General features: G+C 37.8%; 13 protein-coding genes, 2 long non-coding RNA genes and 1 pseudogene across 33 annotated transcripts in view; 14 read left to right on the top strand and 2 right to left on the bottom strand.

Moving 5' to 3' along the window:
- Nucleotides 1-18,845: 18,845 nt before the first annotated feature.
- Nucleotides 18,846-50,839, bottom strand: LOC130995214 (uncharacterized). 16 transcript variants are annotated; one of them, XR_009092090.1, is made up of 15 exons: nt 50,581-50,835; nt 23,250-23,274; nt 22,924-23,032; nt 22,757-22,818; nt 22,379-22,519; nt 21,793-22,258; nt 21,357-21,630; nt 21,096-21,186; nt 20,980-21,006; nt 20,512-20,641; nt 19,907-19,963; nt 19,475-19,549; nt 19,310-19,384; nt 19,120-19,225; nt 18,860-18,996 (listed from the first exon to the last, which is right to left on the bottom strand). XR_009092090.1 is itself a non-coding variant. In XM_057920407.1 (13 exons), the coding sequence occupies exons 6-13, from the start codon at nt 21,853-21,855 to the stop codon at nt 18,895-18,897; spliced, it is 780 nt and encodes a 259-aa protein (XP_057776390.1). In that variant the 5' UTR covers nt 21,856-22,258; nt 22,379-22,519; nt 22,757-22,818; nt 22,924-23,032; nt 23,250-23,274; nt 50,581-50,839; the 3' UTR covers nt 18,846-18,894. The 16 variants fall into 16 exon arrangements, 15 of the variants coding, with proteins under 15 accessions (XP_057776390.1, XP_057776381.1, XP_057776380.1 ...); XM_057920407.1 differs by lacking the exons at nt 19,120-19,225; nt 19,310-19,384 and having other exon boundaries at nt 18,846-18,996; nt 21,396-21,630; nt 50,581-50,839; XM_057920398.1 differs by lacking the exons at nt 19,120-19,225; nt 19,310-19,384 and having other exon boundaries at nt 18,846-18,996; nt 23,250-23,278; nt 50,581-50,836.
- Nucleotides 50,840-50,884: 45 nt separating this feature from the next.
- On the top strand, nt 50,885-60,210 carry LOC130995201 (UPF0481 protein At3g47200-like). The gene is made up of 2 exons (XM_057920358.1): nt 50,885-51,060; nt 58,747-60,210. Exon 2 carries the CDS (start codon nt 58,773-58,775, stop codon nt 60,015-60,017), a length of 1,245 nt encoding a protein of 414 aa, XP_057776341.1. The 5' UTR covers nt 50,885-51,060; nt 58,747-58,772; the 3' UTR covers nt 60,018-60,210.
- On the top strand, nt 52,645-54,583 carry LOC130994534 (UPF0481 protein At3g47200-like; annotated as a pseudogene).
- LOC130995200 (UPF0481 protein At3g47200-like) lies at nt 57,067-71,966 on the top strand. The gene is made up of 2 exons (XM_057920357.1): nt 57,067-57,370; nt 70,598-71,966. The coding sequence occupies exons 1-2, from the start codon at nt 57,363-57,365 to the stop codon at nt 71,847-71,849; spliced, it is 1,260 nt and encodes a 419-aa protein (XP_057776340.1). The 5' UTR covers nt 57,067-57,362; the 3' UTR covers nt 71,850-71,966.
- On the top strand, nt 66,228-68,383 carry LOC130995195 (UPF0481 protein At3g47200-like). Of its 2 annotated transcripts, none has more exons than XM_057920349.1 (2): nt 66,228-66,599; nt 67,019-68,383. In XM_057920349.1, the coding sequence occupies exons 1-2, from the start codon at nt 66,494-66,496 to the stop codon at nt 68,317-68,319; spliced, it is 1,407 nt and encodes a 468-aa protein (XP_057776332.1). In that variant the 5' UTR covers nt 66,228-66,493; the 3' UTR covers nt 68,320-68,383. The 2 variants fall into 2 exon arrangements, with proteins under 2 accessions (XP_057776332.1, XP_057776333.1); XM_057920350.1 differs by having other exon boundaries at nt 66,236-66,599; nt 67,059-68,383.
- Nucleotides 71,967-74,744: 2,778 nt separating the features above from the next.
- LOC130994533 (uncharacterized) lies at nt 74,745-76,028 on the top strand. The gene has a single exon (XM_057919578.1). It carries the CDS (start codon nt 74,745-74,747, stop codon nt 76,026-76,028), a length of 1,284 nt encoding a protein of 427 aa, XP_057775561.1.
- A 604-nt stretch (nt 76,029-76,632) lies between these two features.
- On the top strand, nt 76,633-82,741 carry LOC130994532 (uncharacterized). The gene is made up of 3 exons (XM_057919577.1): nt 76,633-80,750; nt 80,809-81,491; nt 82,662-82,741. The coding sequence occupies exons 1-3, from the start codon at nt 76,633-76,635 to the stop codon at nt 82,739-82,741; spliced, it is 4,881 nt and encodes a 1,626-aa protein (XP_057775560.1).
- A 2,705-nt stretch (nt 82,742-85,446) lies between these two features.
- On the top strand, nt 85,447-86,067 carry LOC130995218 (40S ribosomal protein S15-4). Its single transcript, XM_057920418.1, has one exon. The coding sequence runs from the start codon at nt 85,533-85,535 to the stop codon at nt 85,986-85,988; it is 456 nt and encodes a 151-aa protein (XP_057776401.1). The 5' UTR covers nt 85,447-85,532; the 3' UTR covers nt 85,989-86,067.
- A 1,055-nt stretch (nt 86,068-87,122) lies between these two features.
- Nucleotides 87,123-91,497, top strand: LOC130995189 (uncharacterized). The gene is made up of 2 exons (XM_057920341.1): nt 87,123-87,304; nt 88,922-91,497. Exons 1-2 carry the CDS (start codon nt 87,297-87,299, stop codon nt 91,236-91,238), a joined length of 2,325 nt encoding a protein of 774 aa, XP_057776324.1. The 5' UTR covers nt 87,123-87,296; the 3' UTR covers nt 91,239-91,497.
- Nucleotides 91,498-94,108: 2,611 nt separating this feature from the next.
- On the bottom strand, nt 94,109-96,203 carry LOC130995222 (uncharacterized). Its single transcript, XR_009092102.1, has 3 exons — nt 95,525-96,203; nt 94,483-94,557; nt 94,109-94,390 (listed from the first exon to the last, which is right to left on the bottom strand). It is a non-coding gene; the product is annotated as an uncharacterized LOC130995222 (long non-coding RNA).
- Nucleotides 96,204-105,833: 9,630 nt separating this feature from the next.
- LOC130995197 (UPF0481 protein At3g47200-like) lies at nt 105,834-108,047 on the top strand. 2 transcript variants are annotated; one of them, XM_057920354.1, is made up of 2 exons: nt 105,834-106,018; nt 106,558-108,047. In XM_057920354.1, exons 1-2 carry the CDS (start codon nt 106,011-106,013, stop codon nt 107,822-107,824), a joined length of 1,275 nt encoding a protein of 424 aa, XP_057776337.1. In that variant the 5' UTR covers nt 105,834-106,010; the 3' UTR covers nt 107,825-108,047. The 2 variants fall into 2 exon arrangements, with proteins under 2 accessions (XP_057776337.1, XP_057776335.1); XM_057920352.1 differs by having other exon boundaries at nt 106,518-108,047.
- Nucleotides 108,048-113,359: 5,312 nt separating this feature from the next.
- On the top strand, nt 113,360-115,518 carry LOC130995215 (ylmG homolog protein 2, chloroplastic). The gene is made up of 3 exons (XM_057920414.1): nt 113,360-113,717; nt 114,432-114,634; nt 115,127-115,518. Exons 1-3 carry the CDS (start codon nt 113,409-113,411, stop codon nt 115,380-115,382), a joined length of 768 nt encoding a protein of 255 aa, XP_057776397.1. The 5' UTR covers nt 113,360-113,408; the 3' UTR covers nt 115,383-115,518.
- A 629-nt stretch (nt 115,519-116,147) lies between these two features.
- LOC130994531 (uncharacterized) lies at nt 116,148-117,146 on the top strand. Its single transcript, XM_057919575.1, has 4 exons — nt 116,148-116,344; nt 116,438-116,550; nt 116,686-116,774; nt 117,141-117,146. Exons 1-4 carry the CDS (start codon nt 116,232-116,234, stop codon nt 117,144-117,146), a joined length of 321 nt encoding a protein of 106 aa, XP_057775558.1. The 5' UTR covers nt 116,148-116,231.
- A 753-nt stretch (nt 117,147-117,899) lies between these two features.
- On the top strand, nt 117,900-119,195 carry LOC130995211 (uncharacterized). 2 transcript variants are annotated; one of them, XM_057920369.1, is made up of 2 exons: nt 117,900-118,867; nt 118,971-119,195. In XM_057920369.1, exons 1-2 carry the CDS (start codon nt 117,953-117,955, stop codon nt 119,022-119,024), a joined length of 969 nt encoding a protein of 322 aa, XP_057776352.1. In that variant the 5' UTR covers nt 117,900-117,952; the 3' UTR covers nt 119,025-119,195. The 2 variants fall into 2 exon arrangements, with proteins under 2 accessions (XP_057776352.1, XP_057776351.1); XM_057920368.1 differs by having other exon boundaries at nt 118,950-119,195.
- A 3,137-nt stretch (nt 119,196-122,332) lies between these two features.
- LOC130995188 (putative late blight resistance protein homolog R1A-3) lies at nt 122,333-126,126 on the top strand. Its single transcript, XM_057920340.1, has 2 exons — nt 122,333-125,165; nt 125,593-126,126. Exons 1-2 carry the CDS (start codon nt 122,454-122,456, stop codon nt 125,617-125,619), a joined length of 2,739 nt encoding a protein of 912 aa, XP_057776323.1. The 5' UTR covers nt 122,333-122,453; the 3' UTR covers nt 125,620-126,126.
- A 12,488-nt stretch (nt 126,127-138,614) lies between these two features.
- LOC130995224 (uncharacterized) overlaps nt 138,615-138,658 on the top strand; it is a 2,478-nt gene continuing 2,434 nt past the window's right edge. The window contains exon 1 of the long non-coding RNA XR_009092104.1: nt 138,615-138,658. This exon is cut by the window's right edge and continues 594 nt beyond it. This is a non-coding gene — a long non-coding RNA (uncharacterized LOC130995224).

Genomic DNA, 138,658 nt, shown 5'->3' with positions numbered 1-138,658 from the left:
TAACATTTTAATATATGGCAGATAACTATACAGCATTCAATATAAAGCTCTACTACTAATTTTCGAGAGCCCCAACCACAATATTTATTCTTCAATAAACACAGCATAATATAAATACAGAGAGGCATTCAGTTTTAGGGTTTCAGCCGCTGCTTTTGAGTTCTAGAGTCTTCTCCACTTCCCCCAAAATTCTCTCTCATTAGATTTGCCGTTATCACTTTGCAGATCCAACCCTCCAAACATCTTCTACAATTCAAGTCTTCTCCACAAGCCACGACCGCCGATTGTCTCCCTCTCAATCACTCGCCGCCCCTCTCTGCACAGCCCACAGCCGCCGCCGTTCGGGTTTCATATTATGTAACCTTAGAGGCGGGCTCCTCCACCACCGTACGAAGATGTGGTGGCGTTGCTGCGTTAGCGCCTCCCTCCTCAATGACGATAAATTCGCCGCCGCCTCCCATGTGTTTCTCCCGTATCCAGCCGCCGCCGTCCGGGTTTCAAACGACGGCGTCGCGCAAGCCCTAGATTCCTGATCTCGGCCTTCTCCCTCGTATGAATAATACAGTATCTGTTTTTTTTTTTCGTTTTTCAATTTTTAATTTTTAATTATTTTATAGTAGTATCATTTTTGTAGATCTATGAATATCATTTGATATTTTTTTTTTTTGCATATTAGCTTTTTTTAATACTGAGTAAGATCTTAATTTTTTTTGCATATTAGTTTTTTCGTTTTTTTTTTTTTTGAGTTTATGGTATTATTTTGTTAGATCTACATAACTAAATATGTGTACTCTTAATTAGTTGTGTTTCTTTGGTGCTCTTCTGTAGCCTTGGTGATATGTGTTTTATTTTGGTTTCTGGCGTTTTGGAGCTAATTTGCAGATTAACGGTACAATCTCTCACGTCACTCCTCTCTCTTCACCTCTCCTACGCACTCACAGTCTCGCCATTTCCGCCATTGTTTGTCAGGTATCATCATCAATCGCTTCTTCTTCTCGCCTCTCTTACATTCTATTCATAAATTTGCGCAAATCTCTTTTGAAACCGTTTCAAATTACCAAACACTATGATTATTAAAACAAAGTTTTCCTATTTGAAATAGTTTCTCTAACTTGGCTATTTTACACTTTTTTTTCACAATTATGGAACGCATGCTGAAAGTAAACACGATGGGTTGGAAAATGAAAGAAAGCATCCACAGAAATATATACATTGAACTTTTTTTTTGTGTACAATAATGTTCTTGAGACAAATAAATTAAAAACTAATGAAAATGATTTCGTAGTCCTCTGTCACAATTTCCCACAGATTAAGATATAGATTACAAATATACAATATATTATTGGATTTGAAACCTATGGAGATGTATATATATATATATGTATTTGCATGTGATTATAATGTATTGATTTATTTTGTGGAAAAATTAACATGAGGAAACCAGCCTTTTAGGGGTGATATGAAATTTGCCAATGTGCTTCTAAATCTTGAATATACACAAACGTTTTTTTTTGTGGCTTTTGCAGATCTGAGATGTAATACTTCCCTGCTCCATTGTCTTGAATATACACTAAAACGTTTTTTTTTGTGGCTTTTGCAGATTGAAATTGAAAGATTGAGTGTTGATCGGCTGAGAAAATTCATAAATATTAAAGAGAGTTTGCAGAAAAGAACCACACAAAAACATAAAAAACCTACAGACGAATTAGAATAACCAAATACTCCCTCCGTCCCATTAAAGTTGGCCACATTTCCTTTTTGGGCGTCCCACTAAAGTTGGCTACTTTCCTTTTTGGGTAAAAATTACACCAAATTAAACTCTATAATTAATCAACTAATCTACACCTAATTAAACCTATCTTCTACACTCAATTAAAATTTTCTAATTAAATCTAAATCACCTTTATTTAAAAACACACACACACGAAACACACACTAACACACGCACCACCTCCCCCCAGCGCCCCACCCCCTTCTCTCTTCTTCTCCGGCGGGTGCCACCCCCATGGTCGCCGCCGCCTCCTCTCGCCCTTCCGGCCGCCGTCGTCGTGGTCTTCGCCGCGACCACCGCCGACCCTTTCCCTCTCCCTGGCATCTGCTCTCTCCCTCTCGCCCCACCTCTGACCTCCATGTCACCGGAAATAGGAAGAGCCGCGACTCCCCGTCTGAATCTATCGTCGTCTCCGGTGAGCAAGGGTTCCGATTCTTGCGATTCAGGGGTAGTTCGCCCAGATCTGAGGTGGCGTGACCCCATGGCCGCCGTCTCTCTGTCTGCGCCGCGACCCCATGGCCGTCATCCCTCTGTCTGCACCGCGACCCCATGGCCGCCGTCTCTCTGATCTGCGCCGCCTCTCAGCTCAGGCAAAATCGTTGGAAGAGGGGTTAGGAGCAAGGGCTGGAGCCGGAAGGGAGTAGGCGGCGGTTCAGAAAGGAGTACGCCGCGGCGGCGTCTGGTTTTGGGGCGAGAAACAGGGTCTGATTTGGTTTTGATTGGGGTCTGATTTGGTTTTGGTGCCGTCTGATTTGGGTTGATTGTCGTCGTCTGATTTGGGGTGATTGTCGTCGTCGGCGGCGTCGCGGTCGCCGGCGGTGGCGTCGCCGTCTTCCTCTCTCTGCTCAATGTTTTTCAAGAATTTGGTTTGATTTTTTGGTGAAAATTGGATTGATTTTTTGGAATAGAAAATGGTTTGAATTGATTTTTTGGTTTGACAGCCAATTTCTTGGTTTGGATGTTGACAGTCGTCGCCGGAGCTGATGGCGCCGGCGCCGGTGCCGGCGCCGGCTTGAAAAATGGAACAGAAACACTTGGACTACCCTTAAGTTAGTTGAAATTAACAATTTAATTAAGTTTCAAAAAGTACATCAAATTTGAGGGGACCACCCTTAATCTCCACTAACTATCCCTTTCTTAATCTCCGTGCCGAAAAGAATGTGGCCAACTTTCTTGGGACGGAGGGAGTATTACAGAAAGAAATTTTGCAGAATAACCAATATTTGAGAAAGAAAGTTTGCAATGTGAAAATGATATGTGAAATGTCATATTTATAGATAGCAAAATGGCTCCAAAAGTGGGTGATTTGAATTTCAAATGTTAGTTTAGGTGGGAATTTTTGGAATCAGCATTAATTGATGCAGCTGTTTCCAGCTGTATACAACATAAAATGACGGTTTTTGACTGCAATTTCACATGCAAAAAGTAAAACAGAAAAAGACAGAATAGTAGAAAATGCAGATATGCTCAAATTCCATTAGACAAATTTTACAACAATTACACACTGGATAAAAGAATGTGTGCTTTGGCGGGAAAAAAATGGTGTGCCAAAACTGTGCATTAATATGCAGTAGACTAGACTAGATTGCATGTGGTGCTTGCATGACGACTTTGGATTGACCCATAAGCTTACAAATGCCAACTATATATACACACAAGTAGCATAGAGTCTCGATCGACGCGCATAACACCATCAATTACCGAGTAATTTCAAGTTGAATTTTATGAAGATGAGTTGTGAAATGCAAACCACACAGATACATTTATATACTAGAAATTCTGCACCGCGTAAGACGCGGTGTTTCCATAATTGCTCCGTGAATTATGGGACCAATAACGGCGCTGGTCAAATCATTTTTAAGTGTAACATATTATAGTATGACTTGTAGGTCACAATTGTAATACAGTTAAGAGTATTTAATTTGTACAGATAGGAGCAACAATCTACACAATACAATTTATATAAAAACCATTTAAGTATCCTTTCACATATTACGCCTTATATAAACATATCGCATTAAACCAAAAACTAAATCGAGGCATATACAATGTACATGCAAAAGGTAAACCTCAAAATGCTAGTAGAATGTCACCGACACGGTGTAATAGTGTAACGACCCGACTTTTTATTAAGGATTATATACTTTTAATTACTGATTTAAGGATTGATTATGGTAATTAGAGTTCAGCATCCATTAATAAAATACGAACTTATATGAATTTGATAATTTATATATGTGATGATTTATTTTTTTTATTTTCAATAGATGATGCACTCAAAATATATTTTGAGTCCATTAATTTATTATGGAGAATTTAACACTGAAGTGTTAAATATGAATCTTTTATCGATTTTTACTTAAGCCCATGAGTAATTTAATTTATGTTAGAAGCAAGCTCAAATGGATTTTTATGCTTCAATAAGAATTAGGCTTATATGTCTTAATGTATTTAAATGAGTTTGGAACCATATAATTATATATTAATCTCTTAGATTTTTTTTTATGATTAAAGTTGAATAATCCTAAGCATGCTGAATCCTAAGCATGCTGAAGAAATTCTTACTACGCATGCTGAAGGAAATTCTTCAGTCATACATGCAGGCTGAAGGTATTCATACCTGTAAGTTGAAAAAAATTCCACAATCCTCATCCATCCAAACCACCCCATTTTTCTTTAAAACCACAGCCGATTTTCACCCACAAAAATTCCACATTCATAGATTTCATTGTCGCAGAGACCCATCTATAAATTCATCCAAACACTTCAGCTCTAAAACAAGCAAATTCTTAAACGCAGAGTTTTCTTTTGACAAGATTCGGTGAAGGTATTACACGCAACTTTCTTCCTTTTCATACATAGCATTATCCAGAAATTCAACATGAATGAGATCACATATGATTTTGTTTACAGTTTACAGAATTTGTATACGCATCAAAGCTTTCACAAGAAATCAGAATTAGAATTTGTATCTCACTAGGAATACAGAAAACCAAGTTTTCATTTCAAAATCAAGTCTTTACAGTTGAGTTTTCTGAAAATTATTCAAATTTACGAACCTATCGTGAGTGTTAAAACGAGAGAGAAAGGATGGTGGATTGTCAGGAGCTCTGCGACTCACGGCGACGGCGGCTCCGGGAGAGGTGGCTGCCGGGCTCTTGCTGCCAACAGCAGCGGCCGGCGGCGGCGCTCCTCCAGCGAGCCACTGACCACCGGACGAGCCTGCAGCAACTCCAGATCCGTCGACTCCCGGCGAAGCAGCTGCAGTCGGCGGCGACTCCGTGCAAGCCAACGCGGCGGGAGCTCCGAGCGAGACGAACGGCTGAAGGCCAGATCCGTCGACTCCCGGCGAAGCAGCAGCAGCTCCAGCGGCTCCCGACGACCCAAGCGGTGGCCGTGGTCTTGACGCGGCAGCGGATCTGCTGCAAGGACGACGGAGGCGGCAGCGGCGGCGCACCGCTTTGACAGCGGCGTGCGTCTGCTGTATCTTGTTCCGGCAGTCGTGAGAGAGAGAGCGGAGGCGACGGCGAGGCGGCGCGCCAGCCGAACGATGAGTGAGGGAGGCGTCGGAGCCGGCGATTCTCGCCGAGGTTAGAGCAGGCGGCGGCGGCAGATCTTGGAGGGAGAAGAGGCGGCTGGATCGAGCGAGAGAGAGATGATGAACAGTGTCCGTTTCTTGATTTTGAGGGAGAGAACCGATATTGTGAGAGAGAGAAGCGTGAATGTCGGTAGAGTGATAGAGATAGAGAGGCGTGAGAAATAAAGAGGAAGAGAGGAGAGGGCCTTCTTCGACTGGGCCGGGTATGGGCCGAAAATATTGGGCTCCCTCTTGGGCCGATTTAATTAAACTCTTGGGCCGATTTAATTAAACTCTTGGGCCGATTTAATTAAATTCTGGGGCCGATTTAATTAAATTGTTTGGGCCGATTTAATTAAATTATTTGGGCCGATTTTATTAATTGTTTGGGCCGAGACTTGGGCCGATTTTAATAAGTGTTTGGGCCCTTATTTAATTAACAGATGGGCTTCGATTTAAATGTTTGGGCTCGGCCCTTTACAAATAAAATCTGATGGGCTTCTTTTAATTAAAGGATTTGGACCTATTTTAATTAAATTGTTTGGGCCTTATTCAAAGAAAAACATGATAGACTTAATTTATCTAATTAATTTGGGCTTATATCTATTTAAATTATTTGAGCTCTTAATAATTAATTTAAATTGAGCTTGATTAATTTAATTATATATTGACCTTTAAATTAATTATTTAAATGGAGTTCTTTATTTCAAGTATTTATAAATGGATTATAAAATGAAATATTTCGAGTTAAACTCTCATTTAAATTAATTCTTTTCAAAATGACTTATTAATATGGATTATTCGAAAATGATTAAATGATTTTAAAAATAAGAAAGCATGATCTATGATGATATAATTTATCTATGTAATATTATAGGATTTGTTTTTAAATGACGGAATATTTGACTTGATGACATAAATAGAACGAGTTATGATTAATGCGCATGTTGATGTTCGAATAAATAGTTTCGAACCTAAATGATAGTTATGTGATAATGTTTTGAGTTTAAGGTTTTGACGAGATAAGATTAATTCTTTCCAGTCCACATTAATTATTACTTGGGCTCCTACGATTTAATTGATTAAGTCCAATGAAATTTATTTATTTAACCCAATAAGAGTTATTATTTTAGGCTTCTTTATTAATCCTAATTATTTTTAATTAGTGATTAATATTAAAATTTACTAATTTTTTTTAAGGGTGATGATGGGCTCACTTATTGGGCTTCATGATTTTTATCTTGGGCCTCATTTGTTGGGCTCTAGAAATTAATTGATGTTGGGCCTAATATTATTAATGCACTGGGCTTCGAATTTATTCATTTGGGCTCGAATTAAATTCCTATCGGGCCATCATAATTATTCTATTAAGTTTAATTAGAGAAGATTTTAAGACTTACTAATTATTAATTAGTAAGTGAATTAGATTATTTTTAAAATGAGTAGATTATTAAAGATTAATAATCCGACCTCATAAGACGAGCTTTAATTCCTTAAATAGGATTAGCATCTCATAATTTAATTAAAGGAATATGAGTCATGCATAATCATTTCACGCATCCTCATTTATTGAGATTTTTCGAGAATTAGAATCTTATTTTATTTTCTCGGATTAAAGGTCAAGCACCAGAGTTAGAGCTAAACCGTGAGTCTGCTATTCAGGTAGGCTTTCTATGTATAAACTAAAATTATATATTAGAATTGTTAAGACTTTATGCTTATGAATTTAAATGATATTGTCAATGCCTAAATGCTTTATGTTTTATTATTAATTGCCTATCTGATGTTAATCGAATTCGGATTCTGGATGGGACCGTAAATCCCTTCGGAATTAGTGTACACCTTGTGATCGTGAGTCATCTAGCGGGTTGGCCGATCATAGTGTCCGTAGAGGGAGGCCTCCCTCTCGGCACGAGTTACTGATATGGTGATTAATGATATGAAATACCTGCGCGGGTTATTGATGAAAGAAATGATATTATGTTTGGTAAATACGAGTCTTTAAAAGAAAACCCTCGTATATTACTACTATTGAAAGGCTTGACAATAAAATATTATGCATGTATGTAAATTTCGGCAAGTGTCCACTAAGTACTTTTGTACTTAGCCCTGCATGTATTTTTAAATGTGCAGGTTGAGCGGTGATCGAGGATGTAGTGTGCAAGCGGAGCTTTGTCAAACTAGGATGATTACCTCAGAGTAGAGTATATGTCTTCATACATATACTCAAGTTATTGTTATTCCGCTGCGAACACTGATTATGTTAAGATATTATGTCAAACAATATGTATTATTTAATAATGTACTAAAACTATTGAGTACCCCGTTTTGGGATAATATTATGTACGGTCCCCTTGTGGCCTTCATTGATATCTAGATATTTCGATTGATTTCCTTATACAAATCGAGTCATCAAGAAACCGAATATGCCCCTTTCTAACTCCCGCTCCTAAATCCCCTCCCTTAGTCGCGGTTTCCCCGAATTTGCTATCCTTAGCAAGTGCGGTCGTGACAGAATGGTATCAGAGCATTTCTTTTGCTCTGAGTACTACTCATTCCTTCTAAGTTGAGTCTAGATTAAGTAAGTTAATACACTTTTGAACTAGTTGACAAAAGCTTGGCACTACATCTCGTCACGCTCAACGGAGGTTATGGTAAGTACTTTCAAGTTTTAATTAAGTTAATTTCTTGAAATGTATGAAGCATGAATAAGTATGACTACGGTATGAATCACAAGAACTTAGAACTGTTAAGTTATATATGCTCACTCTCACGACGGAACATAGAAGAGAACTTAGGGAGATGCCTTAACTTTTTCTTCATGTTACGATGACATCGACAATGACGGTCGAAATAGAGAAAGAAGAATTACACGAAGGGTCGCATGATGAAACCACGAGCATGAAGATTGAGCAGCGTAACGAACGCCAATAGTACGTTGATGGCATGGGCATAGCTTAAATATTCGAGTGTTTTTCTACGATGAGATCTCGAATTAGCTTGGCCTTTTTGAACTTATTTTGTTGAAACTTTTAGTGCTCGTTGCTAGATTTAAGAAAATATCATCATCACATAACAAGCCCTAAGTTCGGAAAACAACGACACTAGAACTATATGATAGTCGAATTGGTAATCTGTGATTAAGTATTAAGAACCTGTATGGCTTGTGTAAATGCTAGATTTAGATGATGAGGAGTTTTTGCACGTTATGGTTATTGAACCGAACTTGTTTTCCGATTTTAGATATTTAGAACCTTATCGCCTTAAGTTACTTGTCGTGTGCTACTTTTGACGATAGAACTTCCTTTGTTAGATGGCGAGGACTGTTTTCACCCGACGACGACCACTGCCCCCATGGGCTAGTCCAGAGGAGGTCGAGCAGTCCTACCGTACCTATGCTCCATGTCACGGGGATAACCTCGGACAGTTCCTCGCAGGTTTTCACAGACACTGGGTCGAGGCGAGTGCACATGGAGTATCAGGGTATGACGGTATCCAGAGGTTGATCTTACTGTTACCTTCCGAGTGGCAGGGATGGGCTAGGCAGATTTCTGCCCACTACATCTTTCGCCGAGAAGATTACCACGACCTCATGGGAGACTTCCCTAGCTTTATTGCGGAGCTTCAGATCTGTTTCACTTTGTGGGGCCGTGCTCCTCTAGGGCCCTACATCCTTCCGGGAGACTACGTACAGGTGGGGACGCCTTTGCCAGCGGAGACACCCGCTACTGCCCCTGAGTCTCCGATGGCCATGCCACGAGATTCTCCACCACGAGCCTCAGTTCTAGGGCGCCGTGGTAGGCACGATGACGAGGCAGGCCCTTCTCGTCCACGGGCTCGCAGGGATTTCCCATCGCCTCCTGACTCAGCGATCCGAGCCACTACTCCTCCACCACCAATGATACCTACGGCAGAAGCAAGGCTTTCGACTGCCATGGCCAACGCTGACAGGGTCATGTCCAATCTGAGGGAGTTCATAGATAGGGGCAAAGCCCCTATGCAGGATGATGATGGTACAGTACCGTATGGTACGATGAGGAGTACTCATCCCGAGCCCGTGCCACCTCCAGCTCCGATCAAGCCTCGCACCACGGTCAGGATCAGTACCAGAGATGATCCGATCCGTGAGATGGTGAACGACATCTTCCGCTCAGCCCAGATCATGCGGGAGACAGGCGAGGGCCAGGGAGAGACTCCGTTGCCCAGCTGGGAGCCGGGCGAGGATGAGGAGGAGGACCCCGAGGAGGATGAGGAGGAGGACCCCGAGGAGGATCCAGAAGAGGACCCCCTGGCGTCACCAAGGAACAGTCGTACCGCGACTCAGAGTTCACAAATTTGATAGTTTTAGCTTGTGGATGTACTCCGGAAACGATGATTCGTTCCAATGACTATGATTTTATTTATGTTGTTTCTAGCTAGCATTAGTACGGAAATGTTGGTCTCTAGGACGTTCCGTAAATAAAAACCCTTTTGTGATTGCTTAACTAGTAAGCCGATACATCATAGGGAGTACTAGATAGACTTTACTTACATTTTTGGGTTGACAATGTAAAAGCCCTCGATGAGAAAATTTTCCATGAGATATAAATGACCCTAGCATGGGCTTTCTGCGATGATCTCGTATATGTTTTATGTTTCTCTACGGGTTTTATTCTTCACAAGTCAGTTAAGAATGTAGTAACTTTGAATAATGTGACTTGTGTATGCAACGGTTCCTGTTAATATCTTAGTTTTGGAGTTATGATAAGTTAATTTTGACAAACAATTCTTTATTAATTGCCTTAGAGATTCCTGTATAGAATGTATTAAAAAGGGTGTTTGTAATTTGCAGAATGCCGCCTAAACGAGGTCGCCCCCCTAGGAGAAACGTTAACAATGATGGAAATCGCGATGAAATACCTGAAGGGCGGCGAAACGATAGGGAACCTACCCCACCCCCTCCACCCCCTGCTAGAAGGACTGAAGAACTGTTTCTTCGACAGAATCCGCCCACATTCACTGGGACAGGCGACCCAGCCGAGGCCGAAGCTTGGATACGCGCCTTGGAGCGTATCTTCACCTTCCTACACTGCACAGAAGAGGAGCGACTCTCGTGTATGTCTTTCCAACTAGCCGGATCGGCTGACTTTTGGTGGGAAGCCCGCCGAAAGACTCTGACTCCCGAACAATGGGCAGCATACACTTGGGAAGACTTTAAGACGGGATTATATGATAAGTATATTCCCAAAAGCTACAGAAAGAAGAAGGAGGCTGAGTTCTATAGCCTGAAACAAGGGAAGAAGACGGTGACAGAGTATGACAGAGAGTTCTGCGATCTATCGCGTTATGCTCCACAACAGGTGGATACTGATGAGAAAATGGCGGAGAAATTTTGTGCCGGTCTGAGGCACGAGATTCGGATGACTCTAGCTAGTCATGGTGGACTCTCATACACTGAGTCTTTGAACAGGGCACTGGACATCGAAGCTGCGATGCCAGTAGAAAGGTTGGCTCCGCCACAGACCTCAGCGCCAGCCAACCCACCTGCACGCCCTCAGAACTTTAAAGGGAAGCGCAACTGGAACGACCATAGAGGAAATGAAAACCAGACTAACAAGAGGCCATGGCAAGGAAATGCGCCGTTTGGACAATATCAGCAACAAGGACAAGGGAAGCAACAGGGTCCTGCCCCGGCTGGAGGCAGCCAAAGACAAAATGAAGTTCCCCTTTGTCCAAAATGCCACAAACCACATCGTGGTGTCTGTAAGGCTGGAACTGACAGTTGCTACACGTGTGGCCAGAAGGGCCACTACTCCTCACAATGCCCCAACAAACAGCAGGGCGCGGCAATCAGGGCCACTTATGCCCAGCCCCTGCAGGCAGTTCCAGGGCAACACCAGCCCCGCCAACAACAGCCATACCAGCAGCAATACCAACACCAGCCCCGCCAACAACAGCCATACCAGCAGCAATACCAACACAAGCACCAACAGCGCCAACAGCAACAGAGGCGGCAGCAACCATTGCCGCAGCAGGCGAGAGCCTTTGCTCTCACCCAAAACCAGCCCGAGAAAAACCAGGGAAACCTGGCAGGTATGGGCAAGCTTAAAGGTTTTTCCATAATGATTCTGTTCGATACTGGTGCCTCGCATTCTTTTATATCTGCCCCTTGCGTAGATACCTTAGAAATCGAATCAGAACGAGCTAAGTGTGCCTTAATAATCACTACACCCTCAGGAGAAAGATCTACCACCACACATGTTTGCTCGAACGTAGAATTTGAAATAGGAGAACTTAAGATGGTAGCGAACAATCTTAATATTCTGCTCATGTGGGACGTAGATATGATCTTAGGAATGGACTGGCTAGCTGAGAATCACGCCACCATCCTTTGTAGTGAACGAAAAATTTCTATTCGACCACCTGGAAAGGAACCAACGGAATTTCACGGCATAGGTATGAAGAAAAGAGTACCAGTGATATCCGCATTACAAGCCAGAAAAGAGATGATGAAGGAAGGAAGCACAGCTTATCTCGTCTACCTAAACGGGGAAGCTAGTGAAGACAAGAAGGTGGAAGATGTGGCAATAGTACGAGACTTTCCAGAAGTTTTTCCTGAAATATTGCCAGGACTACCTCCAGACAGGCAACTAGATTTCACCATTGATCTAGAACCTGGATCTGCCCCAGTATCAAAGGCACCGTACAGGATGGCCCCAAAGGAACTACAAGAATTAAAGGTGCAACTACAGGAACTCTTGGACTTGGGTTTCATCAGACCCAGTGTCTCGCCTTGGGGAGCGCCTGTACTCTTTGTCAAGAAGAAAGATGGAACCATGAGAATGTGCATTGATTATCGAGAGTTGAACAAACTGACGCTTAAAAACAAATACCCTCTTCCAAGGATAGATGATTTGTTCGATCAACTCAAAGGAGCCAGTGTATTCTCAAAAATAGATTTAAGGTCTGGTTATCATCAACTGAAGATCAGACCAGAGGATATATCTAAGACCGCTTTCCGCACAAGATATGGTCACTATGAATTCATTGTCATGCCATTTGGTCTAACCAATGCACCGACAGTATTCATGGACCTCATGAATCGAGTTTTCCATCCATACTTAGACAAATTTGTCTTAGTATTTATAGATGATATTCTCATCTATTCTAAGAATGACCAAGAGCATGAAAATCATTTAAGAATCATCCTGGAGACATTAAAAACGGAGAAGTTGTTCGCCAAATTCAGCAAGTGCGAATTTTGGTTGAAAGAAGTAATGTTTCTAGGGCACATCGTATCAGCAGATGGAATCAAGGTGGACCCCGCCAAGGTGCAAGCAGTGCGCGAGTGGAAATCACCAACCACACCTAATGAAATCCGAAGTTTCTTAGGTTTGGCAGGATACTACCGGAGATTCATCGAAGGATTCTCTAAAATAGCGAGACCAATGACGCAATTACTTCGTAAAGGAATCAAGTACAAATGGGACGAAGTGTGTGAAGCCAGCTTCCAAGAGCTGAAGAGGAAATTGACAACTGCGCCAGTGCTAGCAGTTCCAGCAGCCGATAAAGAATACGTGATCTTCACAGACGCGTCCAAAAATGGGCTAGGTTGTGTGTTGATGCAAGAAGGAAAGGTCATTGCCTACGCCTCGCGACAACTAAGGCCACATGAATTGAACTACCCCACTCATGATCTGGAACTAGCAGCAATTGTGCATGCTTTGAAAATTTGGAGACACCATCTATACGGAGTTAGATGTGAAATCTTCACTGATCACAAAAGCCTTAAGTATTTTTTCGAGCAGAAAGACTTGAACATGAGACAGAGAAGATGGCTCGAGCTCGTGAAGGATTACGATTGCGGTATCAACTACCACCCGGGAAAAGCTAATGTAGTAGCTGATGCTTTAAGTCGTAAAACTCAATCCGAGTTAGGACTTCTTCTCACTCAAGAAGACACGCTTGTAAGGGATTTTGACAAATTGAAGATAGAAGTGGTTCAGCCACCGGCAACGACAAGAGCAATTATTGCAACTCTAGTAGCCGTCCCAGACCTCAGAGAAAGGATCGTCAGTGCCCAGAGAGCGGATGAGAGCTTGGAAAAAGTTCGTCTCAAGATCCGAACAGGCACGCCAGGAGGCTACCAAGAGGCAACGGATAACGCAGTTCTTTTTGAAGGAAGATTGTGTGTTCCCCATAACGAGGAACTCAGAAACGAGATCATGAGTGAAGCTCATGACACGCCCTATACCGCTCATCCCGGAAGTACCAAAATGTACCAAGATCTAAAACAGAAGTTTTGGTGGGACGGGATGAAACGAGATATAGCCTCGTTTGTAGAGCGTTGCCTTGCATGCCAGCAAGTGAAAGCTTTACATCAACGACCATATGGGAAATTACAGCCATTGGAAATCCCAGAATGGAAGTGGGAGCACATAGCGATGGATTTCGTGACGGGTTTACCCAAGACAAATAGGGGCAACACAGCTATTTGGGTAATAGTAGACCGTCTCACGAAGAGCGCTCATTTTATACCGATTCTAATTACCCATGGATCGGAAAAACTAGCCCAACTGTACATTCGTGAGATTGTACGGCTACATGGAATACCAATATCCATTACTTCAGATAGAGATTCAAAATTTACTTCTAGATTTTGGATCAGTTTACAGAAAGAGTTGGGAACGAGATTAAACTTTAGCACCGCCTTTCACCCTCAAACAGATGGACAATCAGAAAGGACAATTCAGACCCTTGAAGATATGTTGAGGACAGTGGTGCTAGACCGAGGAGGAAGTTGGGAATCAGTGCTGCCATTGATCGAATTCGCCTACAACAATAGTTACCAGGCAACCATTGATATGGCACCTTATGAGGCGCTGTATGGAAGGAAGTGTAGGTCACCACTTTATTGGGATGAAGTGGGTGAAAGAAAAATCCTTGGGCCAGATGCAGTAAGCGAGATGATCGAGACCATCCGCCAAATTAGAGCAAGAATTAAAGAGGCTCAGGACAGACAGAAGTCTTATGCTGATACCCGACGAACTGAACTACAATTTCAGATTGGAGACAAGGTTTTCCTTAAAATATCACCCTCGAAAGGGATCATTAGATTCGGTGTTAAGGGTAAGTTGAGACCCCGTTTTGTAGGACCTTATGAGATCCTTGAAAGAATAGGTCCCGTAGCGTATAGGTTGGCACTGCCACCTAGCTTTGGAAACGTCCACAATGTGTTCCACGTGTCACAGCTGAGACGGTACGTGTTTGACCCCAAACACGTGATTCACCAAGATGAAATGATTCTTAACCCAGACTTGACGTACGAAGAAAAACCTGAAGCCATTTTGGACCGAAAGGTGCAAGAATTAAGGAATAAATCGATCGCGTCAGTCAAAATACTGTGGAGACACCATGGACCGGAAGAAGCAACGTGGGAACTTGAGGACCAGATGAAAGAAAAATACCCAGAACTTTTCACATAGGTATGCAAATTTCGGGACGAAATTTCTTTTAAGGGGGATAGTATGTAACGACCCGACTTTTTATTAAGGATTATATACTTTTAATTACTGATTTAAGGATTGATTATGGTAATTAGAGTTCAGCATCCATTAATAAAATACGAACTTATATGAATTTGATAATTTATATATGTGATGATTTATTTTTTTTATTTTCAATAGATGATGCACTCAAAATATATTTTGAGTCCATTAATTTATTATGGAGAATTTAACACTGAAGTGTTAAATATGAATCTTTTATCGATTTTTACTTAAGCCCATGAGTAATTTAATTTATGTTAGAAGCAAGCTCAAATGGATTTTTATGCTTCAATAAGAATTAGGCTTATATGTCTTAATGTATTTAAATGAGTTTGGAACCATATAATTATATATTAATCTCTTAGATTTTTTTTATGATTAAAGTTGAATAATCCTAAGCATGCTGAATCCTAAGCATGCTGAAGAAATTCTTACTACGCATGCTGAAGGAAATTCTTCAGTCATACATGCAGGCTGAAGGTATTCATACCTGTAAGTTGAAAAAAATTCCACAATCCTCATCCATCCAAACCACCCCATTTTTCTTTAAAACCACAGCCGATTTTCACCCACAAAAATTCCACATTCATAGATTTCATTGTCGCAGAGACCCATCTATAAATTCATCCAAACACTTCAGCTCTAAAACAAGCAAATTCTTAAACGCAGAGTTTTCTTTTGACAAGATTCGGTGAAGGTATTACACGCAACTTTCTTCCTTTTCATACATAGCATTATCCAGAAATTCAACATGAATGAGATCACATATGATTTTGTTTACAGTTTACAGAATTTGTATACGCATCAAAGCTTTCACAAGAAATCAGAATTAGAATTTGTATCTCACTAGGAATACAGAAAACCAAGTTTTCATTTCAAAATCAAGTCTTTACAGTTGAGTTTTCTGAAAATTATTCAAATTTACGAACCTATCGTGAGTGTTAAAACGAGAGAGAAAGGATGGTGGATTGTCAGGAGCTCTGCGACTCACGGCGACGGCGGCTCCGGGAGAGGTGGCTGCCGGGCTCTTGCTGCCAACAGCAGCGGCCGGCGGCGGCGCTCCTCCAGCGAGCCACTGACCACCGGACGAGCCTGCAGCAACTCCAGATCCGTCGACTCCCGGCGAAGCAGCTGCAGTCGGCGGCGACTCCGTGCAAGCCAACGCGGCGGGAGCTCCGAGCGAGACGAACGGCTGAAGGCCAGATCCGTCGACTCCCGGCGAAGCAGCAGCAGCAGCTCCAGCGGCTCCCGACGACCCAAGCGGTGGCCGTGGTCTTGACGCGGCAGCGGATCTGCTGCAAGGACGACGGAGGCGGCAGCGGCGGCGCACCGCTTTGACAGCGGCGTGCGTCTGCTGTATCTTGTTCCGGCAGTCGTGAGAGAGAGAGCGGAGGCGACGGCGAGGCGGCGCGCCAGCCGAACGATGAGTGAGGGAGGCGTCGGAGCCGGCGATTCTCGCCGAGGTTAGAGCAGGCGGCGGCGGCAGATCTTGGAGGGAGAAGAGGCGGCTGGATCGAGCGAGAGAGAGATGATGAACAGTGTCCGTTTCTTGATTTTGAGGGAGAGAACCGATATTGTGAGAGAGAGAAGCGTGAATGTCGGTAGAGTGATAGAGATAGAGAGGCGTGAGAAATAAAGAGGAAGAGAGGAGAGGGCCTTCTTCGACTGGGCCGGGTATGGGCCGAAAATATTGGGCTCCCTCTTGGGCCGATTTAATTAAACTCTTGGGCCGATTTAATTAAACTCTTGGGCCGATTTAATTAAATTCTGGGGCCGATTTAATTAAATTGTTTGGGCCGATTTAATTAAATTATTTGGGCCGATTTTATTAATTGTTTGGGCCGAGACTTGGGCCGATTTTAATAAGTGTTTGGGCCCTTATTTAATTAACAGATGGGCTTCGATTTAAATGTTTGGGCTCGGCCCTTTACAAATAAAATCTGATGGGCTTCTTTTAATTAAAGGATTTGGACCTATTTTAATTAAATTGTTTGGGCCTTATTCAAAGAAAAACATGATAGACTTAATTTATCTAATTAATTTGGGCTTATATCTATTTAAATTATTTGAGCTCTTAATAATTAATTTAAATTGAGCTTGATTAATTTAATTATATATTGACCTTTAAATTAATTATTTAAATGGAGTTCTTTATTTCAAGTATTTATAAATGGATTATAAAATGAAATATTTCGAGTTAAACTCTCATTTAAATTAATTCTTTTCAAAATGACTTATTAATATGGATTATTCGAAAATGATTAAATGATTTTAAAAATAAGAAAGCATGATCTATGATGATATAATTTATCTATGTAATATTATAGGATTTGTTTTTAAATGACGGAATATTTGACTTGATGACATAAATAGAACGAGTTATGATTAATGCGCATGTTGATGTTCGAATAAATAGTTTCGAACCTAAATGATAGTTATGTGATAATGTTTTGAGTTTAAGGTTTTGACGAGATAAGATTAATTCTTTCCAGTCCACATTAATTATTACTTGGGCTCCTACGATTTAATTGATTAAGTCCAATGAAATTTATTTATTTAACCCAATAAGAGTTATTATTTTAGGCTTCTTTATTAATCCTAATTATTTTTAATTAGTGATTAATATTAAAATTTACTAATTTTTTTTAAGGGTGATGATGGGCTCACTTATTGGGCTTCATGATTTTTATCTTGGGCCTCATTTGTTGGGCTCTAGAAATTAATTGATGTTGGGCCTAATATTATTAATGCACTGGGCTTCGAATTTATTCATTTGGGCTCGAATTAAATTCCTATCGGGCCATCATAATTATTCTATTAAGTTTAATTAGAGAAGATTTTAAGACTTACTAATTATTAATTAGTAAGTGAATTAGATTATTTTTAAAATGAGTAGATTATTAAAGATTAATAATCCGACCTCATAAGACGAGCTTTAATTCCTTAAATAGGATTAGCATCTCATAATTTAATTAAAGGAATATGAGTCATGCATAATCATTTCACGCATCCTCATTTATTGAGATTTTTCGAGAATTAGAATCTTATTTTATTTTCTCGGATTAAAGGTCAAGCACCAGAGTTAGAGCTAAACCGTGAGTCTGCTATTCAGGTAGGCTTTCTATGTATAAACTAAAATTATATATTAGAATTGTTAAGACTTTATGCTTATGAATTTAAATGATATTGTCAATGCCTAAATGCTTTATGTTTTATTATTAATTGCCTATCTGATGTTAATCGAATTCGGATTCTGGATGGGACCGTAAATCCCTTCGGAATTAGTGTACACCTTGTGATCGTGAGTCATCTAGCGGGTTGGCCGATCATAGTGTCCGTAGAGGGAGGCCTCCCTCTCGGCACGAGTTACTGATATGGTGATTAATGATATGAAATACCTGCGCGGGTTATTGATGAAAGAAATGATATTATGTTTGGTAAATACGAGTCTTTAAAAGAAAACCCTCGTATATTACTACTATTGAAAGGCTTGACAATAAAATATTATGCATGTATGTAAATTTCGGCAAGTGTCCACTAAGTACTTTTGTACTTAGCCCTGCATGTATTTTTAAATGTGCAGGTTGAGCGGTGATCGAGGATGTAGTGTGCAAGCGGAGCTTTGTCAAACTAGGATGATTACCTCAGAGTAGAGTATATGTCTTCATACATATACTCAAGTTATTGTTATTCCGCTGCGAACACTGATTATGTTAAGATATTATGTCAAACAATATGTATTATTTAATAATGTACTAAAACTATTGAGTACCCCGTTTTGGGATAATATTATGTACGGTCCCCTTGTGGCCTTCATTGATATCTAGATATTTCGATTGATTTCCTTATACAAATCGAGTCATTAAGAAACCGAATATGCCCCTTTCTAACTCCCGCTCCTAAATCCCCTCCCTTAGTCGCGGTTTCCCCGAATTTGCTATCCTTAGCAAGTGCGGTCGTGACAAATAGAGCCAAAAGTCATAGCTAGAGAATTGTACAAAGTACATACACAAGTTGTTTCAAAGTCTCATAAAATCTTTCACTTCATTAGTCCAATATTCTTCGCTTGATTGTTCTGCCACTCTTTGACTTGAGTGTTGGTGTTTGTGAGACTCTTTTGCCTAAAAGTTGATAATATTAATAAAATTAGTTAATGACAAACATAATGAATTTGCATAATATCCTATATCGTTGATGATTTGATTTAGAACTATTAACACCGTTGCCTCATGTAGAATACTAACCTTTATTATGCTCGACAACCACTTTAGTAAGTTGGTGGGATGAATCGGATATGATTTGTATCTTGTCTTTTAAGATATTAGACTTCATTTTCTTTGCCTTCTTTGCCGATAATGTTGCACAGAAACACCCATCAATCATACAAGAACACTTCAAAGATTAAGTGTCTATATAATGACAATAGTTTGTACCTTTAGCTACATGTTTGTCCTTAGCTTGAGTTATTTTAGTCTTTTATGCTGATTTTGCCACAAGGTTATGTTTCTCCTGGTATAGTGTGCATAAATGATTGAGTTAGTATTGTTAACAACGAAGAATATTAAAAAAGAAAATTTATCTAATTGGTTGAATAATTACCTGCCAAAGGTAGACGTGACTCCATATGAGAATCTTCAACAAGTTTGCAATCAGTTGCTCTCTCCACAAATTCATCTACAAATAAAGTTGCTTAATTATATTTGCATACGTTTTATAAGTTGTTGGAGCTAAGCAAGTAACTGGTACATACGTTTTATACGTTTCATGGTAATTACACAATAGTAATAAGTGGTAGTTCAAAACATGAATAGATTAACATAGGCGATATCAATTTAAAATTAGAATGTTTAGATGTGCATGCCTGAGGATCTTTGATCTTCATGTTCACCAGACTTTATGACCTCATGCTAATGGTTTTAGCTTTCTTTTTTATTTTTGAAATTTCTAACAATGACACAATATTATTCATCATTTGCTCGATTAATAAATTCTAGAAGATTTAAAATACTATCTATCATGTCTGACTATTACCTGATAGAGGCATATCCAAATGTGCACCATCAAAATTCTCAGGTCTATCAACATCATCTAACATTACAAAACCAATATAAATATTGTTAGATCAATCATTATTCTTATATTAGTTATACAATTTCTCCATTGCAATAAAAAAGTCAAAAACTCACTACTCATGGAAAAGAATATTAAAAGTTTCACCAACATTAGTTCAAAGTGATCAGAAGAATCCTTACTTTCACTAAGCCATGATTATAATTTTCTTGTGGAAAACATATCATGAAAATCTTTAGCAAAATGCACTAAATCTTGTAATAATAATTGAATACTTGAATCTTCAGAAAGATCTAAGTGCACGACTTTTTTTCATTTGCTAACAAATCTTCTTTTGATTTTCCCAATGTTACCTAATGTAGTATATGAATTGAACCCGATTTCTTAGATGAATAAAATATAAAAATTAAATCTAGAAAATTTCTTGTTGGGCGCGTGCATTTTTTCATCACATAAACTTTTGTGATTATATATGTAAAAAATCAAATACACATGTCTAACTAGATTTTTTGAAAATAAATTTCTAAATTTTGGTGACAATGCAAGTACAATATAAAGTAAGTCACCTCTTTCTTGTGCAACATTTGTTCCACTTTAGTAATCTGCAGAGGTTGCTTGGGTGAGCGCAACACTTTCTTTTCAAAAAAACCACCAGTTTGTACTAACATGTTAATGGCCTCTTCATTCTCTTGCTTCCTGTTTATGATAATTATAAGCAAGTTAGGAACAAAAATATTCACATGATGAGATTCTTAATTGTTATACAGATTATACAATACAATCTCTCTAGTTCAATTAGCATTTCACTCTTAGAGTCATCCAAGACAATTGATTGAGCATTGGTGGTCAGACTCGATCCTGAACATTAAAGACAAACCATCATCGATTGTGCCTAATAATTTATGTATGTATAATTTATCTCACCACATAAATTCATGCATACCGTAACATGACACGACTGGAAATTCAACAACAGTGTCCTATTTGAAATAGGTTCCAATTTAGCATAGATCTCATCGGATACAGAATCTTACCAAAATGTCACCACAAACGTTTCCAGCCTACATTTCCATGAAATATGTAATTATAAACTAAACTAAACATATGTAAAGAAATAGAAAAACATAAACTCATCGTGTATCTAACATACTCTGTATCAATAGCAGCATACTCACGAATGACTTTACCCTGTACTGTGGCTTCCCGAGGTTCATGGGTACCAATAATGACACAAGTAGTATCTGAGTAAGAGAAGAAAATGATTAATTAACATTTAAGTCATACTAAAATAATCTCATTCTAAAATATAATAAGTACAATAATTCTTTTCCTAAACTTACACAAAATATTGCTAAAATAAATATAGAAATATCATTCGCAATTCTTCAATGATTAAGTTGCTTAGCTTAACTGATCAATGTCTTTGTTGAGAGGAATTTATGGAACTCACAACTTGGAGTTGTTCTAAAACTTAGTCCACCAGCAGGTATCGAATCATTTGGTTCTTCATTCACCAAAGTATCTTTTCTGAATGTCCATTGGTAATTACATGTCACAATTGGATTCTTGTATTGCTTTGGATCAGAAACATAGGCTCCTTTCACCATGTAAACATTACCCTCTTGAAGCACATGTTTGAACCTAACTATATTATCATGGAATATCACAACATCAAGAGTGTGGCCCTAAAAAGAACAAAAAAATTAATATATGTCACCTTTTAAAGGTAAGAAAAACTCACAACAACAGCTTAAATGTAAGGGATGCTCATTAACTTACCAAGCCAGCTTAAACAAAGTGCAACTGTTAATAAATTAATAAGGTAATCAACAGACATAAACACATACCTTTTGAGCGCCTCTGTCCACAAGAAGCTTTACATAAACGTTTAGACCATGAAACACTAACATTATTAGACAAAGGTAGTTGCGTCACATCGGAACCCAACCGGCGCAAGCAGCCTGCGAACCATCAAAATGCAAGAGTAGTAACATAGTCAAGATGAGTAAATAAACAATAACACTAAATAAAATTAATTATAACAATACATTTTGACAATATGGAATTAGGGATCACATTTGTTGGGCCAAGGAAAACTTGACCATTTTTAGAAGAAGAGCCGAGCAAATGAAAACAAAACGATTGTTAATATAAAAGAAATCAGTTTTTCAAGTATATGCTAAATTCTTAAAAGCTCTAAAGAAATTTAAAACAAAAGTAAGAGAAATCATAACATGTCACTTGTGAGATTAGAACATTCCCAACGATGTCAACAATGAGAACACGCCTCTTTCTATTTTTCGAAGTCTTTATCTGAAAATTACAAACCATAGTCAATAAAAAAAATAATAGCAGCATCACTTGCTAAGCGATCCCACATAATGTTAAATTAAATTGTGCAAATCTAGACACAATTCAACAAATATTATGCACCTCGCAAACTTCTCGACTGAGTAGTTAGAGCATGTGAACACTCAGGGCCAAAGATAATTGGCATAGCCATATCATATGCAGACGGAGGAGGTAAACTAAAAAATAAACGTCTTGAAGTTGTTACAGGGCTGTCTGAGCCATCTAAACACAAAAATAATGTAAAATTTGCATCAAAACAAATAAAAGCAACAAAGAATTGGAAAGCAAATAGTAGGTGTGACTACACAGCTAGCAACTTGCATTATATAATAATTAAAATTCCCATAGACCATACTTTAAAACAAAAACACAAAATAAATAAAGGTAAGTGTGCAAGTGATACAAATGAGTTAAAAAATAAAATAAAATAAAAACACAGAAAGCTCATCTGTAAGTAACCTTCTGTTGAAAGCACACATCTTTTTGCCATCATAAAATATCTGAAAAATGCGGTCAAAGTCCTGACACATAAAAAATCAGTAATTTAGCTGGTGATATAATAACATATGAAAAGAAAATGAAACTCGAAAATACTATTATGAGATCAAAGTAGGGCAGCGACTCACCGAAGCTGCAATAAACAAATGAAAGTGTTCCAGCAAAGAAATCAATGGGAGCAAAGACAAGTGGACCCTGAGCGCGCCCGTCGAAAAACAGAAACTGAAAATAATAATTCTGTATAACACAAAGCAACGAATCCTTAAAAAACCTACAGGCTAAAGGCAATAACCCAATCTGCTCCTAGTCCTAGAATAATGAACCTCATTCACTTCAAAACAATAACAATAATGAAGAAACATTGCGACATGACTTTTAAATACAATGAAAGAGCCAAAACACATGAAGAGAAAGATCACAACACAAATAAAAAATAGAACAAAAGCAAGCGCACCGTTGAATTTGGAGAGGCGGAATAGCTTTCTTGGAGTAGAAACACAAGGGGAGAAAAAACACAAAATTAGAAAGTAAAAAAATATTGGAGATCATAAGAAAGCAAAAAACCAAACAAAATATATGAGCAAGTCACCTAATAGGAATCAGCTATCGTACTCCTTATTTAATGTAACAACCCGCTCTTTTATTATATTTAAATCCGGTAATACGATAATTATTATTTCATCTTTCAGTAAATCAAGCCCAATAATTATTTATGATTTAAATTCAGCTTATGACACTGGATTATATTCAATTAAGCAGGATTATTATTTTATTACCAAGTCAGTAGTTTCGCGTAAATAAAACCGCGATGAAAATTATTGAGTAAGCCAATAATTATTTATTTCAGATTCATAACTGACTTAGTTAAGTCATGTTATTTATTAATCACAATAGAATTATTTTTGTAGTGACCCGCTCTTTTATAAATATTAAATCCAGTAATGAGTGTTTATTTATGTTCATCAGTGAATGAAAACGGTTATTATTCTGATATGAATTCAGCTTATGATCCTGAATTTATATTGTTTAAGCAGTCAATGATATTATTTCAGAGTTATAACTGACTTAGCAAAGTCACGTTATTTATTTAAGCGAGATGGAATTAGATTTTATTCTTACCCAAGTTGTGGATTATTTCAGACTCGTGAGTTAATTAAATCTGCGGATTTAATTTATATATTAGGGCAACGAACGAATTAAATCTACGGATTTAATTTTTATTCATTTTATAACTTATCGATTTTAGCGAGTTATCACATGTCGAAATCGAGATTTATGTAAATACAGTATCAAGCAGAATCGAAGCCAGTATTTTATTTCAGTTACGGAATCACCGAGACATAGAAAATACACCATTAATTCTTCTCTTTTTTTTTTCTTTTTCTTTCCATCAATCTTTGACCACTCATTTTTCACCCCAACCATTCACTCTTTCCCTACCATTTTCCCCCATCACTCATCATTTTTCCCACCACTCATCACTCAAGTATGCAGCCAACAATCCTCCTCTATTAACTTCAACTCCAGCCAACAGACTCCCCTATCACTCACAGCAGCGTCGACTTCCCTGCTGCCATACTTGAACAAGCTTCAGTTCATTTGAGACTTCATTAACAGGAGAGAAAGAGCTGCCCAACTTCCGCCAAATCCTCAAGGTAAGCTTCGGCTTGAACGTTTCCACCTCCTGCCATAACCTCCACCTGCATTTTAAAGCAATAACACCTTCATGTATTTCAGTTATTCCCCATCTCAATCATCAATACCACAACAGCCAACCAACAAGCTAGATACTCAAGGTATTTATGCGATCTCAGATATTCAATCCAGTTCACATCCATGCTTAGCATAATCACAGTTTATCTACACGATATAGTCAAGATATGTTGTACAATAGGGAAATACTTTACAACAGAGGATTTTATATGCTTCATTCCACTGCACCCCAGAGTAGCAATCACAAGAACTCACACCCTCAGAAACTAGATAAGCGTTTGAATTGGAGAGAGAGATTAGACTTAGCTTTAAGGGAGGGAAGGGCCGACTGCCCAAGGCAACTGCCGAGCCCCAACTGCCGGAACGGAGAGAGAAGGCGGCGACTTCTAGTCGTCTCGCCTGCATTCGAGTAACGACGACGTCGGAGCTGGGGAATCGCTGAGGCCGACTTCCTTGTTCAGTCCAGCTGCAACGACGGAGATAACGACGACAAACTCCTGCTACTTCGTCGTAAAACGGGAACAACGGCAGCGGTAGCAGGCGGCGTATCCTCCTCCTCCAGAATCCAGCAGCGGCATAGCACGGCTCGAACCCACCGACTGTCGGAACGGAGAAGAAAGGCGGCAACTCCGGCGAAACAGCAGCAGTCGGCGCTGACCACCGGACGAGCAGCAGCAACTCCAGCCGGCGACGACTCCAGGCGAAGCAGCAGCCACTCCCAGACGACGACCGGCGCCGTTTGAGTCGCTGGATTCCGGACGAAAGAGTAGCAACAGCGGCAACGATGATATTTCAGATCCATGGCCGATTTAGGGCTCTGCGATGAAGAGAAAAGGGGGCGCTGGGCTTGACTTGTAGAAGGCCGACGCCGGTGATAGCGGACGATGGCTGGACCGCCGGAGAAGGTGGAACCGACCGGATTTTGAGGGGCGCCGAACGAGCAGGCTGGAGAGGAAGGGGCGAACAGCTCCTTGAGAGAGAGAGGAGAGTGAGACGGCAAGGTGTGCCGCCCTCTGCCAGGCACGGCCGCGCCGGCAGCGGCGGCGACGCCCGCCTCGGCTGGAGGCGGATCGAAAGAGAGAGAGAACCGAAGGGAGCGGCTCCAACAGAGAGAAAGAAAGAGAACAGAGATGGGGAGGAAACGTGAGGTAGAAAGAGGAGGGGCTCAGCCGAATTTGGAAGGAAAAGGGGGAAGAGAATTGGGTGTTGGGCCATTACATTGGGCTCGAATTTTTTTTATATTTGGGCTCGATTTTTTTAATTTTGGGCTTGAGTTATTGTTTGGGCCGAATTTGAGCTTGTTTATTTTAAGGAAATTGGGCTTTTCCTTTTTATTTATTGTGGGCCGAATTATTTTAAGCTGGGCTTGATGTTATTTTTAATGACTTGGGCTTCACATCTAAATTATGAATTGGGCCTCTGATTTTATTTATATGGGCCGATTTTAATTACTGATTGGGCCTCTGAATTTATTTATATGGGCCTTTGATTAATTTATTTCAGTTGGGCCTTGGTTAATTTATTTCGTTGGGCCTCGTTTGATTAATTTAAGGGTTTGGGCTTGGTTTAATTTATTTATGTGGGCCTCATAATTTTAATTATTTGGGCTTTCTTTTATTTAAGTTTGGGCCTTCCCTAATTTAATTGTTTTGGGCCTCATCTTTTAATTGTTTTGGGCTCCCCTTATAATTCATAAATTGGGCCTTTATCTATATTATTTGGGCCGAATTATTTGAGCTTGGGTTTGTTTTATTCTAAAGGAAATGAGCTTCCAATTTAATTGATTGGGCTTTCACTTAAATTCGAATTGGGCCAGTCTTTTATTTAAATGGCCATTCCCATTATTTCTATTGGGCTTGAATTATTTTAAAGATTGGGCTGATGCTTATTTTACGATGGGCTATTATTCTAATCTCATTTATATTTCAGCTGGGCTGAGTTTTATTTAATTTTAAGCTCAGAATAATTCATTCTATTCTTGGGCTAATTTTAAATTATGGACTGAAATTTTATTTAGTTGGACCTTACATGATTTATTTATTTGAGCCCAACTATTTATTATTTAATCATTTGGGCCAAGAATGATTTAATTACTAAGCCCAATGAATTATTTTTAATTGGACCTTTCATTTTAGCTATCCAGGCCCATTTCTGCTTAATTAATTATTGAGCTACCTTATGTTGAGCCTTTTAATTATTCGAACTCATAATATTTCAAATTCTCATTATTAAGCCCGGATAATTATGAGTTTATAAAGCGAATAAGCTGAAGTATTTAATTATTTTCTATCGACTACGAGGAGCGGGATTTATTTAATCGACGGATTAGAACACCCTGAAGAGAACGGATTAATTTTAGTTAATTATCCGGAACCATGAGACGAGACTTAGCTTTTGTTTAAATCCGATAACCTGGATTAACAATAGAAATTCCCTGATTATTATTTCAGAATAATAATTCATGCATAAGGATCATGCATAGTTAAATACACATTCTCATTTGAGGATTTTTATTCGAGCAAATATCTTATATATGTACATATATTCTCGTAATAAAGGTCAAGGGCGAGATTGACAATCTATTGAGGAGCTTCTGTACCACAAAAAGTTTCTAACAGGTGGGCATTACTTTCATATATATCAAATGAGTTTAAATATTACGTTCAAGCAAGTTATTTCATGACTAAATTAATTGAAGTTATTTCAAATATTGTCTTGCCATAAAATATTTAAATTTCAGTATGATATCTATCTGATGTGACTTTTATCATGCAATCGAATTCGGGTCCTGAGCAGTTGATAGCTATCCTGCCAGGACTAGTGTACACCAGTGACCGTGAGTCATCTAGCGGGTTGGCCGGTCAAGTGACCGTGAGAGGTGGCCACCTCTCCGGCACACAGTTCCAGATATGATAGATTACAGAACTTAGACTGCAGTCGAACTTTAAGAATCACAAATGAATTTAGTAAGCTTGGGCCTTTTAGCGAAAAACTCCCTTGCTGTACTGTTTATGATGGCATGACAATTTACAGTTTTGAAGCATGTATTTTTATATTTAGGCATACGTGCCCACTGAGTACTTTTGTACTCAAGCCCTGCATATATTTCTAAATGTGCAGGTTGAGCAGCTGCAGATGGTGATGAAGTGATGAGCGGGATTCTTTTGTCTTATTATGTATTAATGAACTCTAGGGTTACATGTCTTCATACATGTAATCAGAATCATATTCCGCTGCGTACTCAGAAGTTTTATGTTTATTTGGCTAAGTCAGAGATATCTGAACTTACTAGTTATTTGAGTTTATACAACTAAACTTCTGTTATATTATAAATATCCCTTTTGTTAAATGATGAAATGTGATCCTTCCTTGTTTGATTATCCCCTTTCTACCCCGCTTCTAATTTCCCTCCATTAGTCACGATTTCCCCGGCTTAATTATCCTTAATTAGGTCTGGTCGTGACAGAGTGGTATCAGAGCAACTTGCATTCCCATCCTCGTTGGGGCTTTCCCAACCTTAGGGTCATTCATAGGCAACAACTGGTTTCGCCGTGCCACGGCTCATCAGGGGAACAGCATCAGCTCTCATTTCGAAGGCACCATACCGGATGGCTCCTAAAGAGTTGGAAGAACTCAAGATACAACTGCAAGAACTTTTGGAACTTGGATTCATTAGGCCAAGTGTATCACCTTGGGGTGCACCTGTACTTTTTGTGAAGAAAAAGGATGGCACATTGAGAATGTGCATAGACTATAGGGAACTGAACAAAGTGACACTGAAGAACAAATATCCTTTACCAAGGATAGATGACCTCTTCGACCAGCTCAAGGGAGCAAGCGTGTTCTCGAAGATTGATTTGCGGTCTGGTTATCACCAGCTGAAGATTCGACCAGAAGACGTACCTAAGACGGCATTTCGAACTAGGTATGGCCACTACGAATTTGTAGTTGTGCCATTCGGGCTAACTAATGCGCCAGCCGTGTTCATGGACCTCATGAATCGAGTGTTCCATCCGTATTTAGACAAATTTGTCTTGGTATTCATAGATGACATCCTGATCTACTCGAAGAACGATAAAGACCATGAGGAACATCTGAGAATTGTTCTAGAAACGTTGAGGACAGAGCGCCTTTATGCCAAATTCAACAAGTGTGAGTTTTGGCTCAGCGAAGTCACGTTTTTAGGACATATAGTATCATCAGAAGGGATTAAAGTGGACCCTGAAAAAGTGCAAGCAGTGCGCGAATGGAAATCGCCTACTAACCCTAATGAGATAAGAAGTTTCTTAGGATTGGCAGGTTACTATAGGAGGTTTATGGAAGGATTTTCCAAAATTGCAAGGCCAATGACGCAACTACTCAGGAAGGGAATAAAATTTTCTTGGACAGAGGAGTGCGAGAAGAGCTTCCAAGAACTTAAGGAGAAGTTAACTACGGCACCAGTGTTAGCCGTCCCAACAGCTGATAAGGAATACATGATCTACACAGACGCATCCAAAAATGGACTTGGTTGCGTGCTGATGCAAGAAGGAAGAGTGATAGCATATGCGTCACGACAGCTTAGGCCACATGAACTGAATTACCCGACTCATGATCTGGAATTAGCTGCAGTGGTGCATGCGCTGAAGATTTGGAGGCACCACCTATATGGAGTTAGGTGTGAAATATTCACAGATCATAAAAGCCTGAAATACTTTTTCGAGCAAAAGGACCTCAACATGAGACAAAGGAGATGGCTCGAACTAGTGAAAGACTATGACTGCGGTATTAACTACCACCCAGGCAAGGCCAACGTAGTGGCTGATGCATTGAGTCGTAAGACCCAATCTAAATTGGGAGCTCTCATCACTCGAGAGACGGTGCTCATAAGGGAATTTAGCAAACTGAGCATAGAAGTGGTTAAACCACCAGGGACGATAGCAAGCGTTGTGGCAACAGTACCTAACTTGAGGAAGATGATCGTAGAAGCACAAAGAAAAGACGGGAAGATGGAAAAACTACGGGAAGCAGTAAGAAAAGGAGGCGTCAAGAATTATCAAGAAGCATCAGATAATGTTATCCTCTTTGAAGGAAGAATGTGCATCCCCCACGATGATGAGCTTAAGGATAAAATCATGAGTGAGGCTCACGATACCCCTTATACTGCCCACCCAGGCAGTACTAAGATGTATCAGGACCTAAAGAAACACTTTTGGTGGGAAGGAATGAAGAGAGACATAGCGTCATTTGTGGAGAAATGCCTAGCATGCCAACAGGTGAAGGCCTTACATCAAAGGCCATATGGAAAACTACAACCGTTGGAAATTCCAGAATGGAAGTGGGAGCACATCGCAATGGATTTTGTGACCAGTTTGCCCAAAACAAAGAGAGGAAACACTGCCATTTGGGTAATAGTGGATCGACTCACAAAATGTGCTCATTTTATACCAATACCGATCACACATGGGTCAAACAAGCTAGCTCAGTTGTATGTTCGAGAGATTGTACGCTTACACGGTGTACCAGTGTCGATCACTTCAGACCGAGACTCAAAATTTACTTCTAGATTTTGGATGAGCTTACAGAAGGAGTTAGGCACGAGGTTAAATTTCAGCACCGCCTTCCACCCGCAGACAGATGGGCAGTCTGAAAGGACAATTCAGACCCTCGAAGATATGTTGAGAACAGTGGTGTTAGATAGAGGTGGAAGTTGGGAAGTAGTGCTGCCGTTGATTGAATTTGCCTATAATAACAGTTACCAGGCGACTATCGATATGGCACCATATGAGGCATTGTATGGAAGAAAATGTAGATCACCACTTTATTGGGATGAAGTGGGTGAGAGAAAAGTTTTAGGACCAGACATGGTAAATGAGATGGTTGAGATAGTCCGCCAAATCAGAGAGCGAATAAAGGAGGCGCAAGATAGACAGAAATCTTACGCTGATGCACGCCGAACCGAATTACAGTTTGAAATAGGAGACAAGGTCTTCCTAAAGGTATCTCCTACCAAGGGGATAACTAGGTTTGGTGTCAAGGGAAAACTTAGGCCCCGATTCGTAGGACCTTATGAGATTTTGGAAAGAATAGGCCCAGTAGCCTATAGGTTGGCATTACCGCCAAGTTTTGGAAACGTTCACAATGTTTTCCACGTATCACAACTCAGAAAATACGTTTTCGATCCAAAGCACATAATCCACCAAGAAGAGATGATCCTTTGCCCAGACTTGAGTTATGAAGAGAGACCAGAGGCCATTCTAGATCGAAAAGTACAACAACTCAGGAATAAGGCAATCACATCAGTGAAAGTCTTATGGAAACACCACGGACAAGAGGAAGCCACGTGGGAGCTAGAAGACAAAATGAAGGATAAATACCCCGAACTGTTTTAGAAGAAATATGCAAATTTCGGGACGAAATTTTTGTTAAGAGGGGTAGTATGTAGTGACCCGCTCTTTTATAAATATTAAATCCAGTAATGAGTGTTTATTTATGTTCATCAGTGAATGAAAACGGTTATTATTCTGATATGAATTCAGCTTATGATCCTGAATTTATATTGTTTAAGCAGTCAATGATATTATTTCAGAGTTATAACTGACTTAGCAAAGTCACGTTATTTATTTAAGCGAGATGGAATTAGATTTTATTCTTACCCAAGTTGTGGATTATTTCAGACTCGTGAGTTAATTAAATCTGCGGATTTAATTTATATATTAGGGCAACGAACGAATTAAATCTACGGATTTAATTTTTATTCATTTTATAACTTATCGATTTTAGCGAGTTATCACATGTCGAAATCGAGATTTATGTAAATACAGTATCAAGCAGAATCGAAGCCAGTATTTTATTTCAGTTACGGAATCACCGAGACATAGAAAATACACCATTAATTCTTCTCTTTTTTTTTTCTTTTTCTTTCCATCAATCTTTGACCACTCATTTTTCACCCCAACCATTCACTCTTTCCCTACCATTTTCCCCCATCACTCATCATTTTTCCCACCACTCATCACTCAAGTATGCAGCCAACAATCCTCCTCTATTAACTTCAACTCCAGCCAACAGACTCCCCTATCACTCACAGCAGCGTCGACTTCCCTGCTGCCATACTTGAACAAGCTTCAGTTCATTTGAGACTTCATTAACAGGAGAGAAAGAGCTGCCCAACTTCCGCCAAATCCTCAAGGTAAGCTTCGGCTTGAACGTTTCCACCTCCTGCCATAACCTCCACCTGCATTTTAAAGCAATAACACCTTCATGTATTTCAGTTATTCCCCATCTCAATCATCAATACCACAACAGCCAACCAACAAGCTAGATACTCAAGGTATTTATGCGATCTCAGATATTCAATCCAGTTCACATCCATGCTTAGCATAATCACAGTTTATCTACACGATATAGTCAAGATATGTTGTACAATAGGGAAATACTTTACAACAGAGGATTTTATATGCTTCATTCCACTGCACCCCAGAGTAGCAATCACAAGAACTCACACCCTCAGAAACTAGATAAGCGTTTGAATTGGAGAGAGAGATTAGACTTAGCTTTAAGGGAGGGAAGGGCCGACTGCCCAAGGCAACTGCCGAGCCCCAACTGCCGGAACGGAGAGAGAAGGCGGCGACTTCTAGTCGTCTCGCCTGCATTCGAGTAACGACGACGTCGGAGCTGGGGAATCGCTGAGGCCGACTTCCTTGTTCAGTCCAGCTGCAACGACGGAGATAACGACGACAAACTCCTGCTACTTCGTCGTAAAACGGGAACAACGGCAGCGGTAGCAGGCGGCGTACCCTCCTCCTCCAGAATCCAGCAGCGGCATAGCACGGCTCGAACCCACCGACTGTCGGAACGGAGAAGAAAGGCGGCAACTCCGGCAAAACAGCAGCAGTCGGCGCTGACCACCGGACGAGCAGCAGCAACTCCAGCCGGCGACGACTCCAGGCGAAGCAGCAGCCACTCCCAGACGACGACCGGCGCCGTTTGAGTCGCTGGATTCCGGACGAAAGAGTAGCAACAGCGGCAACGATGATATTTCAGATCCATGGCCGATTTAGGGCTCTGCGATGAAGAGAAAAGGGGGCGCTGGGCTAGACTTGTAGAAGGCCGACGCCGGTGATAGCGGACGATGGCTGGACCGCCGGAGAAGGTGGAACCGACCGGATTTTGAGGGGCGCCGAACGAGCAGGCTGGAGAGGAAGGGGCGAACAGCTCCTTGAGAGAGAGAGGAGAGTGAGACGGCAAGGTGTGCCGCCCTCTGCCAGGCACGGCCGCGCCGGCAGCGGCGGCGACGCCCGCCTCGGCTGGAGGCGGATCGAAAGAGAGAGAGAACCGAAGGGAGCGGCTCCAACAGAGAGAAAGAAAGAGAACAGAGATGGGGAGGAAACGTGAGGTAGAAAGAGGAGGGGCTCAGCCGAATTTGGAAGGAAAAGGGGGAAGAGAATTGGGTGTTGGGCCATTACATTGGGCTCGAATTTTTTTTATATTTGGGCTCGATTTTTTTAATTTTGGGCTTGAGTTATTGTTTGGGCCGAATTTGAGCTTGTTTATTTTAAGGAAATTGGGCTTTTCCTTTTTATTTATTGTGGGCCGAATTATTTTAAGCTGGGCTTGATGTTATTTTTAATGACTTGGGCTTCACATCTAAATTATGAATTGGGCCTCTGATTTTATTTATATGGGCCGATTTTAATTACTGATTGGGCCTCTGAATTTATTTATATGGGCCTTTGATTAATTTATTTCAGTTGGGCCTTGGTTAATTTATTTCGTTGGGCCTCGTTTGATTAATTTAAGGGTTTGGGCTTGGTTTAATTTATTTATGTGGGCCTCATAATTTTAATTATTTGGGCTTTCTTTTATTTAAGTTTGGGCCTTCCCTAATTTAATTGTTTTGGGCCTCATCTTTTAATTGTTTTGGGCTCCCCTTATAATTCATAAATTGGGCCTTTATCTATATTATTTGGGCCGAATTATTTGAGCTTGGGTTTGTTTTATTCTAAAGGAAATGAGCTTCCAATTTAATTGATTGGGCTTTCACTTAAATTCGAATTGGGCCAGTCTTTTATTTAAATGGCCATTCCCATTATTTCTATTGGGCTTGAATTATTTTAAAGATTGGGCTGATGCTTATTTTACGATGGGCTATTATTCTAATCTCATTTATATTTCAGCTGGGCTGAGTTTTATTTAATTTTAAGCTCAGAATAATTCATTCTATTCTTGGGCTAATTTTAAATTATGGACTGAAATTTTATTTAGTTGGACCTTACATGATTTATTTATTTGAGCCCAACTATTTATTATTTAATCATTTGGGCCAAGAATGATTTAATTACTAAGCCCAATGAATTATTTTTAATTGGACCTTTCATTTTAGCTATCCAGGCCCATTTCTGCTTAATTAATTATTGAGCTACCTTATGTTGAGCCTTTTAATTATTCGAACTCATAATATTTCAAATTCTCATTATTAAGCCCGGATAATTATGAGTTTATAAAGCGAATAAGCTGAAGTATTTAATTATTTTCTATCGACTACGAGGAGCGGGATTTATTTAATCGACGGATTAGAACACCCTGAAGAGAACGGATTAATTTTAGTTAATTATCCGGAACCATGAGACGAGACTTAGCTTTTGTTTAAATCCGATAACCTGGATTAACAATAGAAATTCCCTGATTATTATTTCAGAATAATAATTCATGCATAAGGATCATGCATAGTTAAATACACATTCTCATTTGAGGATTTTTATTCGAGCAAATATCTTATATATGTACATATATTCTCGTAATAATGGTCAAGGGCGAGATTGACAATCTATTGAGGAGCTTCTGTACCACAAAAAGTTTCTAACAGGTGGGCATTACTTTCATATATATCAAATGAGTTTAAATATTACGTTCAAGCAAGTTATTTCATGACTAAATTAATTGAAGTTATTTCAAATATTGTCTTGCCATAAAATATTTAAATTTCAGTATGATATCTATCTGATGTGACTTTTATCATGCAATCGAATTCGGGTCCTGAGCAGTTGATAGCTATCCTGCCAGGACTAGTGTACACCAGTGACCGTGAGTCATCTAGCGGGTTGGCCGGTCAAGTGACCGTGAGAGGTGGCCACCTCTCCGGCACACAGTTCCAGATATGATAGATTACAGAACTTAGACTGCAGTCGAACTTTAAGAATCACAAATGAATTTAGTAAGCTTGGGCCTTTTAGCGAAAAACTCCCTTGCTGTACTGTTTATGATGGCATGACAATTTACAGTTTTGAAGCATGTATTTTTATATTTAGGCATACGTGCCCACTGAGTACTTTTGTACTCAAGCCCTGCATATATTTCTAAATGTGCAGGTTGAGCAGCTGCAGATGGTGATGAAGTGATGAGCGGGATTCTTTTGTCTTATTATGTATTAATGAACTCTAGGGTTACATGTCTTCATACATGTAATCAGAATCATATTCCGCTGCGTACTCAGAAGTTTTATGTTTATTTGGCTAAGTGAGAGATATCTGAACTTACTAGTTATTTGAGTTTATACAACTAAACTTCTGTTATATTATAAATATCCCTTTTGTTAAATGATGAAATGTGATCCTTCCTTGTTTGATTATCCCCTTTCTACCCCGCTTCTAATTTCCCTCCATTAGTCACGATTTCCCCGGCTTAATTATCCTTAATTAGGTCTGGTCGTGACAATTTTTCTATTATTATTTCTTGAGTCGTGATTTTATTCCGGCTTGTGAAGAATTAAATCTACGATATTAATTTAGATATTATTCCGTGTATTAAATCTAGCACGCCATGCTCCCTCAGCCACTCTATTCTCACCCGTGCTTAGTTTTTATTTCACTCTTACGTAGTCAACAAAATTGCTGCAAAGCAAATCTCAGTATTCAACAAAGCAAATCTCAGTTTTCAACAGCAAATCTCATTTTTTTTTCAAAGATACAGATACAGCCGCAGCAAATCTTATTTGTTCAGGCGCAGCCGATTTTCACTCACAAAAATTCCACAGTCATAGATTTCATTGTCGCAGAGACCCATCTATAAATTCATCCAAACACTTCAGCTCTAAAACAAGCAAATTCTTAAACGCAGAGTTTTCTTTTGACAAGATTCGGTGAAGGTATTACACGCAACTTTCTTCCTTTTCATACATAGCATTATCCAGAAATTCAACATGAATGAGATCACATATGATTTTGTTTACAGTTTACAGAATTTGTATACGCATCAAAGCTTTCACAAGAAATCAGAATTAGAATTTGTATCTCACTAGGAATACAGAAAACCAAGTTTTCATTTCAAAATCAAGTCTTTACAGTTGAGTTTTCTGAAAATTATTCAAATTTACGAACCTATCGTGAGTGATAAAACGAGAGAGAAAGGATGGTGGATTGTCGGAGCTCTGCGACTCACGGCGACGGCGGCTCCGGGAGAGGCGGCTGCCGGGCTCTTGCTGCCAACAGCAGCGGCCGGCGGCGGCGCTCCTCCAACGAGCCACTGACCACCGGACGAGCCTGCAGCAACTCCAGGCCGCGACTCCGGCGAAGCAGCTGCAGTCGGCGGCGACTCCGGGCAAGCCAACGGCGGCGGGAGCTCCGAGCGAGACGAACGGCTGAAGGCCAGATCCGTCGACCTCAGGCGAAGAAGCAACAACTCCAGGCGGCGGCGACTTCACTGGCAACTGCCGGCGGAGCAGCGCGGCGGCGCGACGCCAGAATCAAGAACGAGAGCGAGAGAGGGATGAGATGGGTGTGTGCGTTTTTTTTGTGTGTGTGCGTGAGTTGGTGAGGAAAAATGAGAGAGATAGATAGATAGAGAGAGAGAAAGAATGTTACTTTAATATAGAGGGAGAGAGAGAACCGATTTTTTAAAAAAAAAAAGAGAGATAGATAGATAGAGAGAGAGAAAGAATGTTACTTTAATATAGAGGGAGAGAGAGAACCGATTTTTATAAAAAAAAAAGAGAGATAGATAGATAGAGAGAGAGAAAGAATGTTACTTTAATATAGAGGGAGAGAGAGAACCGATTTTTATAAAAAAAAAAAAGAGAGAGAGATTCGGTTTTAAAGATAAGAGAGAGAGAAATAGTGTTCTGCTTTAATAAAAAAAAAAGGGAGAGAACCGATAATTTAGAGAGAGAGAGGAGAATTGTCGGTAGTGAGAGAACCGAGAGTGAAGACTTATGGGGAGAATTTTTGGACTCTTTTATTGGGCCTAGTTTATTTTATTGGGCCGGAGATTAATTCATTGGGCCATCTTTTTATTTCTATCTGGGCCGAATTTATTTAATGTTCTTGGGCTGGAATTTATTTAATTCTATTGGGCCTGTTTCAGATTTGTTTAGTTCAGCCCAGCTGTTAATTCGTCATTTGGGCCGATTAAAGTGTCTATTGGACTAAGATTAATTCTTTCCAGTCCACATTAATTATTATTTGGACTCCTATTATTTATTAATAATGGGTCTCGAATTTATATTACTTGGGCTCCTACGTTTTAAATTGATTAAGTCCAAATGAAATTTATTTATTTAACCCAATAAGAATTATTATTTTAGGCTTCTTTATTAATCCTAATTATTTTTAATTAGTGATTAATATTAAAATTTACTAATTTTTTTAAGGGTGATGATGAGCTCACTTATTGGGCTTCATGATTTTATTATCTTGGGCCTCATTTGTTGGGCTCTAGAATTTAATTGATGTTGGGCCTAATATTATTAATGCACTGGGCTTCGAATTTGTTCATTTGGGCTCGAATTAAATTCCCTTTTGGGCCTTGATTATTTTATTTTAATTGGGCCTTCATAATTATTCTACTAAGTTTAATTAGAGAAGATTTTAAGACTTACTAATTATTAATTAGTAAGTGAATTAGATTATTTTTAAGATGAGTAGATTATTAAAGATTAATAATCCGACCTCATAAGACGAGCTTTAATTCCTTAAATAGGATTAGCATCTCATAATTTAATTAAAGGAATATGAGTCATGCATAATCATTTCACGCATCCTCATTTATTGAGATTTTTCGAGAATTAGAATCTTATTTTATTTTCTCGGATTAAAGGTCAAGCACCAGAGTTAGAGCTAAACCGTGAGTCTGCTATTCAGGTGGGCTTTCTATGTATAAACTAAAATTATATATTAGAATTGCTAAGACTTTATGCTTATGAATTTAAATGATATTGTCAATGCCTAAATGCTTTATGTTTTATTATTAATTGCCTATCTGATGTTAATCGAATTCAGATTCTGGATGGGACCGCAAATCCCTTCGGAGTTAGTGTACACCTTGTGATCGTGAGTCATCTAGCGGGTTGGCCGATCATAGTGTCCGTAGAGGGAGGCCTCCCTCTCGGCACGAGTTACTGATATGGTGATTAATGATATAAAATACCTGCGCGGGTTATTGATGAAAGAAATGATATTATGTTTGGTAAATACGAGTCTTTAAAGGAAAACCCTCGTATCTTACTACTGTTGAAAGGCTTGACAATAAAATATTATGCATATATGTAAATTTCGGCAAGTGTCCACTAAGTACTTTTGTACTTAGCCCTGCATGTATTTTTAAATATGCAGGTTGAGCTATGAACGAGGATGTAGTGTGCAAGCGGAGCTTTTGTCAATTTAGGACGAGAACCTCAGAGTGGAGTATATGTCTTCATACATATACTCAAGTTATTGTTATTCCGCTGCGAACACTGATTATGTTAAGATATTATGTCATTTGTCAAACAATATGTATTATTTAATAATGTACTAAAACCATTGAGTACCCGTTTTGGGATAATATTATGTACGGTCCCTTGTGGTCTTCATTGATATCTAGATATTTCGATTGATTTCTTTATACAAGTCGAGTCATCAAGAAAACGAATATGCCCTTTCTAAATCCCGCTCCTAAATTCCCTCCCTTAGTCGCGATTTTCCCGAATTTGCTATCCTTAGCAAGTGCGGTCGTGACAGAATGGTATCAGAGCATTTCTTTTGCTCTGAGTACTACTCATTCCTTCTAAGTTGAGTCTAGATTAAGTAAGTAAATACACTTTGAACTAGTTGACAAAAGCTTGGCACTACATCTCGTCACGCTCAACGGAGGTTATGGTAAGTACTTTCAAGTTTTAATTAAGTTAATTTCTTGAAATGTATGAAGCATGAATAAGTATGACTATGGTATGAATCACAAGAACTTAGAACTGTTAAGTTATATATGCTCACTCTCACGACGGAACATAGAAGAGAACTTAGGGAGATGCCTTAACTTTTTCTTCATGTTACGATGACAACGACAATGATGGTCGAAATAGAGAAAGAAGAATCACACGAAGGGTCGCATGATGAAACCACGAGCATGAAGATTGAGCAGCGTAACGAACGCCAATAGTACGTTGATGGCATGGGCATAGCTTAAATATTCGAGTGTTTTTCTACGATGAGATCTCGAATTAGCTTGGCTTTTTGAACTTATTTTGTTGAAACTTTTAGTGCTCGTTGCTGGATTTAAGAAAATATCATCATCACATAACAAGCCCTAAGTTCGGTAAACAACGACACTAGAACTATATGATAGTCGAATTGGTAATCTGTAATTAAGTATTAAGAACCTCTATGACATGTGCTTGAATACTAGATTTAGACGATGTTGTGATATCTAGATTTCACGAGTTATGATTTTCGAACCGATTCCTGATTGCCAAGTATAGATGTTTGGAACCATATCGTTTTAGTTACTTGTCACGTTTTACTTTGAGTTGATGATAGAACTTCTTTCGTTAGATGGCGAGGACTGTTTTCACCCGACGACGACCACTGCCCCCATGGGCTAGTCCAGAGGAGGTCGAGCGGTCCTACCGCACCTATGCTCCATGTCACGGGGATAACCTCGGACAGTTCCTCGCAAGTTTTCACAGACACTGGGTCGAGGCGAGTACACATGGAGTATCAGGGTATGACGGTATCCAGAGGTTGATCTTACTGTTACCTTCCGAGTGGCAGGGATGGGCTAGGCAGATCTCTGCCCACTACATCTTTCGCCGAGAAGATTACCACGACCTCATGGGAGACTTCCCTAGCTTTATTGCGGAGCTTCAGATCTGTTTCACTTTGTGGGGCCGCGCTCCTCTAGGGCCCTACATCCTTCCGGGAGACTACGTACAAGTGGGGACGCCTTTGCCAGCGGAGACACCCGCTACTGCCCCTGAGTCTCCGATGGCCTTGCCACGAGATTCTCCACCACGTGCCTCAGTTCTAGGGCGCCGTGGTAGGCACGATGACGAGACAGGCCCTTCTCGTCCACGGGCTCGTAGGGATTTCCCATCGCCTCCTGACTCAGCGATCCGAGCTACTGCTACTCCACCACCACTGATACCTACGATAGACGCAAGGTTTGAGGCTGCCATGGCAGATGTCGACAGGGTCATGGCCAACATGAGGGAGTTTCTAGATAAGGGCAAATACCCTATGCAAGAGGATGACGATACAGCACAGTATGGTACGATGAGGATTACTCGTCCCGAGCCCGTGCCAACTCCAGCTCCAATCAAGCCTCGTGCCACGGCCAGGATCAGCACCAGAGACGATCCGATCCGTGAGATTGTGGATGATATCTTCCGCTCAGCCCAGATCATGCAGGAGACAGGCGAGGGCCAGGGAGAGACTCTGTTACCCAGCTGGGAGCCGGGCGAGGATGAGGAGGAGGACCCCGAGGAGGATGAGGAGGAGGACCCCGAGGAGGATCCAGAAGAGGACCCCCTGGCGTCACCGAGGAGCAGTCGTACCGCGACTCAGAGTTCACAAATTTGATAGTTTTAGCTTGTGGATGTACTCCGGAAACGATGATTCGTTCCAATGACTATGATTTTATTTATGTTGTCTCTAGCTAGCATTAGTACGGAAACGTTGATCTCTAGGACGTTCCGTGAATAAGTACCCTTTTGTGATTGCTTAGCTAATAAGCCGGTACATCATAAGAAGTACTAGATAGACTTTACTTACATTTTGGGTTGACGATGTAAAAGCCCTCGATGAGGAAATATTCCATGATATATATATGACCCTAGCATGGGCTTTCTACGACGATCTCGTGTATGTTTTATGTTTCTCTACGAGTTTTATTCTTCACGAGTCAGTTAAGAATATAGTAATTTTGAATAATGTGACTTGTGCATGCAACGGTTCCTGTTAATATCTTAGTTTTGGAGTTATGATAAGTTAAATTTGACAAACAGTTCTTTATTAATTGCCTTAGAGATTCCTGTATAGAATGTATTAAAAAGGGTGTTTGTAATTTGCAGAATGCCGCCTAAACGAGGTCGCCCCCCTAGGAGAAACGTTAACAATGATGGAAATCGCGATGAAATACCTGAAGGGCGGCGAAACGACAGGGAACCTACCCCACCCCCTCCACCCCCTGCTAGAAGGACTGAAGAACTGTTTCTTCGACAGAATCCGCCCACATTCACTGGGACAGGCGACCCAGCCGAGGCCGAAGCTTGGATACGCGCCTTGGAGCGTATCTTCACTTTCCTACACTGCACAGAAGAGGAGCGACTCTCGTGTATGTCTTTCCAACTAGCCGGATCGGCTGACTTTTGGTGGGAAGCCCGCCGAAAGACTCTGACTCCCGAACAATGGGCAGCATACACTTGGGAAGACTTTAAGACGGGATTATATGATAAGTATATTCCCAAAAGCTACAGAAAGAAGAAGGAGGCTGAGTTCTATAGCCTGAAACAAGGGAAGAAGACGGTGACAGAGTATGACAGAGAGTTCTGCGATCTATCGCGTTATGCTCCGCAACAGGTGGATACTGATGAGAAAATGGCGGAGAAATTTTGTGCCGGTCTGAGGCACGAGATTCGGATGACTCTAGCTAGTCATGGTGGACTCTCATACACTGAGTCTTTGAACAGGGCACTGGACATCGAAGCTGCGATGCCAGTAGAAAGGTTGGCTCCGCCACAGACCTCAGCGCCAGCCAACCCACCTGCACGCCCTCAGAACTTTAAAGGGAAGCGCAACTGGAACGACCATAGAGGAAATGAAAACCAGACTAACAAGAGGCCATGGCAAGGAAATGCGCCGTTGGGACAATATCAGCAACAAGGACAAGGGAAGCAACAGGGTCCTGCCCCGGCTGGAGGCAGCCAAAGACAAAATGAAGTTCCCCTTTGTCCAAAATGCCACAAACCACATCGTGGTGTCTGTAAGGCTGGAACTGACAGTTGTTACACGTGTGGCCAGAAGGGCCACTACTCCTCACAATGCCCCAACAAACAGCAGGGCGCGGCAATCAGGGCCACTTATGCCCAGCCCCTGCAAGCAGTTCAAGGGCAACACCAGCCCCGCCAACAACAGCCATACCAGCAGCAATACCAATACCAGCCCCGCCAACAACAGCCATACCAGCAGCAATACCAACACAAGCACCAACAGCGCCAACAGCAACAGAGGCGGCAGCAACCATTGCCGCAGCAGGCGAGAGCCTTTGCTCTCACCCAAAACCAGCCCGAGAAAAACCAGGGAAACCTGGCAGGTATGGGCAAGCTTAAAGGTTTTTCCATAATGATTCTGTTCGATACTGGTGCCTCGCATTCTTTTATATCTGCCCCTTGCGTAGATACCGTAGAAATCGAATCAGAACGAGCTAAGTGTGCCTTAAGAATCACTACACCCTCAGGAGAAAGATCTACCACCACACATGTTTGCTCGAACGTAGAATTTGAAATAGGAGAACTTAAGATGGTAGCGAACAATCTTAATATTCTGCTCATGTGGGACGTAGATATGATCTTAGGAATGGACTGGCTAGCTGAGAATCACGCCACCATCCTTTGTAGTGAACGAAAAATTTCTCTTCGACCACCTGGAAAGGAACCGACGGAATTTCACGGCATAGGTATGAAGAAAAGAGTACCAGTGATATCCGCATTACAAGCCAGAAAAGAGATGATGAAGGAAGGAAGCACAGCTTATCTCGTCTACCTAAACGGGGAAGCTAGTGAAGACAAGAAAGTGGAAGATGTGGCAATAGTACGAGACTTTCCAGAAGTTTTTCCTGAAATATTGCCAGGACTACCTCCAGACAGGCAACTAGATTTCACCATTGATCTAGAACCTGGATCTGCCCCAGTATCAAAGGCACCGTACAGGATGGCCCCAAAGGAACTACAAGAATTAAAGGTGCAACTACAGGAACTCTTGGACTTGGGTTTCATCAGACCCAGTGTCTCGCCTTGGGGAGCGCCTGTACTCTTTGTCAAGAAGAAAGATGGAACCATGAGAATGTGCATCGATTATCGAGAGTTGAACAAACTGACGCTTAAAAACAAATACCCTCTTCCAAGGATAGATGATTTGTTCGATCAACTCAAAGGAGCCAGTGTATTCTCAAAAATAGATTTAAGGTCTGGTTATCATCAACTGAAGATCAGACCAGAGGATATATCTAAGACCGCTTTCCGCACAAGATATGGTCACTATGAATTCATTGTCATGCCATTTGGTCTAACCAATGCACCGGCAGTATTCATGGACCTCATGAATCGAGTTTTCCATCCATACTTAGACAAATTTGTCTTAGTGTTTATAGATGATATCCTCATCTATTCTAAGAATGACCAAGAGCATGAAAATCATTTAAGAATCATCCTGGAGACATTAAAGACGGAGAAGTTGTTCGCCAAATTCAGCAAGTGCGAATTTTGGTTGAAAGAAGTAATGTTTCTAGGGCACATCGTATCAGCAGATGGAATCAAGGTGGACCCCGCCAAGGTGCAAGCCGTGCGCGAGTGGAAATCACCAACCACACCTAATGAAATCTGGAGTTTCTTAGGTTTGGCGGGATACTACCAGAGATTCATCGAAGGATTCTCTAAAATAGCGAGACCAATGACGCAATTACTCCGCAAAGGAATCAAGTATAAATGGGACGAAGTGTGTGAAGCCAGCTTCCAAGAGCTGAAGAGGAAATTGACAACTGCGCCAGTGCTAGCAGTTCCAGCAGCCGATAAAGAATACGTGATCTTCACAGACGCGTCCAAAAATGGGCTAGGTTGTGTGTTGATGCAAGAAGGGAAGGTCATCGCCTACGCCTCGCGACAACTAAGGCCACATGAATTGAACTACCCCACTCATGATCTGGAACTGGCAGCAATTGTGCACGCTTTGAAAATTTGGAGACACCATCTATACGGAGTTAGATGTGAAATCTTCACTGATCACAAAAGTCTTAAGTATTTTTTCGAGCAGAAAGACTTGAACATGAGACACAGAAGATGGCTCGAGCTCGTGAAGGATTACGATTGCGGTATCAACTACCACCCGGGAAAAGCTAATGTAGTAGCTGATGCTTTAAGTCGTAAAACTCAATCCGAGTTAGGACTTCTTCTCACTCAAGAGGACACGCTTGTAAGGGATTTTGACAAATTGAAGATAGAAGTGGTTCAGCCACCGGCAACGACAAGAGCAATTATTGCAACTCTGGTAGCCGTCCCAGACCTCAGAGAAAGGATCGTCAGTGCCCAGAGAACGGATGAGAGCTTGGAAAAAATTCGTCTCAAGATCCGAACAGGCACGCCAGGAGGCTACCAAGAGGCAACGGATAACGCAGTTCTTTTTGAAAGAAGATTGTGTGTTCCCCATAACGAGGAACTCAGAAACGAGATCATGAGTGAAGCTCATGACACGCCCTATACCGCTCATCCCGGGAGTACCAAAATGTACCAAGATCTAAAACAGAAGTTTTGGTGGGACGGGATGAAACGAGATATAGCCTCGTTTGTAGAGCGTTGCCTTGCATGCCAGCAAGTGAAAGCTTTACATCAACGACCATATGGGAAATTGCAGCCATTGGAAATCCCAGAATGGAAGTGGGAACACATAGCGATGGATTTCGTGACGGGTCTACCCAAGACAAATAGGGGCAACACAGCTATTTGGGTAATAGTAGACCGTCTCACAAAGAGCGCTCATTTTATACCGATTCCAATTACCCATGGATCGGAGAAACTAGCCCAACTGTACATTCGTGAGATTGTACGGCTACATGGAATACCAATATCCATTACTTCAGATAGAGATTCAAAATTTACTTCTAGATTTTGGATCAGTTTGCAGAAAGAGTTGGGAACGAGATTAAACTTTAGCACCGCCTTTCACCCTCAAACAGATGGACAATCAGAAAGGACAATTCAGACCCTTGAAGATATGTTGAGGACAGTGGTGCTAGACCGAGGAGGAAGTTGGGAATCAGTGATGCCATTGATCGAATTCGCCTACAACAATAGTTACCAGGCAACCATTGATATGGCACCTTATGAAGCGCTGTATGGAAGGAAGTGTAGATCACCACTTTACTGGGATGAAGTGGGTGAAAGAAAGATCCTTGGGCCAGATGCAGTAAGCGAGATGATTGAGACCATCCGCCAGATTAGAGCAAGAATTAAAGAGGCCCAGGACAGACAGAAGTCTTATGCTGATACCCGACGAACTGAACTACAATTTCAGATTGGAGACAAGGTTTTCCTTAAAATATCACCCTCGAAAGGGATCGTTAGATTCGGTGTTAAGGGTAAGTTGAGACCCCGTTTTGTAGGACCTTATGAGATCCTTGAAAGAATAGGTCCCGTAGCGTATAGGTTGGCACTGCCACCTAGCTTTGGAAACGTCCACAATGTGTTCCACGTGTCACAGCTGAGACGGTACGTGTTTGACCCCAAACACGTGATTCACCAAGATGAAATGATTCTTAACCCAGACTTGACGTACGAAGAAAAACCTGAAGCCATTTTGGACCGAAAGGTGCAAGAGTTGAGGAATAAATCAATCGCGTCAGTCAAAATACTGTGGAGACACCATGGACCGGAAGAAGCAACGTGGGAACTTGAGGACCAAATGAAAGAAAAATACCCAGAACTTTTCACATAGGTATGCAAATTTCGGGACGAAATTTTTGTTAAGAGGGGTAGTATGTAACAACCCGCTCTTTTATTATATTTAAATCCGGTAATACGATAATTATTATTTCATCTTTCAGTAAATCAAGCCCAGTAATTATTTATGATTTAAATTCAGCTTATGACACTGGATTATATTCAATTAAGCAGGATTATTATTTTATTACCAAGTCAGTAGTTTCGCGTAAATAAAACCGCGATGAAAATTATTGAGTAAGCCAATAATTATTTATTTCAGATTCATAACTGACTTAGTTAAGTCATGTTATTTATTAATCACAATAGAATTATTTTTCTATTATTATTTCTTGAGTCGTGATTTTATTCCGGCTTGTGAAGAATTAAATCTACGATATTAATTTAGATATTATTCTGTGTATTAAATCTAGCACGCCATGCTCCCTCAGCCACTCTATTCTCACCCGTGCTTAGTTTTTATTTCACTCTTACGTAGTCAACAAAATTGCTGCAAAGCAAATCTCAGTATTCAACAAAGCAAATCTCAGTTTTCAACAGCAAATCTCATTTTTTTTTCAAAGATACAGATACAGCCGCAGCAAATCTTATTTGTTCAGGCGCAGCCGATTTTCACTCACAAAAATTCCACAGTCATAGATTTCATTGTCGCAGAGACCCATCTATAAATTCATCCAAACACTTCAGCTCTAAAACAAGCAAATTCTTAAATGCAGAGTTTTCTTTTGACAAGATTCGGTGAAGGTATTACACGCAACTTTCTTCCTTTTCATACATAGCATTATCCATAAATTCAACATGAATGAGATCACATATGATTTTGTTTACAGTTTACAGAATTTGTATACGCATCAAAGCTTTCACAAGAAATCAGAATTAGAATTTGTATCTCACTAGGAATACAGAAAACCAAGTTTTCATTTCAAAATCAAGTCTTTACAGTTGAGTTTTCTGAAAATTATTCAAATTTACGAACCTATCGTGAGTGATAAAACGAGAGAGAAAGGATGGTGGATTGTCGGAGCTCTGCGACTCACGGCGACGGCGGCTCCGGGAGAGGCGGCTGCCGGGCTCTTGCTGCCAACAGCAGCGGCCGGCGGCGGCGCTCCTCCAGCGAGCCACTGACCACCGGACGAGCCTGCAGCAACTCCAGGCCGCGACTCCGGCGAAGCAGCTGCAGTCGGCGGCGACTCCGGGCAAGCCAACGGCGGCGGGAGCTCCGAGCGAGACGAACGGCTGAAGGCCAGATCCGTCGACCTCAGGCGAAGAAGCAACAACTCCAGGCGGCGGCGACTTCACTGGCAACTGCCGGCGGAGCAGCGCGGCGGCGCGACGCCAGAATCAAGAACGAGAGCGAGAGAGGGATGAGATGGGTGTGTGCGTTTTTTTTGTGTGTGTGCGTGAGTTGGTGAGGAAAAATGAGAGAGATAGATAGATAGAGAGAGAGAAAGAATGTTACTTTAATATAGAGGGAGAGAGAGAACCGATTTTTATAAAAAAAAAAAGAGAGATAGATAGATAGAGAGAGAGAGAAAGAATGTTACTTTAATATAGAGGGAGAGAGAGAACCGATTTTTATAAAAAAAAAAGAGAGATAGATAGATAGAGAGAGAGAAAGAATGTTACTTTAATATAGAGGGAGAGAGAGAACCGATTTTTATAAAAAAAAAAAAAGAGAGAGAGATTCGGTTTTAAAGATAAGAGAGAGAGAAATAGTGTTCTGCTTTAATAAAAAAAAAAGGGAGAGAACCGATAATTTAGAGAGAGAGAGGAGAATTGTCGGTAGTGAGAGAACCGAGAGTGAAGACTTATGGGGAGAATTTTTGGACTCTTTTATTGGGCCTAGTTTATTTTATTGGGCCGGAGATTAATTCATTGGGCCATCTTTTTATTTCTATCTGGGCCGAATTTATTTAATGTTCTTGGGCTGGAATTTATTTAATTCTATTGGGCTTGTTTCAGATTTGTTTAGTTCAGCCCAGCTGTTAATTCGTCATTTGGGCCGATTAAAGTGTCTATTGGACTAAGATTAATTCTTTCCAGTCCACATTAACTATTATTTGGACTCATATTATTTATTAATAATGGGTCTCGAATTTATATTACTTGGGCTCCTACGTTTTAAATTGATTAAGTCCAAATGAAATTTATTTATTTAACCCAATAAGAATTATTATTTTAGGCTTCTTTATTAATCCTAATTATTTTTAATTAGTGATTAATATTAAAATTTACTAATTTTTTTAAGGGTGATGATGAGCTCACTTATTGGGCTTCATGATTTTATTATCTTGGGCCTCATTTGTTGGGCTCTAGAATTTAATTGATGTTGGGCCTAATATTATTAATGCACTGGGCTTCGAATTTGTTCATTTGGGCTCGAATTAAATTCCCTTTTGGGCCTTGATTATTTTATTTTAATTGGGCCTTCATAATTATTCTACTAAGTTTAATTAGAGAAGATTTTAAGACTTACTAATTATTAATTAGTAAGTGAATTAGATTATTTTTAAGATGAGTAGATTATTAAAGATTAATAATCCGACCTCATAAGACGAGCTTTAATTCCTTAAATAGGATTAGCATCTCATAATTTAATTAAAGGAATATGAGTCATGCATAATCATTTCACGCATCCTCATTTATTGAGATTTTTCGAGAATTAGAATCTTATTTTATTTTCTCGGATTAAAGGTCAAGCACCAGAGTTAGAGCTAAACCGTGAGTCTGCTATTCAGGTGGGCTTTCTATGTATAAACTAAAATTATATATTAGAATTGCTAAGACTTTATGCTTATGAATTTAAATGATATTGTCAATGCCTAAATGCTTTATGTTTTATTATTAATTGCCTATCTGATGTTAATCGAATTCGGATTCTGGATGGGACCGCAAATCCCTTCGGAGTTAGTGTACACCTTGTGATCGTGAGTCATCTAGCGGGTTGGCCGATCATAGTGTCCGTAGAGGGAGGCCTCCCTCTCGGCACGAGTTACTGATATGGTGATTAATGATATAAAATACCTGCGCGGGTTATTGATGAAAGAAATGATATTATGTTTGGTAAATACGAGTCTTTAAAGGAAAACCCTCGTATCTTACTACTGTTGAAAGGCTTGACAATAAAATATTATGCATATATGTAAATTTCGGCAAGTGTCCACTAAGTACTTTTGTACTTAGCCCTGCATGTATTTTTAAATATGCAGGTTGAGCTATGATCGAGGATGTAGTGTGCAAGCGGAGCTTTTGTCAATTTAGGACGAGAACCTCAGAGTGGAGTATATGTCTTCATACATATACTCAAGTTATTGTTATTCCGCTGCGAACACTGATTATGTTAAGATATTATGTCATTTGTCAAACAATATGTATTATTTAATAATGTACTAAAACCATTGAGTACCCGTTTTGGGATAATATTATGTACGGTCCCCTTGTGGTCTTCATTGATATCTAGATATTTCGATTGATTTCTTTATACAAGGCGAGTCATCAAGAAAACGAATATGCCCTTTCTAAATCCCGCTCCTAAATTCCCTCCCTTAGTCGCGATTTTCCCGAATTTGCTATCCTTAGCAAGTGCGGTCGTGACATTTAATGATGAAGGTCTTGATAGTATACATTTAATTCTCAAGAACTATAGTTCTATATTTATGATGGTGCATTAGTTCATAATATGTGGGTGTGTTGGAAAAAATGGTGTTTCATAGGCAAGCTCAAGTTCTTTATACTTTTTAACATTGAGCCTGAAAACTAATACATTTTAGTTTACAGGGATTTGAACACATAAGAGAGAAAATCCATGTTGTGGAGATTTACTCAAGTACCAGACAATACTCACTACTCTTGAAGAAGTGATTGTCAATAAACGAGCATGTGACTGAGAATAATTTAGAAAAAATAGAATGAATATTTAAATTACACACACGAGAAAACAAAATAAATCATATTAATACTATTCTATATAAAAATTAGTCCATGACAAAAAATGAATGTAAAAGTTTAATCAAAATCCTACTTATTTACTGTATTTAAATTTAAATTTTCAAATAAGACACAACAAAAATAAATCGAAATTCAAATTAGTTTGAAAGAAAAATGCATTGAAGCTTGCCTAAAAATCATAATGTTATTCTAAATATATGGCATCGTAAAAAAAATAAAGCTAAACGAAACCATCTCATAAAATTGCTCTTTTTTATATATTTCATATTTTGAAGTTGTTGCATTATATCTTCATCAGTGACAATAATATACTACAAGATTAGTGAAATATCAATATATGTAGAGGCCTCAAAATAAAATAAAAGTAACCTAACTTACATATAGAATAGAACAATTAATACTGACTATACATAATTATATTAAATCAGTTATATTCAATTAATCAATTAAAACTCTAGCCCATTCCTCCAATCATATTTCATTACCATCACCTGCACTGATGAGCAAGCCCAACCATATTATCAATTAAAAATAGAGCCCTAGTCAAAATCCACACAATTAATATACTCCATCTGCGTTCTCTCTTATGCACACTTGCACCAACAATTTCCTCTCTCTACCTTGTAACTCTTTCTCTTTATCGCTACTCTCTCTCACACCTTCATCTCTCTCTTTACTTCACATTTGCAATAAAGAGTAAATCTCAACCCCAAATCCCTCTTCTTCCCCTTTTTTCTTAATTTCCAATGAATAACCAGAAAACACAGCTTGTTCTCTCGTAGACCTCACTGTCGTTCCCCATCGTCGACCCACTCTTCTCACCTCGGCCCGACTATTAGCAGCTAAGAAAGCTGCTGCTGATGCCGATGCCGACGCCGCCCAGTACTCTCAACGCAGACAACGACACAAGAAACTGAACCACAACTCAGCTAAAGCTGATGCCGACGCCGAGAGCGGCAAGTACTCTCAATGCAGACAACGACACAAGATACTCAGCCACAAGTCAGCTAAAACTCAGCCAAGACTCTCTATTCCTGATCGGCGCCCTCAAAGCAAACAACAAAGCAAGAAATCCAACCACAAGACTCTAATTCGATTGTGTTATGCTGAGCTCTGTTTTTTGTAAAAATTCTAGGGTTATTTAAAAAATTAATGATAAAAAGCAGGGTGCAAAAATCAAACTCACCTCCTTGCTTTGTTGATGTAGTGGATTTGTCTAGTGTGATTTTTTTTGGATTATGATCGGATTCACCGGGCAAAGATTGACAGGAAATCTCTTTCTTTTTTTGTTGCGAACTGTAAACATAGAAAGTGAAAAAGAAAAATCTGCAGAGCAGTTATAGATGAAACAGATATTTTTATTTTTGTAAAAACCCACAAATGAAACAAAAATTACAAAAATACCATAGGCACTATTTTTTCTACAGTACTATTCCTATCAATAGTAGTCAAGTTCTCTCTTATTAAGATTGTTAAATACTGTGTTTCATTATTGTTCTTCAAAGAAAAAGAAAATCTGTGTTTCATTATTGAATCAGCACCTTCCCAAACAACATTTAAGTTATATTGAGTGTATATTCCCTTGAAGATATATTACTTGCTCTCGAAACCAACCAGCAGCTGCTTACTGCTTAGTACTACTTCATCCATTGCCAATCATGTTCAAGTAAGTTTGCTCTATCTAATTTCAAAACACACCTTTATTTAGTGTTGGGTATCTCTCGCCTAGCCAGGATTACACCACTTGGTTCCCGAACCTCCTGTCTCCCCCACTCGTGCTCAAGCACTTGATCTTCTCTGCTCTGGGCGACTTCTCTGGCAGCGGGGAGGAAGTGACACCTCTGGCAGCGGGGAGGAAGTGACTCCTCTGGCAACAGGGACGGGACTCCTCTGGCAGCGGGGAGGTGATCCCTCTGGCAACAGGGACGTGATCCCTCTGGCAGCGGGGACTCTTCTGGCAGCCTGACTCCGCTGGCACACGACTCCTCTGGCCTCGAGTCCGCTGGCACCCGACTCCTCTGGCGCTGGCAGCCTCGACTCCTGGAGCTTCAGTTCCTCTGCTCCTCTTCACTTCTCTGCAACACACCAAGAAAGGCAGCAAGTAAAAGAGAAACAAGGGAAAGTCAGAGAAAAAAAAAAAAAACAAGGAAATTCAGAGGGAACTCAAGGGTGGGAAAATGTGTCCTCGGGACACTTTGGCTCAGATTTTCCCACAGTAGGCAAATGGCTCTTCCAGCAGCTCAATGGTCAAGGTTCAAAGGGAACCGGAGAAACAGCTCAGCACCCCAATCTCGATTGCACAGCCACCAGCAGCAAGAATCCGATGGACAGGATTCCGATGGCTTGCACACCCACAAAGTATCACCAAACCAGGAAACCGATGGGCAGGAATCCGGTGATACAAGCACTCAATTGAAGCGAAATTCACACCCACAGTCACCACTCAGGAAACCACGAACAGGAATCCGGTGACACTTCAAGAAGGAATAGCAGAGCCTTCTATTTCAGACGGTGTGAAAACTTCCTCCCGATTGAAAGACTTGCAGCAGGGATAAAAAGGGGCGAAGTTCATTGGGAAGGAGGGTGGAGCATTGAAGTCGGAGGTGGGAAACGAGGAGACGGGCGGCGGAACAGATGGAGCGGCACAGATGGGATAGTGGGCTAGGGTTTCGGAAATGGGCCGAGTAACAGATTTGGGCTAGGGAATTAAAGATCATTGGGCCAACTCTCCACATTTAGCAATTGTTATCTTCGTGATTAATGACAATACATATATATATATATAGAGGGTAGGATTAACATATAGAAACCTCTTTCAGAGCATCTCCAATGCTCGAGTTTTCGCCCCGGATCAATCCGGTATTTTTCGCACCGCGGTGTATAAACACACCTTTTAGAACCGTGGTGTATGGACATGCCTCCACCATTCATTTCGTTTTCTACATTTATGAAGAACATGACTCCCCCCTCCCCCCAAAACAAAAGAAAGAAAGAAGAAATGGATCTGCCTCTACCATTCATTTCGTTCTACGTTTATGTCTTGATAATGTTGGATGAAAGACTAATTAAAATTCTGCCGATGACCCCAGGTTTAGTGAATACTGAATATCTATCAGTTGAGAGACTTGCTATTTCTCTCGTAATTTGTTCGTCCACAACTAGTCTGTAAATGGATATATATATACTCCTGCCAATTTTTTTTTAATTTTTTTTTTCCCATCAAAATTGTTTGATCATATTTTGGGTGTGATTCTATCTTTACAGCACAACGCAAGCACGCGCTAGCTTGAATAACAAACTGACGAAACCGAACGCGGGGGCAGAATCAGAATGCACAATCTACAGAGTTCATAAACATTTACGGGACGTGAACCCCAATGCTTACGAGCCCCAGGTGATCGCTATTGGTCCTTATCACCGCAACAAGAATCATCTAAAAATGATGGAAGATCACAAGCTACGTTACTTCCAGCACCTCATCATAAGGAAACTTTCCAACAATGTGGAAAGCTACGAAGCATATGTGGACAGATTGGAAGCTGAAGCAAGAAAATGTTACGCAGATGAGCCTACAAGCCTGAGCCCAAGCGACTTCATACAAATGCTTGTACTAGATGGATGCTTCATCGTTGAGCTAATACAGAAGTACGCCGTGGAGTCCAAGGAGAAGGAGAGAATGATCCCATCTTCCAAATGGAGTGGATGATTATTAGCCTGCAGCGCGATTTAATGCTCTTCGAGAATCAACTCCCATTCTTCGTCTTGTCCAAGCTGTTCGACCTGATTGAGGGTACCGACCAGCATAGTACGTTGTTGACGGACCTTCTCGGGCTATTCTTCTACGGTCTGTATCCTGGGAAAGGCTATAAAGGACAAGCCAGGGACGGAGGCAGGGGGCTAGAGCCCCCTCCCAAATTCTGAGTTTTTTTTATTTTTTAAAATATATGTTTATACCTATTATAAAATAATTTTGTTTTGTAAAAGAGTATTTGGTTATTATATTCTCTCATATATACTTAATTTAAGGATAATTCTGTTATTTAAAACTATATAATCTATTAAATATTGTTTGTTATTATTACTATTATACTTGTCTTTTAATAAAAAAATGCCTAATATGTATGAAATGCTAAAAAAAATTATAATGTACTGAAACTAATTTGTAATATATAGAAAATATATAATCTATGAACATGTTGTTTGTTATTATTATTATTATGCTTGCCTTTTAATAAAAAATATCTTAAATATAAGGAATGTCCAAAAAAAGTTTTGTGATATATTGAAACTATATAATCTATGAAAATATTGTTCGTTATTATTAGTATTATGCTCGTATTTTAATAAAAAAAAATACCTTAAATATACAAAATGCCCAAAAACAATTCTCGGGGGCGGAACCCCCGCACAAGTTCAGCCCCCCCGAACTTAATTCCTGGCTCCGTCCCTGGGACAAGCGAGCGTAGCTCCTCGTGCGGCGAAGCATTTGCTTCACTTCATCCATCGTAGTTGGCTTCCCCGCGGCACGGGCACGGGCGGGAGGAAGAAACAGGATAAGGGGTTGCAGTTCATCAACAGCGCAGCGAGGCTTAAAGAGGCTAATGTCAGGTTCGAGATATCCGAGCCACGAGCTGCGTTCGACGTGAGGTTCGAAAATGGGGTGATGATCATGGCACCTCTGAGGGTCGAGGACAGGACCGAGTCGTTCCTCCGGAATCTCGTCGCGTACGAGCAGTACTTTGGGCGGGCTCAGGAGAATTTCGTGACGGCCTATGTCACGTTCCTGGACTGCCTTATTGATTCCTCCAAGGATGTGGAGATACTGTCGCGCAACGGAATCGTGGAGAACTGGTTGGGCGAAGAGAAAGTCGTGACGAAGATGGTGAACAAGCTGGGTGAATCGGTGGCTGCGCCCTGCGCAAGCTTCATCTATGCGGAGATGTTTGAGAATGTGGAAAAGCATTGCAGGAAAAGAAGGAATAGGTGGATGGCCATGTTGAGGCGTAATTATTTAAGTAGTCCTTGGCTTATTATGTCTCTACTTGTTGGTGTAGTGCTGCTTCTGCTCGCAATCACGCAAACAATGTTTACCATATTACAGGTGGTTTGAATCAGAAGAGCGACTCAGCATTTCTGCTCTATCACATAGCGATGTAAACTAATTTGAGTTTGATCATGTATTAAAATCTAGAACGTAGGAAGCCATTTTACTATGAGTAGTGCTATTTGGACAAAATTTGTCTGGACATAAAAGGTCCGTCCACAATTTAATATCCCACTTTGTAGTCGGCGAAAATTAAGAAAACTGAAAAAGGCGTTGTGGATGAAATATAAGGGTAGTTGACTAAAGTGATAAAGGTAATTGACTAAAGTAATAAAGATGTTTTGAGTGGGTCAACTACTGAGAAAATGTAGTAAATATTACTCCCTCCGTCCACGAAAGAACTTCCTATTTTTCCTTTTTGGGACGTCCACAAAAGAACTTTCTACCTATTTTTGGACTATACCCCACCACTTATAATCCTCTTACTTTTCACTTTTCACTTTTCACAACTCTCAATATTAAATATAACACATTTTTCACCACTCCCAATACACTCAACTACCTTTTATCCACTCTCATTACACTCAACAATATTTTTTCTTAAAATCCGTGTTACTCCCTCCTAGGAAGTTCTTTCATGGACGGAGGGAGTATAATTTTTTACATTCCTGTTTTTCCATATAGTTTTACAAATTGAGTGAGTTTTGTTCTTGAGAGTTTTGAGAGTTGATTCCACTGTTCCATTACTGCAATCCGATTTCGTGTGTTTTGGATGCTTTTGGGCAACAAGAAGTTATCTAGATATTCCAGTATTTTTTATTACGAATTAATTAAAAGTTATTTAGAAATGGAATATATATAAGAAATAAAATATTATCTTAATTTACACCTCGAATTGAAGACATCAAATTGAAATTACGACATAATACAATTGAGAGACCCCTATTTTCTAATATATGCAGATTGCTATAAGTACAATATTTGACCATAACACATTAAAAACCCAAAAATATATTACACAAAATCAATATCAAAGTTGACCCAACTTTGATATTACACAAAATCAATATCAAAGTTGACCCAACTTGCTCACAAAAATACAAAACTCGCCATTTAAAAAAAAAAAAAAACTAAACCCTATTTTCTTACGGCACCCATCCTATTGCTAAACTCTATAAATTCTCTACACTCATTTCTCGTCTCTCACTCTCTATTTCTAAATATTTGGATCCATAGATTATTTTATAATTAAGTTATTTATTTGACTCATGAATCGTTTGTTTCGTTTTTAAATTAGAGTTTCGTACCTTTCAGTTAATAAAAATTAAGTCTTAAAATTTAATTTAAAAATCTTATTGTACTATTCATGCACAATCCTTTTTCAATTCATTTTTTAAATTTGTTTTTTTTTTTCAAAATATATGATTTATTTATTTATACTATTCAAATTTATTTATTTATTTTTATCATTGTAAATAAGCAAAGATGCATAATTTATTTATTTTTATTATTGTAAATAAGCAAAGATGAATTATTGGATAATAAATTTCAAAATTTTCATTATACAAAAGTGATTTACATATTGGATAACTAAATGAATTTTAATTTACATTACTACTTTCCCAAAAATTTATTAAAATTATGTGCATGTATCTTCATTAATAAAATTGAATTTGTATGGTTTACTTGGAATCATAATCCATGATTTAAAAGAATATTCTCTATATATATATTTTTTATTTTACCTATATTTTTTCTAATATACAAACTAACCCGTTAAACATTCAATTTTATTTGATGGTTGTAATTTATATCATTATTACACTTATCATATTTGAACCATATCTATAATAAATAAAATTAACTATAATAGATAGAAGAAGAAAAGTTTATGAATTTTGTATAATATTTTTTTCTTGAGAGGAATTATGTATAATGGAGTATTTTTTTTTTTTTTTTTGAGGGATGTATAATGGAGTATTCGATAACCCATATTTTGTGTTTTTATTGAAATCAACAACCCATATATAGCATGATAATTTGAAACTTTAATTGGATTAAATAACCTAAAATTAAAAGTCCTAGTTGTTACGTATGAAAAAGAACTATTATTAAAACCACCTAAAAATAGATCCAACTTTCAAGTAATTAATATATAAAAATAATTAAAATTAAAAGATGATTATAAAAAAAAAACAATATAAAATGTAGTTACACTCAACAAAAAAAAAAAAAAAAAACTTAAGGAGCCCTAATTTCATTTCTCAATAGGCGCTTCTGTATTCTCGTTCTCTCTATTTTTTTTTAAGTTCATCTTCTCTCTTCTTCTTCTTCTTCTTCTTCTTCTTCTTCTTCTTCTTCTTCTTCTTCTTCTTCTTTCTTCTTGCTGTAAATATCTGCAGAATTGATGCTTCGTATGTTTAATCTAATGTTTCGTTGCAGCAGCGATACGACGGAGGATGATTGTTGATAAATTCAGATGCTTGGATTAGAAAGCCATAAATATTTTTAGAGTGGCAAAACTTGGAGGCTAAGCATGCTAGCTTGCACGCGAACGACGACTTTGCATTGACCCACAGCAAGCTTGTAGACATTAAATGCAAGTTGAATTTTATGAAGATGAGTTGTGAAATGCAAACCACACAGATACATGTATCTATATACATAATATCTGTGTTCCATTATTGGTCTTCAAAGAAAAAGAAAATCTGTATTTCATTATTGAATCAGCACCTTCCCAAACAGCATGTAAGTTATAATTTCCAAGAGAACTGAAGGCGATGGGTAGAAATTCAGAATAACCAACTAACTTCTGAGGAGAAATCTATGATATTGAGTGTATATTCCCCTCAAGATATATTACTTGCTCTCGAAACCAACCAGCAGCTGCTTACTGCTTAGTACTGCTTCATCCACTGCCAATCATGTTCAAGTAAGTTTGCTCTATCTAATTTCAATAAACACACCTTTTTTTAGCAATTGTTATCCAGCTCCGTGATTTACAATATATATATATATATAGGGTGCAAGTGAAATAGAGAATTATTATATATTTTATTTTGAACAAGTCTATACATTTTACGAACAAATCTATACCTATTATAAAAGAGCCTTGTTTTACAAAATTTGATTTTCCTATTATATCCTTCATATATAATTAATTTAAGGCCATTGTGTAATTTAATATATTATAAATATAATAAATCTAAAAATAAATTATGATTTATAATATTTTATATTTTAATAAAGTAGTACTATCTATTAGAACTCTTCATTCACAATAGTTACTACTTTTATTTTGTAAATCTAATAAATACAATAAAAATGATTTATTTTTAGTTTTATTAGAAATTTAAATTACTAGAATCCTTGTAATTAAGATATCAATTATGTAAAGATGAAACCTAGAAAATAAACATGAATGGTATATCAAACTTCTTTTTTTGTCATATTATTTTTTTAATGATGAAAAATTAGGCGATGAATAATTAATTAAAATTATTATTATTTATTAAATTTATAGTATGACTTTTTTCAATTTTAAGAATTTATAATATTATATTTTTCAAACGTTATTCAATAAATAATTAGATTTTTACTACAAAATGAAATAAAATATAAATTTACACTCATAAGAAATTATTTATTTGAATAATTTATTTTTACGTGTGAATACGCGTCGTCTCTGCTAGTCAACATAAATAGACGTATTTAGTAAAAAAAGAGAAAAACTCGACTCCAGCAGGATTCGAACCCGGGGCTAATTGCTGTTCATGACATGCGGTACATTGATTCGTTCGTAAAAATTGTAGACCTGTTCGTTTTTATTTCACGAATTCTCTATTATATAAATATTTAGCATTTTCTGTTTAACCTTTCTATATATATATATATAGAGGGTAGGATTAACATAGAAACCTCTTTTAGAGCATCTCCAATGCTCGAGTTTTCGCCTCGGATTGATCCGGTATTTCGGCCGCACCGCGCGCTGGAGAACCGTGGCGACGCCGGTACGTTGCTGCGACTCGCCTAAAATTAAAAAAAAAAGGAAAAAAAAAGAAAAAAGGAAATTGGGGAAAGAGAGTTGCAGGGGAAATGGGGGAAAGAGAAGGGAGGAGGTCGGGTGGGGAAGAAAGAAGAAAAAAGGGAAAGGAATGGGGAGTCGGTGGGGGTAGGTAGGGGTTTTAATTGTGGTTTTCACTGTAACGAACACACCTCAACTACTGGATCTGTATGGACATGCCTCCAGTTCCACCATTCATTTCGTTTTCTACATTAATGCAGAATGTTATTAATTTAATGTTACAGAAATTTCTCAACGTTATATCATATATATGGATCCTAACAGCACAATGCAAGCCTGCGCTAGCTTGAATGAAAAACAGACGAAACTCGGCGCGGAGGCAAAATCAGAATGCACAATCTACAGAGTTCATGAACATTTACGGAACGTGAACCCCATTGCTTACGAGCCCGAGGTGATCGCTATTGGCCCTTATCACCGCAACAAGGATCATCTAAAAATGATGGAAGATTACAAGCTACGTTACCTCCAGCAGCTCATCATAAGGAAACCTTCCAACAATGTGGAAAGCTACGTAGAATGTGTGGGCAGATTGGAAGCCGAAGCAAGAAAATGTTACGCAGATGAGCCTACAAGCATGAGCCCAAGCGACTTCATACAAATGCTTGTACTAGATGGATGCTTCATCCTTGAGTTATTACGGAAGTACGGCATGGTGTTCCTGAGGGAGAAGAATGATCCCATCTTCACAATGAAGTGGATGATCATTAGCCTGCAGCGCGATTTAATGCTCTTCGAGAATCAACTCCCATTCTTCGTCTTGTGCGAGCTGTTCGACCTGATTGAGGCTCCCGGCCAGCATAGTAGGTTGCGGGACCTTCTCGGGCTATTCTTCTGCGGTCTGTATCCTGGGAATGGCTACAGAGGAGAAGAGAGCGTAGCTCCTCGTGAGGTGAAGCATTTGCTTCACTTCATCCATCGTAATTGGCTTCCCCGTGGCACGGGCGCGGGCGGGAGGAAGGAACAGGATAAGGGGTTGCAGTTCATCGACAGCGCGACAAGGCTTAAAGAGGCTAATGTCAGGTTCAAGATATCCGAGCCAGAAGCTGCGTTGTTCGACGTGAGGTTCGAAAACGGGGTGATGATCATGGCGCCTCTGAGGGTCGATGACGGGACCGAGTCGTTCCTCCGGAATCTCGTCGCGTACGAGCAGTACTTTGGGCACGATGAGGGCAATTTCGTGACGGATTATGTCTCGTTCCTGGACTACCTTGTTGATTCCTCCAAGGATGTGGAGATACTGTCGCGCAACGGAATCGTGGAGAACTGGTTGGGCGATGAGGAAGCCGTGGCGAAGATGGTGAACGAGCTGGCTGATTCGATAATTGTGCCTAACACAAGCTATGCGGAGATGTTTGAGAATGTGGAAAAGCATTGCAGGAAAAGAAGGAATAGGTGGATGGCCACGTTGAGGCGTACTTATTTAAGTAGGCCTTGGCTTATTATGTCTCTACTTTGTCGGTGCAGTGTTGCATCTGCTCAGGGCCGTTTCTGACGAAAAATGGGCCAAGGGCGAAACGTTAAAAATGTGCCATCTATTCACCATCATAACAACACAAAAAAAACACTTTTTTTTAAAGTCATATTATAATATTTTGGTAAAAAATATATTAATAATTATTAAAAAAAATGACTTATTCTCGCCATTTTTACTTGCAAAGTCATCTATAAGAACATTTGTTTCAATATTTTTTAAGATATATTTTTCAATACAAAAAATTGCTAAACTATTTAATCTTTTTTGCCATATCGACGTTTTTAAATATGTCTTCAACAATTTTAATTTCCATAAACTCTTCTCGGCCGAAGCTACTGTTACAGACATAGTTAACAATATTGCAACATTTGGATAACAATCTGTAATTTTCATAAATTCAAGAATTTCAATAGTTGAAGTTATTTTATTTGACAATTTCATTTGTAATATTTTTAATTCAATAAATAAATCATCTAACTCATATCATGAGTAAAAGTAGATTTAAAATTAACACATTAATGTCTTAATTTTTCACTATCCAAAGATTTTAAAATTTTCGAATCAAACAAAAATCAAATATATGATCAAATGATTTCATTTCTTTAAATCTACATTTTAAAGAAGTAATCGTTATGTCCACAATAACTACAAATTATTCAAATTCTAAATGACATTTTATTAAAAATATTGGCTCCATATTCATATTAGATGCAAAACTCTTAGCAATAGTCAAACCTGTATTAGATATTAGACCTTCTAATTGTTTCATGATAGAGTCAATGCGCATAGTATACACAAAAAATGATATTAGACCTTATAATTTTTGGGGGCCCCAAAATTATTCAGGATGAAATGTTTTGGGTCTCGTTTTTTTTTTTTATTCAATGCTAATAGTATACACAAGAAGAAAGTTAGGCCCATAATAATAATAATAGTATATATAAGAGAATATAAAAAATTTTGGGCCTCCGAAAATGATGGGCCCTGGGCGGTCGCCCATGCTGGCCCGCCCTCAGAGACGGCCCTGCTTCTGCTCACATTCACGCAAACAGTGTTTACCATGCATATTACAGGTGCTTTGAATTAGAAGAGCGACTAACCATTTCTGCTCTAGAACTAAATTGTGGGACACAAGATCCCATGTTTATGATCCCAATCACATGTTCATTTAATGGACAAATTTAATATTTTTGCCCAAATATATATGCTGCATTATTAGTTTTTCCATCCAAATATTAAATTGAGAGAAATTCTAAACAATAAAAGAAGGAGACAAAATATCAATTGTCGCATAAAAAGCTATAAAGTTCATAGGCCTCTAGATAAAATAACTAAAACAAATTCAGTATACTAGATATATGTCGTGTAAATGTTAGGATTACATGGACTTATTTTCTAATGACTCGTGAACTTTAACTTCTAATATGTTGGCGAATTTTCCGGCAAGAATGTTCAACTTTATTATTATTATTATTATTATTATTATTATTATTTTCTTATATATATAGTATATAGGAGTGTTCGGTTTGTAGGATTGGATAAAATTAGTTATACAATATCTTATTCGGTTCAATAGATATGGCCTAGTATTTAATCTCACACATGCACCTAGGATTAGTCATAGCTTATGAACCTTGTTCTACCCTTGTAACAAAAATAATTTCAGATAATTTCAACCAATTCAATATCAAATAATCTCGAAATAATTTAATCTCAAACAATCGAACATTCCCATAAAGAGTTTCCACCTAGTTTATTGGCATGTCCTAATATTTAATATCACATTCAGACAACTATTATTATTATTTTTTATATACTTTTTGAAGCAACAAAATTTCTTATTTAACCACAAAATATTGTCATCCAACGTAGCCATAGCCCACGTTACGAAGCCCCCATCACAACACAACATAAAATAAAAAAGTTAGGCCCAATTTCATGGTTCAAGGCTTCAAGCAATAAGATATTGTAGGCTTGTGTCCCCTTGGGATGGCCTAGTGGTTGGGGTGGTTGCCTGTTGTCCAAGAGGTCACAGGTTCGAGTACTCTCGGCCACAATAACCACTAGGTGGGGTGTGTGTGGTTTGTATTATTTATAATGTAATTTCATCAAAAAAAAAAAAAAAGATATTGTAGGCTTGTAGCCCATGTTCAGCTCACATTAAAAGTCAAGGGGTGATTCTATTCATAGCCCCATTTTTACTCTTTATAGCACCTATCTAATAAAATATTAAAAATATTTGTATTTAGACTAATTTATCCCTTAGCCTCATATTTTTTCTTTTCTGACGTGATTATAGCCCCCGAAATATTTTGACAAAAGCTTTCTTCACCTTCAACTCTCTCGATCCACTTCTACATTTATTATCAGAATTGTAATCATTCTTCTTCTTTTGACGTGATCATATTCACCTTCAACTCTTGACCCACTTCAACTCTTTTGACGTGATCATGTTCTAGATTTTGACTATTAATTAATTTCATCCGAAAATAAAGACAAATCCACGTTTGAATCATATACAATAATAATAGTACAATAAAGAACAAATCAACCATATAAAATACATTCTTACTAATTAATGTCAGAACAATAGAATTTTTGTATTTCACAAGTTATATTCTTAATAATTAAATTTAGAAAACTTTTGTATTATCAGTTTTTTCCAATTTAACTCCATTAGCGACATAGTTCTTCCCTATGCTCTTTTCAAAAATAAATTTCATTGACACCCACTACCTATATTACATTTATCATATTTGAACCATATCTATAATAAATAAAATTAGCTATAATAGATAGAAGAAGAAAAGTTTATGAGTTATGTATAATATTTTTTTCTTGAGATGAATTATGTATAACGGAGTATTTTTTTTTAATTTTTTAGGGACGTATAATGGAGTATAAAACGTGTGTATATAAAAAAGAAGAATGCATAATCAAGAACAATAAAATGCATATATTATTACATGAAAATGCATAAAACATTAACTACAAATAAGTTTTTTTTTTTTGGGGGGGGGGGGGGGGGGGGGGGGGGGGGGGGTGGCGAAAATACCAGATTTATTAAAATGAAATGCATTTTTTGTATAATTTAATGTATTTTTGTTTGATTTTATATGCATGTGAAACATGCCTATTTCTGAGGGGTGGTAATGGGGAGGGTTGGGGGTGGTGTGGGGTGGGTTGGGGGGTGGCATGGGGTGGGGTGGTGAAAATACCAAAACTGTAAAAATCAAATGCATTTTTCTGTTCAAAGTTATGCATTTCATGTGAAAACTTTATGCATCTTCGTGTGAGACTTTATGCATCTAAAAATATATCTATTTTGTGAAAATCTAAAAAAATATATATTTTTTTAATTTTTAATTTCGAAAATTATATTTCAATTTTACCCCTCTCCAGATTTTGCCTTGGAATGCTTGGAAGCTCCTTGCCGCGTGTCACCATCTTGATGCGCCATATGACATAAATGTGTGGTCAAGAATTGGTCCTATGGTACTACCATAAGCTTGGATACTACATGATCCTATTCCTATATATATATATATATATTTGAGACATATAATTTTTATATATAGTGTACATTTTTATATATACACAGTTTATTCCCTAACAAAATATACACATTTATACTATAAAAATAATTTATAGGCAATTGTTCGCTATTTATTTTTACCACGCCGCAAGTATACGGTGCAGTTGCAATAAGTGGAAGCAATGTCGTATCTCACAAGAATTGATGAATTCAAACTTCTAAATACTATTAATAAGTTGTTTTCAATCTATTTAGACAACCAAAGATGAAGAGATATTGAAAGCTAAATCAAAGCTAAATTAAAGCAAGCAAACTAAATAACAATAATATAAACTTAGTTAATAAATTGTGGAATGACTCGAAGGAAAGTTATCATAGGGACTAGATTTCGATGGATCGTAATGAATTTCAATCTAAATAATTATTAATCTTGATATGGTCTACTTATCTAGGGCGATATCCCCACTAGTTTTAGCCCCCTCCCGGACGACTAAAACAGTAGATTACGGTTCATAATTGTCGTCTCGGTCAATTTCTAACCTATAACTCACAAGAGCACAAAAGATCAACAAGCCCTCACCCAACTCTCAACCTCCCGGTTTATTGAGATGATATATTTCAAACTCCTAATCTATTGTAATTATCATCTCCCGATTCAAATAACAAATTACAAATGCACAAAATGTGGTCAACCAATCATACAAAAGATAAATCTAGGGTTTGAAAAGATAACAATAATCACAATCAAGATCTAAATTGAATAAAGAAATCAATCCATTACAAATCCATCTAATCTAATCCCTAAGATAAGAGATTTTAGCCAAGCATATTCATAATAAAAACAAATACCAAGTCATAAGATTCATAGACAAATCCTATAATCTTGATCTTCAATCATGTAATCTTGATGAGCTCCTTTCCAAGTCTTCCCATTCTTTCTTTGATTTTGGTGTTCTTTTTGTGTGTGGAAGAGAGAAAAATGATAGAGAATGGAAGCTAGGGTTTTTTTTAGAGGTGAAGAATGGTGGATGATATGAAAAGTGAGGGAAGAAGGGGTATTTGGGGCTGAAAATCTCATCTGGGCCCACAAAAATGCACAATTCTGCCTTTTAGCCGCGGTCACGGCCGTGACCGCGGTACAGGACCGTGGGGAAGCTGTTGGGGGGCCCGCGATCGGGCCTGTAGTCGCGGCCCGGACCGCGGGTGCCATCTGGCGTTCTGGACGAATTTGGAGCAAAGGCCCGCGGTCGGGCCCATGACCGCGGCCCAGGACAGCGGAGTACTGGGCTCAGTGCGTAGTCCGCTTGTTCGGCTCCGTTCTCTCTCGTCCAAACTCCGTTTTGGTCGCCGTTTGCGCTCACAGATTCCTATCGAGGTGTACTACAATCTAATGTTTTCAAAATCCTCCAATTAATCCTTGATTTTCCCTGAAATTACTCCAAAACCACACCAATGCATCAAATCTTCATAAAATCGGGCATAAACAAGCATTCACAAGTAAAATATGAAGGAAAATGACTACAAATCATGTGGAATTGAGGTACGAAAATCATGTTTTGTCAGCAATCTATTATGTTATTATCCAATTATATATACACAGTTTATGCCTAACAATTTAAGACAATAATTTATATTCTAAAAACAAATTAAAATAAGGCATTGCAACATTTAATTATATGCAACGCTGCACAAAAAAACAGGAAGATCACGTAAAGTTAACTATTTGAATTCATATGAAAAATCCTCTATTATTGGCACAATATTCTAAAAATTAATTTTAAGATCTTCCTTAATTATTGTTAAGGCTAATTAAGTAAAATTCTAAATAAATTATTGTTTGGTGACACCAACAGTGGCACCTCTATTAACAACCAATGCTAATCTAAATTTCCCAAAACAAATTCTAAAAAAAATTGAGAATGTAGAAATAAATTTGTTCTTGTTTGACATAAGAGGCTTGACGTGTCTAAATATTAAGGGTGCCTCCAATCATAAACTACATTTTCAGTTTTTAAAGTGTCACATAAGTTTTAGAAACTCACCCACTTTTTATCTTACATCTTCTCCAACAATAAACCAATTTCTTACTTTTTAAGGGTCCCACTATAATACATACTCCATTTTTATATATCTATATATACATTAATTTTATTTCAATTATAATTTGTATATTATTACATATTTAAATTATCTAATATAATAAAATAACTTTATAATTCCATAGAAAAATTAAAATTATATAATAAAAGAAAAAATGAAGTGAACAAGAAAAGAAAAAAAAATGAATATTTGTATGAAAATGAAGTGAACAAGAAAAGAAAAAAAAAATGAAGTCTTGGAGAATTGTATGAAAATGAAAGAATGAATTAGTATATATAGAAAATTTTAAGAATTAATCTGTTACAAAAAGTTATCTGTTACAAAGTGATCAAAAATAGCCGTTTCTCAACAAATCAATATTTGTTTCCATTCAAAATGATATAGAAATAGGGAAATTAAAAAAAAAAGAATAAAAAAAGTGAAAACAGAAAAAGGAAAACAAGTGAATAGAAAAAAATGGCTACATACATGCAAAAAAGTTAGAAACTGTAGTTTTCAAGATCTCCAATGGTAGTTTTTTGTTTTAAAAATTGGAAAAAGAAACCGCAATCATCATGAAGCCTGGCACGATTTTTTTTAAAATACAGCTATGGGAGCAGAATTTTGGAAAAAGTAAAACAACCTAACAAAGAACCGATTGTTTTGATAAAAAGTAGCCCGGTCTGGTCAATTGATAAAGCGGGCGGATGGCTTGCAAGGTGTTCAAATCTTAAGGGTGAAGCGTTCAAAGAAAAAGAAAATCTGTGTTTCATTATGGAATCAGCACTTTCCCAAACAGCACGTAAGTTATAATTTCCAAGAGAACTGAAGGCGATGGGTAGAAATTCAGAATAACCAACTAACTTCTGAGGAGAAATCTATGATATTGAGTGTATATTCCCCTGAAGATATATTACTTGCTCTCGAAACCAACCAGCAGCTGCTAACTGCTAAGTACTACTTCATCCACTGCCAATCATGCTCAAGTAAGTTTGCTCTACCTAATTTCAATAAACACACCTTTTTTTAGCAATTGTTATCTTCGTGATTAATTACAATATATATATATATAGAGAGAGAGTAGGATTAACATAGAAACCCCTTTTCGCACCGGATCGATCCGGTATTTCGGCCGGAGAACCGCCGGTACGTTGCTGCGACTGGGGGGGGGGGGGATGGCATGGGCGTGCAGGGAAATGGGGTAAGAGAGTTGCAGGGAAATGGGGGAAAGAGAAGGGGGGAGGTCGGGTGGGGAAGAAAGAAGAAAAAAGGGAAAGGAAGGGGGGAGAGTTGTGGTTTTCACTATAACGAACACACCTCAACTACCTGGATCTGTATGGACATGCCTCCACCATTCATTTCGTTTTCTACATTAATGCAGAATGTTATTAATTTAATGTTACAGAAATTTCTCAACGTTATATCATATATATGGATCCTAACAGCACAACGGAAGCCTGCGCTAGCTTGAATGAAAAACTGACGAAACTCAACGCGGGGGCAGAATCAGAATGCACAATCTACAGAGTTCATAAACATTTACGGAACGTGAATCCCAATGCTTACGAGCCCGAGGTGATCGCTATTGGTCCTTATCACTGCAACAAGGATCATCTAAAAATGATGGAAGATCACAAGCTACGTTACTTCCAGCACCTCATCAGAAGGAAACCTTCCAACAGTGTGGAAAGATACGCAGCATGTGTGGGCAGATTGGAAGCCGAAGCAAGAAAATGTTACGCAGATGAGCCTACAAGCCTGAGCCCAAGCGACTTCATACAAATGCTTGTACTAGATGGATGCTTCATCGTTGAGTTATTACTGAAGCGCGACATGGTGTCCCTGAGGGAGAAGAATGATCCCATCATCCAAATGGACTGGATGATTATTAGCGTGCAACGCGATTTAATGCTCTTCGAGAATCAACTCCCATTCTTCGTCTTGTGCGAGCTGTTCGACCTGATTCATGAGGCTCCCGGCCAGCATAGTATGTTGCGGGACCTTCTCCTGCGATTCTTCGACGATCTGTATCCTGGGAAAAACTACAGAGGAGAAGCGAGCGTAGCTCCTCGTGAGGTGAAGCATTTGCTTCACTTGATCCATCGTAATTGGCTTCCCCGCGGCACGGGCACCAAGAAAAAGGATAAGAGGTTGCAGTTCATCAACAGCGCAGCGAGGCTTAAAGAGGCTAATGTCAGGTTCGAGATATCTGAGCCAGAAGCTGCGTTGTTCGAAGTGAGGTTCGAAAACGGGGTGATGATCATGGCGCCTCTGTGGGTCGAGGACAAGACCGAGTCGGTCCTCCGGAATCTCGTCGCGTACGAGCAGTACTTTGGGCAGGATCAGGAGAATTTCGTGACGGATTATGTCATGTTGCTGGACTGCCTTATTGATTCCTCCAAGGATGTGGAGATACTGTCGCGTGACGGAATCGTGAAGAACTGGATGGGCGATGAGGAAGCCGTGGCGAAGATGGTGAACAAGCTGGCTGAATCGGTGGTTGTGCCCTACACAGGCTTCATCTATGCGGAGATGTTTGAGAATGTGGAAAAGCATTGCAGGAAAAGAATGAATAGGTGGATGGCCACGTTGAGGCGTAATTATTTAAGTAGTCCTTGGCTTATTATGTCTCTATTTGTTGGTGCAGTACTGCTGCTTCTGCTCACATTCATGCAAACAGTGTTTACCATATTACAGGTGGTTTGAATTAGAAGAGCGACTCACCATTTCTGCGATGTAAACTAATTTGAGTTTGACCATTTCTGCTACATCACATGCAAATCATTTTCTAGATGAAAATGATTCCAACAAAGTATGATCCCAATCACGTCTTCATTATTTAATGGTCAAATTTAATACTATATGCCCAAATATATATGCTGCATTATTAGTTTTCCCATCCAAATATTTAATTGAGAGAAATTCTAAACAATAAAAGAACGAGACAAAATATCAATTGTCGCATAAAAAGCTATAAAGTTCATAGGCCTCTAGATAAAATAACTAAAACAAATTCAGTATACTAGATATATGTCGTGTAATAATTGTTATCAATGACAGGATTAAATGGACTTATTTTCTAATGACTCGTGAACTTTAAATTCTAATATGTTGGCGAATTTTCCGTCAAGAATGTTCAATTTTTATTTTTATTTTTATTTTTTTTAATATATATATAGAAGTGTTCGGTTTGTAGAATTAGATAAGATTAGTTTTATAATATTTTATTCGGTTCAATAGATATGGCCCAGTATTTAATCTCACGCATGCACATAGGATTAGTCTTAGCTTGTGAACCTTGTTGTACCCTTGTAATAAAAATAATTTCAGATAATTTCAAACCAATCCAATCTCAAATAATCTTGAATAACCGAACATTCCCGTAAAGAATTTCCACCTAGTTTATTGGCATTAGCAGTGAGAACGTGCGATGCACGTTTAACACATACGATTTTATACTATGATAATAAATACATAAATTTTATTATATAGTTTTGAATATTTTTTTAATTAATTGTATTTATGAAATTGTCTTATTATTCACTTGACTATAATTAAAATTTTAAAAAGTAATCAATAAAACTATTAATGAATAAATTTAAATGTAAAAAAGTAATATTCATAATATACGTCTAAATAAAAATGCAAACAGATCTATGAAAAATACGTCGTGTGCCACTCCAATATACGTCGCGTGCAATTCCAATATACGTAGTATCCAATATACCATGCGTGCAACTTTAATATACGTCATGTGCAATAATTGTATTTTAAAAAAGGGGTTATTGCCAGAAAATACATATACTTTGTCAATTTGTGGTTTATATCACGACTTTATAATTTGGCCAGAAAATACATCAATTTTCAATTTAATTGTAATTATAACATGACTTTATAGCCTTGCCAAACTATGTTAAATAATAGATGTATATTTATCAAATATATATGTATTTATATATAGTATATTGTGAGATGAAAAGAAAATTAAAAATATTTAATGTATTAAACTTGATATTATTATACTAAATTAATTACAAGGTCATGTTATAATTGAGAATAAATTGAAACTTGGTGTATTTTCTGGCAAGACTATAAAGTCATGTTATAATTGCAATTAAATTGAAAATTGATGTATTTTCTGGCCAAATTATAAGGTCTTGATATAAACCAGAAAATTGACAAAGTATATGTATTTTCTGACAATAACCCCTTTAAAAAATATGAAGCTTGGACCAATTAAAAAATATTGAACTGCATTATTTTTCACAATCTCGTTAATGCACAACAACATATATGAGAACGTATACTTTAAAATGAGAACGAAGAATCATCTTCAATCATTGGATCATGAAAATCAACGGTGGAAACATTATCTTGATGGATGAATATGCACCACCCGAATTCAAATCCTGAAGGGAGCGAAATTTTTATTTATTATTTTTTTCTAAGGTGCAGTTAATTGCACAACGGATGCAGTAACTTTACACGCTAATGCAGTGTCCTCAGTTCTCATTTTAAATTGTGGTTATCACTATAACCAACCTGGATCTGTATGGACATGCCTCTCCCATTCATTTCGTTTTCTACATTTATGAACATGACTCTAACACCCCCCCCCCCCCAACCCCCCCAAAAAAAAAGAAAAAAAGAAAAAAGAAATGGATCTGCCTCTACTATTCATTTCGTTCTACATTTATGTATTGATAATGTTAGATGAAAGACTAATTAAAATTCTGCCGGTGACCCCAGGTTTAGTGAATACTGAATATCTATCAGTTGAGATAGAGACTTGCTATTTCTCTCGTAATTTGTTCGTCCACAACATGTGGTATGCATAAGTTCTCTTCTAGTCTGTAAATGGGCATATACTCCTGCCAAATCAGTTTTGAGTTTTTTTTTTTTTTTTCTCCATCAAAATTGTTTGATCATATTTATGTGAAACACATCAAAATCATATATTTTGGCTGTGATTCTATCTTTACAGCACAAAGCAAGCCTGCGCTAGCTTGAACCAAAAACTGAGCGCGGGGGCAGAATCAGAATGCACAATCTACAGAGTTCATCAACATTTACGGAACGTCAACCCCAATGCTTACGAGCCCGAGGTGATCGCTATCGGCCCTTATCACCGCAACAAGGATCATCTAAAAATGATGGAAGATTACAAGCTACGTTACTTCCAGCACCTCATCAGAAGGAAACCTTCCAACAACGTGGAAAGGTACGCAGCATGTGTGGGCAGATTGGAAGCCGAAGCAAGAAAATGTTACGCAGATGAGCCTACAAGCATGAGCCCGAGCGAGTTCATACAAATGCTTGTACTAGATGGATGCTTCATCGTTGAGTTATTACTGAAGTACGTCGTGGAGTCCAAGAGGGAGAAGAATGATCCCATCTTCCAAATGGACTGGATGATCATTAGCCTGCAGCGCGATTTAATGCTCTTCGAGAATCAACTCCCATTCTTCGTCTTGTGCGAGCTGTTCGACCTGATTGAGGCTCCCGGCCAGCATAGTACGTTGCGGGACCTTCTCTTGCTATTCTTCCACGGTCTGTATCCTGGGGAAGGCTACAGAGGAGAAGCGAGCGTAGCTCCTCGTGAGGTGAAGCATTTGCTTCACTTCATCCATCGTAGTTGGCTTCCCCGCGGCACGGGCACAGGCGGGAGGAAGAAACAGGATAAGGGGTTGCAGTTCATCAGCAGCGCAGCGAGACTTAAAGAGGCTAATGTCAGGTTCGAGTCCGAGCCACAAGCTGCGTTGTTCGACGTGAGGTTCGAAAACGGGGTGATGATCATGGCGCCTCTGTGCGTCGAGGACAGGACCGAGTCGTTCCTCCGGAATCTCGTCGCGTACGAGCAGTACTTTGGGCAGCATCAGGACAATTACGTGACGGATTATATCACGTTCCTGGACTGCCTTGTTGATTCCTCCAAGGATGTGGAGATATTGTCGCGCAAGGGAATCGTGGAGAACTGGATGGGCGAGGAGGAAGCCGTGGCGAAGATGGTGAACAAGCTGGGTGAATCGGTGGCTGTGCCCTGGGCAAGCTTCATCTATGCGGAGATGTTTGAGAATGTGGAAAGGCATTGCAGGAAAAGAAGGAATAGGTGGATGGCGACGTTGAGGCGTACTTATTTAAGTAGTCCTTGGCTTATTATGTCTCTACTTGTTGGTGCAGTGCTTCTTCTGCTCGCATTCACGCAAACAGTGTTTACCATATTACAGGTGGTTTGAATTAGAAGAGGACTCACCATTTCTGCTCTATCACACGTAGGGATGTAAACTAATTTGAGCTTGATCATGTATTAAAATCTAGAACGAGGGAAGCCATTTTACTATGAGTAGTGCTATTTTGACAAAATTTGTCCGGACATAAAAGGTTCGTCCATAATTTAATGTCCCACTTTGTAGTCGGCGCGAAAACTAAGAAAACTGAAAAGGATGTTATGGTGAAATATAATGGTAGTTGACTAAAGTGATAAAGGTAGTTGGCTAAAGTAATAAAGGTGTTGTGAGTGAGTCCACTATTAAGAAAGTGGAGTAAATATAAAATATAAAATATAAAAGTGATAAATGTGTTTTAAGGTGGGTCAATTAGAGGCAAATGATAGTAAATATAGGAAAAAGAAGGAGAGTAAACAACAAAAAAACAGAATAGGACTCTAATTTGTGGACAAAAATTTAAGATCAAGTAGGGCTTTAAATTGTGGACGGGGGGAGTATTAAAAATTAATTTATTTAAAAATTTTAGTTTAAGTTTAAAAAGAATTTAGTTAGTTTTATTTGACTCATGAATCGTTTGTTTCTTTTTTTAAACTAGCAGACAGAACGTGCGTTGCACGTTTAACTAATGTCATTTTATATGTTGAAAGATAAATATATAGATATTATTTTATAGTTTGAATTATTTGTAATTGTATCGAATCCAATGAGATAACCCTCAATAATTAATTTTTATTACTATTATTTTAATTTAGGGACGAACATCTAGACGTGTGTAATTTTAATCTATAATATATGTGATGCGTGGCGACTTCATAGCTATGCATATGCGTGTGCAGATTCTAATCCAACTTCGAATCAGGCGTATACTTCTTATAAATAAAAGTATTACTCCCTCCGTCCACGAAATGAGTACCCATTTGTGGACGACACGGGTTTTAAGAAATGTATGGAGTGTAGTGTGAATAGTTTAAGGGTCCCACTTTTTGAGTGTATTAATTAAAGAGATGTGTGGGGTACACTTGCCAAAAAGGGAAATGGGTACTCATTTCATGGACGGACGAAAAAGGAAATATGGGTACTCATTTCGTGGACGGAGGGAGTAGTATTTATTATGAATTAAATTATAATTTTTAGCAAAAGTTTGAAGTTCAAATGGATTGTCACGCGATGTTTTCAAATGTAATAACGAATTAACAATCATACTAAAAAATGTATATTAAAATCAACAAATATTTTAAAAATAAAAAATGCATATTGTTATCTCCAAAAACAACAACAAAAAAAATTAAATTTTGAAATTCCAGCTGCATGTCGAGTGTCTTCAACACAATGCGAATCAATTGCATCTTTCTGATTCTTCATGATTTTGTTGTCGTGTTAAACATGTAAATATACTTTTATCGATGCATAATAACAATATACTCCCTCCGTCCCTGAAATAAGTTCCTCTTTTTCCTTTTTGGGACGTCCCCCAAATAAGTTCCTCTTTCTTTCTTTCCATTTTTGGACACCCCCCACCACTAATAATACTTTATTTATTCTTACTTTTCACTTTTTCACCACTCCCAATACTAATTATAACATTTTTTCACCTTTTCACCACTCCCAATACTAATTATAACATATTTTTCTCCACTATCAATACACTTTACCATTTTTTCTTAAAACCCGTGCCGTCCCCAAAGAGGAACTTATTTTGGGGACGGAGGGAGTATAAAATATTTTTAAAATTAAAAAATTACCTGCGATCAAAACTTGAGTGTAGACAACATCTTTTGTCTTGTATCTGTCGTGGTCGGCTTAATCAACACTTTAGTAATAGACATTGAAGTTCCTCGTGATAGAGCAACATATAATTGTCCATGAGAAAGCTTCTTGTGCAGATACTCATCGTGCGTCTTGAAATTGTTTGATTTCATCAACTTGATGCGGCTCATCATCTTGGGTTATATGAACTGCCACCTTATCATGTCCCGTATAGATATATTTATACAAATACTTACAGCTGTGATACCAGAGCATACCTCAACATTAATATGGCAGTTGTATCTGGACAATAGATGTGCATTATATGGTACAACCCATTGGTTGTCTAAGTCAGCATTCCGAACACGTATAGTTGATCCATTTTTTCTTCTTCTGTAAATTGGATATCCATCTTTACCTTGTTGTGTGCTTTCACAATATGGTCGTGGATAATGGCATTTGCATTTTTCTTTCACCATACAAGGATTCTAAAGCACACAATATGGTTGTGGATAATGGCATTTGAATTTTTCTTTCACCATACAAGGATTATTTAGATTTTGCTCTCCACAAGGTCCATGCATCATATGTTTTTTCACCAATTTAAACAATTCAGAATTGTTTTCTTCATCGGGAAGTTCGGCACTTACAAACTTATCTATTTCACTTGTCGTATTCAACTTATAGTCGGACTTGAAAATTATCAACATGTGGATATGTGGTAACCCTCTCTTTTGAAATTCAACTACATCAACATGTGCAGCTACATGTCCAAAAATTTTCCTCTTGAATAATTGATCTTTCAAGTCTTGCAGTTTTGCTCGAAATACTCGTGTAGTTAAGTCTGGACGATCTTAAACTGTTTGACCATCATATAATGCTTCTTGTATTTCTTTCCACTCTGGATTGCAAGTCATTGTAATGAATAGATCTGGTTTTCCAAATTTTTGTACTAATGTCAATGCATTAAGATATCTACGACGCATATCTCTAGGTCCTCTTGTAAATGTTGCTGGTAGAACAATTCTTTTGCCAATTTCATTCCCTCTTAATTCTCCATTAAAGACATTGAACTATGAATGTATGGAAAAAGCATGACGTCCAACCCTCTCTCCCGAACGTAACCCTAATCGTCGCCGTTGCCTCTTCTTTCCGGTAATGGAGTCCGACCAACAGGTCCAGATTCTGGACAAAAGTTCTCTCAAGCTTCCTTTGGTTTCTTCTAACCTTTTGCGTCCTTCCCATTCACCCCGAACTGATGGGGCATCGAAAACCCTAGTTCCGCCGACAATAATCTCCAACGCTCACACCAGAACGGGAACTTCTACAGCGGTCCCTGATAGCAATACAGGCGTTACTCCGACGACGTCTTACGCTCGTGTCACAGCCCCCAAGTCTACGCGACCGAAAGATATCCCGGCACATAAATTTAAAGCCCTTCAACCGATACGTCATGGCAACCAAGGAACTCTGGTCATTCCTCGTGACCTTCAGCTGTTCCAACTGAACAAGTTCAAACACGCTCTTATTGGAAGATTGATGCTGAATAAAGGTGATAAGCCAAGACAAACTCGTGATCTAAAGGAAGAGTTGCAAGGCCTTTGGAAACCTTCCGCTCCCTGGCACCTCATGCCTATGGGTAAAGGATATTATACCTTGAAATTTCAATCTCAGGAGGATAAGGCTGCTGCTAAAGAAAAACTCTTATGGGAATTATCTGTAGGATCAATTCGTCTACGTGACTGGGTCCGTTACTTCGACCCATACAAAGAATCTTCCTCAATCGCTCAAATCTGGGTAAGAATTTATTATTTACCTGTTGAGCTTTGGCATCCTGAAGTGATATCAGGCATTGGAAGATGGTTAGGGCAACCTCTCAAAATTGATGGCATCTCCATGACAGAGGACGTTGGAAGCTACGTGCGCATGCTTGTTGAAGTCGATTTGGCCCAACCTTTGCCGGAGACAATGAGCATTGATGGGGGTGATTATTCTTTCCCGGTGGAATTTTGTTATGAATCTATTCCTTTGTTTTGCACTCGTTGCAAGATTACAGGTCACTCGGTGGATAAATGTCGAAGGGGCGCTAAATCCAAACCCTCGGATGTGGTGGAGAAGCCTATGGTCAAGGATCCGCAGTGGAAAACCGTTAATAAGACGGGAGGAAAGCAGGTACAGGAGAATAGACTCTCTGCTCTTGTCAATGTGATTAACATGGAGGGAGAGCTTAATGCAATGGAAGAGCAGCATAATATGCAACAGCAGGTCTCTGAGGAAGAGGAAACAGTGAATAAAACGGGAGGTATGCATGTCCAGGAGAACAGATTTTCTGCTCTGATCGATGTGAACAACATGGAGGGGGAGCACACTTCAATGGAAGAACAGCATGGTATGCAACAGCAGACCTCTGAGGAAAAGGAAATTGACGCTCCTGATAAGTAGTCTGTGGTTTCAGCGAAGGTTGCTGTGCAGGTTTCGGTTATGGAACATCCTGATAAAGAGAAATGCGAGCAGGAGGGAGAACCTGCCACTCTTGTCACTGAACAGTTGGAGGAAGGGAAAGTGGAAGACGTGATCGAGGAGTCCTCCGATGACGAGGATCGACCACATGGGAAGATGATTACAAAGTCTGACATGAACCTGGGCCTTTCTGCGATGGAGGCTCCTTTGAATGAGATTAATGAACATAGTAATTCTGATGCTATGATTGATATGAATTTGACAGTTGAAGCTTTGGGGAATCAACAAAAAGCTAAACAAGTCATACAGATTGTTGACAGTTCGTTGAACACGGTCATTAAAAGAAGGGGGCGACCGCGAAAGCAAGACCAGATTGCGCGCAATCATAATAATGCTCTGAAAAAGCATGAGGAGAATATCAAAAGCAGGTTGAGGAATTCTATAGAGGCAGGACACAAGCCTAACGACTACATAGTGGATTATAGCAACACCAGTAGCATGCGAATTATGGACAATGTGGTTAATAAACGATGGAGTGACGAAGTGGAGGCGGGTGAGACCCGCTCCATGCAATTTTCTTAAGTCCATGAATATTATCGCTTGGAACATCCGTGGCTTTACGGATGAATCAAAGCGTTTACTGAAAGAGCATTGTAGTTCTTTTTCCCCTATGATTATTGGTTTGATCGAGCCTAAGGTTCGTCAAAGTTTTTGGATGTCGATTAACATGGTTCCACGACATCAAAATAGCAGGCTCTTGCGTCGCCCTAATATTTGGTTAATTGCTCACCCTTCTGTGAACATTAACATTATTCACTCCTCCGAGCAAGCCATTGTAGCGGACTGTAGCTGGAATTCGAGGATTTTTAGAGTTGCCATTGTACATGGTGCTAATGATCAGGTGGCCCGTCGCGTTCTTTGGTCGGATCTTCTCTCAGTGATTCACAAAAACACTGTTTGTATTGGCGATTTTAATGCCGTGAAGGGTGCCCATGAGCGTATTAGCATGGTGACCCCTAGTAGAAGCTCTTGTCGTGATTTCTGTAAGTTTATTGAGGAAGCTGATTTTATAGAGTCGCCTACGACAGGGCTGCATTTTACTTGGTCGGGGCGTCGCTTTCTTCCCCGGCATATTGAGTCAAGGCTTGATCGAGCTCTTTTCTCTTCTGGTTTCGCTGACATGTGGACCAATATTGTCACTCATGCGTTACCTAGATTGACTTCGGATCACTCGGCTTTAGTTCTTCAATGTAGAGACGCGGCTCCTCCTGGGAAGCGTTCGTTCCGGTTTCTTAACATGTGGGTTTTGCACCCTGATTTTCAAAACTTGACTCATAACTCTTGGTCTGGTGATGTGGACGTCCGTTGTCCCATTTTCAAGGTGATGTTTAAACTAAGAAGACTCCGTGCTGATCTTAAGACCTGGAATCGTACGGTTTTTGGGAATGTTGATGATCAGATTGTGGCTTATCAGGCTGCGCTTTTGGAGATTCAGCAGCGTATTTCACAAAATGGGTACTCGGATTCGATTTTTGATGAGGAGATACAGGCTCAGGCGCGCCTTAACATCATTTTGGAAAGAAAGAACAGTTTATTGCATCAGAAAAGTAGAGCGAAGTGGTTGACTGATGGTGATCGTAACACTTCTTTTTTCCACTGTCTCATCAAATTCAGGAAGCCGAAGCAGCGCCTGAATCATCTGCGCATTGGGGATCAGATTTCGAGTGATAAGGACGATATTAAGAATCATATTATTGATTTTTTTTCTAATCTTTTCAGGGAGGAGGGTCCGTGTCGTGACGACAGAACCATGTTGGAAGCTATTATTGATCATAGTGTCACTGAGGAGCAGAATGCTAATTTGATCAGAATCCCGGAGGATGACGAGATAAAGGCCTCGGTGTTTGGGATGGACGCTTCTAGCGCCCCGGGTCCTGATGGTTTTTCGGGTCTCTTCTTTCAGAATTGTTGGAATATCATTAAAGAGGATATCTGTCTCGCTGTTCGGACTTTTTTCTTACGGTCTTACCTTCCTGCTGGCTGCAATGCCAGCACGTTGATTTTGATTCCCAAGAAAGATCAGGTTGATACGGTGACTGATCTTCGTCCTATAATTCTCTCGAACTTCTTTTTCAAAATCATTTCTAAGATTTTGGCTACCAGATTGAGTGCGGTGGCAGCGGTCTGTGTTTCTCTTAATCAGTTTGGTTTTATCAGTGGTCGCAATATTCATGATTGTATTGTGCTGGGTTCTGAGGGTTTTAATTGCATGAATAGAACTAGTCGGCGCTCGAATTTTGCTTGCAAAATTGACATTAGCAAAGCCTTTGACACTATGAGCTGGGGGTTCATTTTACAGGTGCTTCAGGTCAACGGTTTTCATGAGACCTTTATCAGATGGATTTCTGTGATTTTCACTTCGGCTCGCATTTCTATTCTTTATAATGGTCTGTTGAGTGGTTATTTTGCTTGCTCCAGGGGGGTTCGCCAGGGAGACCCCCTTTCACCTATTCTGTTTGGCATTGCTGAGGACGTCCTGAGCCATCTTTTCCTGAATTGTGTGCATTCTCGGCACCTGGTGCCCATGGACTTTAGCCGAGGATCTCACTTTCCCACGCATCTTTTGTATGCTGATGATATCCTCATTTTCTGTAAAGCTTCGGTTAGAAATGCCAAAAAGATCAAAGAAATCTTGAATCTTTACGGTGAGCTATCGGGGCAGATTTGCAATCCGGTTAAGTCTCATGTCTTCTTTTCGTCTAGGGTGGCGACCCCCTTACGAAATAATATTCAGAGGGAGCTTGGTTTTGCTATCGGAAGTTTGCCGGTTACTTACCTTGGTGTTCCTTTATTCACGGGCCGTATTCGTGCTTCTTATTTTATGGCGATTTATGATAAAATCGTTAATAAATTTGCAAGATGGAAAGGGTTGCAGCTCTCTATGGCAGGACGGCTCTGTTTGGTTCGCTCGGTGATTCAAAGTTCGGTTACTCATTCCATGATGATCTATAGATGGCCGAAATCTCTTATTTATAATTTGGATAAGAAGTGTCGTAATTTCATCTGGACCGGGAGTGTAGATATCAAACCTTCCTGCCCGGTCAGTTGGAATCGGATTTGTGCCCCTCGAGTGGAAGGGGGTTTGGGAGTGCGACCTTTCTCTACAATGAACAAGAGTTGTCTGATGAAAATGGCGTGGAAAATGGTCCAAGGTCAGGATTTTGCGTTTGCTGTTCTGCGTACTCGTTATCTCACTATCTTTGGCTACGCGAAGCTTAATATTGCCTCTTCCCCTTACTGGACGGGAATTCGAGAGCATGTGAATCAACTTGTTGATAACTCTTTTTCTTATGTGGGCAAGGGTTCGACCACTTACTTTTGGAAAGACGACTGGTTGGGTTACAAACTGGTTGATAAGTTAAGGATTCCAACTTTTATGCATGAGTTCCTCAATCAAGCTATCGATGATTATTTTTTTGATGGGATCTGGCATTTCACAGAGGACTTTATTATTCATTGTTCTGATATTGTGGTGGATATACTACTCCTCCCGTTTGGTGATGAGGAAGATCAACGTTTCTGGAAGTCGTCGCTTACTGGTAATGTTTCGGCTGCTACGGCGTTTGCGGCCAACAGTCATTGTTTCCCCAAAGTTTGTTGGGGGAGTTGGATATGGGAGAAATTTATCCCGGAGCGCAGATCTCTTCTTACTTGGAGGTTAATCCATAGACGCTTACCTACTCAGGATCTCTTGATTCGTCATGGGAAGATGATTGGGCCGAATAGGTGCGCCCTCTGTGGTAGGGACGAGGAAACTATTAGCCATCTGTTTTGGATATGCTCGGTGGTTAAGCTTGCTTGGCATGAGTTGCTGGAGTGGTTTCATAAGACTGATTATCTGCATCATGCGGACATTCATGATTTCCTAGTCACTGCTTGGAATGCTAAGTTCAGTTCTTTGGTGACTTCTTTCTGGAAAGCGGGGGTTATAAATTTGTTATGGAAAATTTGGGATTGTCGCAATCAAATCATTTTTGAAGATAAAAGCTTCTCTCATAGGGATCTCAGCCGTTTTCTCAAAGTGGCTTTCAAAGAAATGGATGCTCATTTCTCTAAAATGGGTAATTCTAATAATTCTTGGTCAGATTATCTCACTTTGAGAAGTATTGGGGTTGCTACTCGTGCGGCTCCTCCGCCGGTTATGGTTAATGTTCACTGGTGGCCTCCGGTGGGTCAATGGATGAAAGTCAATACGGATGGGTCAGCGATGGGAGCTCCGGGAAGTATTGCTGCTGCAGGCGTTTTTAGGGATCATTGGGGCTGGGTCCGGGGTTGCTTCCACTTTAAAGGAGGAACGGGATTTGCCTTTGAAGCAGAACTTCTTGCGATAATTTATGCAATTATGATTGCACATCATAGAGGCTGGCATATGTTGTGGATTGAAGGCGATTCGGCCTATATTGTTCGTCTGTTGACTTCTAGATCGTTGGATGTTCCGTGGCGTTTCATGGCGGCTTGGAGAAAGGCGCTTAAGCTCCTGGAGGAGTTTCAGTTGCAGGTGTCGCATATTTTTCGTGAGGGAAATTGCGCGGCAGACTTGATGGCGAATCAGGCTAGACCTGAGGGATGGTGGCCCTATGCCCGGGACGAAATTAAAAAAGTGGTGGCCATGGACATGGCGACTCATAGCCATGTTAGGATCAAGTTTTGACACGGGTTGCAGTTGCGGTTTCTTTTCGCGCTGCTGTTTCGGTTTGCTCAGGGGGCTTCTGGTGCGTTTCTTGGATGCGGGTTTTTGTCGAACAGATGGAGGGCAGGTTTCTGCACGGGTTTTGTTCATCAGGAGGCCGGATTGGAGTTTCTTTTTCCTCGAGCAAGAGTTGCTACTTGTTCAGTGGTGTGATCTGCAGCAGAATATGGAGCAGATGTGTGATCCCCGGCGGTATAAGGATTTTTCGTTTTGGTTTCACCGTGAACTTTTTTCAAACAGCTGGTGGGCGGGCTTGGGTTTCGGGTGGTCGTCTGATTTGATCGCCTTGTCGTCTGGTGTGAGTTGTTGGGGGAAGATTGTAGCCGGCAACAATCTGATCTTTGTTTCTCATGGATCGATTGGAAGGAGTTTTTTGGAGGAAGAAGGGCCTGCAGCGACGGCGTATCATCGGCTGCTTGGTCCCTTTGCCTCTGTTGATCGTTGGCTGGAGGAGGGAATCGGCGACGGCGTTTTACCGGCTGATTTCACTTCTATGACAACTTTTAGTGTGTTTGTCGATCGATGGCTGGAGGAGGAAATCGGCGACGGCGTATTACCGGCCGATTTCCCTTCTATGACAGCTTTTGGTGTGGCACTCGTTGTCGATCGATGGCTGGAGGAGGAAATCGGCGACGGCGTATTACCGGCCGGTTTCCCTCCTATGACAGCTTTCGGTGTTACTTTCTTGGTTGTTGGTTCTTTCTTGCTTTTATTTTTCTTCTTGTTTTCTCTTTGTGTTGAGAAGCCGGGATTTTCTAGGAACGATGGTTCGGCCGGAGTTTCTGAGATTCTCCCAACTCAGCTTCTGACACTTTTTCATCTTAGACGAGTACTCTTTTTCCTCATACTGAGGTTTTAATGAGGCTCGACCCTTAGTCTGCTTTTCTGTGCTTTCAAGGGTTTAGGTTTTCTTGTTTTTCTTTTTTCCTTTTTATATAATCCTATTTTAATAATTCTCCATTAAAGACACTATCCACAATTCCTTGATACAATTCTGCTCTCATACTTGATTGGTTTTGACGAAAAAAATCCAATCTTGTTGTCTCCAATTTTATGTACATATCCACTATGTATTGCTGTAATAATCTTCCAGCTAATAAGAGTATGGATTGTCTTGGATTTCTAATCTGTATCTTATAACAAATATATTCTCGGTATGATACCTTCTTAACGTTTTGTCTTCTAACACCTAAAAACATAGAAAAATACAATATAAAAATAAAAAAAGTTATATTATAGTGATTAGTGAAATGAAATAAATACAACAACAATATACAAAATAAATATATATGTCAACAATTGCTTAATTATATAAAAGAATCTCAAACCAATTAACAACTAAAAGATTTTCAATTCAATTTATGTTAAAAAAAATTAATTAAATATATTCATTATCACCTAAACACTCTAAATACAAATCAACACTTTATCGATTCAGCTCATTCATAGGTAGGATTTATAGATTATGATTAAGTAGGGATTTTATTAAGACATATGCATAATGAGAGAAGTAAATAGCCTTAAGCTAAGGTGGAGCATAAATATTTGCAATTTGTAATTGTAAAATTCTGAAAATCAATTTATATTATTGTTTATATGATTAGTATGCTAAAGTTAATTAATGGGTGGGAATGAAAAGAATGTTCTCTACTCATAGCGAATTATAATGTCATGATTGGAATAATAGAACTTTAGAAGAATAAAATTATCCAAAAGTTTAATACTTCAATTTATCAAATTAGTAAAATCAATTATAAACATTATAAAAATATAAAATATGATACTTAGCTAATTTAATCATCAATCAATTTATAAAAAGTTAATAGACATACCTTGTTCTTCATTGGAGATAATATCGCTTGCAGTTACGGTTCTTGCTAATGAAGTAGAATCAGTGGTTCTTGCTAATGAAGTAGAAGTAAAATTATATGTAATTAACCAATAATTAATTATGTGATAAAATTACAAGTAAAAAAATGTGTGATAAAATTAATGATCAAATTGTCTAAGAAATAATAAATTAAATATAATACTCTTAATTATTTTGGCTCATTTAAATTCTAATATGATGTCTCAATATTTTAAAAAATAAAAACAAAAATAATATCTTAATATATTCGATTACACCAAGCTGTGTTAGCCGTTGGATCAATCTATGGATGTTCGGATGTCTATCCCAAACTTACATTTATTGAATCCCAAAATATTTTGTAAATATGGTTAGGATAAGAATAAAATAATTTAATAGATCAAAGACTTGTGATATATAGAAATCCACAATATTAGAATTAGAATTGTAATAGAAATCCACAACATATTAGCCTCTGATTTTCTTTCTCTGTTGCGTTTTTCTTTATCTTCTGCGTTTGAACAGAATTGAAGCTCAGAAATATTGAGATGACATTTTTGTATTGCTAAACCTCATTTAGTTGAGGTTTAGCAACAGTTTAGACATGCCTTCATTCTGCAAAAAATTGCATATAACTTATAAATCAGCCTAAATGACCAAAACAAAAATTTGAGGACATAACTGAACATTCGAAACCTTTGGATACATGTGTCGTAGTTTCAACTTTCAAGTGCAAAGTCATAGATCTATTCATAGTAAATTTAAATTGATAGTAAGACTAAAACATACTCATAATAATGCATAAATTAGAAAAAACGCCAACTACTTTTATAGATTCCTTCCAAACAATTAATCTCTACTTTTATTTTAGCTGCAGGTCACCAAAATAAGACCAACACTTCAAAAATTTAAACTTAGTATAGTCATTTTAAAATTAATATTAATGATTAATTGTTAAAAACAAATTAACACGTTCAATTTTTATTAGTAAAATAACGTTAATTTTATTTCGACGAATGACATGATTTTTTTTTGCATTTTAATAGAAAATTTGATGTGTAATGATCAGAGATATCACTCAAAGAATAATGCATAAGATTGTGAGCATTGGAATGTAATATGGTTAAAGTATCTAAACATGTCTGCTTACAAATTGGAAAGTGACGTTAATTAGCATTGCAATAATTTATAACAGACGGAGCGAGAATCAAAACTAACCTAAAACGGCCTTCGAAGAGGGGAGGCGGCAACCGGAGAAAGACTAAGAGCGGTGGTGAAGCACGAAAGAGAGCAAGGTAGACTGGAGGCTCAGAGCAGCGAGTGAGGAGAACCTGATCGGAGCTGGTGTAGACGGGAGGAGAAAAACAAAATCTTATTGCTTACGAATGCACGACGCTGGTAGACCAGGCAAGAAATTGCTGATCGGAGCGCAGCGCCGAGGGAGCGAAGCACGAAAGAGAGCAAGATGTTGAAGAGGAAAAGAAGTGACGATGAGGTTAGATTAGGAGTAATCTAATAGAATATGATAAGAATGAAAAAGAAATTTAAGTAGAATATTATATTAGGAGTAATCTAATAGAAACTTCCGCCACTACTTCCATGTTTGAGTTGAATTAGGATTCTTTTATAATTAATTCCAATAAACATAAAGGAACGTGCTTAATCTAATATTAAATACATTATAACTATACATAATATAAAATATGGAGATGGGTAAAATAGACAATCCACAAGTTGTCCCATAGAATGCTTAGGCTCTTTTTCTATTAGTATAGATTAGAGTTTCGTTCCTTTCAGTTAATAAAAATTAAGTCTTAAAATTTAATTTAAAAATCTTATGGTACTATTCATGCACCATCCTTATTCAATTCAATTTTTTATAAATTGTTTTTTTTTCAAAATATATGATTTTTTTTTATTTATACTATTCAAATTTATTTATATATTTTTATTATTGTAAATAAGCAAAGATGAATTATTGGATAATAAATTTCAAAATTTTCATCTTATACAAAAGTTTTTTTTTTTTTTTTGATCGGGCAAAGTCATGTTAGATGTTAGTAATTAGTTCCCTATCCACTCCAAGAACCACCTTATCTCTCTCATTCACCAAAATCCACCTTATATCTCCAATATCCAAATTCATATCTCCAATATCCAAATTCGCTCCCAAGAGGGATCGAACCCGGGTCACTTCACTTAAGTGAGGACCCGGTGGCCAGTGGGCTAAGCCCCCTGGTTTACATATTGGATAACTAAATGAATTTTAATTTACATTACTACTTTCCCAAAAATTTATTAAAATTATGTGCATGTATCTTCATTATTAAAATTGAATTTGTATGGTTTACTTGGAATCATAATCCATGATTTAAAAGAATATTCTCTTTATATATATCTTTATATATATATATATATATATATATTTTATTTTACCTATATTTTTTCTAATACACTCCCTCCGTCTATGAAAGAACTTTCTAGGAGGCAGTGGCACGAGTTTTAAGAAAAATTATTGTTGAGTGTATTGAGAGTGGATAAAAGGTAGTTGAGTGTATTGAGAGTGGTGAAAATGTATTATAATTAATATTGGGAGTTGTGAAAAGTGAAAAGTAAAATGATTATAAGTGGTGGGGTATAGTCCAAAAATAGGTAGGAAGTTCTTTTGTGGACGTCCCGAAAAGAAAAGATAGGAAGTTTTTTCGTGGACGGAGGGAGTACAAACTAACCCGTTAAACATTCAATTTTATTTGATGGTTGTAATTTATATCATTATTACATTTATCATATTTGAACCATATCTAGAATTACTGTCAGAAACCCTAGCTGCGGAGCTCACACTAGCACACACCTTCACGCCGTAGTTCAGCAATCTCCACCGGCAACCATGGCGGACGTCGACCCCGAGGTAGCGGCTGGGCAGCCGAAGAAGAGAACATTCAAGAAGTTCAGCTTCCGCGGCGTTGATCTCGATGCTCTGCTTGATATGTCGACTGATGAGCTCGTCAAGCTTTTTAATGCCCGCGCCAGAAGACGCTTCCAGAGAGGTTTGAAGAGGAAGCCCATGGCCTTGATCAAGAAGTTGCGCAAGGCTAAACGTGAAGCCCCAGCAGGTGAGAAGCCCGCTCTAGTCCGAACCCACCTGAGGAACATGATCATTGTTCCTGAGATGATAGGAAGTGTTCTCGGAGTGTACAATGGAAAGACCTTCAACCCTGTTGAAATTAAGCCCGAGATGATTGGGCATTACCTTGCTGAGTTCTCTATCTCATACAAACCAGTCAAGCATGGTAGGCCTGGTATTGGTGCCACCCACTCCTCCCGTTTCATTCCTCTGAAGTAAGAACTCTGCATGGTGGACGGGCAACCAGAGACTCGAGTGCTTGTGCATTGGCTAGGTTAGCTACTTGGGTCCCTGTTAAGAGGTCTATGAGGGAAGTCGTCTTCATGTTGGAAAGGAAAAATATTTGCATTTCTGAAGTTTTGGTGTTGTGGTTCTATTAGTTACTTTTCTTAGCTCTGCTACAAATCTAGTAAAGACTCTTTATCTACTGTATCTTTATGCAGATTTTTGCATATTGGATAATTATTTTGTTCGACTTTTGTTGAAAGAAGTTTACATTTCAATTAAAAAAAAAAAAAAATATTTGAACCATATCTATAGTAAATAAAATTAGCTATAATAGATAGAAGAAGAAAAGTTTATGAATTATGTATAATGGAGATTTTTTTTTTTTTTGAGGGATGTATAATGGAGTATTCGATAACTCATATTTTGTGTTTTATTGAAATCAACAACCCATATATAACATGATAGTTTTGAATCTTTAATTGGATTAAATAACCTGAAATTAAAAGTCCTAGTTGTTACGTATGAAAAAGAACTATTATTAAATCGACCTAAATATAGATCCAACTTTCAAGTAATATATAAAAATAATTAAAATTAAAAGAGGATTATATAAAAAAACCAATATAAAATGTAGTTACACTCAAATATCTGCAGAATTGATGATTCATATGTTTAATCGAATGTTTCGCGTATGTTTAATCTAATGTTTCGTGGCAGCAGCGATACGACGGAGGATGATTGTTGATAAATTCAGATGGTTGGATTAGAAAGCCATAATTTATGAGAGAGGGTGTCGTTTGATTGTAAATATCGGTCATATTTTTAGAGTGGCAAAACTTGGAGGCTAAGCATGCTTGTTCTCCAAGAACAAATCTCAGTAATCAATGGTATGCATTGGCGGGAAAAATATTCAGCCCAAAACTGTGCTTTTATATAAGTACTAGACTAGATTGTATGTGGTGCTTGCACGCGAACGACGACTTTGCATTGACCCTAGCAAGCTTGTAGACATTAAATGCCAACTATATATACACGCAAGCTGGTAGACATTAAATGCAAGTTGAATTTTATGAAGATGAGTTGTGAAATGCAAACCACACAGATACATGTATATATATACATAATACCTGTGTTCCAAGAGAACTCAAGGCAATGGGTAGAAATTCAGAATAGCCAACTAACTTCTGAGGTGAAATCTATGATATTGATCAGTGTATATTCCCCTCAAGATATATTACTTGCTCTTGAAACCAACCAGCAGCTGCTTACTGCTTAGTACTACTTCATCCACAGCCAATCATGGTCAAGTAAGTTTGCTCTACCTAATTTCAATAGACAATAAACACACTTTTTTTTAGCAATTGTTATCTTCGTGATTTACAATATATATATATATATATAGGGTCAAGTTAAACAAAGAATTATTATATATTTTATTTTGAACAAGTCTATACATTTTACGAACAGATCAATATAACTAACGAACAGCCGTATTTAGTAAAAAAAGAGAAAAACTCGTCACTAGCAGGATTCGAACCCAGGGCAAATTGTTGTTCATGCGGTACATTGATTTGTTCGTAAAAATTGTAGACCTGTTCGTTTTTATTTCACGAATTCTCTATTTTCTAAATATTTAACATTCTCTGTTTAACCTTTCTCTCTCTCTCTCTCTCTATATATATATATATATATATATATATATATATATATAGGGTAGGATTAACATAGAAAACTCTTTTAGAGCATCTCCAATGGTCGAGTTTTCGCCCCGGATCGATCCGGTATTTCGGCCGCACCGTGCGCTGAAGAACCGCGGCGGTGCGACGCCGGTATGTTGCTGAGACTCGGGATGATGGGGGGGAGGCATGGGCGTGCGCTACACGCTCGCCTAAAATTTTTTAAAAAAAAAAAAAAAAATTGTAGGGGAAATGGGGGAAAGAGAAGGGGGAGGTAGGGTGGGGAAGAAAGAAGAAAAAAGGGAAAGGAATGGGGCATTAGGGATGGCAATGGATCCTGGACCCGGTCCAGATCCGCAAATCCAGATCCTGTTTTTACAGGATCTGGACCTTGTAAAAAATGGATCCAATGGATCTGGATCGGATTTAGATTACTCTTAAGATTTGCGGATATGGATCTGGAGCAAAAGTTTTGAGACCCAGATCCGGCCCACGGATCTGGTTATATATAAAAAATATATATTTTATTTTATTTTTATCAAACTCTACCTTAAAGATCTATTATCAATCTAAACATCTATTTCATAAATAATGTATATAATTCTATTAAAAATAATATTTTATTTTATCTTAATTTAAATTTTGGTTGTTGCTGTTATTATTATTATTATTATTATTTTTTTTTTTTTTTCTTTTCAATGTAAAAATGGAATACACATTGTTCCATTGGTACTGAATATTGTGATGAAGATAGAGATAAAATTGATTGTAATGATATGATAATTAATTTTTCATCCCTTTTTATATATACAATTAAAATAAGTGTGTATCTACTAATATACTATTATTTAGTACTTGAATATCATATTCTTACTTATTATGAAATTTTATACTAATATTTAAAAATGTTTTAAAAGAGTAAAAAGTATGGATCTGGATCTGGACCCGAGACCCTGTGGATCTAATGGATCTGGGTCTGGATCTTATTTTTTTGAATCCAATGGATCTGGACCTAAGTTAGAAAATTCGGATCTGGATCTGGACCAAGCAGGATCCATTGTCAGGAGTCGGTGGGGGTAGGTAGGGGTTTTAATTGTACTATAACGAACACACCTCAACTATCAACTACCTGGATGTGTATGGACATGCCTCCACCATTCATTTCGTTTTCTACATTAATGCAGAATGTTATTAATTTAATGTTACAGAAATTTCTCAACGTTATATGATATATATGGATCCTAACAGCACAACGCAAGCCTGCTGCGCTAGCTTGAATGAAAAACTGACGAAACTCAACGTGGAGGCAAAATCAGAATGCACAATCTACAGAGTTCATGAACATTTACGGAACGTGAACCCCAATGCTTACGAGCCCCAGGTGATCGCTATTGGTCCTTATCACCACAACAAGGATCATCTAAAAATGATGGAAGATCACAAGCTACGTTACTTCCAGCACCTCATCAGAAGGAAACCTTCCAACAATGTGCAAAGCTACGCAGCATGTGTGGGCAGATTGGAAGCCGAAGCAAGAAAATGTTACGCAGATGCGCCTACAAGCCTGAGCCCGAGCGAGTTCATACAAATGCTTGTACTAGATGGATGCTTCATCGTTGAGTTATTACTGAAGTGCTACCTGAGGGAGGAGAATGATCCCATCTTCCAAATGGACTGGATGATTATTAGCGTGCAGCGCGATTTAATGCTCTTCGAGAATCAACTCCCATTCTTCGTCTTGTGCGAGCTGTTCGACATGATTGTGGCTCCCGGCCAGCATAGTAGGTTGCCGTACCTTCTCGGGCAATTCTTCCGCGGTCTGTATCCTTGGAAAGGCTATAAAGGACAAGCGAGCGTAGCTCCTCGTCCGGTGAAGCATTTGCTTCACTTCATCCATTGTAATTTGCCTCCCCGCGGCACGGAGAAAAAGGATAAGGATAAGGGGTCGCAGTTCATGAAAAGTGCGACAAGGCTTGAAGAGGCTGATGTCCATCGTAGTTGGCTTCCCCCCGGCACGAGCACGGAGAAAAAGGATAAGGATAAGGGGTTGCAGTTCATGGAAAGCGCGACAAGGCTTGAAGAGGCTAATGTCCATCTGCTTCCCCCCGGCACGGGCACGGCGGAACTGCTTATGGCTTGCCCCCGGCTTGAAGAGGAGTTGCAGTTCATGGAAAGCCCGACAAGGCTTGAAGAGGCTAATGTCCATCTGCTTCCCCCCGGCACGGGCACGGCGGAACTGCTTATGGCTTGCCCCCGGCTTGAAGAGGAGTTGCAGTTCATGGAAAGCCCGACAAGGCTTGAAGAGGCTAATGTCCATCTGCTTCCCCCCGGCACGGGCACGGCGGAACTGCTTATGGCTTGCCCCCGGCTTGAAGAGGAGTTGCAGTTCATGGAAAGCCCGACAAGGCTTGAAGAGGCTAATGTCCATCTGCTTCCCCCCGGCACGGGCACGGCGGAACTGCTTATGGCTTGCCCCCGGCTTGAAGAGGAGTTGCAGTTCATGGAAAGCCCGACAAGGCTTGAAGAGGCTAATGTCCATCTGCTTCCCCCCGGCACGGGCACGGCGGAACTGCTTATGGCTTGCCCCCGGCTTGAAGAGGAGTTGCAGTTCATGGAAAGCCCGACAAGGCTTGAAGAGGCTAATGTCCATCTGCTTCCCCCCGGCACGGGCACGGCGGAACTGCTTATGGCTTGCCCCCGGCTTGAAGAGGGGTTGCAGTTCATGGAAAGCCCGACAAGGCTTGAAGAGGCTAATGTCCATCTGCTTCCCCCCGGCACGGGCAGGGTTATGGCTTGCCCCCGGCTTGAAGAGGGGTTGCAGTTCATGGAAAGCCCGACAAGGCTTGAAGAGGCTAATGTCCATCTGCTTCCCCCCGGCACGGGCAGGGTTATGGCTTGCCCCCGGCTTGAAGAGGGGTTGCAGTTCATGGAAAGCCCGACAAGGCTTGAAGAGGCTAATGTCCATCGTAGTTGGCTTCACCCCGGCACGGGCACGGAGGAAAAGGATAAGGATAAGGGGTTGCAGTTCAAGAAAAGCGCGACAAGGCTTGAAGAGGCTAATGTCAGGTTCAAGATATCCAAGCCAGAAGCTGCGTTGTTCGACGTGAAGTTCGAAAACGGGGTGATGACCATGGCGCCTCTGAGGGTCGATGACAGGACCGAGTCGTTCCTCCGGAATCTCATCGCGTACGAGCACTACTTTGGGCACGATGAGGGCAATTTCGTGACGGATTATGTCTCGTTCCTGGACGACCTTGTTGATTCCTCCAAGGATGTGGAGATACTGTCGCGCAACGAAATCGTGGAGAACTGGTTGGGCGATGTGGAAGCCGTGGCGAAGATGGTGAACAAGCTGGCTGATTCGATTGTTGTGCCTAACACAAGCTATGCGGAGATGATTGAGAATGTGGAAAAGCATTGCAGGAAAAGAAGGAATAGGTGGATGGCCACGTTGAGGCGTAATTATTTAAGTAGTCCTTGGCATATTTTCTCTCTAATTGTTGGTGCAGTGCTGCTTCTGCTCACAATCACGCAAACAGTGTGTAGCATATTACAGATGGTTTGAATTTGAAGAGCGACGCACCATTTCTGCTGATCCATCACATGTTAGAAGAGCCGTATTTTGTCCCGACAAATTTTGTTCAAATAATAAGGGATACGGTGGGGTCCAAAAATAAAAATTTAAGAGTCGTGTACCACTTTTAATTTGTCTATTTTATAATTACTAGCAAGAAGAACGTGCGATGCACGTTAAATACGTATGATTTTTACTATGTAAATAAAATTCATAGATATTTTTATATAGTTTTGAATATTTGTATTAATTCATTTGACTATAATTGTATTTAAAAAAGGAACCAATGCAACTATTAATGAATAAATTTAAATGTAATAAAGTAATATTCATAATATACCACTAAATAAAAATGCAAATAAATCTATGAAAAAACATCCTAAATTATCTAAGTACGGAGCAAGACGAATTTTAAATCTTTTTCTTGTTTGATTTTGACGATTGAGGATCTTTTGTTCTTATTTTTGGTTTGCAACAGAATGTTGTTCAGTGGCAGATCGTCGTCACTTGTAATGTCAATGTAGTCATCAAACTTTTTCTTGGTTACCCTTCTTTTTTTTCTTTTGCGATTCTGTGGGCTACAACTCCATCGTAGATTTTTTCTTTTTAGATGGAATTTTCTTTTTTGATTTCTCGGGTGAATGTTTCTTTTCCTCCACTTGAGTCGGCTCTTCTTCAATATCTCCAACATCGATGCTTTCCATTGGTTGCATTTTTTGGATTGCATTTGCTACGATATTGAGATTTCCTCGTTGATCGAATTTTATAGACTTGAGCAATCGTCATGAAGCACATTTCTGTGTACGCTTGTGTGCTTAATCCTCTATAGTATGTGGAGTCTGTTTCACCCTGTGAAAATATATAATTGTTATAATTACGTAATATCGAATTTTGTAATATTAACAATTTAAATTATAGTAAGTGTTTAAGTAAGAAATCTTAATTTACCTCTTTGATTGAAGAAAGATATTCATCCACGGAGCATCCTACATATACCTTTGCCACTTGATCGAATAGTGTAACACGTGCATCAGTCGCCTTGTATAACATGATAAAAATTATTGTGATTCTATATGTAGAATTATATAAAATGATAAAAATTATTATATTTTTGTTATTGTGTCATTAACTAATTTTCAATTGGTAGTAGTTTTAAATTTGATAATTGCCTGGGCAACGTCTCAAGAACTTCTTCATTGCATTTTTTGCATATTGCACTCTCATCAATTTTGAAGAAAGATGTGTTGCAATTTTTACAAGAATCATACCATATTGTTGCTTTATTTTCAACTTTGTCAATAATTCCCGTAAAGTAATAGTACAAAACACCCTAATATATGACAAAAAATAATATATTATAGAAATAGTCGATTATGAACTTTTGAAATGCATCATTAATTTATTTAAATATCGTACCTCTAATAATAAATGTTGATTGTCTCTGAAATATTTAAGAGTGACTTCCTTTGCTTGTTTTATTTTTTGTGTCATTGTTAATTTAGCAATTGCTAATGCATCATCATCAACATCAGAACACCTGTATATAATGTTAAATGATATGTTAGATTTTTTTTTAAATATATAATTTATTTGTTTTTTGATACGTATGATTGCATCGGCTGAATCTCTTTGCATGTTGGTGTAATTTGCAAGACGGATTTCATTGTATTTTGCAAGAGTATACCACCTAAATAATATATATATAAAATATATTATTAAGTATGTAGTATTTTACAAGTAAAAAAAAGTAAGTATTATTTTAAGAAAATATATATAATATATATGTTTGTTACCAAATTTCCTTTTTTCTACGACATAGGAAATCGCAACAGTTGGCTTCTGTGCAATTATTTGTTCAAGGTCATCTCCTTCATTTTTTGCCATATCTTCCCATAAAGATATTTCTACAATTTCAGATCTACAAGAAATATTGAGTAAATTCAATTATAGTTACTTTTCTAAGGTTATGAACAAATTATAGTATATGAAACATTAAATAAAAATAACATATGCCTATACTATATATATGCATTGAAAATTGAAATATGGATGCGAATAATAAATAAAGAACTTACTTTTTGTTCATAAGAGTTATGTTTCTCACAGCCTTGATCACTCCTTTGATAGGAATTTGTTGACTTTTTTGTACTTGTACTAAAATTCCAGAAATATATATGACAATATTTTTTGTTTTTATTCATATAATTATATATTTAGATTTTAATGTATGTTTTATTTGAAGGAATATTTTAAACTAATTTCACTTACCAAACTCTTATTCCTTGTCAAGCTTTTGTTCCACATCGTTGAACTCCACAAAATTATATGGTATTTTATACTCGATCTCGTCGAATGCTTCATTTATATAAGAGTAACTATCTTTTTAATGTTTTGATGCCAACATATTCTGCCCATTGAAAAAAGAAGTGGATATTGCAATGGATCATAACGTCCATAATAATACTTTATTCTATGTCTGTCGCCGGAATGAGCATGAACTACAATGTCCCGCTCCAATGGGATATTTTCATTATTTCCCTCAACCCATATAACTGCATGTGGAGAATTTTGATCTGCATGTGGAGAATTATATACTCGTTGATCTAAGTTGACATCTTTAGAAATATGAAGCTGAACATTGCCCATTGAAGGATAATCTTTCAATCTTCGAAAGAATTTTGCATACGGGTTGATCTCTAAAATTTTCATGAGCATCTGTACAACTAACTGCTTCTAACAAAACTTAATTTTGCATTATGTTAATTCTGTTCTCAACCTCACTTGTATGTCATAAAAGTATAGCTGAAAAAACGTTGGAGACGTATATTGTGAAGATCATGATGTACCATGCCTTGCGCTCGAAAAGAATAAACTCCTCGTCTTGAAGATGCCAATTATTTATCCAATTTTACACTGAACGAAGTAAATGAGAATATACTATTATAAGCACGAATATTCCTTCTGAAAATTAATAGCTTCTTCTGACTGGGCTGTAAACAATTCATCCAACTCCGGGGGAACTTCAGAAAATGCAAGTTTAATTTTTCCATTATCACAACAAAAAGTAGGAGGTTCATATTCAAATCTTCTTGCACCACAATGAATGCAATCAGACACATTTTTCAATTCATGTAGCAATGAACCTAAATAGATAAAAATATATAATTAAAAAAACATTGATAGCTTATCATAATGTATTAAATGTATTTTTATCTTAAAAGAATGTAATACTTACAATTCAAATCACTTGCATTTCGTTTACGTTTCTTTTGCCTTTGTAGATTTTTTCTTTGTCTATATACCTCATTAGCTGCAATATATAAATATAAATATAAATATACTCTTAATTTTTTGTAAATCTGTGGGGCCATTGCCCCGTTCCCCCCGTGAATGCAAGGCTCATAATTTTTATGGAAAATTAGGTTTGATTTATAATTCAATTATGACTATATAAAACTAAATAAGATAATTTGGGAATATAATTTTTTTCTTGTACAATAAATTTGTCACGGTTCCCCACATAAATTTGTAAATCTTGTACAATAAATAATTCAATTATGACTATATAAAACTAAATAAGATTTACAATAAATTTGTAAATCTTGTACAATTAGGCAGGTACATGAGAAGGATGTGATTGGCATCACTCATGCACCATCCCCACATAAACCTCATCACCACCTATGGCGAAGACTGCACCATGAAATTATGGAAGCCATAACGCACTTTCTAGAAGCGTCGTGCAGCTTGCAATTCTTTCTACTGAATATATGCAAATTGCATATAGATTTATTTTGACCATCTTCCAAGAATATGAACATGAAGCAACAAAACAAGATAAACTATCTGCGGTTCCTTGTTTCAAAGAAACAATATGTCTCACTTTTATCCATCTCAAGTGCTATTTTTCTTTTAATTATTTCCTTCACTCTTGTATGTGACACGCGAGTACATTCGTATGCATAATTCATTCACCCTAATAAATTTTAATTGAAATATTTAATAAGTTTTGATTAAAAATTAATAAATTAATTCTATTTGGAGTGGATGCACCGTATATTCGGATGCATATAAATTTTTGCGTATATCATCCTATGCCACTTTCCTCCTTATTTCAACTTCAGTGATTTCTAAATCATATATTATTATAAAATTGTCCCACATCCATATACATATAACACTAAGTACTCGAAGGATTTACATAATAGATTCAAGGAAGAGAATTCACTGTATTCTAATAATGCTTATGAACAGACGGAGCGAGAATCAAAGCTAACCTCAAACGGCCTTCGAAGAGGGGAGGCGGCGACCGGAAAAAAACTAAGAGCGGCGGTGAAGCACGGCGGACTGGAGGCTCAGAGCGGCGGCAAAGCATGAATATCTCAAAACATATACTATTATATTGTATTTGGTGGTGATGGAGCTGAGAGGCCACCCATGTTGTCTTCGAAGAGGTTGTATGCGATGGTGTGGCCTGACTGAGCACAGTCGAGAATCAAAACTAACCTCAAACGGCCTTCGAAGAGGGGAGGCGGCGACCAGACAAAGACTAAGAGCAGCGGTGAAAAACTCCACCGTTATATGGTTGTTTGAAAGGGTTTGTGCCTCCGTCTCTACTTAATTGCAGGCCGTTGCTGATTCTCTTGTGCAGCGCGTCGTCGAGATCGGAAGCCGAAGGGGGGCGGGTTTTGGCGAGGAAGAAGAGGATGCCGTTGCATGTGGAAGAGGAATAGAATTCTAATGCAATACGTATTCATTGGTGATGTGGAAGAGGAGATTTGGTTCATAGATAATACACGTTGCTGAATGGGTGAGGAACGTGGTTATAGCAGGGTAGAGGAGATTTGGTTTATAATAAATATATATTAAATAGATTATAACTATGTATAATATAAAATATGTAGAGGGGTAAAATAGGCAATTCACAAGTTGTCTCATAGAATGCTTAGGCTCTTTTTCTATTAGTATAGTTTTGTTGTAAAAATAAAAAATATTATTATATTATGAACTCTAATTAATATTTATCACTAAAAATTACTTCAAAAAATTATATACCTTAATTTTGAATTAATTAACCAAAATAATCAATTATTAATTCAAATAAATATAAAAAAATAATTATAAACCCTAATTGGATGAGTGAACCCTTGTTAAATGGAGTATCTTTTATTACTCCATCCGTCCACGCGCGAAATAAACTTCAATTTGCCCTTAAATATTTGTTCATGAAATAAACTCCTACTCTGTTTTTTGGACAATTATACCCTCCCTTATTTCTTACATTTATTACTCCATCCGTCCGCCAAAAGTGGACAATTTTTACTATATCGGATGTCCGCAAAGAGTATACCACTTTCCTTTTATAGAAATGGTCCCACCATCCACTTTAATCTTTTATCCTTACAAACACTCTTTATTTACAAAAAAACCACCCCATATTCAATATCAACCACACATCTCATAAAGTGGTGAGACCCTTTTCCACTAAATCAAAATTATCACAAATTTTATTAAATCTCGTGCGGTCCACTTTTGACGGACGGAGGGAGTATCATTTACCATTCATGGGCCCACTCTCACAACATTTATCACTTTTATATTATTTATTTACTTACATTTACCATTCATGGGCCCACACCACATACAATTATCACTTTTATATATTCTATATTTACTACTCTTTATCACTTATGAGCCACCCACAACACCTTTATCACTTTTGATCAACTACCCTTTTATTCTATTCACAACACATTTTTCAGGTTTCTTAGTCTCCGTGCCAAACCCCAACTGAGAGTTTATTTCATGGATAGAGGGAGCATATTAAAGCATAATAAATTAAAATTGAAGAAAATATAATTAAAAAATATAATAAATTAAGAATGGTACACACTAAATTGTGGGACAGAGGATCCCATGTGGCAAAGCATGATCCCAATCCAAATATTTAATTGAGAGAAATTCTAAACAATAAAAGAACGAGACAAAATATCAATTATCGCATAAAAAGCTATAAAGTTCATAGGCCTCTAGATAAAATAACTATTACAAATTGAGTATACTAGATATATGTAGTGTAATAATTGTTATCAATGACAGGATTAAATGGACTTATTTTCTAATGACTCGTGAACTTTAACTTCTAATATGTTGGCGAATTTTCCATCAAGAATGTTCAATTTTTTTTCTTCTTCTTATATATAACCCAGTATTTAATCTCACACATGCACCTAGAATTAGTCATAGCTTATGAACCTTGTTCTACCCTTGTAACAAAAATAATTTTAGATAATTTCAAACCAATTTAATCTCAAATAATCTCGAAATAATTTAATTTTGAACAACCGAATATTCCCATAAAAAATTTCCACCTAGTTTATTGGCATGTCCTAATATTTAATATCACATTCAGACAACTTTCTTTAAAAAAAAAAATCGAAGCAACAAAATTTCTTATTTAACCACAAAATATTCTCATCCAACGTAGCTACAGCCCACGTTACGCAGCCCCCATCACAACACAACACAAAAAAAAAAAAAAAAAAAAAAAAGTTGGGCCCAATTTCATGGTTCAAGGCTTCAAGCAATAAGATTGTAGGCTTGTAGCCCATGTTGAGCTCACATTAAAAGTCAAGGCCTCAAGCAATATTTTTCACTAAATTTTAATTTTGTATATAATCTAAAAATTATGTCTCTAAATATATACTCCCTCCGTCCCATTATTTATGGGACAACACTATTGGGCACGGAGATTAAGAAGAGTAGAATGAAGGGAATTGTTATTGTTAATTAACACACACACATGCACTTACACACTCTCACGCACACTCTCTCTCTCGCCGGACCGGTACACGGCGGCGGTGCCGCCGGCGAGCGCCGCCTCGTCGGCCCCTCTCCATCCCCCTCGTCGGCCCCTCTCCGGCCACTGTCCAAATCGACAAGCAAAATTCCAACAACCAAATTTTCAGAATTTCAGAGAACCAAATCAACAACCAAATTTCAGAGAACCAAATTTCCAGAAATTCCAAGAACCAAATCGACAAGCAAGATTCCAAATCAACAATTAAAATCAACAACCAAGATCGAAATTAAAATTTCAAACAAGATCGAAATTAAAAATTTCTAGAATCAAATCAACACAATAATTTTGAAAAGAGAAGGCGAGGTGCGCAGATCGACGCGGGTGGACGGCGGACGTGGACGACTCGAGTAAATCCCCCAAATCGTTGGAAGCACGACGGCGGTGGAAGGACGATGGCAGTGGGAGATGGTGGAGCCCCAAATCGGAGCCCTAAATCCCCAAACTCACCGTCGACTTCCCTTCGTCCCCAAATCCACGAGGCTTCTTCTCCGCGAGGCCGACCATGTCGACGATGATGGAGGCGGCGCTGGAGGAAAGCGGCGTGTTAGAGGAGGGCGGCGCGCTGGAGGAAGGAGTGAGGCCAAAGGTGTCGGCTACTGGTAGCAGCGAGCAAGCTTCTTCTTCTCGGCGACGCCCCCTCCTTCGCAAGCTTGAAGCTTTCTCGGCCGCCGGTCATTTCTTCGCCGCGGGCTTCTTCTCCGGAGGCGGCGGCGTGAAGCTGGCGAAAGATGAGAGACGAAGAGAGAGAGCGTAAGATGAGAGACGAAGAGAGAGAGAGCTAAAATTGAAATGAGTATAATTAGGGAGAAATGTAATTAGGCAGTAATTAGCGAATATTTTAATACTTAAATGACCCCTGATTTTTTCCAAAAAAGGAAATGTGTCATGTAGGTTGGGACAACCCAAAAAGGAATACGTGTCATGAATAATGGGACGGAGGGAGTAGTAAACTTTTAATTGATTGATTATTTTCACAATTGTCAATTACCTTCAAAATTAATATTAAGATAAATGTCTGAAATATCTACATGGTTTTATACCATCAATATTTTACTACATCATTTCAACTAATCCACAATGTCATTAATTTGCCAAAAATTGATAATCATATAAAAAATAATGACAATTGAAAGTTCGTGTATTTGAAATTAGAAATTTGAGTTGATCCGCAAAAGTAGAATTGAGCCAAAATTTGTTTAGTTAGACGTAATTAACCCCAACTTTTACATACTCCTTCCGTCCCCAAAATGTATTTTCATTTTTAGTAAATATACTAGTATTTGCATTCGTGCAATGCATGAAAAATACTTTTATATTTCATTATATATAAAATTTGATATTAATTTGATTATTAATAAAAATTCTAAATATAATTAAAAAAATACTGTAATTTAAGATAAATATTTTAGTTTAATATAAAAAAATAAAGAATAATTCACATTAATAAAAATTAATATTGTGAAAAAAGAAAACAATATAAGTTAAAAGATAATTGAAAAAAATAGATTTATTCAAAAAAAAGAGGAGAGAGAATTTTCTTAAGTTTTAATCTTTAAATAAATATAATTTTTATATTTTAAATCTAATATTTACATAACATATATATTAAATTAAAGCTCTTGTCATGATCTTTAATTTAATATGCATATCAAATATTTTATAATTAGTCGAATTTCACAATTTTAGAAAAAAAAATAAAATAGAAAAAAAAGATGTATAGCTTATAAATAAACCTTATAATAAACCTTTAAATTTATTATAATCATAAATTTGCCACTCAATTTTGAAATTGATTTGAAATCAATTTGAAATTGAGAACTCCTATTTTAATATTGTATAGACATTCACATAATCCACTTATAATAGAGTTGAAACTCGTATTATATTCACGGGCACTCAATTAATTAGTAAGTACTACTCCCTCCGTTCCACTTCCATAGTCCACTTCACTTTTTCACACATATTAAGAAAGGGAAATTTTTTTTGGACACTAGATGTCTTAGACACCTTCATAAAAAATCGGTTTTTGCTTCATATTTAATTTGATCGATTTTTTTGCTATTTAGTGATTTGTTTAAAATATCATTTTCAAAAATATATTCAACCGATTTTGTTATTATTTTCGATTTTTATATTTTTTTTCCAAGTTCACTAATTTTTTTATATAAAAATATATAAAAACCTAAAATAATAACAAAATCGATTGAATATATTTTTGAAAATGATATTTTAGACAAATCACTAAATAACAAAAAATTGGTAAAATAAAATATTAAGCAAAAACCGATTTTTTATGAAGGTGTCTAAGACACCTGGTGTCCAAAAATCACTTTCCATTAAGAAAATGTAATAAATAGTGCTTAAAAAATTCAAATAGTACTTGAAAAATATAAAATATATATAATTATTCAATTTTGCCCTTATTTATTCTATGTTTGACTATATCTAAATAAGGTTATTTTGGTAAAAGAAAAGAAAAGAAATTTAATGCTAATTTAATTTAGAAAATGAACTATATTGTGGCCGTGGGACATCTGAAAAAGAAATAAGGGACTATGAAGGTGAGACGAAGGGAGTACATGAATAATAGATAGATCAGATATGACCATATGAGAAAGAAGAGGTTCCAATCTGTAAAATATAAGAAATTGAGGGGCTTAAATATAAATATGCAAATATCTTTATTCTTGACTTGTCCAATTCTAAGCCTTTCCTAAATCCCTCTTTTATCTACACTGCAACACCAAAAATGGAGTCTTGCTCTACTTCAATGGAGGAAGAGCGGATTTTCGCTGCTAAAAGCCCACCTCCAAATTTGCAGATATTCCCAATTTCTTCAACCCCTTTTGATTTCTTACGCAGCGCCCCATTTTTCAGACAACCTTCGCACCCCAACTTCCCATTATTGGTCGGAGCTTCAAATGGTTTTCGCGACCTCCACAAATCGTTTGCTTCAAATGTCCAAAATTGCGTGAAAATGGTTGATGATTTCAGGTGCCAAATTCAATTTCTTGATAAAATCTTGTCGTTTCCTGGCCGCGGCCGCCCTGGGCGAGCCCAACACCAAAAAAAAGTCCGATTTTTCATGCCTTTTTCAAGTTTCATCCCCTTCCAACTCTTTTTTTTTAATTATTAGGAAGAGAATTAAGAACACAAATCGAAAGAAACCCACACACATATATAAATATATACATAGATGAATATATAAATACTTATGTATGTGTATGTTTATTGAACTTGCAAAAAATTAAAAGATACCTTGTTGGGGTGCCTCCCAACTAGCTCTTAGTTTAACGTCGTGAGCTCGACGTCTTCATGATGGTGTCATGTCCTTGGTTTGGCGAGAATGATGACGGACACTTCCTCTCGTGGCTCGGCTCGAAAGTATGCCTTGATGCGTTGTCCATTCACCACAAAAGTGCGTCCGTCGTTGCCCTTCAATTCAATAGCTCCATTGGAGGAGACTTTGTTGATGAGGAATGGGCCCGACCATTTTGACTTGAGCTTTCCCGGAAAGAGTGAAAGGCGGGAATTGAAGAGAAGGACCTCATCCCCGGGTGCAAATTCCCGTTTGTGGATCATCCTATCATGAAACCTCTTTGTCCTCTCTTTGTAGAGGCTTGAGCTTGCAAATGCCTCACTTCGAAATTCATCCAACTCATTGAGTTGAAAGACTCTAGCTTGGCCGGCCTTCTTGAAATCAAAATTGAGCTTTTTGACCGCCCAATATGCCTTATGCTCTAACTCTACGGGGAGATGACATGACTTCCCGTATACAAGTTGGTATGGTGACATGCCAAGCGGTGTCTTGTACGCCGTTCGATATGCCCAAAGTGCGTCATCAAGCAAGAGAGACCAATCCTTCCGGCTCCCATTCACCGTCTTCTCTAGTACTTGTTTAATCTCCCGGTTTGCCAACTCGGTTTGACCATTTGCTTGGGGATGATAAGCCGTTGTCACCCTATGCTTCACCCCGTACTTTTTGAGAAGGCCTTCCATCCACTTGTTGCAAAAGTGGGATCCTCCATCGCTTATCAAGGCCCTTGAAATTCCATGTCTTGTCAAGATATTCTTTTGGAGGAACTTAATCACCACTTTGGAGTCATTGGTTTGAGTAGGAATTGCTTCCACCCATCTTGAAACATACTCCACGGCCAACAAAATGTATTGGAAGCCGAAAGACATTGGGAAGGGGCCCATAAAGTCTATGCCCCATACGTCAAAGAGCTCAACTTCAATCACATTGTTAAGGGGCATCTCGTGCTTCTTTGAAATTCCTGGCATTAATCACAACTCAAAATAAATGAGTGGCAATCTTTGAATATAGTCGGCCAATAGAAGCCACTTTGAAGCACCTTAAAAGCGGTTCGGTTGGTGCCAAAGTGCCCTCCACTTGGGGAAGAATGACACTCCCTCATAATAGCTCCCCATTCTTCTTCGGGTACACACCGCCGGATGATGGTGTCGGCACATCTTCGATATAAGAACGGCTCATCCCATAAGTAGAATTTCACATCATGAAAGGAATTTTTTCTTTGGTAACGATTCAACTCGGGCGGTGGATGAATGTCGGATGCAAGATAGTTGACGTAGTCCGCATACCATGGGGTGTGGGCCTTGACTTGCAAGATTTGCTCATCGGGAAAGTTCTCATTGATGGGTACATTTGCATTTTCCCCTTCCATGGGATTCTCAAGTCTTGAAAGGTGATCCGCCACAACATTTTCACATCCTCTCCTATCTCGGATTTCAATATTAAACTCTTGAAGGAGGAGGATCCACCTTATCAACCTCGGCTTGGCATCTTTCTTCTCAAACAAATACCGGATGGCCGCATGGTCGGTGTGAACAATGGATTTTGTGCCAATGAGGTAGGAGCGGAATTTGTCGAATGTATACACAACCGCCAAAAGTTCTTTTTTCGTGACGGTGTCGTTATTAATTGGTTTGAGATTGTTTTATATAATTAAGCAATTGTTGACATATATATTTATTTTGTATATTGTTATATTTATTTTATTTCACTAAACACTTAATATAACTTTTTTATTTTTATAATGTATTTTTCTATGTTTTTAGGTGTTAGAAGAGAAAACGTTAAGAATGTATCGTGCAGAGGATATATTTGTTACTCCCTTCGTCCGCCAAGATTATGTCACAATTACTATATTGGGCATCCGCCAAGATTATGCCACTTTCCTTTTATGGCAATGGTCCCACCATCCTTTTTAATATTTTATCCTTACTAACACTCTTTATTTACAAAAAAACCACTCAAAATTCAATCTCAACCACTCATCTCATAAAGTGGTGGGACCCTTTCTCCACTACATCAAAATCATCACCAATTTTATTAAATCCCGTGCCCAAGCAAATTGCCATAATCTTGGCGGATGCAGGGAGTATAAGAAATTCAAGACAATTCATACTTTTATTAGCTGGAAGATTATTACAACAATATATAGTGGATATGTATATAAAATTTGAGACAACAAGACTGAATTTTTTTCGTCAAAACCAATCAAGTATGAGAGTAGAATTGTATCAAGGAGTTGTGGATAGTGTCTTTAATGGAGAATTAAGAGGAAATCGAAGTTGGAAAAAGAATTATTCTACCAGCAACATTTATACGAGGACCAAGAGATATGCGTCGTAGATATCTTGATGCATTGACATTAGTACAAAAATTTGGAAAACCATATCTATAAATTACAATGACTTGCAACCCATAGTGGAAAGAAATACAAGAAGCATTATATGATGATCAAACAGCTCAAGATCGTCCAGACTTAACTACACGAATATTTCGAGCAAAACTGTTATTCAAGAGGAAATTTTTTGGACATGTAGTTGCACATGATGTAGTTGAATTTCAAAAAAGAGGGTTATCACATGTCCACGTGCTGATAATTTTCAAGTTTGAGTATAAGTTGAAGACGACAAGTGAAATAGATAAGTTTGTAAGTGTCGAACTTTCTAGATAACTTTGTAAGTGCTGAACTTCTCGATGAAGAAAACAATTCCGAATTGTTTGAATTGGTGAAAAAACATATGATGCATGGACCTTGTGGAGAGAAAAATCTAAATTTGTATGGTGAAAGGAAAATGCAAATGCCATTATCCATGATCATATTGTGAAAGCACACAACAAGGTAAAGATGGATATCTAATTCACAGAAGAAGAAAAAATGGATCAATTGTACGTGTTCGGAATGCAGACTTAGACAACCAATGGGTTGTACCATAAATGTTGTAAGTCCGATTGAAGGAGAAAGGTACTATGAAAAATTATTGTTGAATCATGTTAGGGGACCAACCTCTTTCCAACATTTATTGACGGTTAATGGTATATAATGCACAACATTCAAAGAAACCACACAAAAAAGAGGTATTCTTGTAAAAATTGCAACACATCTTTCTCCAAAATTGATGAGAGTGCAATATGCAAAAAATGCAATGAAGAAGTTCTTGAGACGTCGCCCAGGTAATTATCAAATTTAAAACTACTACCAATTGAAAATTAGTTAATGACACAATAACAAAAATATAATAATTTTTATCATTTTATATAATTCTAGATACAAAATCACAATAAATGTTATACAAGGCGACTGCAATGCACGTGTTACACTATTCGATCAAGCAGTAGAGGTATATGTAGGATGCTCTGTGGATGAATATTTTTCTTCAATCAAAGAGATAAATTAAGATTTCTTACTTAAACACTTACTATAATTTAAATTGTTAATATTACAAAATTCGATATTACGTAATTATAATAATTATATATTTTCACAGGGTGAAACAGACTCCACATACTATAGAGGATTAAGCACACAAGCGTACACAGAAATACGCTTCATGAAGATGCTCAAGTCTATAAAATTTGATCAACGAGGAAATCTCAATATCGTAGCAAATGAAATCCAAAAAATGCAACCAATAAAAAACATCGATGTTGGAGATATTGAAGAAGAGCCGACTCAAGTGGAGGAAAAGAAACATTCACCCGAGAAATCAAAAAAGAAAATCCCGTCTAGAAAGAAAAAATTTACGATGGAGTTGCAGCCCACAAAATCGCAAAAGAAAAAAAGAAGGGTAACCAAGAAAAAGTTTGATGACTACATTGAGATTACAAGTGACGACGATCTGCCGCTGAAGAACATTTTGTTGCAAACCAAAAATAAGAACAAAAGATCCTCAATCGTCAAAATCAAACAAGAAAAGGTTTAAAATTCGTCTTGCTCCGTACATAGATAATTTAGGATGTTTTTTCATAGATTTTTTTGCATTTTTATTTAGAGGTATATTATGAATATTACTTTATTACATTTAAATTTATTCATTAATAGTTGCATTACAATTATAGTCAAATGAATTAATACAAATATTCAAAACTATATAAAAATATCTATGAATTTTATTTACATTGTAAAATCACACGTGTTCAACGTGCATCGCACGTTCTTCCTGCTAGTGGTAATAAAGACTGAAGAGGAGCCTGCTCAGCTGATTTGTATTCAGTAAAAAGGTATAGCTCTTTGTGAAAGAGCTCAGAGAGCTTAGCTGTAACCCATTGGACAACACTGGAAAATTGGTTGTATGCAATGGCGGGAAAAAAATTCAGCCCAAAACTGTGCTTTTATATTTATAGATTGCATGTGGTGGTTGCACACGAACGTACGTACGACGACTTTGCATTTACAAACGCCAACTATATATCTGTGTTTCATTATTGGTCTTCAAAGTAAAAGAAAATCTGCGTTTCATTATTGAATCAGCACCTTCCCAAATAGCATTTAAGTTATATTGAGTGTATATTCCCCTGAAGATATATTACTTGCTCTCGAAACCAACCAGCAGCTGCTTACTGCTTAGTACTACTTCATCCACTGCCAATCATGCTCAAGTAAGTTTGCTCTACCTAATTTCAATACACACCTTTTTTTAGCAATTGTTATCTTCGTGATTTACAATATATATATATATATATATATATATATATATAGAGGATAGGTAGAGGGTAGGATTAACATAGAAACCTCTTTTAGAGCATCTCCAATGCTCGAGTTTTCGCCCCGGATCGATCCGGTATTTCGGCCGCACCGCGCGCTGGAGAACCGCGGCAGTGCGACGCCGGTACGTTGCTGCGACTCGGGACGGGGGGCAAGGCATGGGCGTGCGCTACACACTCGCCTAAAAAAAAAGAAAAAAGGAAATTGGCGAAAGAGAGTTGCAGGGGAAGTGTGGGAAAGAGAAGGGGGGAGTCGGTGGGGGTAGGTAGGGGTTTTAATTGTGGTTTTCACTGTAACGAACACACCTCAAGTACCTGGATCTGTATGGACATGCCTCCACCATTCATTTCGTTTTCTACATTAATGCAGAATGTTATTAATTTAATGTTACAGAAATTTCTTAACGTTATATGATATATATGGATCCTAACAGCACAACGCAAGCCTGCTGCGCTAACTTGAATGAAAAACTGACGAAACTCGGCGCGGAGGCAAAATCAGAATGCACAATCTACAGAGTTCATAAACATTTACGGAACGTCAACCCCAATGCTTACGAGCCCGAGGTGATCGCTATCGGCCCTTATCACCGCAACAAGGATCATCTAAAAATGATGGAAGATCACAAGCTACGTTACTTCCAGCACCTCATCATAAGGAAACCTTCCAACAATGTGGAAAGGTACGCAGCATGTGTGGGCAAATGGGAAGCCGAAGCAAGAAAATGTTACGCAGATGAGCCTACAAGCCTGAGCCCAAGCGACTTCATACAAATGCTTGTACTAGATGGATGCTTCATCCTTGAGTTATTACTCAAGTACGTCGTGGAGTCCGAGAGAGAGGAGAATGATCCCATCTTCCAGATGGGCTGGATGATGTATAGCCTGCACCGTGATTTAATGCTCTTCGAGAATCAACTCCCATTCTTCGTCTTGTGCGAGCTGTTCGACCTGATTGAGGCTCCCGGCCAGCATAGTAGGTTGCTGGACCTTCTCGGGCTATTCTTCCACGGTCTGTATCCTGGGGAAGGCTACAGAGGAGAAGTGAGCGTAGCTCCACGTGACGTGAAGCATTTGCTTCACTTCATCCATCGTAATTGGCTTCCTCGCGGCACGGGCACGGGCGGGAGGAAGAAACAGGATAAGGGGTTGTACTTCATCAACAGCGCAGCGAGGCTTAAAGAGGCTAATATCAGGTTCAAGATATCCGAGCCAGAAGCTGCGTTGTTCGACGTGAGGTTCAAAAACGGGGTGATGATCATGGCGCCTCTGCAAGTCGAGGACAGTACCGAGTCGGTCCTCCGGAATCTCGTCGCGTACGAGCAGTACTTTGGGCAGGATCAGGACAATTTCGTGACGGATTATATCACGTTCCTGGACTGCCTTGTTGATTCCTCCAAGGATGTGGAGATACTGTCGCGCAACGGAATCGTGGAGAACTGGTTGGGCGATGAGGAAGCCGTGGCGAAGATGGTGAACAAGCTGGCTGATTCGGTGATTGTGCGCGGCACAAGATTCATCTATGCGGAGATGTTTGAGAATGTGGAAAAGCATTGCAGGAAAAGAAGGAATAGGTGGATGGCCATGTTGAGGCGTAATTATTTAAGTAGTCCTTGGCTTATTATGTCTCTAATTGTTGGTGCAGTGCTACTTCTGCTCACAATCACGCAAACAGTGTGTAGCATATTACAGATGGTTTGAATTAGAAGAGCGACGCACCATTTCTGCTGATCCATCACATGTTAGAAGAGTCGTATTTTGTCCCGATAAATTTTGTTCAAATAATAAGGGATACGGTGGGGTCCAAAAATAAAAATTTGAGAGTCGTGTACCACTTTTAATTTGTCTATTTTATAATTATTTGTTGTAAAAATAAAAAAATATTATTATATTATGAACTCTAATTAATATTTGTCACTAAAAATTACTTCAAAAAATTATGTATCTTAACTTTGAATTAATTAACCCAAATAATCATTTATTAATTCAAATAAATATAAAAAAATAATTATAAACCCTAATTGGATGAGCGAACCCTTGTTAAATGGAGTATCTTTTATTACTCCATCCATCCACGACATAAACTTCTATTTGCCCTTAAATATTTGTCCATGAAATAAACTCCTACTCTGTTTTTGGGACAATTATACCCTCCCTTATTTTTTACATTTATTACTTCATCCGTCGTCAAAAGTGGACCATTTTTACTATATCGGGCGTCCGCAAAGAGTATATCACTTTCCTTTTATAGAAATGGTCCCACCATCCACTTTAATCTTTTATCCTTACAAACACTCTTTATTTACAAAAAACCACCCCAAATTTAATATCAACCACACATCTCATAAAGTGGTGAGACCATTTCTCCACTACATCAAAATTATCACAAATTTTATTAAATCTCGTGCCCAACCAAAGTGGTCCACTTTTGACGGACGGAGGAAGTATCATTTACCATTCATGGGCCCACTCTCACAACACCTTTATCACTTTTATATTATATATTTACTTACATTTACCATTCATGGGCCCACACCACATACATTTATAACTTTTATATTCTATATTTACTACTATTTATCACTTATGGGCCACCCGCAACACCTTTATCACTTTTGATCAACTACCCTTTTATCCCATTCACGACACCTTTTTCGGTTTTCTTAGTCTCCGTGCCAAACCTCAATTGAGAGTTTATTTCATGGACAGAGAGAGCATATTCAAGCATAATAAATTAAAATTGAAGAAAATATAATTAAAAAATATAATAAATTAAGAGTGGTACACACTAAATTGTGGGACAGAGGATCCCACGTGACAAAGCATGATCCCAATCACGTGTTCATTTAATGGACAAATTTAATATTTTTGCCCAAATATATATATATATATATATATATATATATATATATATATATATATATATATATATGCTGCATTATTAGTTTTCCCATCCAAGTATTTAATTGAGAGAAATTCTAAACATTAAAAGAACGAGACAAAATATCAATTATCGCATAAAAACCTATAAAGTTCATAGGCCTCTAGATAAAATAACTAAAACAAATTCAGTATACTAGATATATGTCGTGTAATAATTGTTATCAATGTCAGGATTAAATGGACTTATTTTCTAATGACTCGTGAACTTTAACTTCTAATATGTTGGCGAATTTTCCGTCAAGAATGTTCAATTTTTTTTCTTCTTCTTATATATAACCCAGTATTTAATCTCACACATGCACCTAGAATTAGTCATAGCTTATGAACCTTTGTTCTACTCTTGTAACAAAAATAATTTCAGATAATTTCAAACCAATTCAATCTCAAATAATCTCGAAATAATTTAATTTTGAACAACCGAATATTCTCATAAAGAATTTCCACCTAGTTTATTGGCATGTCCTAATATTTAATATCACATTCAGACAACTTTCTTTTTAAAAAAAATTGAAGCAACAAAATTTCTTATTTAACCACAAAATATTCTCATCCAACGTAGCTACAGCCCACGTTACGCAGCCCCCATCACAACACAAAAAAAAAAAAAAAAAAAAAGTTGGGCCCAATTTCATGGTTCAAGGCTTCAAGCAATAAGATTGTAGGCTTGTAGCCCATGTTGAGCTCACATTAAAAGTCAAGGCCTCAAGCAATATTTTTCACTAAATTTTAATTTTGTATATAATCTAAAAATTATGTCTCTAAATATATAGTAAACTTTTAATTGATTGATTATTTTCACAATTGTCAATTACCTTCAAAATTAATATTAAGATCAATGTCTGAAATATCTACATGGTTTTATACCTAGATTGCATAGGTGCGAGGGGGCGGGTGCGGGAGCGATACGATTCGGGTGCAGGGATACGAGTTTTTGAAAAATTATAGGGTGCGATTCGTGAAGGATACGTCTGTGATAATATATATATATATATATATATATATATATATATATATATATAGGGTTAGGTTCAATGAAAAAGGCCTAAATGTAAGAAAGAAGAGAGAAGTAATCTCATCCGTTGATCTTATCTAATCTAACGGACATGATTTATTCACGCCATGTTCAACGGATTTTTTCGTTGAACATTCGTGAACATATACAATATTTTTGGGGGTTCTGGGTTTCGACCCCCCATATGTTCAACGAAAAAATCCGTTGAACATGGCGTGAATAAATCATGTCCGTTAGATTAGATAAGATCAACGGATTAGATTACTTCTTTCTTCTTTCTTACATTTAGGCCTTCTTCATTGAACTTTAGCCTATATATATATATATATATATATATATATATATATAAAGAATTAAAATTTATTAAAGGCCCAAATTTTGTAGTCCATCAAATTCCTTTTTAATAAAACTAGAAGCCCAAATCCATTAATAAATCAAAGGCCCAAGTCCAATCCCTCTCTCACATTAATAAATCAAAGGCCCAAGCCCAAATTCTCTTTTAACCTAATACACATACTAAACACACTCACTCACACACACTCAGCCACACACGCTCACACGCACACTCTCTCTCTCACAGCCGCTCTCTCTTCTCTCTGACCTCTCTCTCTCTCTCTCTCTCTCTTTCCCTCTGTCGCACACCCACACTCACAGCCAACCCGCGCCACCTCCCTCGTTCTTCTTCCCCGGCGGAATCAAGGTGAGCCGCCGTCGTTTGAAGCGCCGCCTCTCCGCGCCACCTCCCTCGTTCTTCTTCCCCGGCGGAATCAAGCGTCGTTTCAGGAATCGGCGTCTCACACCGATTGAACAACGGCAGGAGGTCGCCGCCCCTACCGCCGCCGCCCTCTGAAATCCGACCACCGCAGCGGCATATTGAAGCCAACCACCGGATTCGCGAGGTTGGCGCACCCGATTCGCGAATCCAAATTTTTTTTTTGATTTTTGGGGGGATTCGCCAGGTGGCGAATCCCGTGCGAATCCCACGCGAATCGCGCCCGCACCCGCCCCCCGCGCGAATCGGATACTGCACAGGGGTGATTTTGCGCGAATCCGTGCATCCCAGTTTTATACCATCAATATTTTACTACATCATTTCAACTAATCCACAATGTCATTAATTTGCCAAAAATTGATAATCATATAAAAAATAATGACAATTGAAAGTTCATGTATTTGAAATTAGAAATTTGAGTTGATCCGCAAAAGTAGAATTGAGCCAAAATTTGTTTAGTTAGACGTAATTAACCCCAACTTTTACATACTCCTTCCGTCCCCAAAATGTATTTTCATTTTTAGTAAATATACTAGTATTTGCATTCGTGCAACGCATGAAAAATACTTTTATATTTCATTATATATAAAATTTGATATTAATTTGATTATTAATAAAAATTCTAAATATAATTAAAAAAATACTGTAATTTAAGATAAATATTTTAGTTTAATATAAAAAAATAAAGAATAATTCACATTAATAAAAATTAATATTGTGAAAAAAGAAAACAATATAAGTTAAAAGCTAATTGAAAAAAATAGATTTATTAAAAAAAAGAGGAGAGAGAATTTTCTTAAGTCTTAATCTTTAAATAAATATAATTTTTATATTTTAAATCTAATATTTACATAACACATATATTAAATTAAAGCTTCTGTCATGATCTTTAATTTAATATGCATATCAAATATTTTATAATTAGTCGAATTTCACAATTTTAGAAAAGAAATAAAATAAAAAAAAAGATGTATAGCTTATAAATAAACCTTATAATAAACCTTTAAATTTAGGGTAAATTTGGTCTAAAACCATAATAAATTGCCAAATTTTGGTTTTTCCCACAATCTTTCATTCTTGTTTCAAAATACATAATAAATCAATTTTTTTGGAATATCCCATCGCGTCACTTTACGGTGAACTTTTAAATGATATGGCGCCAGACTTGAAAGATGTGGCATATTTAACGGTAGGGACTAGAAACGACGTCATTTTGATACGTACTCATTTAAAATCTTGAAACAAATTGCCTAGATTACCGAGTTCATACATTTCAATTCTTTTTTATTAAGTTTTTATTTGGGTAAAATTCCTTTTTATTAAGTTATAAGATTTAGATATTCCTTGTCATTTATTTTGGGATCTAATGAGTTAATTGAATGACATACAACTTATTCATGTAATTACAATACAAGTGCCACGTCATTTAAGTTTTTCGTCGGAATCTGTCATCATGGAAAATTCCAAAAAAATTGATTTATTATGTATTTTAAAACAAGAATGAAAGATTGTGGGAAAAAAAATCAAAATTTGACAGTTTATTATGGTTTTAGACCAAATTTACCCTTAAATTTATTATAATCATAAATTTGCCACTCAATTTTGAAATTGATTTGAAATCAATTTGAAATTGAGAACTCCCTTTTTAATATTGTATAGACATTCACATAATCCACTTATAATAGAGGTGAAACTCGTATTATATTCACGGGCACTCAATTAATTAGTAAGTACTACTCCCTCCGTCCCACTTCCATAGTCCATTTCACTTTTTCATACATATTAAGAAAGGGAAAAAAAATTTGGACACTAGGTGTCTTAGACACCTTCATAATAAATCAGTTTTTGCTTCATATTTAATTTGATCGATTTTTTGCTATTTAGTGATTTGTCTAAAATATCATTTTCAAAAATATATTCAACCGATTTTGTTATTATTTTCGATTTTTATATTTTTTTTCCAAGTTCATTAATTTTTTTATATAAAAATATATAAAAACCGAAAATAATAACAAAATCGATTGAATATATTTTTGAAAATGATAGTATTTTAGACAAATCACTAAATAACAAAAAATTGGTAAAATTAAATATTAAGCAAAAATCGATTTTTTATGAAGGTGTCTAAAACACCTGGTGTCCAAAAATCACTTCCGATAAAGAAAATGTAATAAATAGTGCTTAAAAAAATTCAAATAGTACTTGAAAAATAAAAATATACATATATATAATTATTCAATTTTGCCCTTATTTATTCTATGTTTGACTATATCTAAATAAGGTTATTTTGGTAAAAGAAAAGAAATTTAATGCTAATTTAATTTAGAAAATGAACTATATTGTGGCCGTGGGACATTTGAAAAAAGAATAAGGGACTATGAAGGTGAGACGGAGGGAGTAATAGATCAGATATGACCATATGAGAAAGAAGGGTTCCAATCTGTAAAATATAAGAAATTGAGGGGCTTAAATATAAATATGCAAATATCTTTATTCTTGATTTGTCCAATTCTAAGCCTTTCCTAAATCCCTCATTTATCTACACTGCAACACCAAAAATGGAGTCTTGCTCTACTTCAATGGAGGAAGAGCGGATTTTCGCTGCTAAAAGCCCACCTCCAAATTTGCAGATATTCCCAATTTCTTCAACCCCTTTTGATTTCTTACGCAGCGCCCCATTTTTCAGACAACCTTCGCACCCCAACTTCCCATTATTGGTCGGAGCTTCAAATGGTTTTCGCGACCTCCACAAATCGTTTGCTTCAAATGTCCAAAATTGCGTGAAAATGGTTGATGATTTCAGGTGCCAAAATCAATTTCTTGATAAAATCTTGTCGTTTCCTGCTTATCTTCATACTTGCTTCCAGGTACTCTCTCTCTCTCTCTCTCACTCACACACACACATTGATACTAGACAACTAGTAGTTCAGTAGAAAAGGGTTTCTGTTTGATGAGTTAAGCATTAAGATTTTTATTTATTATCACATATATATTGGTGGAAATGCTGTGAGGTTTAGCTCTAATTCATTATTTGAATTGATTTGTGATTTTGTGATGCATATTCATTTATGTTCGATTTGGCACACCCAGATTTAGGATGCATGAATTTTCGAATTTGAACTTAGTTTTGGACTACTTTTTGGAGGTGGATATTTAATTAGTAATAGTTGTGTGGTGTATATTAGTGGGCTTCCTTTATTTCAAATATGGATATTCTTAGAAGGTGTTGGCTAAGCTCATTTTAGACCATTCATAAGTTGTAATATCTCAATTGCTTATAAGTTAGAAAAGAATTTTATTTGAAGAGAGAATTGTGAGTTGCAGAGAGAAAATTGAGGAAAGAATCGAAATATAGACTTAGAGTTAGAGATGTATGTGTTGAAAATAACAAATCATAGTATGATTATTTCTATAAATTAATTGTTGCTTATAAGATAATATAAAAAATAAGGAATTTATAAATTGTCTGAGTTTATTTTTACAATTTATAAGTTGTTTAAGAGCTTATTTTGTCAAAAGCTTTTTCAATAGTTGATGGGCCGCATTGTCTTGTTACTAACACGAGCTCGATTTCGTTGAAGGTTCCACGGAGAAGCTGCCGGAACTTGCCAATGTTGTCGTCTACTCAAAACTTTGCGGCAATTTTGCCCGGGGATTCGGTGGCCGGAGTGGTGGTTGCCAGCGGGCTTTCAAATTTCTTGAACATCTACAACACATTGCTCATTGTGAGGCTGGTTTTGACTTGGTTCCCGAATGCCCCTCCGGCCGTTGTTAGTCCTCTCAGGTGCGTTGGTACTCGGCTTGGCTCGACTTAAATTAGGTTTCGAGAATATGACCGTACTAAACGCCCGTTCGTCTCAAAGCGTGTTCAGGCTAAATCTATTATTAAAGAGTTTATAAGTTTGTATATCTTAGTATAAAATGAGTTTAGAGACTTATTAGGTTTTGAAAATTTGCCATTACTTACAAGAACTAATTTAATCTAATTTTGTTATCAAGTTTGAATTCCGACCCCATTTAATTACCAAAACATAGTCGTTTCTATTGAAATTGCACATAATTAATTGAAATCGATTTGAATACGAGAGCAGAACTCTAGGCAGCCATGTCAGAATTAAATTGGGCCGAAATCCAACTCGTTGGCAAAATAAAATGAATTTAAAAGTTGAATAATTATCAAGTAGATTCTTAAATTAGTATAATTTTCAAGGTATTATCCCTTTAAAATATGTGTTTGGAATATAAATTGAAGTATTTGAATGATTTGTTTTTTCAGCACACTGTGTGACCCATACTTGAACATATTCCGAGGGATCATTCCACCGTTGGGAGGGTTGGATCTTTCACCTGTATTAGCATTTCTTGTACTAAATGCATTCACAAGCACAGCTGCTGCATTGCCTGCTGAACTCCCACCGGCCGCGGTCGACGCCGGCGCTTCTAAGTCTCATCCGACGTCGACGTCGCACGAGAAATGGATGAGAAGGCTTGCCGGAGCTCAGCCTAAAAGGTCCAGCAGTGATAAAATGTAGAATGCTTCTGCTTTCCTATTTTCATCAACTATAGCATTTCCTGTTACACAATTGCGATTTTCTTGTTCGAGTTTGAGTTTGAGTTCGAGTTCATGTACGATGTTTTTGTCTATGAATTTGAACCAAGACTTGCACACTTTCTGTTTTTTTTTTTTTTACCAGGGTTAATCACATTTGTGTCTACAATTTTTGTTGTTTTTCTAAAACATGTGCTTATCTTTCATTCTCCACTTCCTCCGTCAACAAAAAATAATTATAGAAGAGCACAACACGAATTTTAAATAACATAATTGACGTGCAAGCGGTGGCTGAGAAGTTGATGAGCGGGTGCAGCAGAGGCGCGGCGTGGAGGAGAAAATTTGCAGTTGAAGATAACTCAAAAGAGGAGGTAGACGGCATGGTCTATGGTGGTGGTCGGCACGCTGGCTGAATATTAGGGCTGTTGATTTTTTTTTTTTTCTTTTTGCTCGAAAAATAAAATGAGAACATAGAATAATTTCATGTAGATTAATAAATCATCCTTGACAATCCACGTCAATTTTCGAGAGCCGAAAAATTTTAATAGGACACAAACAATAAATTTTTGGTAGGTTGAGTATCGTTTTGATATTATTATTAGGTTGTGACATTATTGAGAATTTGCTAAACGGCTCTCGATATAACTGTTAATTGTCTCTATGGCCCAATGGGCTCCTACGCCTGAGGATGGGCTCTTGAGTTTTAAATGGGCTATAAAGGTAAATAGTTTATTATTGTAGGGCTGTATTTGATGAAACGTCAATAAGATTCGAATCTCAATTTGACAAAAAAAAAAGAGAAATAGAAATATATAGAAATAGTCGTCTCTGCATGGCTTTACTCCTCGCGGCCTCCGCCGCCGCCGCCGCTGCCAAGCGCCGCCTCCCGATTCTTACGTCTTTCTACGCCCGTCTTAGATCTAGCACGTGCTACTTTGAGCGCAGGTATTTTAATTTTTTCAAAAATATTTTAAAATTATTTCATTTGACTTGGTTTGACAATTACGTATTTGTTGAAATTGTTTGATTTTGTCTCAGAGATGAAGAGAAAATCTACAGAGATGGAGAGAAAATCTATGGTGCCCCGCCCGAGGATCTCGAGAATGAGGATATCGAGACATGCGTATTCGATTTTCAATCACTTCTTCGAGGTCTATTTTCAAACATTCTCAATAGTAAACAACTTCATTTTTAGTCTATTTATTTATGTTTCATTTCATACGTATGAAATATATGAAAATTACATTGATTACATGTAATGTTTGTATTCGATTTTGGTTGGGTAGGTCGTGCGATTCCTGCTCCCTGCATATCGGAAACTAAATGTACACTACATCTTTCCCTTCATTCCTTAATTTACTTAGGGTTATTTGCCGTAAAATACACGAACTTTCAGCAAATTCTGATTTTTCCCATAATTTTTAAAATTTGAAAAAAAATACATCACCTTTCGATTTTTTCTGATTTTTCCTATGGGTATAAAATACCCCAAATAAAAGTTGATTTTAGGACTTTTGACTTAGATTTTTTGATACGCCCAGTGACGTAGCTAGAGGGGGGCAGTGGGGGCACTGGGCCCCACTGAAAATTTTAAAAACATTAGGGGTATTTTAGTAATTTTATATTTAATATTAAATAAATACATAAATATTAGTATTATTTTTAGTAATAATTCCAATTTCTCTCTACTCAATCGTATATGAGATACGTTATCGAATGATTGTCTAATATCTTACATCAGAAATGATGAATTTGTAAATATGTACTAATGAAACCATTATGTAGCGATTTCAAAACATGAAAATTAAATAGAAGAGAAATTTTATGATGGTAGAATATTTATTTTTATTTTTGTAATATTATGGTGCAACTAATGTAGCATTATGATTTTATTGAAATTGCTAATATTCGGAGTCTTTTATAATATTATGATTATTACTTTATTCGTCTCAGCTAAGTTGATCAACTTATTTTCGACAGAAAATTTAAGAACTTAGTATTTTAAGTCTCTTTGGTAATAAAGTGAAATAAGTGATTAATTTTTTTTTTGCTTATATATATTAATTTATTCCATATAAGAAAATTGATCATCTTAAGTAAGACGGTAAAAAAAAATATTTACGAAGTTAGTTGGAACCAAGAGAGTATTTGGCCCCCCCGACTGAAAAGTCTGGCTACGTCACTGCCTAAGCATGACGTATAATAAATGTGGCATAATAAAAGTCGATGCATCGGCTTAGGATCAACAAATCTAGGCCAAAAGTTCTAAAATCAACTTCTATTTGGAGTTATTTCATACTGATGGGGAAAATCAGAAAAAATCGAAAGGTGGTGTATTTTTTTTCAAATTTTAAAGATTATGGGGAAAACCAGAATTTGCTGAAACTTCATGTATTTTACGGCAAATATCCCATTTATTTAATAGTATCATCTTTCATTCCTTTTATAAATAAATTTATTTAAAAATGTTATGTTATATTTCCACTTTGGATAGGTTATAAGGAGTCAGATCCTGGGCTGTACGCATCAGAGATAAAATCAGTGTCTCAACCTATGACTGACATTTGTTTCCTTTCTTATGATAAAGACGAGTATCCATATTTTAGTGCATATTCAGTTGATGAAGAGGATGGCAGCATTTCACCAAAATACTACATTTATCCTCCCTCTCCTATAAAGCAACATGGGATCTTCCGTGGCGCTACTTGTAATGGTGTATTCCACTTTATGAATGATCACGACCAGCATATGATGTGGAACCTAACAACAAATGAGTGTAAGGCCCTCCCCATGTCCTTTGATCGACGCCCTCGTCTTGATTCCCCTGTGGTGGCATCTGGAATGTGGTATGACCATACACGTGAAAATTACAAATTGTTGCAATTTGTTAGGAATTACGCGATATTTGAGGAAGATGAGGCAGATGATTCGATTTGGTTGTATTCACTCAAGAGTAATTCATGGAAAACATTACCACGCATGTTCTCACCAGCTTCTACTTGCACAAATGATGTTTTTTATTGTGGAGCATCTTTTGGGGAATCCGAATGTATTATATCATTCAACTTCTCTACTGAAACTCTTTCTAAGATACACTTGCCTCTTCTTGACAAGACAAAATGTTATCAGATTATGGAGTATAAAGGGTTGCTTAGCATTGTTGTATACTCATCCATGTTTGGTACTAACCGTGAACCTAGCGAGTATGAGCTCTGGGTTATGAATGATGGATTGTGGAGTAGAGAATCTGTTTTCCATGTTTGTGGTGTTCACGAGCCGGTATGGTTTTCCAGAAATGGCCGGTTTCTATATTTTGAAAGCTTCAGGGATGAAGTAGTGGTGTTTGATCGTGCCACTGGGAAATCGAAGAATCTTGGTATCCATTGTTATTCAACTCGATTAAAAATTTATCCACTTGCTGAGAGCTTTGTCCAACTCAATGGAGTTTCACTTGTTGAGGACCTTGAGGTAAATTCTTAATTATCCTTCCTGCTTATGAATGTTCATTTTGTACATTATTTAACTTGATCAAGTACGAATCAATAAGCAGGAGTTGGTGACAGTAGAAGAGGAGTTGGTGAGAGTAGAAGAAGAAGAAGAAGACGATGACTATGGATACTATTAAACCATTTCAGTGCAGCAGTGTTCCAGTTCCTCTTTAGTGGACCGTTGTTGGAATGTATATATGCTTATGTTTGTAGTAAAATACTCATGTAATGGAAGAGATGATGCAGTAATCAGTAACCTTATATTATATACTCCATATATATAGGTTTTTTTGTCTTTGTGAAAGAAATAGCTAGGTGCAGTAATTAGTAACCTTATACTATTATGTATTCATCTTTTTTTGAATAAATCTATTTCAGTTATTTTTTTAAACTTTTCTTGCCTTTTTATAATAGTATTAATTTTTGAAGTACTTTTTTCCTCTTATAGAATGCTAAATATGAAACAAGTGCTTCTTGAATTACTCCATCCGTCCCACTATAAGTGGCTCAAAACTTTTCGGTACAAGAATTAAGGAGAATGTGTAAATGTATTAAAAGTGGTACAAGAATTAAGGAGAATGTGTAAATGTATTAAAAGTGGTAGGGTCCACACTTTTTAAATGGTCAAATTTTGTCATTTATGGAAATGGGCCATCTATAGTGGGACAGTCCAAAATGAAATACAGGCCATTTTTAGTGGGACGGAGGGAGTACTTTGGAACAGCACATATTAATTTCTTTATCTGTAATGTAATACTACTTCCAATTAAAATGAATGACTACATTGTGCTAGTAGTTTCGGTGAGAACATACTATTGGAAGGTAGTTAAACAGGGTTGAGCTGCTCATGTTAGACAACACGTTTTGAAGCATGTTGTCTATATTATGTTGTCTATGACCTGAATTCTTGTAGTGAAAACAATATTGAAAATTCAGATGAAGATTCCTCAAACTATATAGGCCATGTTTACAACTTGAGCAACCAATCTAATGGTCAACTGCTTACCTCACCTTTCTCGATTGTTTCATCAGCAGTGGTTCCAAATATTCTTAAGTACAAATCTACATGCGAAAGAGATTGACCCTGACTTTTCTCAAGGCTCATCCCATATGACACAATCAATGAAAATTGTCGATGTTGAAACCTGGATGACAATTTTGAATTTGAATGCGTATGAAATGATTGGGCTTTCGAAGGCGGCCCTCTTCTTTGTTGCTATGTGGATGCATCTGGAATGTGGTATGACCATACACGTGAAGATTACAAATTGTTGCAACTTGATATAAATTGCACGACAGATGAAGAAGCTGCATTGTAAGAACTGCTTTTCTTACATCTCCATCTGCATTGTAGGAGTCAAAGAATTTTTTAGGACAATAACTTATGTTGATTTGAAAATTAGGACAAAAACTTTCGGATTTGTAAAAATAGGACACTAATTTTTTTTAGAGTAAAAATAGGACACTAATTAATAAGCGTCGTAAAAATAGGACATTTCTTGGCTGATAATTGGCCGAAAAATGTCCTGCGGACGCAACACTTATTAATTAGTGTCCTATTTTACTCTTAAGAAAAATTAGTGTCCTATTTTTACAAGTCCAAAAGTTATTGTCCTAATTTCCAAATCAATCTAAGTTACTGTCCTAAAAAACCCTCGAACTCGCATTGTAGGGACGTTGTGACAGCAGGTTGGGCCTTGAATTGAAGCGTTCCAACATACAGTGGATCCAAAAGTTTGTGGCTGATCTATGAACTCTTAAAATAAAAAAAGGAAAATAACAATACACAGAACAAGTTAAAAGTGATAAACTGATATAGCTAAAGTTGAAATTTTGATAAACTGAAATCATAAACTGGTTTTCTGCAAGCTGAGTTGAGCTGAGCTGAAACTTTATAAACTGAAAATATGAGCTGAATTTGATAAGCTAATTTCGAATAATTTAAAAGATTTAAGTTTTAACTATTAATTAATAACACTCTTAATTTTATTTTATTTTTGCATTAATTAGTCCGCTTTGTCTTTTCAGATTTCTAAGATATTAAGTAAATGATCTAGATGTCTGCTTTGAGTAGTATAAATATTTGAGTTACTTGTGTAATATGAAGAAAAAACGAAAAGTAATACATATGTCTCTTTTTTATTCACCTCTCCTCAATATTTTATGGTCTACATTTTTTAGGATTTCATTCTTGTTTCGATTGTATTCTTTCATTGTTGGGTTGTTCGTTCTTGGGCCAACAGATTCATACTCCGTTGTTTTCAATTTTTTACATGGTATGATTGGTATCAGAGCAGCACAACGCCGATGCACTCAAGAAGTGGAAGCAGCACAATGCGAAGGTCGTATTTATTTTGAAAATATCGATTCTCATTCTTTGTTCCATCATATATTATGCGCTGCAAATTGGCGCATGAAATTTGGCAAACTGTCTACAGACTATTCGACAAAAGGGACAATGCCCCAATCTTTCTTTTGGTGAATACTTTCTCAAGGTCAAGATTTTATGTTCAGAATTTCTCTTCTAAATCCAGAAGTAGCAATCTCTGAAGCTAAAAGAAGAAAATATAGCTGGAGCAAAGAAGGTTGAAGAAGAAATTCCTCTTGCAGACAGATATATACTATCTTGACTCGGCTATTGTTTTATTTGTTTTGTAATTTTGTTTTGCTGTATTGTCATACCGAATAAATAATTAGAACCGAGGTGCAACTAAATAATTGAAATGAAAAAGGATATGTTACATATGTACATGTTTGAAAATTCAATATGACTGCTAGATTTCTTTAAAAAATACAATAAAATCATTATAATATAATAACTTTGGAATTTAAGAATTTTATCGTTAGTAATTTATTAATATATCGATAAACTAATAAGTTTTTAATTTATAGAGCATTTTCTTAATTCCAGAAATTATAATTTTAAAACAAGTTATAACTTGTAAAAAAATCAGAGATAATATCTAAAATAAATAAATGTATGTATCTATCAATTCATTGTAGGTGATATTATTGGAGATCTCAAGCTTAAGATTATTCAACAATAGGTTCATATTTTAACAGGTTACCATATTATTCATAATTGTAATATTTTCGTAATAAAAACTTATAATATTAAAAGTACCTGTATATTTATAAAGGGGTTATCTACAAATTATTATTTTATTAAAATTGATGATAAACCAAATTGCTAATTAAAAAATTAAATAATATTTATATATATATCTATATTTTTTGCTTTTTTTCAAATAAATTAACATTTATTACATGTGAACGGAAGCTCTTTTTGCTAATTATATTGGTGGTTCCGACAATTGAGTGCTGCACATGGCATGTGCACGCACATCCAATTAATTTTCAGCTAGTTGCATAGAAAAGTCTACATAAAACAACTGCAACTTGTTTTATTGATTTGAATTTTCAGTAGTGCTGCACTTAACTTATTCATCTATATCTGCTATAAAAAGTTTCAAATCTCAATGGTGGAAATCATAATACCAGATTGGTTGCCTTCTTCGCCTCTCAAATATTATCTCATATATTTTTATTCATTCTTCCCATAAATCATGGCGGCTTATGGAGCTCTGGTTTCTCTTATGCATATCATAGATCGCCTTGAAAACCATCCTTCCCCTCCAATTTCTATCAACAAACAGCAAGTTGAATCTCTCACTGAAAATGTTACCTTCTTGCAGGATTTTCTTGATGCTTATATTTCCCCAGTTGTGGATGACCATGAAGCGGATCCATTGGAGCGTCGCATTGCTGATGCAGTTTATGCAGCTGAGGATGTCATCGAATCCCAAATTGTGCTTCAAATTCATAACCGATCCACAATTCGTGGGAAGAAGTCCAGTTTTGTCAACTTGTTTCGAGCTCGGTGCAAATGCGCAACTATTGATAGAAATGAATTGGAGGTCGGTGTAAATGCAGCTGAGGACTTCTATCACGATCTGCAACAAGTGATAGAAGAAATGAATTTCATCAAGAAGGAAGCCACAGAGATTGCCACCGCAGCTCAACTGCAGAGAAAGGTCTCCTCAACTCATGCTGGCTCCTCTTCCACTGTGAAGGAAATCATGATGGTGGGCTTCGACGAGGTGTTACTTGAAGTGCTGGATAAGCTCACCGGAGGCCAACGCAGTCGCCAAATCATCCCAATTATGGGGATGGGCGGCATTGGTAAGACCACTCTTGCCCGACATGTATTTCAGCATGCGCTTGTTAAACACCATTTTGATATTTTTGCTTGGACTACAATTTCTCAAACTTATAGTGTGAGAGAAACACTTAGAGAAGTTCTTTTCCAAGCAAGTGGGGATTCGCGTAGTGATCTGAGTGAGGTTGAATTGAGATTAGCACTACACAAGTATTTATGGGGTAGGAGGTATCTCATAATTATGGATGATATGTGGAGCACAGAGGTGTGGGACAAGATCAGGTCTTCTTTTCCCGATTGCGAAAATGGGAGTCGAATAATTGTAACAACTAGGCTGTCAAACTTGACTTTGCAGTTGGGTGAGTCTTATGGTGTTGGTATGAAATTTCTAGATGAGGCTAGTAGTTGGGATTTGTTCACCAAGACTGTGTTTGGGGGAGAAAGTTGTTTTCCTCATGAGTTGGAGGATATTGGAAAGAATATTGTAGCAAATTGTAAAGGGCTTCCTTTATCAATTGCTACAATTGGAGGTCTTTTGGCAAAATCTGAGCGCACTACAGAATATTGGATGCGTATAGAGCAAAATTTAAATTCAATTGTCATTAGGAATAATGATGAATTTTGCTTGAAAATATTGCGAATGAGCTATACGTATCTGCCCAACTATTTGAAGCCATGCTTTTTGTATATGGGTGTTTTTAAGGAAGATCGTAGAATTCGTGCCTCAATGCTGAAGAAGCTATGGGTTTCAGAAGGATTTTTGAAACCAACGAGTAATGGAAAATGCTTGGAAACAATTGCGCAAGAGTACTTAAAGGAGTTGGTGGATAGAAATATGATAATAGTTGATAAGTTGGGGTCTATTGGAAATGTCAAGTACTGTAAAATTCATGATTTGTTGAGGGACGTGTGCTTGAAAGAAGTTGAAAAGGAGAGGTTTTATCATATCATAGAAAAGTCTCCTTCAGTGATAGATAATGAATGTCGTCGGCTTGTTTTTAAAAATGGTGGAGTCTCGAGATCTTTGTCACATGCTCGTTCTATAATATGTGATGAGAAGAACTTTGAAATGCCTCACAATTTTAGATTGTTGAGAATATTCAAAGAATATGATAGAGATACAAATCAATTTGGAGTTGGTGTTCATTTCCTAGGAGATGTTTTTCAATTGGTGAACTCACGGCACCTTGCTGTTAAACTTCATCGGAACTCCGAATTCCCGTCTTCAATCAATTTGCTTTGGAATCTATCTACGTTAATAGTTCAGCAGTCAGCATTCCATAAGTTCGTTGCACCGATTGAGATTTGGAAATTGCATCAACTTAGGCATCTCGAGTTTGTAGAAAAAGCATTGATTCTCCCAGATCCTCCGAGTGATGATATCGTTATCATGGAGAATCTACAAACGCTCAAAGGAGTAATGAATTTGTATTTGAATGAGGAGGTGGTTCAAAGAATTCCCAATCTCAAGAAATTGCATCTAGTTTACCACTGGGAAGATATGGAGGGTTTGATTGAATTGAAACAAACGGAGAGAGCAAACTCTTTTAGTTATCTTCAGTGTCTGAGTAAATTGGAAAGCTTGCAGTGCTCCACCGATTATGGATATGATGATGAGTATTTGCAGAGGATCAGTTTCCCACACTCCCTCAAGAAGTTGAAGTTATCTCTCTATAATCTGGAGTTGGTAGAGATATTGCAAAAGATAGGGTGGTTGCCCCTTCTTCAGAAGTTAGTATTACATGGTGGTGCCTTCAAAACAGGCAAGTGGGACACTATTGAGGGCCAATTCCGGAGCCTCAAGCTACTACAATTGCACTATTGTAATGGTCTAAAAAATTGGACGATGGCAGAGAACTCCCACTTTCCACTTCTCCACGAGCTTCGTCTTCGAGGTTTGCGACAATTGGAGGAGATCCCTTCAGAAGTTGGAGAAATACCATCGCTGAAATCAATTACTTTGAAAGGTTGCAGCAAATCAGCGGTAGAGTCAGCTAAAAAAATAGTAGAAGAACAACAGGATTTATATGGAGACCAACTAGACCTTCATGTTCGAGCTATAGTTCGAAAAGAACACGAAAGACTGCAGAGCTTGGCAAGTCCCAACTTTGAAGTTGAAGTGAGTCTTTATTAGAATCATCCAAGAATTATAGTTAGAACTTCAGACTTTTTGTTTTGTAAGCTATAAAAATTTGAGCTTTTGTTGCTTCATTACTGTAAGCTCCACGTACAACTCTTTCTATTTAAATAACTTATTGGTGGTCGTCGTATACCACCAAATAATTCTTGCAATTCTACCAAGAATTAAATGAGTATGGTAGTAAGCAGGGTCGAACCACAGAGAACGGGTAATTGCAATCAATTTACTAGAGATCTAAAATCGGTGTAGCCACTACGCCTTCAAATTAAGAGGATGATTAATTATAACTAAGAAAATAAACACAGCACGAAAATATTCTAGAAAACAATTAATGAAAGGTAACTCGGCTCGAATAAATCCGTATCAACAAGTTGAATCTCTCACTGAAAATGTTACCTTCTTGCAGGATTTTCTTGATGCTTATAATATGTGATGAGGATGCGAGAAACTTTGACAGTCCTCACAATCTTAGATTGTTGAGAACATTCAAATCATATGATAGAGATGATACACGTCCATCATCAGATGGCTGAGAGCTCCCACTTTCCAGTTCTCCAGGAGCTTCGACTTCTAACATTATATGAATTGGAGGAGATCCCTTCAGAAGTTGGAGAGATACCAACGCTGAAATCAATTTATTTTGAACGTTGCAGTGAATCAGCAATGGTGTCAGCTAAAAAGATAGTGGAAGAACAAGAGGATTTATATGGAGACCAACTTGACCTTCATGTTCGAGCTCAAGTTCGAAAAGCACACGAAAGACTGCAGAGGTTTTGAAGTCATAGTGAGAAGTTATTAGAATCATCTAGCATCCAAGATTGTTAGTTACAAGTTCAGACCTTTTGGCTTATAAAACTTTGAGCTTTTGTTGCTTCATTACTGTAAGCTCCACAAGTCTTTATTTAAATAACTCATTTAGTTTCTCTTCCTTTTGGGAAAGTTACTTTCTTCCTTTAGATCATCAATTGTTGTTGCTGCTCATTTCAGACCACAAACAATGACACGTTGGGTAACGTCAATGCTTTAACAAATGATGTTTTCTTTTATACCTGTTTCTATGATTAAACATATAAACTCTATCTGACCGGAACTATATGGATAGAAGATGTCTTATTGTAGTATAACTACAGAACATAAAAAAGAAGCATAAGGATGGATATCAATGTTTCCTATTGCAGAACTACTGCCGAAAAATACCCATAGTTTGCAATTTTTTTGTTTATAACACGACCTTATAATTTAATCAGAAAATACACAGAGTTTCAATTTAATCGCAATTATAACATGATCTTATATATAATTTTACTATAAAATGTATCACGTTTCAATCCTAATATTTCTAATTATTTATATGACCAATTCATTTATTATTTACTCATAATTCATTCTATATGTATAATGATATTTATTTCACTATGCCCAAAATTTCGTGAAAATGGTTGGTGATGTCAGGTGCCAAAATGAAATTCTTAATAAAATCTTGTTGTTTCCTGCTTATCTTCATACTTGCTGCCAGAAAATCTCTCACACGCACACACACACACTGTTAAGAGTATTGATACTCTATGTTGTATTGTCATTAAGTAGACGGCATCAGAGGCGGTATCAGATATGTCAATTTTTTTAGGATAAGCACAAATCTCCTATTTGAAGTATAATTGTTGTATGGATATACTTCTTATAAATCAGATAGGCCACAAATTTATGAAGCACTTGGACTCTTATTTCTTGAAGAATAATTATCAGATTAATAGATCAAGATCATCCAAGCAAAGTCCTCATCAAGCTAGAACTCTTGTTTTCATCTACGACCAGGAAAGGATCAACTTGGGTTACAAGATAAGATTGGAGGCTTGAAGTCTATATAAGGAGGCCATATTTCGTGGAAGATGGCTTGGGATTTTCGTTCTTAATTGCTCTCGCCATGTAGTTGAGTATTCTTGTTCCTGCTAGGTATTTCCCCCTGGTCTAGTACCATCTGTAGTACTATTTTTGATACGGTACTTTTTCTTTTTTCTAGCAGAAGAGTGTTGTGAGTTATACACTTGAGCATACATTGTAAAAGAGTCATATACTCTTATTTATTGTTGGTTCTTGTTTCTCGAGGGATTAGGTGGTGTTCGCCGGTGTTCATGCCTAGAAAGTTAGTCGTTGTCTAGCTTTTAGTTATTCACTGTTGGTGAGGTTTTGGGAAGATGTAGAGGCTAAGTAAGAGGGTGTCTTAGTGTGCAAGTCCTTTGTACATCTTAACTTCATATATATAATGGATAATTTTCCCTGGGCGAGTGTCACACCCCAATTCTTGAATGAATAAATATAATCGAGGTGCGACTAAAATCATAGAAATAAACAAGGAAAAACCTTGTTAAAACCCGAATAAAATAATAAGTCGGGCTAGTCCCCTTTGGATCACAAGTTCTGTTTCATGCTTCTGACAACCGACATTCATTAGCATAAATCTAGGAGTTAAGAGTCTAAACTCGATCAGTGATATCATTTAATATTGAACATGAAGGTCTTAAGTTGATAAAACAAAAGACAGTTGAAAGCTTGCATTGGAGCGAAAGTCTTAATAGAATATTGAATCCTAGCCTCAGCTCCGTCCCGTCAACACCGACCAGCCAACCTGAAAAATATTTGAAGGTATTTTTGGGCTAAGTACTAATGTACTCAGTGGGCAAGCATTTTCATAAACATTTCATTCATTTTCGTAAGAGCAGTTTATCCAATTATACTTGACATGACTTAGAAGATTTTAAATAACTTCTAAACATGTTAAAACATTTTCTTTCATTTGTGCGCACATGTCACACTCCATTTCTGTTACTCGCTGTGATCCCGGACCTTTTAGCCACCGACGGATCCATTTCTCCCATTGCACTTGCCCTGAGGACGTAACTCAAACAAGTTGAATTGACCTCGGGACGCTACCCAGGCAGGCCTTACATGATACATACTCCGGAACACATCCAGCCAAGCACCCTTATAACGCCTCTTACATGAATTAGTGTCCGATGGAGATCAACCCACCGAAACAACTAACAAGTGTACACAATTCTCAAATAACGTGTTAGGCCATAAGAGAACCTCGATCGATCCATGAATTGCGAGCCTTAAACAGAGCAGAGTGCACATAAACATTTTATTGGATAAACAGTTTTCATTTCATTGAAACATTTAAGCTCAATAGCTAAATCATACATTTGTAAAATAAGCCCACCTGAATAGGCAAAGCCTGTCGTTTAACTCTTATTATCTCTGAATTGGAATAGCAATGCTAATCCTCCTGACGTTCAAAGCCTACAAGAAATCTATTCTTAATAGGTCTCTTAAATCTGAACTCAAGTCACGGTAAAGTGCTTAACTTTCTATGGTTCACTTAGCCGGGTTTTCAAAATTTAATGAATAAATAATTGAAAACATTTCTCTTGAGTTAAGAACACCAACAATATTCTTACTCGTCTTTCTTTTGTAATTGGAGTTTTAAAAATAACCAATTAAATCATGATGCAATGCATGACTCATTTCATACTTAAGCATAATAGTCTACTTAAAAAGCACAAGTCCAAGATACATAAACAAAGACAGCCCACTGCCGCCTTTGCCCCCCCTTTTCTCTGCCCTGCTAGTTAGCTCTGGCATTCAGCTCTGACATTCAGCTCTGGCGGTCAGCTCTGGCACTCGGCTCTGGCGGTCAGCTCTGGCATTTCAGCTCTGTCGGTCAGCTCTGGCATTTCAGCTCTGGCGGTCAGCTCTGGCATTCAGCTCTAGCGGTCAGCTCTGGCATTTCAGCTCTGGCGGTTAGCTCTGGTCTTCCCAGCTCTGGCCTTCCAGCTCTGGCTTTCCCAGCTCTGGCCTTCCAGCTCTGGCTTTCCCAGCTCTGGCCTTCCCAGCTCTGGCCTTCCAGCTCTGGCTTTCCCAGCTCTGGCCTTCCCAGCTCTGCACAGCCCTACTCTCATCTCCCAAAATATCTAAACACTCGCCGACTCTCTCTTTCTCAGCCCACCAGTACAGCTCTCGCCGATCACCTCCTTGGCAACGGCGAAGCGCCGTCACCTCCCTCTATTTCCAGCGACCGCAGCAAGCCACGGCCGCTACTCTCACTCTTCTCTACTCTCGACTCTCATCCAAAATCAATTCAGCCACCATTCAACACTCCACAGAAATTCACGCTCAAGGCTCGACATCTTAAGCAACATAAAAAGAATCAAGACTCAACCTTTATCTATTATTTCAAAAAAAATATGCAGCAAAACATACATATAAACACACAAACATGAACATGAAAATGGGTTTCTAAACGAAAGTGAAGTGAAGAAGCAGGGGAGTTAAAAGGTGAAACCTTGGCTTGAATTTGCTGGGTGAATCGTTGGCTGCTGTTCTTGAATTCGTTGGGTGTTGTTCTTGAGGTTTCTCTTCGGTGTTGGAACGAGAGAGAATTGAGTGAATTGAGTGAAGATGATTTTCGTGAACTTGCAGTGGAGGTGTATTTGAAGAGAGAAAGAGAAAGTAAGGCGGTGGAGGTGGAGAAATATCTTGAGGAAGAGTGGTGGGTTGGGCTTGATTGGAATAGTTTGGGCCGGTTCTTATTTGGTTACTCAAAGAAATTAAAACTTGAGGCCCAATATGAGAATAAAATTCACATACTCACTTAAATGCTTGAATGCTTAATTAAATAAATATGCAATGCATATCAATTTAATAACTAAATTTACAAATGCTTTTTTGTAAATCATTTTTGTTGGAATTAAAATAAATTCATTTTCTCAATTCGGCGTGAATCATCTTAAATCTAAGTTCAAAATTATTCTAAACTTAGCTAGGGAAAAGACGGGGCGTTACATCCCTCCCTCCTTATAAAAATTCCGTCCTCGGAATTACATATCTGGTATTCTAGCTTGTGATACTTGTCATTCGTCTCATTCATCTCTCTAGTGGCCTTTTCCATCCTGTGATGGTTCCACTTCTTGACGAGAACAAAATTTATTGCCTCGTAAAACTTGAACCTTGCGATCAAGTATCTGGACTGATTTCTCTTCATAACTTAGGTCCTGGCTAGGGCTATCTTGTCTTGCTTAATCACATGCTTTCTTAATTGCGAGATGCAATACGTATTGTATACATCCACAATGCTTGGTGGCAGAGCCAACTTATAGGCTACAAAGGCCTAACTTATCTATGATCTCAAAAGGTCCTATATAACGGGGTCGTAACTTGCCTCTCTTTCCGAAACGTATAACTCCCCTTGAGGGAGAAACTTTGAACAAAACTCGATTCCCCACATTGAATTCTAACTCCGATCGGCGTTTATCGGCGAAAGACTTTTGTCTATCCTGAGCTTCTTTGATTCTTTACTAGATGTGATCGACTTTCTCGACCAGCCTTGATACTAGTTTCGGATCTAACACTGGTGCAGTAGTCAGCCTAGTCTTGAATTCCTTAAAACTTGGTTTACAAGCTTCGGACCAACATGCTTAGTCCCTTTTCTCAAAAGCTGAGTCATTGGCCTAGCCAATTTCGAGAATCCTTCGATGAAACTTTTGTAATAACATGCTAGACTGAGGAAACTTCTGATCTCATTGACGTTTGATGGTGCCTTCCATTCCTTGACTGCTTCGATCTTGGCAGGGTCTACTTTGATTTCTTTAGTCAACACTATGTGACTGAGAAACATAACTTCCTTTAACCCAAATTCGCACTTGTTGAATTTGGTAAACCATTTCTCATTGGGCAGGGTTTTGGGTACGATGCGTAAGTGCTCTTCATGTTGTTCTTCGGTCTTAGAGTATATGAGAATATCGTCAATGAACACTAAGACAAAACTATCAAGATACTAGTGGAGAACTCTGTTCATTAGGTCCATGAAAACGACTGGGGCATTTGTTAATCCAAAAGGCATCACGGTGAACTCTTAAAATCCGTAACGCGTTCGAAACGCTGTCTTTGGGATGTCTTCTCTTTTCATCCTGAGTTGGTGGTAACCAGATCTTAGGGCAATCCTGGAAAACACACCAGCTCCTCTCAACTGATCAAACAGGTCGTCTATCCTCGAAAGAGGATATCTATTCTTATGAGCTTGCTTCAACTTCTTATAATCAATACACATCCTTAGTGTATCATCTTTTGTTTTGACATCTTGAATTAGTGCTTCCCATAGTGACATACTATGTTGCATGAAACTAGGTCTGGTGAAAATTTGGTGATTCCTTGGGAAAAATATCTTTGTACTCTCAAATCAGTTGAACTTCTTTAATTGTTTCCTTCGTCCTAAGTCTCCTTCTTAGATTGACTAAGGAATTCTAACATCAAACTTTTCTCATCATCTTGGTAACTTTCACTTCAAAGCTTAATGGCATTCCTTCTGCCATGTAAACTCATTTCCTCATTATTGTCCACCACGTGGACCACACATTGAACAGCTGGTTGAAAAACTTCATCATACTTACTATCTGCTCCAGTTCTTCGCTTGAGATTCCAAAATCGCTTTGATTATCAAATCTAATGTAACAACTATATAGTGCGAGTCTATATATTGGGATGGTACTATACTTCAAGGCTAAAAATCTAATTGACAATCACCGAGATCTTAGTCATGTGGGCTGGCCAGACCCAACAAAACGAATCACTCAGTCAAATGGGATCTTCGCCCCCAATCATGTCAACTTCTTATTCATGTAAGGCTCTGGTCAAACTTCTAACTTAACATACTTACTAATAAGTACTTCATTATAAATCACTAATACCATGAAAGTCCATTCTATGCCGTTCTAGCAAAGCTATCACGACTAACATCATAATCATAAGCAACATAAGTTCTTATGTGAAAAACTTAATCTCACCGCTATTGAAATAGCTCAAGTGAATCCTTAGTCTTAAGGCATTGCCTCTATGTTGTAACATATCTATGTTAAACATTTCTATTTTATCAATCCTTACTTAAATCGATCAAGCGGTGCTATCACGACTAACATTCTCAAGGCATTCTTGGGTGGCACTCAACCGATTTGTAAGAGGACTCATCATTCTAATCGTATAGGCAGCTAGCCTAAAACGATAACATAAAGCTTTCTCATTCATTCATACTTACATACCTACTTCTGTTTCTTTTGAAACCTTAACATATATGGACATTTAAAGTCCCTTTCTTGAAAACTTTGCTTGTGCCGGAAAGATTCAAGGAATCTAACTCGACCATACATACATTGATTCGTTAAGGGCTCGGGTAGTCCCAAACACGAAACTATCGTTAAGGGTTCGGGTAGTCCCTAACACGATACTTCATTCTTTTAGTCGTTATAGGTTCGGGTAGTCCCAAACACGACACTATCGTTAAGGGTTCGGGTAGTCCCTAACACGATACTTCATTCTTTTTGTCGTTATGGGTTCGGGTAGTCCCAAACACGACACTATCGTTAAGGGTTCGGGTAGTCCCTAATACGATACTTAGCTGGTTATATGAGTCGGAGACTCAAAATAACAATATGAAAGCGATAAGCAATTCATATAACATCATTCATTGAAAGCGCACACTTTTTCTTGGAAACATTCATAACATCTGAAATACATATATGTATATTTTTGAAACTATTATCGTACCTTGGTTGCGGCAGTGTGTCGGCGAGCTGAGGGCTACTGACATTCTTAGAAGTCTAGAGATACTATTCTAGACTCGACATCAAAAACTGTATGGTTATCAGAGACATGAAAGAAAACTTATGCTCTGATACCACTCTGTCACACCCCAATTCTTGAATGAATAAATATAATCGAGGTGCGACTAATCATAGAAATAAACAAGGAAAAACCTTGTTAAAACCCGAATAAAATAATAAGTCGGGCTAGTCCCCTTTGGATCACAAGTTCTGTTTCATGCTTCTGACAACCGACATTCATTAGCATAAATCTAGGAGTTAAGAGTCTAAACTCGATCAGGGATATCATTTAATGTTGAACATGAAGGTCTTAAGTTGATAAAACAAAAGACAGTTGAAAGCTTGCATTGCAGCGGAAGTCTTAATAGAATATTGAATCCTAGCCTCAGCTCCATCCCGTCAACACCTACCAGCCAACCTGAAAAATATTTGAAGGTATTTTTGGGCTAAGTACTAATGTACTCAGTGGGCAAGCATTTTCATAAACATTTCATTCATTTTCGTAAAAGCAGTTTATCCAATTATACTTGACATGACTTAGAAGATTTTAAATAATTTCTAAACATGTTAAAACATTTTCTTTCATTTGTACGCACATGTCACACTCCCTTTCTGTTACTCGCTGTGATCCCGGACCTTTTAGCCACCGACGGATCCATTTCTCCCATTGCACTTGCCCTGAGGACGTAACTCAGACAAGTTGAATTGACCTCGGGACGCTACCCAGGCAGGCCTTACATGATACATGCTCCGGAACACATCCAGCCAAGCACCCTTATAACGCCTTTTACATGAATTAGTGTCCGATGGAGATCAACCCACCGAAACAACTAACAAGTGTACACAATTCTCAAATAACGTGTTAGGCCATAAGAGAACCTCGATCGATCCCTGAATTGCGAGCCTTAAACAGAGCAGAGTGCACATAAATATTTTATTGGATAAACAGTTTTCATTTCATTGAAACATTTAAGCTCAATAGCTAAATCATACATTTGTAAAATAAGCCCACCTGAATAGGCAAAGCCTGTCGTTTAACTCTTATTATCTCTGAATCGGAATAGCAGTGCTAATCCTCCTGACGTTCAAAGCCTACAAGAAATCTATTCTTAATAGGTCTCTTAAATCTAAACTCAAGTCACGGTAAAGTGCTTAACTTTCTATGGTTCACTTAGCCGGGTTTTCAAAATTTAATGAATAAATAATTAAAAACATTTCTCTTGAGTTAAGAACACCAACAATATTCTTACTCGTCTTTTTTTTGTAATTGGAGTTTTAAAAATAACCAATTAAATCATGATGCAATGCATGACTCATTTTATACTTAAGCATAATAGTCTACTTAAAAAGCACAAGTCCAAGATACATAAACAAAGACAGCCCACTGCAGCCTCTGCCCCCCCTTTTCTCTGCCCTGCTAGTCAGCTCTGGAATTTAGCTCTGGCGATCAGCTCTGGCAAGCTCTGGCATTTCAGCTCTGTCGGTCAGCTCTGGCATTTCAGCTCTAGCGGTCAGCTCTGGCATTCAGCTCTAGCGGTCAGCTCTGGCATTTCAGCTCTGGCGGTCAGCTCTGGTCTTCCCAGCTCTGGCCTTCCAGCTCTGGCTTTCCCAGCTCTGGCCTTCCCAGCTCTGGCCTTCCCAGCTCTGGCTTTCCCAGCTTTGGCTTTACCAGCTCTGGCCTTCCCAGCTCTGCACAGCCCTACTCTCTTCTCCCAAAATATCTAAACACCCACCGACTCTCTCTTTCTCAGCCTACCAGTACAGCTCTCGCCGATCACCTCCTTGGCAACGGCGAAGTGCCGTCACCTCCCTCTATTTCCGGCGACCGCAGCAAGCCACGGCCGCTACCCTCACTCTCCTCTACTCTCGACTCCCATCCAAAATCAATTCAGCCACCATTCAACACTCCACAAAAATTCACGCTCAAGGCTCGACATCTTAAGCAACATAAAAAGAATCAAGACTCAACCTTTATCTATTCTTTCAAAAAAAAAATATGCAGCAAAACATACACATAAACACACAAACATGAACATGAAAATGGGTTTCTAAACGAAAGTGAAGTGAAGAAGCAGGGGAGTTAAAAGGTGAAACCTTGGCTTGAATTTGCTGGGTGAATCGTTGGCTGCTGTTCTTGAATTTGTTGGGTGTTGTTCTTGAGGTTTCTCTTCGGTGTTGGAACGAGAGAGAATTGAGTGAATTGAGAGAAGATGATTTTCGTGAACTTGCAGAGGAGGTGTATTTGAAGAGAGAAAGAGAAAGTAAGGCGGTGGAGGTGGAGAAATATCTTGAGGAAGAGTGGTGGGTTGGGCTTGATTGGAATAGTTTGGGCCGGTTCTTATTTGGTTACTCAAAGAAATTAAAACATGAGGCCCAATATGAGAATAAAATTCACATACTCACTTAAATGCTTGAATGCTTAATTAAATAAATATGCAATGCATATCAATTTAATAACTAATTTACAAATGCTTTTTTGTAAATCATTTTTGTTGGAATTAAAATAAATTCATTTTCTCAATTCAGCGTGAATCATCTTAAATCTAAGTTCAAAATTATTCTAGGGAAAAGACGGGGCGTTACAGCGAGGCCCCCCAAATGTAGGTTGTTTAATCGAACTGGGTTATCATTCGTTGTGTTCTATCTTTCATACTCACATTCATTGTCACAACATATCTCACCACTTATTTTATGGATTAGTTATTCTTTCACACACATTGATACTAAAGAAGTAGTTCAATAGAAAAAGGTTTCTGTTTGATGAGTTAAGCAATAAGATTTTTATTTCTTATCACATATATATTCAATGGAAATGCTTTGTGGTTTAATTAGCTCTAATTCATATTTGAATTGATTTGTGATTTTGTGAGCATATTCATTTACATTTGAAGGAATTGAAGCTGAAGGCGGCTGATTTCGAGCTCCGCCGTCGATTTGCCATCCCCGCGACGGTGCCGGAGGAGTTCAAGTGCCTTCTCTCGAAGAAAGAATTGCCAAAGCGTCATGGGTATAACACTGATTTATTATCTGGGTGGGTTTCTATTCATTGAAGAATTGTGTTATGTTCATTTAAAAACTGTATATTGTTCATTGAATCTTATTTTTGCTACAAAAATAATAAAATAAATAAATAAATCGACTAACATCAAATTAAATCACCAATTCATATAACTAAAAACAAAATAAAAACCTTAAAGGCTTAAACCATATCATCGTAAGTCAAAACACAACGAAAAATAAATAAAAATCTCATATAGATAGTAAGCTTTCCCAAAGTGTCACACATGTTTTATTGAGTAATTGATTGTTGTGCTCAATGTATGATATTATTTTCATAATTATATTCATTTTTTTCGAGTTTACTAATTTATTATAATATATTGCCAGATAGTATATTTTTATTGAGTTATCGATCGATGTCCTCAACATATGACATTATTCACACAGTTATAGTCATAGATTTATGTTCGATAAGTTTTATTTCGATTTCACTAATTTGTTATGATTTATTCATTAACCTATACTTGTATGAAATAATCAAAGAAAATAGTTAATGTATGATATTATTCTAAACATTTTACCTATCCCTTCGTATTTTATATTTTTTATATCAAGCTCGTTAACTTATTGTAATATAATGTCCTATAACATATTTTGATTTAGTAATCGATCAATGTGTCAGCATATGACATTGTTTTCACTATTATAGTAATTTATTTTTTATGTTTTAATTTTTATTTCATATTCACTAATTTATTATGATATATTGTCCTATAGTATATTTTTGTTGAGTTATTGATCAATGTGCTCAACACATAACATTATTCTCACAATTCTAGTCATTCATTTACATTTTTTTATTTTAATTTTAATTCCACTAATTTGTTATGATTTTTTTTATTAACTTGTACTTTTATGAAAATAATCAAAAAGTGTAACTAACGTATGATATTATTAAGTGTGAATATATGAATCTAGCCTATTTCATATTGTAAACTTAAAATTTAGCCTATAGGATTAAAATTTAAAATTTTAGCCAGTTTTTGCGTGAAATGTCCGAAATGCCCTTGTATAAATAGTGAATTCTGCCATTTGCCATGTTGCAGCGTGAATTCTTCTTCTCTCCTTCAATCCTCTCTCTCTCTCTCTCTCCCTTCGGCTCCCCCTCTCCCTCTCGCTACCCGTCCGCCGCCCGTCCGCAGCGCCGCGCGGCCACTCAATCTCCGGCAGCACCGCACAGCCACCACCACCGCGACGCACAGCACCTCTTTCTTATCTCCTCCGGCGACCACAACTCCTGCTACAGCCGCCGCTCTCAACAACTCCCCCTCTCTGCTCGAGCTCCGGCGCTTGAGCCCTAGCTCCCCCAGATCCAGTGGCTCTCACCCCTACCCTCTCTGCTACACGGCGCTCTCTGACATTCTCACCGAGGACGGCGTCGCCGATGGCGCTCAGTCGCCTTTTCCTGAATCCTATTTCGACAGCGCGAGCCCTAGCCCCAATTTCGGAGTAGTGATTGAAGAATTTTCCAGCGTCTGAGGAGGATTGAAGAATTTCGATCTAATGTGATCAAAGCTGTAGTGATTTTGTCGAGATTGAAGAATTTCGATCTATTTTTCCTTCACAATTTATGTCGAGAGTTTTGTTTTAGCTTTGATGAATGAGAAATAGATGTGAGGGATAGGCTGAGGAATGAGGTGTTGGTGCCGCTGTGGATCGGAGGGCGCTTCAGCCGCCGGAGGTGTATCTTGAGGGAGTAGTGAATTTTTAAGATACCAACTTTGAAATTATTGCCCAGCAATATTCGTTTGTTTTGGTTGTTGGCAAAATTTAGGAGTTCATGATTTTGATTGTATTGTAATGATAATTAATGTAATGCCCCGCTCTTTTAAATACATATTAGATTAAATATGTGCATTAGTTATAAAATTCTTTTAATTATTTATTGTGATTATTTTGTTCAGATAATATTATTTCAGCAAAAGTCTGTATAAGAAATACAGAGCTGCGATTTAATATTCAGTCATGAATCAAACCAATAATTAAATTTTTGGTTTAGCTACACATTTGAAACTTTGCATTACCAGTTGATTGAATCACTAGCATTAGAAATTTTACATTTATAACCGATTTCATAAATCGTGTTATTTAAATCAAATTGCTGGAATTATAATTTGAGATCATATGCATAATAATTTTATTATTTCGCGTTATATGTGTTAAGGTATTAAGTCGCGAATTAATTCCGACTTTCACGTATTAAATCTCAAGATTGAGGATTTAATTTATATAAATACGACGAGTATTTAATCATCGAGAATTGGAGAATTATTACAGAAACAAGTACGAACTATGAGAAATTAGATCACGATAAATAGTCGAATCACTACACTATTACACCAACCCCTCCAACATATATCATTTTTTTTTTTGAATTGAGAAAAAAGAGAGAAACTTTTAAATATAGCTTAAATAAGATCTTACAAAAAAACATAACATGAACATATGCAAATAAAATAAGAAATGCTTTGCAGATTTGTACAAATCACGAGACAACAAAAGTTGAATTCTTATCTAAGTCTAACTGTCTAAGATAGATAACTGCGAAATGAACTTCGACTCCACGACTTAGTTTAGTATCATTATCACAACTATTCATCTTCAAAAACTGCATTTTTCCGCAGTTAATTCCATCCAAATAGTCAAGATTTCAGCAAGAGAAAATCATGCCAATAACCACAATTTTCAAAGCTGCAATATCTTCCATGCAATCCATCACACCCAAAAAGCCCCAATTTCAGGAGAAGATGATCACGCCGA

The sequence above is a fragment of the Salvia miltiorrhiza genome, chromosome 7 (assembly GCF_028751815.1).
Source record: "Salvia miltiorrhiza cultivar Shanhuang (shh) chromosome 7, IMPLAD_Smil_shh, whole genome shotgun sequence".
Taxonomy (NCBI): domain Eukaryota; kingdom Viridiplantae; phylum Streptophyta; class Magnoliopsida; order Lamiales; family Lamiaceae; genus Salvia; species Salvia miltiorrhiza.
This window is presented reverse-complemented; position numbering and strand designations above follow the sequence as displayed.

Excerpts from the sequence above, each read along its gene's own strand:
- LOC130995214 (XM_057920398.1), bottom strand. The coding sequence starts at position 21,855 with ATGTTAGTGTTTCATGGTCTAAACGTTTATGTAAAGCTTCTTGTGGAC. Across the intron at positions 20,642-20,979 it reads ACGTTTGTGGTGACATTTTG|GAAGCAAGAGAATGAAGAGG; the intron begins GTAAGATTCTGT and ends TATCATAAACAG. Across the intron at positions 19,964-20,511 it reads AAATGTTGCACAAGAAAGAG|ATGATGTTGATAGACCTGAG; the intron begins GTGACTTACTTT and ends TTGTAATGTTAG.
- LOC130995201 (XM_057920358.1), top strand. The coding sequence starts at position 58,773 with ATGGATCCTAACAGCACAATGCAAGCCTGCGCTAGCTTGAATGAAAAA.
- LOC130995195 (XM_057920349.1), top strand. The coding sequence starts at position 66,494 with ATGATATTGAGTGTATATTCCCCTGAAGATATATTACTTGCTCTCGAA. Across the intron at positions 66,600-67,018 it reads CCACTGCCAATCATGCTCAA|AAATTTCTCAACGTTATATC; the intron begins GTAAGTTTGCTC and ends TTAATGTTACAG.
- LOC130994533 (XM_057919578.1), top strand. The coding sequence starts at position 74,745 with ATGGAGTCCGACCAACAGGTCCAGATTCTGGACAAAAGTTCTCTCAAG.
- LOC130994532 (XM_057919577.1), top strand. The coding sequence starts at position 76,633 with ATGAATATTATCGCTTGGAACATCCGTGGCTTTACGGATGAATCAAAG. Across the intron at positions 80,751-80,808 it reads CATAGCCATGTTAGGATCAA|GGGGCTTCTGGTGCGTTTCT; the intron begins GTTTTGACACGG and ends CGGTTTGCTCAG. Across the intron at positions 81,492-82,661 it reads TGTTACTTTCTTGGTTGTTG|TTACGGTTCTTGCTAATGAA; the intron begins GTTCTTTCTTGC and ends TATCGCTTGCAG.
- LOC130995218 (XM_057920418.1), top strand. The coding sequence starts at position 85,533 with ATGGCGGACGTCGACCCCGAGGTAGCGGCTGGGCAGCCGAAGAAGAGA.
- LOC130995197 (XM_057920352.1), top strand. The coding sequence starts at position 106,535 with ATGATATATATGGATCCTAACAGCACAACGCAAGCCTGCTGCGCTAAC.
- LOC130995215 (XM_057920414.1), top strand. The coding sequence starts at position 113,409 with ATGGAGTCTTGCTCTACTTCAATGGAGGAAGAGCGGATTTTCGCTGCT. Across the intron at positions 113,718-114,431 it reads ATCTTCATACTTGCTTCCAG|GTTCCACGGAGAAGCTGCCG; the intron begins GTACTCTCTCTC and ends ATTTCGTTGAAG. Across the intron at positions 114,635-115,126 it reads GCCGTTGTTAGTCCTCTCAG|CACACTGTGTGACCCATACT; the intron begins GTGCGTTGGTAC and ends TTGTTTTTTCAG.
- LOC130994531 (XM_057919575.1), top strand. The coding sequence starts at position 116,232 with ATGGCTTTACTCCTCGCGGCCTCCGCCGCCGCCGCCGCTGCCAAGCGC. Across the intron at positions 116,345-116,437 it reads ACGTGCTACTTTGAGCGCAG|AGATGAAGAGAAAATCTACA; the intron begins GTATTTTAATTT and ends ATTTTGTCTCAG. Across the intron at positions 116,551-116,685 it reads TTTTCAATCACTTCTTCGAG|GTCGTGCGATTCCTGCTCCC; the intron begins GTCTATTTTCAA and ends TTGGTTGGGTAG.
- LOC130995211 (XM_057920368.1), top strand. The coding sequence starts at position 117,953 with ATGACTGACATTTGTTTCCTTTCTTATGATAAAGACGAGTATCCATAT. Across the intron at positions 118,868-118,949 it reads CACTTGTTGAGGACCTTGAG|GAGTTGGTGACAGTAGAAGA; the intron begins GTAAATTCTTAA and ends ATCAATAAGCAG.
- LOC130995188 (XM_057920340.1), top strand. The coding sequence starts at position 122,454 with ATGGCGGCTTATGGAGCTCTGGTTTCTCTTATGCATATCATAGATCGC. Across the intron at positions 125,166-125,592 it reads GTCCCAACTTTGAAGTTGAA|GATTTTCTTGATGCTTATAA; the intron begins GTGAGTCTTTAT and ends ACCTTCTTGCAG.